The sequence below is a fragment of the Archocentrus centrarchus genome, chromosome 20 (assembly GCF_007364275.1).
Source record: "Archocentrus centrarchus isolate MPI-CPG fArcCen1 chromosome 20, fArcCen1, whole genome shotgun sequence".
NCBI lineage: Eukaryota > Metazoa > Chordata > Actinopteri > Cichliformes > Cichlidae > Archocentrus > Archocentrus centrarchus.
In genome coordinates this window covers 31651519-31763358 of record NC_044365.1, presented here as the reverse complement: position 1 = coordinate 31763358, position 111840 = coordinate 31651519, and the positions used below count along the sequence as shown (strand labels likewise).

At 43.2% G+C, this 111840-nt stretch overlaps 7 protein-coding genes across 13 annotated transcripts in view; 5 read left to right on the top strand and 2 right to left on the bottom strand.

The window, feature by feature from the left end:
- Nucleotides 1-773: 773 nt before the first annotated feature.
- eif1axb (eukaryotic translation initiation factor 1A X-linked b) lies at nucleotides 774-10269 on the top strand. The gene is made up of 7 exons (XM_030756404.1): nucleotides 774-954; nucleotides 1856-1939; nucleotides 5638-5741; nucleotides 5911-5961; nucleotides 6169-6250; nucleotides 6780-6871; nucleotides 9011-10269. The coding sequence occupies exons 1-7, from the start codon at nucleotides 939-941 to the stop codon at nucleotides 9014-9016; spliced, it is 435 nt and encodes a 144-aa protein (XP_030612264.1). The 5' UTR covers nucleotides 774-938; the 3' UTR covers nucleotides 9017-10269.
- A 1223-nt stretch (nucleotides 10270-11492) lies between these two features.
- Nucleotides 11493-37910, top strand: map7d2b (MAP7 domain containing 2b). 3 transcript variants are annotated; one of them, XM_030756351.1, is made up of 18 exons: nucleotides 11493-11557; nucleotides 11870-12010; nucleotides 12988-13074; nucleotides 14134-14187; nucleotides 14381-14541; nucleotides 22889-23027; nucleotides 25011-25100; nucleotides 28736-28825; nucleotides 29603-29697; nucleotides 30778-30851; nucleotides 30928-31121; nucleotides 31555-31693; nucleotides 31842-32022; nucleotides 32233-32337; nucleotides 33721-33784; nucleotides 35304-35445; nucleotides 36533-36829; nucleotides 37800-37910. In XM_030756351.1, the coding sequence occupies exons 2-17, from the start codon at nucleotides 11974-11976 to the stop codon at nucleotides 36822-36824; spliced, it is 1944 nt and encodes a 647-aa protein (XP_030612211.1). In that variant the 5' UTR covers nucleotides 11493-11557; nucleotides 11870-11973; the 3' UTR covers nucleotides 36825-36829; nucleotides 37800-37910. The 3 variants fall into 3 exon arrangements, with proteins under 3 accessions (XP_030612211.1, XP_030612213.1, XP_030612212.1); XM_030756353.1 differs by lacking the exon at nucleotides 25011-25100; XM_030756352.1 differs by lacking the exon at nucleotides 25011-25100 and having other exon boundaries at nucleotides 29579-29697.
- Nucleotides 37911-42292: 4382 nt separating this feature from the next.
- LOC115799274 (BCLAF1 and THRAP3 family member 3-like) lies at nucleotides 42293-54929 on the top strand. Of its 2 annotated transcripts, none has more exons than XM_030756345.1 (11): nucleotides 42293-42510; nucleotides 43933-43976; nucleotides 44918-45562; nucleotides 45898-46707; nucleotides 50015-50184; nucleotides 51082-51202; nucleotides 51546-51618; nucleotides 51717-51853; nucleotides 53180-53246; nucleotides 53344-53443; nucleotides 54463-54929. In XM_030756345.1, the coding sequence occupies exons 2-11, from the start codon at nucleotides 43942-43944 to the stop codon at nucleotides 54474-54476; spliced, it is 2172 nt and encodes a 723-aa protein (XP_030612205.1). In that variant the 5' UTR covers nucleotides 42293-42510; nucleotides 43933-43941; the 3' UTR covers nucleotides 54477-54929. The 2 variants fall into 2 exon arrangements, with proteins under 2 accessions (XP_030612205.1, XP_030612204.1); XM_030756344.1 differs by having other exon boundaries at nucleotides 53326-53443.
- A 536-nt stretch (nucleotides 54930-55465) lies between these two features.
- LOC115799283 (lipase member H-like) lies at nucleotides 55466-69360 on the bottom strand. The gene is made up of 10 exons (XM_030756360.1): nucleotides 69232-69360; nucleotides 60418-60809; nucleotides 59775-59883; nucleotides 59480-59581; nucleotides 58945-59034; nucleotides 58684-58851; nucleotides 58085-58174; nucleotides 57232-57340; nucleotides 56900-57073; nucleotides 55466-56589 (listed from the first exon to the last, which is right to left on the bottom strand). Exons 1-10 carry the CDS (start codon nucleotides 69281-69283, stop codon nucleotides 56505-56507), a joined length of 1371 nt encoding a protein of 456 aa, XP_030612220.1. The 5' UTR covers nucleotides 69284-69360; the 3' UTR covers nucleotides 55466-56504.
- A 5072-nt stretch (nucleotides 69361-74432) lies between these two features.
- On the bottom strand, nucleotides 74433-79207 carry LOC115799300 (erythrocyte band 7 integral membrane protein-like). Of its 4 annotated transcripts, none has more exons than XM_030756391.1 (7): nucleotides 79132-79207; nucleotides 78826-78941; nucleotides 77099-77171; nucleotides 76601-76683; nucleotides 76081-76284; nucleotides 75410-75544; nucleotides 74433-74862 (listed from the first exon to the last, which is right to left on the bottom strand). In XM_030756391.1, the coding sequence occupies exons 2-7, from the start codon at nucleotides 78916-78918 to the stop codon at nucleotides 74668-74670; spliced, it is 783 nt and encodes a 260-aa protein (XP_030612251.1). In that variant the 5' UTR covers nucleotides 78919-78941; nucleotides 79132-79207; the 3' UTR covers nucleotides 74433-74667. The 4 variants fall into 4 exon arrangements, with proteins under 4 accessions (XP_030612251.1, XP_030612250.1, XP_030612253.1 ...); XM_030756390.1 differs by lacking the exon at nucleotides 79132-79207 and adding an exon at nucleotides 79023-79095; XM_030756393.1 differs by lacking the exon at nucleotides 77099-77171.
- Nucleotides 79208-83005: 3798 nt separating this feature from the next.
- Nucleotides 83006-93612, top strand: LOC115799306 (SH2 domain-containing protein 1B-like). The gene is made up of 5 exons (XM_030756402.1): nucleotides 83006-83114; nucleotides 84130-84450; nucleotides 85575-85638; nucleotides 92271-92520; nucleotides 92602-93612. The coding sequence occupies exons 2-5, from the start codon at nucleotides 84308-84310 to the stop codon at nucleotides 92640-92642; spliced, it is 498 nt and encodes a 165-aa protein (XP_030612262.1). The 5' UTR covers nucleotides 83006-83114; nucleotides 84130-84307; the 3' UTR covers nucleotides 92643-93612.
- Nucleotides 93613-97357: 3745 nt separating this feature from the next.
- LOC115799198 (protein CIP2A homolog) overlaps nucleotides 97358-111840 on the top strand; it is a 14826-nt gene continuing 343 nt past the window's right edge. Inside the window, 22 exon segments of the mRNA XM_030756220.1 lie at nucleotides 97358-97427; nucleotides 97653-97755; nucleotides 97999-98146; nucleotides 100771-100883; nucleotides 101491-101585; nucleotides 101666-101762; nucleotides 103289-103411; nucleotides 103947-104092; nucleotides 104170-104245; nucleotides 107435-107656; nucleotides 107800-107851; nucleotides 107854-107889; nucleotides 107892-107929; nucleotides 107931-107961; nucleotides 108047-108115; nucleotides 108118-108193; nucleotides 108726-108825; nucleotides 108943-109061; nucleotides 109154-109334; nucleotides 109994-110068; nucleotides 110300-110410; nucleotides 111607-111817. Coding sequence (XP_030612080.1) covers nucleotides 97654-97755; nucleotides 97999-98146; nucleotides 100771-100883; nucleotides 101491-101585; nucleotides 101666-101762; nucleotides 103289-103411; nucleotides 103947-104092; nucleotides 104170-104245; nucleotides 107435-107656; nucleotides 107800-107851; nucleotides 107854-107889; nucleotides 107892-107929; nucleotides 107931-107961; nucleotides 108047-108115; nucleotides 108118-108193; nucleotides 108726-108825; nucleotides 108943-109061; nucleotides 109154-109334; nucleotides 109994-110068; nucleotides 110300-110410; nucleotides 111607-111817 — 2221 coding nt within the window. The 5' untranslated portion in view covers nucleotides 97358-97427; nucleotide 97653.

Genomic DNA, 111840 nt, shown 5'->3' with positions numbered 1-111840 from the left:
TTAGTAATTACACAAAAATTACAAGTTAAATAAAATACATTACAAATAAACAAAAACTCAATTAAAACTAGAATGTCCAATACAATATCATTTGTGAAACTTAAAATGGTTTAAAACATTTTAAATAAAACACAACATGAGAAAAATAACACACTGAAATAAAATGAAAATAACATCCAATTAAAAAATATATGAATATTTAAATAAAATTCAATAAGATAAGAATGAGCAAAAAACTCAAATAAAATACAATAATAAAAAAAGTAAAAAGCAGACTGCAATTCAGTAAGGGGCTCAAGTTAAATTTAGAAATAAAAAAATGTTAATACAAATAAACATCACAAATAAAAATAAAATACATTAGCAAATAAGCAACAAAAATAATAAAACAGTTTTTTTTGCAATAACATATTGTATGGGAAACCATACCAAACCATTCCAATAAAATTCCAATAAAATACAATAAAAAAATAACTCAGTAAGAGTGAAATACTTAAAAAAAAAAACTGATGACGAATGTAAACAAGTGTAAAAAAAATGAAAGTAAGACAATCAGCATTACTTTTACTACTACTAATAATAGTATATTATTAATGTAATAATATTTTTTTTAGACATGGTATGTAAAAGGTGATCGCCGTAGTATTTTACAGGTAAAATTGCACTGTTACATTTAACACACACTAATATCGTCACTGTTTTACTTCTCTATTGAAAACTTTTGTGTCTGTAACAATCATTTGTGCCAATAAAGTACTGTGGTTTTGAACGTGCTTGTTGGCGCATGCGCAGTTCTGAATAGTGATTCGGCGCTGAGTAGCTAGCTTCTAGTCAGATCTGCGTTTTCTGTGCTCTCACTCACTTCTCGTACACAGTTACCGTTTAACAGCTGGTCGTTTCTACCGAGCGGAACTAACGTGACCGAGGCGTGAAAGAATATGCCCAAAAATAAAGGTAAGGATGGCGGGAAGCTGTGCGCTTGCGGCGTGTTTCGGTTGATTGTGTCGGAGCGCGGCGCGGACACACGCAGTTAAAACGTGACCGGCTGTTGCTAGTTAGCCCCACGGATCCTGGTTAATGCGGCCGTCAGCGGAGTATCCGTGAGGTTTACCCGCTCAGTGTGGATGTTAGCGGGGAAACAGCGAAGTTTGGAGAGTCCCGATGAAGTTCTCCAGCTCTGTTAACGAGCGAACTAAACCTGCTTACCTTTGTAGTCTTGCTGCTAGCTGTTACAGCTAACCACCTAGCTGCTACCGAGTTAAACCCCACCCGGGGTGGCCCGTGACTTCTACCGCCCACTTTCACTAATATTCACCTTTTAAAACCAGAAAGTCTGGTCCCAAAAACCAGCTCGTATTGTAGCGTTTGGATGGTGTTACGACCTTTAACATAAAGGTTAGCGCCTCTTCCTGTCCGGCGGTTCCCTTTTCAGAGAGTTTTAATGCCATCTCTGCTCTGTACCACGATAAGGACCCAATTTAGCTAGCTGACACTGAGCCACATACAAGTTTCTGCTGTTTGGTCAGTTTTTGGCAACAAAAACTTGCTTTAGCTTAGGTTATTTGGTTTAACATGCCTTAAAAAACAATAAATTAACGTAACATTGCGTAAGAAACCAAGATTGCATTAAATAGGTGTAAACACTTATTTCCATTGTGGTCCCAGAAGCTTTAAGCTTGAGTCACTTAAAGCCAGCTTAAGTAAACCTGCTGAAATCTCAGTCCTGGTGTTTTTTGCTTTTGATGGAAGACTGAAACCTCTGTGGTGGGTGATAAAATTATGTATATGTGAGGGGAAAAATCACTGTAAAATTGACATAAATCTCAAATGTATTTCTTCCCGTCTCTGCTTACAGGTAAAGGAGGTAAAAATCGGCGACGTGGAAAGAACGAGAATGAGTCGGAGAAGAGGGAGCTGGTGTTCAAGGAGGATGGACAGGGTGAGTCTGGGTCCAGTTTATTCTGTTAGTGGGTTAGCTTGAGCCTGACTGTACAGTGGTCTAAAGCTCGGGGTTTTAAACTGGATCCTAAAGGCTACAGGGAGCCTGTGAGGGGACCTCAGTGGAGATATAGATCCCAGTTTCCTAAGTGTTCTCACCTGGCAAAAACAGGATTTGGAGAGCTGTTTATCACAGGTAATCAAAGGATAGACTGATCAGAGAGAACCCCAAAATTATGTACCCCAGTAGAGAACAAGGACGCTACATTATTCTTGGGACAGTAACCAGAACCTCTGTCTCATCAGAAAAAATTTTCCCATCCAGTCCCTGACAGCATTAAGGCAGCCTTGATAACTTGCAGAAGTCATGTGGTTTGAAAAAGAAATAAATCTGGTTATCAGACATAAGTGCTAAACAATCAGGAGTATCTCCTAGGGCTATCAGAAATAAAGCTCCCGTGGGACACCACAGAACAAGGCCTCCAATAAAGACAGGAAAAGATACGAGTTGAAGCATTTCAGGGCTGCGCCTGAATCACCCAGCGCTGTGCACAGCCTCTTAATCAGGATTTCATGGTCAGTGGTGTTAAATGCAGAGCTGAGGTCAAGTAATCCCTGCGTCCGCACAGGAGACTTAGACTAAAGTACTGACTCACAAGGGGTTAAAAACTGAAGGGTTTTTCTTATTATGACAAAAGAATTGTACATCAGGTAAAAACTTCCGTATTTTTCGGACTATAAGGCGCACTTAAATTCCTTAAATTTTCTCAAAAATCGGCAGTGCGCCTTACAATCTGGTGCGCCTTATGTATGAATTCTTGTTGCGCTTACTGAACTTGAACCAAATTTATGTGGTACACTGCACTCAAAAATCTGTCAAAATGTTTTAGTGCGACTTTGGTAAGGGACGCTTCACGAATATCGACATTTTCCAGAGCGTACAAAGCTTATGACGGGGGGAGGGGGGGTAACACCCAGCGTACGCTTTTCAAATGGTTAGAAAATGTCGGTCGGTCTGTGTAATTTGAGCGCCGATGGCCGAGGCATCCACACCACTGCACCATTGCGTGGTCTGCAGCGATATTTCCTCCGGTCTGGCAGATCAGTTCAAAGGCCTCATTAAATTCTCTAAAATAGTCCATCATCGATTCACAAAATGACTCTACTGACGATATTGGACAGGAACAAGCTGTGAGTGCAGCGCAGCAGGTGAGGAAAGCAGCCAAAGCCGCTGGAGATAAATTTAACAAGAAGTGGAAGCATTGTTCCAAAAATAGAAACCTTACGCAGTAAACCGCAGAAATCGATGATGGATTTTATTCTACATGTTCCGGCCTATTTCCATCTATGCTGGCCCGGATATTTGTGCGTAATCTGGCGATCGGCGGCCGGCACTGATGCCAACTTTTGTGCAACAAAACTCGCTATCGGCTGTCTCAAAAATCGCTAGAAGTCGCTAAAGGACGAATCGAGGTCCGGGGGTGTGTGTGCTTTCCCCCTGGGTGCCAAAGAAAGGTCCGGGCGATGCCACGGTGTAGTACGAGCGCTGTATGTACACAAAACACGGTGACAGCGGAGTTTTCAGGTTTCCAGTGTTGTGTCAAAAAGGGATTTCCTTTTTTTTTTAATAAATGTTTTTTCTTTGCTTATATCGTAAATATACTGGTGCACAGGATTTATGAAGGGCTTATATATAAAATGAAGACATGACTTGTTCTTATCCTCATTAATGAAGAATATATTGCAGCATCTGTTAAGACGTTGAAGAAGATGGTGAGAGTTTGCCAGCAAAAGTTGCCCTTTTATTAACAATTAAATGGTTGCTGTGTGCCACAACCAAAACAAAACAGTAACAACGAGACTGACTTGGATAATGAGAGAGGGAAAACGTGAGGGTATTTTTCTGTATTTGTTACAACTGAACAATATTCTGAGTTATTGTGAATGAGTTGAATAAAGTTCGACTTACCTGACACTTTTGTTTCACTCTACATATGTTTTATAATGCGCCTTATAACCCGGTGCGCCTTATGTACGAAAATAGGCCCGTTCATTGATAGTGCGCCTTATGGTCCGGTAAAAGTCCAAATAAAATGTGATAAAGGGAAAATTAATTAAACATTTTAAATAATTACAACAAAATAAACTTTTTTAAAAAGCTGAATATTATTAAATAATGTGGCTCCATAGAGTGAAATAGTCTGTAAAACTCAATAAAAAAGAATAAACACAGCAAGTACATAAAGTTCAGTGGGTGGAATTAATTAGTTGTATTTTTAAAATTAGTTCTGATGTTAGAGGTGCTGTTTGTTTCTGGTAGGACTTCAGGACCCCTCTGTAAAGCACAGTGAGAACTCAATCTGACTATATTATTTTGTTTTAGCATCTGAAAAGAAAATATGAGCTCAAAAAGTTAAAATCTCCATAAATGAAGAGAATATAGAACAAAACATGCTGTGGGAAAGCTGAATGCAATCCAAGAAATGTCTTTAAAGGGTTTGGATTCCAAAAGGCAAAAATAAACCAGGGAAAAAAAATTCCCTGATGGTCAAATCGTGGGAGGAGTTTTTAAAAACAGTAATTCAGAGTTTTAGGGCTGCTTAGACCTCCGAGGTTTCCAAACTTTTCACGATTTGCTGGTTTTTCTCAAACTGATAGTAAATCAAATACCTGAAGATAAAAATGTGTCTGTGAGACGTTAAAATGTGAGCTGCAGACAGGATGCAGAGGAACCAGTGAGCCCAGACTCTGGAGCAGGACCTTCAGGTTTCAGATATTATGATCCTACTGGAGCTCCTCAAATCACACAGCTCAAACTCACTGAGGGAACGTGTAATGACCCTCTGAGGAGCAGGTTCAAAAACGCACCAAAGTTTCAAGTCAAACATTGAAATCACAGGATGATCCATCTTGTGCCTGTAACTACTGCCAGCAGCCTCGGGGCGTGCTCCACTGATCCTGGGGGGGTCAGTGACCTCCTGGACAGTCACTGGTGCTATTTGGCAGCATTGTCTGCACAGATACAGAACACTTCAGAGGTCCTGATTCAGGTCTAGGGGCTGATGTCTCAGGCTGCATAACGTTCACCATGACGTCTCCACATGTGCTCGGTGTGAGCGTTTTGGTCAGAAACATGCACGGGGGGGGCGCTCTGTACGCCCTTGGCAGTGCTCCTCCTGAGATCATTCCTGCTGCTGGGTTGATGTTCTCCTGCAGCCTTACAGCAGCTTGCTTCCCGGTGTCTCCTCCACCCTCTCGCTGCTGTGCTGGGAGTCACAGCAAACCTTCTTGTGAAGGCATGTTTGGAGATCCTGGAGGATCTGGACTACCTTTGCAACCTGATTGGGCCGTGGGCACGGTCTGCTGTTACCAGCTGTGATGGTGACACAAGCAAAAAGCAAAATTAGGGGAAAGTCAGTCAGCAGGGATCAGGAGGGAGCAGCGGTCTGTGCCCACTGCCTGCTAATCCATTCCTTTAGTGGGGGGTCAAGATTCATAATGGTTTGCTCTTCCTGACTGGACAGACTGATGTCCCGAAGTTTAACTGACTGTGTCGTACCGTGGTGATTTTTCTGAGCAGTCTCAGTAAGCAGACTTTGTTACTGAAGTCCTAAAAAGGTCTTGAACAGCTCTGATTGTGATGTTTAAATGCTGCTTTGTTACATGAGAGTTCATCACTGTTTGACCTCCTGCTCTCAGAATACGCTCAGGTGATTAAAATGCTGGGGAACGGGCGACTGGAGGCGATGTGCTTCGATGGAACCAAGCGGCTTTGCCACATCAGAGGAAAACTCCGGAAAAAGGTAGGAATGATCCGAGCGCCCTCTGTCACCTTTACACGCACACAGAGGAAACCCCCTGACGTGAGGCCGCGTCAGCGTTTTCTCAGTCAGCCGCCTGTCAGCGTGTGCGTGGTTCACAAAGTGCAGCGTGACCCTGTGCGACTCATCTCGGCTTTGTGTTTTCCTCCAGGTCTGGATTAACACGTCGGACATCATCCTGGTCGGGCTGAGGGATTATCAGGTGTGTTGGTCGCTCACACAGACTTCAGATCAGACTGCTAACTGAGAGGGCGCCATGTTTCTGCTTTCTGTTTATAAATTGGCCAGAAATAATAAATAATTGTCAGTTGTGCATACATGCATAGCCCCCTTACAGAGGCCCATTTTGAACCTGATAAGTTAATCGCGATCAATAAGACATGAGGTCACACTTCATGTTCTGTTTCAGGACAACAAAGCTGACGTCATCCTCAAGTACAACGCAGACGAGGCTCGCAGTTTGAAAGCGTACGGCGAGCTGCCGGAGCACGGTGAGTCACGCCTCAGCTGGCTCCAGAAAACAGATGAAATGTGTCCTGAAGTCTGTTTTACTGCCGTGGAGTGAAGGTGTCCACAAGCGGTTATTGTTTGTCGGATAGATGAAGTCAGACTCGGAGATGATGCAGTACTTTGTTTCCTGTAAGTCCAAGCTGGGAAATAATACGTGCAGTTGCAGACTTTGAACAGCAGATGTCCTCATTGCACATCAGACACAAAGAATTTTAGAGCTCCACAAAGTGGCAGCTCAGTGACACGAGAATGACCCCACCAATTACAGTGTTATCCACTAATAAATCACAGGCAAGATGTGTGTGAGGTGGAGAAAAGGTGCAGTCTGCTGGTTTGCATGTCCAGGCTGCTGTCTGATGACAGTGATGATGACGACGACGATGATGACGACGATGATGGTGGTGGTGCGGTGCAGAGAGCTGTTTATAGCTGCGCATTAGCTTCACTGTGTGGCTGCAGCACGGGTGTGTGTGAGATTGTTCTGATGGATTTTCCGATTTTCCTCCGCAGCCAAAATCAACGAGACAGACACATTCGGGCCCGGAGACGACGACGAGATCCAGTTTGATGACATTGGTGATGACGATGAGGACATTGATGATGTAAGTTGGTTTAATTGTACAGTTTTATTATTTTTCCAATTGTCTGAATGTCATTCTTGGCAGTAGACGAGTGTATGATTAGAAAATCTTATTCCCAAAGGCCGTGCAGCTGAAGTTCTTTATAAATGAAACTCATTTTTACTGCTTTTTAAAACTCCATCAGCAGCCTAAACAAAACGTCTCATTAATGTTTGATTGTTTAGCTCATTTCTAATCCCAGCACAATAAAACGTGGGTCTGAGAGTCGACTGAAACTATGGATGCTGTTAGAACAGCGACCCCATTTATTAACACATAATCAATCAAACAGATAGCAGTAAGGACAGAGGCTGCAGCTCTGCTCCCGCCACAATAAAAGCTGCAGGTTTGGAGCTTGTAATGGTCATATTTTACTATTTTATCTGATGCATAATAACATGTCAAATAAAAAAGGGGAGAGGAGAGAAAGTATCAGAGGTGATAGAACAACAAAAGCTGTGTCATCAGTAAACTTGTGAGCGGCACGTTTTTGTGACATTTTCTAGACCAAAAGCTTTGAAATGAATATGAACGTTGATATATTAGTTGATAAAAGTGATCTTTAGTTGGAGCTTTGATCCCAAAATGATATAAAATATAGATCTTCACATTTCCTGCTTTTCTGTGGGACCTTTAGCTGAGCAGCTCGGGGTAAAACACTGATCTGAAGATTGAGTCACTTTGGACTCTTTAGAGCTTCTAATAGACACATTTTGGCATTTTCAAGTGCATTATCAGGGTTTCTGTGGGGTAGTAAATCAAAGGAGCTCAAATTAAGGCTATTAAAAGGTAACAAACAGAATTTGACTTGGTAGTAAATTTTTCAGCACCCCTTCAACGTATTTTGACTTTTCCATTGATGCAGACTTTTTGTTTTAAGTTCGTTTAACTATAAAATCTGTATAGAAACAACCACTCAGCAGGACCTGAGCTGACGTTGATCAACTCGATTGGTTCCACTGTGCGCATGCGTGGAGTCATTTTGCACCTCGTCATGGGAAAATGTAGTTTTCACAACTCGATGACTCGGCATTCAAAGACTTAAGCCGGTCACGGGGAATAATCGAGAGGTGTTTTGTAAAGTGTGCAGAAAAAATAATAATTTGACCTGGAACGGTGTGACGGCGATCAAATCACACCGAGCATCCACCGTTCACCAGCGCGGGAGCAGATCCATATTTTGGTTTTGGTGCTACACAAAGCACCGCAACTGCAACCTCAAGGTCAGCTATGAGCACAAGTATCGCTGTCACACCTCAGCAGCAAACCAGTATTCCAAGATTCTGATGGAAAATATTCTATTGGAAAATAAATCATCGGCTTGTGAAACTTGAATTTCACTGCATTTTGTTTATATTCTTATAAAAACAAATTTCCTGAGTCTTCTTGAAATGTGTTTGGAATATTAATGTGTATGAAGTCTTAGTCAAGACAAAGTCACAGTTACTCCTTCAAGTCAGTGGGATAAAGTTTTCTTCAGTGAGAGATGGGCGATCATCTTCATGGCTCAGTGCTGTGAATCCACCGTCTCCCCAAAAAAGGCTGCTGCTCGATTTCATGCTGGTAGTAAAAATATTTTAGAGGTAGTAAAAGGTAGTAAATTGAACTCTAGGATTCCTGTATTAACCCTGATTATAGTATTTGGTAGATTTTATAGAAGATAAAAACATCTTTAGTTGCACTTTAACCCCCAACACGACATAAATCAGTTGGATTTTGGTTCAGAAATGGTCGATAACTGAATATCTGTGACTAAAACTACAAAAAAGTGATCTTAAACAGTCACTCGGGGATCTTGGAACTTGCTCACTGATATTTGGTGATTTTTAAAGCTGGTAATGGTTATATTTTATGTTCTATATCTAAACACATTAAAAGCTGTAGAAGTGTTTTCAAATGTGCTTTTATTTCTTTGACCTGAGAACCTGTGATGTCATCGTCTGCTGCTCTGACACTCATGAAGCAGGTGGAGAAAATCAGCCTAAAACTGGGCGTGACCCGCCGACGGCATTACTGATGATCCAGATTTTGTGTGTTTTCAGGGTCCTTGCTTTGGGGGGGGGGTATCCCTGGTTGGTCAGTATGAGCTAATAATTACGTTTCCTCTCGTTTTCTTTCCAGATCTAACGACCTGCCGCCGGAGGGGGGAGGTGGGATTTTACTAGAGATGCTCCGATTGGGATCTTTGAGCCGAACACAGCGCACCGAAAATAATTATTTTTATTAAGATCAGCCTATGCCAATCCTATACAGTTTATTAATATACAGTGTGTTTAATCCAGCTTGTTTAACATCAGTAGACGTCTTTGTTGTTTGGAGAACATTAAGTGCATTTCACACGGGGGGGGCTCACCATCAGTATTTTGGTTTGTTAGATGAGATGCTGCTTTAGAGGGACCTTCTCAGTTATCGGACCGAGCGGCCACGGCGAGCTGCCTGGTGACCACTGATGATGACGGTGACGCCGACAGGTTGCTTTTCCCGCCTTCTCGGAGAATCGGAGCTGATCGACAGCATCGTTAGTTTAGGGTGAACATCTGGAGCGTTGCTAGATTTTTACCTTTTTGTTTCCAGCGGCAGCAGAAAAGGGCGAATCTGCCGTCTCGTTTGTGGAGCTTTCTCCAGTTTTTCCTGAATTTTACACACACACAAAAACACACTTGTTGTCTCATCACTGCAGAATCACTCACACCAAATGCATGTTCTCTTTTAAAATGTATTTATATTCATTTCACTCTGTGGAATTATAAACAAGTACAGAATCTCTGGATTCGCCAATAAAAACATGAAGCAGTTTTTGATGTGGAAGCTGTTTGATGGCAGAAGGAAGGCGGAGCCATCCGCCGTGGCTTTTTTTGTTTTGTTTTGTTTATTCCCGCCGCCGCTGACATAAGCTTTTTTTTTTTTTTTAATATTTAATTTGAACCGTGGCTCAATGACGGCGATCCCACTCCCCTGAAATCAAAACAAGACCCAAGTGTATTTCTCTGTTCCCTTATTTGTCTCTGTTGTCGTTTCCTTGTCCTTTTTTTTTTTTTTTTAACTCTTTGCTGCTTGCGAGCTCGGCCGCTAGACCAGCGGTTCCCAAACGTCCCCCCACTGCAGACACGCCCACCAGTCAAACCAGTAAAACCTCACAGCACAGCCATTTGTCTTACACAGAACCTCTAGAAAACTCACAGATTTCTACCTGCTGCACATTATATCTATTTCCCCTCCTGGTGGTCCCTGAGGAGGCCCTGCACCTCAGTTTGGGAACCACTGCTCTAGATCACTTGGGGCCTGTTGCTGTTGTAACTCTGAATTAATACAGAAATAAAAATAAATTGTACTTTGATGTTTAAAGGCTGGGTTTCCAATAAAGATCTTAACTCCACTGACCTGGCATCGTGGTTCTTGGGCGCCTGACGCACTTCCTGTGCCGGTCTGATGGTGGCCGCGGGAGCTCCCAGATAGACTGACCTTGTGCTCCTGTGAGCTTCGGGTTGAGAACGTGCAGAAAGTGACTGACCTTCAGCCTCTGGCCCACCATGTACCTGCTGTTGGTGCCCCCATATGGGCTTATTTAAAGTGGACCTGTCCTGTTTGTTATCCTGCAGCCATCAGGTCAACAGCAGTATTCATGTAAGCTGTGATGTTTAAGTAATGCTCTGCTGGTGCTGTGGGGCCCAAAGTGTGCCAAAAAATGTCCCCCACACCGTTACACCACCAGTGCCAGCAGCCTGGACTGTTGCCTTCCTATCAGCCTGAAGCAGTGTGGCCACCAACAAGGCATTTTCACCCAGAGAGCTGCTGCTCACTGAACATTTTCTCTTTCAGACCATTCTCTGTAAACCCCAGAGATGGCTGTGCTGGAACATCCCAGCAGATCAGCAGTTTCTGAAATATCCACACCAGCCAACGACCACCAGAGTCACTCATCACCTTTCCTCCTCAGGCTGAGCTTCAGCCGGTCGCCTTGACCTCGTCTACATGCCTAAATACTCTTTGCACAGTTCTTGTTTCATACAATCTTAACTGCACAGCTCAAATGCATTAAATGCCTTTGAGCTATTATCACAACTTTTAGATGTAAATGTGACTTGAATGGCTCATTGAAACCCAAAGAGCTGATCACATTAATCAGCACCTGCACTTCCAGCTCCTACAAACTGGGCCTGATCCCATCAGAACATAGTATCTGCTTTATTATGTATTTGCACTCCGCATTGATTTATTATTGATTTATTTAAAAACCTTATTGTTGTTATTTATGGCGCTGCCATCTGACGTGGCTCAGTACGCGCGTGTGTTTTGAAAGCAGCTGCAAACAGCTGCACTGACCCATATTTTAAGCAGCCGGCCTCGCGGTTCGTCATTACTATGACGTAACTGCGCCGCTGGGGCCGGCACGTGCGCCCTGTCACGGGCCCATTTGAGCAAGCTTTACTGCCACGTGAGGGAGAGGAGAGGTGGTTTGCGTTTATATTGAAAAATGTAAAAATTGCGAACTAAGTGATATAAACATGTAATAAAGCTGATTTAACCGTAATTTCACTTAAAAAAAAGGTTTTACTCTTTTTATAGTTCTGGGCGAGCGGCGGTAGCGCTACCTGGTTGCTAAGCGACGTGTAAGAGCGTGAGCGGGCGCATTAATATGTAAATTAGCCAAATGTGAAGCGGTCACAGGTTAGTGCAGTATTTCTGTTTTAAAGCAAAAAATGGTTAAAAAATGTTCTTTTTTATAATTGTAGTATTACAAGGTAATATATATGAATATATATATTTTATTTAATCATTTTTTAACTTAAGTAGACCCAACCAGTCGACCCGTGTATTTGAAGCTTTAAATATGGCTACGGTGGCGTCATCGGTTCTTGTCCATCTGAGAAAAGTATAGATGAAGAATGGCATGAAGATTATGTTTTATAGCATCAAATAGAAATCCACACCAGCCCCCCTCCCCTCACTGTGCCTCCATAATTGGCTCCGTACTCCTAGCATCCTCCCAGACTCCTGAGTCACTGTGTCGGACCGGCGGTCTCCTGTTGGAGGGTTTAACGTCTTTCTGCGCCCCGTCACATCCCTGTGCTGGAAAATACTCGATGACCCAGGTGGCTCCAGGCAGTGCTGGCATGACAGGTGAGGAAAATATGCGCTCACGTTTATAAATCTCACAACAAATGTATAGAACTGGCTGGGCAATCTTATTACGTGCAGAAACGCCCATAGACAAACACGAACCTGAATAGGTCTGATTTTACTGTGTATTTTCATTTCAATTCATCACAGTTTGAGTAATGTTTTATATGCACATATTTTAATGTTTTAGATGTGTGCATCTGGAAACATTTTTTCCATGTGTAGTGTTTGACATCCTATGTTTATGCATTTTTTGCATGTTGCACTGTACAAATATGTTGTTATATTTCATATACAGTAGCCTACCCGAGGGACACAGAATAAATGATGTCCTGGAAAGGATATTTCATCATACACACTAAAAATATGTTGACATGTGGTACCAGAATATATACACAGTCCTTTTTCCTGATTATTTCTGATACCCTGCATTATATTTATTCCATAAAATTCCTCTCTACGGGCTGGGAGCTCTTGAATCAGCCACATTCCTCCATCATGGTATTAAAGGACAGCTGATTTTTGCATGTGATGTAATTTCAACTGGAGATGGAGCATGGGAGTGGGGTTTTGGCTCAGATTTGTATGCATTTGCATATCCAATGCCTGTGTGTGTTAGGACGACCCTTTCTTAAAGCCATCCGGTGTTTGTGCACAGACCTCGGTCGATAGTTGCCCTCTGGCTGCTTTCAGTCTGTCAGTTTGACAGATTGAAAAGTAAAAAAAAAGGAGCAGGAAGATGGCCGGAGGTCACACTCAGGGGTCTTGCTCTGACATCTGACCCCCAGAGGCAAGGCGGTGACTGACAGGAGATTCATCGCATCTGGACGCCGTGTGACTGCTAGCTTTTCTAATCCCTCCTCTTCCATACTGACAAACACAGGAGTCACGTTCGCCGCGCTGGCTTTACATTTTTAGCTCCATACTTCCTCCTGGCCAAGCATGATTCACGTCTGACTCTTCTCTCCAAAACGCAGCGCTGGTCCCTCCTCCTGTGCCCACGCTGCTCGCCAACAGGCACTCGTCTCCTTCTCGATCACCATCCAATCACAGGAGCCCTCCAGGTAAATGTCTAATCTCATCACACCCTTTTATATATTCCAAGTGTTTTCATAAAGAAGAAGGTGGCAGTTCTATTTACAGAGCAACACGTCAAAACAGCAGTCATCTCCAGGCGCTTTAGTGAGGTGAAGATGCTACAGTATCAGAGAGAGAAACTGCACAATCAGACTATCTGTGAATGTGCAGCAATCAGTGACTGTAGGACAGAAAAACTGCTTTTTAATAGGAAAAGACCTCCAACAAAACCAGGCTTAGGAAGGGACAGACTTTTGCCTTAACTAGTTGGGTGTTGAGAGGAAAGAAAAGACAGAAAAACTAACTAAGCCAGCAGTCTGAGAGCGAAGTGCTCTGTTGGGGTGATATGGTACTATGAGGTCTTTGAGATAAGATGGGGCCTGATTATTGAAGACCTTGTATGTGAGGAGAAGGATTTTAAGTTCTATTCTAGATTTAACAGGGAGCCAATGAAGAGAAGCCAATATGGGAGAAATCTGCTCTCTCCTTCTAGTCCCTGTCAGTACTCTAGCTGCAGCATTTTGGATCAGCTGAAGGCTTTTCAGGAAGCTTTTAGGACAGCCTGATATTAATGAATTACAATAGTCCACCCTAGAAGTAATAAATGCATGAATTAGCTTTTCAGCATCACTCTGAGAAAGGATGTTTCTAATTTTAGAAATATTGCACAAATGCAAAAAAGCGGTCCTACATATTTGTTTAATGTGCATTGAAGGACATATCCTGGTCAAAAATGACTCCAAGATTTCTCACAGTGTTACTGGAGGCCAAAGTAATGCCATCCAGAGTAAGTATCTGGTTTGACAGGATGAAACATGGATTGCTATAAATTTAATGTCAGCACTTTATTATTTAGTCATTCCCGTATTTGTCTGATTGTATTTCACACTGTATTTTTGTGTGGTTAAAGTGCCAAAGTGATTGTATGCTACCTTCATACACTGTGATTACATGTAGATAAAGCAGCATGATAAAACATGAAAGATACAAAGCATATGAAGAACGTGCAGGCAGCAAAACTAATCTCTTAATTTTTCCTTCACAAGGCTCCCAGCTGCATTTGGCAAAAGAGCGACAGAACGACGGAGAGAAGAGTCGAGGTATGAGCGATTGTCCAGCTGGTGGAGCTGAGTGTGGTCTGTCTGCTTCATCTGTCACTGGCAAACACACACACACACTGTTGGAAAATTTCCTGTCATACGCAGAGTGCTGTAAAGTGGATTAAGAAATGCAACATTTCCCGTTAAAATGTTCCAAAGAAAGTGAATACCTGATACCCCGGTGTGTGTGCAGAGCTGTCGGAGGTGCTGCGGGATAAAGAGCGCCGTGTCCAGCAGCAGCTGGAGCGCTGCGCCGAGGAGCGAGGGAGGAAGATGGAGGTGCAGAAGAGGAAGGAGCAGCAGCGCAAGGCGGCGGCCGAGGAGAAGAGACGTCAGCAGCAAGAGGTGGAAAAGGTCAGAGGTCACAGCACATTAATGCTGCGTTCCATTTACCTCAGAAGTTGGATGTCAGACTTGGGAGTGACAGCACTCCCAAGTTGAGTGCGGTTCAGTAGTAAAGTTGGAGCAGCACAGACAAACAGGATTCATTTCGCTTGTTTTTTCCAGTTATGCTAACTTTTACGTGCACTGCCACCATCTGGGATTGTCAGGCTGGGGTTGGTGGGGCTGCTCCGACTTTCTGCGTTGGAGGTTCAACCTGATGGGGCGTTCCAGCTGAAAATCCTGACTGGGAACGGCTTCCAACTTTAAAAGGAACACACAATAATCATGCTTTCAACTAGCATTAGAAGAGCTGAGACCCACTGAGGCTGTGCCAGGAGTTTACAAGCTTTTGTGTCTTCCTTAAGTACAACAAAAAAATCTGATGTGGCCTCAGATTGGTAATGGGAGAGTTAGCGGTTAGCCAACTCGCTGCTGTTTTGGGTTTCAAGTCATTTTTTGCATTAACAACTAAGCTAGAATTGTTAGCCAACAGAACATCGGTTTTATGTAATGAATCTAATAGCATAAGAGGCGAGTCAATTCATGGGGCATTGTTTGGTTTTTGGGGATCAAATCTGACCCTGAGAAGTTTTTTTCTGGGTAAATTTAGCTGATACTGGCTTGTCTGCTAACATACCCAAACTGGAAGCTATTTCACTTACCTAATGACATCTTAAGTTGATTAATTTGGATTCATTAATTAGTCTGGGCTCATGATACCCGCAGAGAATGCCCGGCTCCCGCCATGTCATTTTCAAAACCCCTGCTGGCTCTCGCCACTCAATAGAGATTAAAAAGTGATATAATTCACTTAAGTTATATTTAATGGATGACATTTGGTTAATTCCAGTGTTTTATTTATTCTGGAGCAAAACGGTTTCCTGGGATTGAATCGCCCTTTATCTGAGATCAAATGCTAGTTGGCTGGCTTCACCGTGATACTAACTTCTGCATACCATCAAACAGTATTGATTTCATCCATCAGTAAATCACCTAATGGAACAAAACAAACATGTATTACTTTCTATAGTAATAGCTACATGAGGGTAGTTAGCTGTACCTTAGCTCCACAGCATGAGTCTGATATTGGAAGCATTAAATCAGAAAAAAAAAGCCCTTTTATAAGTTTTTAAAGCTAATTAGTTTAAAATCATTAATTTGGACATCATAATTTCATAAAACAATAATGTGATCAGACCATGAAGATGCAATTGCGCTGAAGGTCAGTACAATAAAAACTGAATTACTGTATCACCCAGCCCAGGTCACACACACTTTATATGATATTATATTTATATAGTACGACCTATGCTCTCCTCAAACTCCCTCATTATGTGCTCCTCTGCCTCCTCCTTCATCTCCCTTCTCCATCCATAAAAACATATAAATGAATATCAATACATATTCACAAACCTGATCACAGGATAGTTATTGGGAAGACAGCCTTGCACTGTTTCTCATCATTGATCTCTCTTTTCCTTTCACTCTCTGAGCTCGCTGCTCTCCACCACTGAATTATTAACTGTGTCTGTCCAGAACAGAGCCAGTGTGTTTCCAGCTGTGTTGTCAGGCTGAACCAGAGTTTAGGAAAGTACTGAGTAATTAATGCAGAAGCTCTAAAGACTTTCTGCCAGCAGACCAATTGTGTGCATTCAGCTGAAGCATGAAAAGTTTGGCTGGCTGTCTGCAGACTTAAAGTTGCAGCACATCATTGTTTTCCTCAGTAGGGCCCCATCTCTAGCTTGGGGATATTAGAATCCTCTCCTCACATTATTGCCAAAGAAAATCTGCAACCAAAGTGCAAAACAGTATGTGAGATATTATGTAAGATATAAAAAACAGTCATAACTGCGCATGTGTGACAAGAATTAAAGATATATATTTATATTAGTGTTGGAAAATCATGCATTCATGTCTGTGGTGTTCTGAGTAGAGAAAAGATGCATTGAAATTCAGGTTTAGTTCAACTTTGACTGAAGTTGCCTGAAGCTTTATGGTTGCAGGCAATTTTTAGTGACCACTGCATGAAGTGAAAGATGGACAAAAATGAAAAAGATTCTTTCTTCTAACGAACTGCGCAGACAGACAAAAATGTGACAAGCAGAGAAAGAAGAGTCAAAAACATAACTACAGACTACAAGGTGTGATCAACCTGATTGTAATTTGGCATTTTATTTTTTCTTTTGTGCCAGCAGCATGTGTTTAATGATGGAACACAACCACAAGGTAATTAACACATAAAGCGTCGCGCGCAACCATAAATGCTGACAGTGATGGCCGTCGTGGTGCTCTACAAAGACTCATCGCAGAAATCAGCCGTAAGACACTGATGTGGCCTGTAGCTGAGATTAGGGATGGGCTGCGGACCTCTGTGCAGCTAAATTCTTTCTAAGTCTACCCCACATTTTCATACAAGCGCATATTGTCTCAACAATGCCTGTTTTTGGTGTCCTCAGAGGGGCTCACAGGTGACTATGGGTGCTTGTGTGTACCACAGGTCATTGTTTGCATGTGGGGAAGAACATACTACTATAATAAAGAAATGAAGCAAAATACCATTTGCTTTTCACAGTCTGACTATTTTTGAGTATAATCCTGGCTTTAAACGACTGCTTAGTTGTGGCAAACTTGTTACCTGCTAGTTTTACCTGAACAAAGAGAACGCCGGACTTTTTCAAGGTGTTCCACTAAAGACCTTTTAATGGCTGCAGTCCACTGTGGTGTTTCATGTTTGTTCTGTTTGTACAGAAGCATCTAAGCTCACCATGCCGCACACTCTTTACTGGCCTGAGACCTGCTGGGTAGTAGCACCAGTGCTGATCCAGGGCAGGAATTCCAGCTCCCGTTAATCCTGTTGTACAGAAATTAGCTGCAGTTCAGGGGGCACCGGTGAGAATAGAGTGAATGGAGCTAAATGAGTGCTTCAAGAATGTGTCCAAACTGAAAGAAGACAGCACTTATGTCCTTTATTTTTTCTTACAATAAAGCTGATGTCTCCTTTAGAACACCAGCAGTCTGCTGCATGCTGATTGGTCAGTTAAGGACTCAGTGCAGTGATCTTCCCTCGGTGGTGTCTGTTTCCAAATGATGGTTAAAGGCGGTCCTATCAGGAGACCGCTGCTCCAAAGTCCAAAGCTGTCGGCTTCATGCCTGAAATCAGGGGATGCCTTAAAGTCCTGAAGCTGTGACACAGCGAACTCTTACAGAAGGTATTTGATTAAAGCCATCGATCTATTTTCTCAGCCCCTTTTATCAAAAACATGTCCAGAAGAAAAATGTACATTTTATCCACAGCGCCGTAGATCCCCATTTATTATCTGTGGAGCAGAAATCCAGAGAGTGGGAATTCTCAATCAGATTAGGAATTCTGTGGCAGAACATTTTTCCACAGTGCTGCTTTATAGATGCTGGCAAACAGCTTGTAGGTGCATTACTGCCCCCTGCTAGCAGTAGTAGCACATTACATCCCACCAGGCACTGGCAGAAACAAGGGAAAAGTATATATATATTCTTAAACAAGAAATAAAAGCATAAACTGTTAAATCATGACCATCTAATGCAGTAATAATGGCTTCTTTGCTGGAGTAGAAAACATGATTAATATGATTTGATCTGCTCAGATTTCACAGAGGCACGTGCAGCAGATATGATGATGATGATGATGATGATGATAATGATGTAGCTGTAATGAACCATCCGGCTGAACTCTCCTGCTTTATTTGTTCTTCTTCAAAAGCAGTGAAACAGCACGTCTCACTCAGTGAGTCATGAGTGGGCATCACTGCTGAAAACCACTGACTCATGTTTTCACAGAGCTGCTGTTTTGTGTCTGCCAGTTTGACCCAGAGTGCAGGATATCTTCCCTCATTACTGCATTACTGGGGATTGTTGGAATGCTAAGCAGCACATAAAGAGTTAACAGGTGGTGCACAGGGAGCAGGTGGTGGGGTGGTTATTGTCTGTATTGATGTGGAGGCTCTTTTGCCTGCTAACAGCCTCCTCCTCCTCCTCCTCATATGCATAACTTAATGATATAAAGATCGGCTGGGCTCACTGGACGATGACATCACCGTCAGCGTATCACGTGCCGTTTCCTGGAACAGACTGTCGATGCTGTGACACGCACATATTTCACCTCTGAACCGGAGAGCAAAGCTGCAGGATAAGAGAGCGTTAGCACAGGATTAAAGTTCAGTCATTTACTGCAAGAATTTAATGAAGAACTTATAATGAAAGAGACTTTGGTCACAGTGTGGCATGCATTTTTTTATTTACGTTTATTTAGAATCCCCATAAATCATTCCTGCATGCCTATAAGCTGCCAATACACACAATGATAGGAAGAAACATAGTTTTAATTAGACACATGCAAACGCCACTAAACCTCACTGGTTCAGAATTAATACTTTGTGTCCATAAATTAATTACCTAAGTAATTATTGGTCAGAATTGAAAGCAGATCAGGTACAGGTACTGTGGTCCAGCGTGCTGCTCTGACCCACCAGGACTGTGTTGGAGGCTGAAGCTAAATTTTACCTGTGAAACAAAGAAAGCTGCTTTCAGCTGTCTCTGTGTTCACAAGGTGTCATTACAGACGGATATGTGTCTCCTCCCGGGATCAAACCGGGGATCGTTTGCTTTTTAGGCGAATGTGTAAATCACGACTAAATTGAAGCGATGATGCCCGTTGGAATCGCCTTGTTTACACAGTTTTTTTCCACTCTGTGATCTGTGTGAGGTCACAGAGAGCTGGCAGCCCTAACATGGTCACCTGCTGTGCAGACCTTCAGTTTATGAGCGGCAGCCAATCAGACAAAGGTTAGTGCGAGTTTCAGACACAGGATAAACTGAGGGGCTGCACCGAGGCTCTAATAAAGACTCTAATAAAGTCCTAGAATAAAATATGCAGAACGGCCCCCTTTAATGGCTTTTAAACCAAAACCCTGAATTGCAGTTTTGCCTGAGATTGTTTTGGCATAAAAAGTGATCATGGGTCATTTTTTTTGTCTGCAATTGTAACCACTATTAAGTAGTGTTATTAATTACCGAGTGTGTCTTGTTGGCAGCACTCGACTCCCAGCTGAATGTGCTTCATGAAATCGGTTCGTGTCTCTAATCGTAATGAATCCTTTCATCTCGTCAGACGGCTCATTTAACATTCAGCACTGCAGGTGTAAATGAGCCCATTATGACTAACTGGCACATTTACCTTGTAAATAATGTCAGTTAGCACGTTGCTCTGCCCCTGATAAATAAAGCAAATTCCACTCTAGTCAAAGTGCACATCAGCAGTCATTCAGAGGGGACCTGCATGAGAGGCTGAGTCTTCCATCATGGTGCAGTCTGCTCATCCATCCCAGCTTTGATCTGCCTGTCCTGCTCTCCTTCCACATCTTCACTCCCTCCCTCACCTTCATCACAGCCTGCTGTCTCCCCCTCCCCCCCAGCCTCTCCCCCCCCCCCCCCTCCTGCAGTTAGTGCGTGACTGTGCATACACCTTCATCACACCCCCATAGTGCTGAGGTGGGGCATTTCCATCCATATATAGACACTTAGCCGGAGCAGCGTATCGGCTCCGTGCTGGACAGTTACTCTGCAGGGGGCATCAATGGTCGATGATTGGAAATCCAGTATGGACAGAAAGCTGAGCCACATGAAAGGCAGACGGCTGACTTTATACCCCTGCAATAACTGAATATTATCTGCATGTAAACAGAGAGACCGCTCAGCGTACAGGCAGCAATAATATGAATAATCAAATAATAAATACAGATAGAAGCAAATGCAGGGATGATCTTTACCTCATGAAATAATGAGAACATCACTAAATATAAGCTGGGCCAGAAAAATGCTTTTCTTCTATTCAGCCAGCCTGACAAATGTGCAAACATTTAATATTTATTGCAGTTTAAATATGTAACAAAAGTAAATGTTAAAATTAAGAGAAAAAAAACATTTACAAATATTACAGCCTGAAAAATTCACTAACCTAAAAAGGCCTTAATCCACTGATTTAATGCATTTTAATACCATTAACAGCTCATTTCCAATTTGTCTGAAATTCTATATATTTAAACTTTAGATTCATCAAAAATAAATGTCAGAAATTGGACTCACCAAAACAAATTATTCAACCTGACAAATTCATAAAAATTAGCCTAAAATTAATTTTGTTTATATAAATTTATTTTTGGCTCCATCAATAACTTCCATGTAATCGACTCCTTATTTAGATTTATATGAGTTTATTATATATACATTTTAACAGTATATTTACTGATGTGCTCATTTTTATATATGAAGTAAATATTGTAATTTAGTCGTGTGCGCTGTAATGTGGGCTGTAGGATTGTTGTGTTGTGCTCTTTGTGGGTTTTGTGTTGTTCTTGCTCATTATTGTTGTGTCTTTATGCTGAGCTTGTTTGTTTCCTGTTCTTCCTCCTCCTCCTCCTCCTCAGTGTTATCGTGTCTCATGTTTGTGAGTCCTCTGTGCTGTTAGCTCTCCTTTATTTCCTGTTTTACTGTCTTTCATGCCTTGCGTTGGTTTAACTAAATCCTTTGTTATAGTCTGCCCCGCCCTGATTGTCTTCACCTGTGTATAATTACCTTCACACTGGTTACCCAGTGCACATGAAGCCCTTTTGACACGCTGATATTTAAAGTCTCAGAAAAATTGTTATAAATATTGTTTTCAAATGGCAGAACCAACCCTCAGAGTTTTGGATGGGATGCTGTTATAGCAAAGACTCAGAAGTGCCGATAAAATAAAAACTGGCTTCAAGCTGATGTCAAGTGAGGGGAAGTGTTTGCACGCAGCTCTGAGTAGTTCGGATTTGCTCCGTGAGTCTCACATCTGGGTGTTGCAGATGCTGACGAGGTGCTTTCATCGGTGGTCTTTATTTAAATCTGAGCTGCTCTGAGCTGCAGGATCTCTGCTGGCGGTGCGTTTTTTTCTAACGCATGAATCCAAATTCTCGGATAGATTTGGATTTTCTCAATAACGAGATTCCCTGCAGAGGAATCATACCTGTGCATTGCATACTGTGTGTCTACTGATGGGTGAAAGCACAGCTGTAATCACCACAAGCCAATCAGACATTTAGTAACCAAATCTAATAAAGCACTGGAACAAAGGATCGAGGTCCTCTATAGTAACAGCAGCACAGGGGCTCATGGGAGGGGTCAGGTAGGTTTCTCCGTCCTCAGGTTAACAGTGTTTATCCTGCACCGGGGCACTGATGCAGAAAAGAATTAGAGTGCATGTGATGTTTTATTTTGGCGGGTCAGGTATCTAATTTTTCTGATCACTGGTGTTATTTTACAGATTTCTGATCAGTTAAAAATATGCCGATAGGCTCTCTCTCTCTCTGCAGTCACGACTCTGTGGTCTGGAGCAAAGTCCTGCCTATGAAAACATAGAAAAAGGACCAACCATGACTCCAGCACGTACATATAAAGATATATGAATCATTAGGAGTGAGGAGCAGCTGTCCTGCCATCACGTTATTAATACATCACACAAATTATCTGGTGAATTCATGAAGGGCCCAACTCCAACAAACACTTTTGTGCAGGATCATTTTCATTGTTTTTCTCAGACTGGCCGTGATGGATAATTTTACCCAGTCGTGGCTCACAGATCCATGTCTGTTTGTCAAATGTGTGTTTTTATTTTCTAGGAATGGATTTTTGTGACACTGCAGTAATCATGCAGTCCAAAGGAGGAGAGAGGCAGAGGGAGGTAGAAAGGAGGAAAGAAATGCAACCAGTATCAGTCTCCATCCCACCCACCTTTTATGTGTGTGTGTGTGTGTGTGTGTGTGTGTGTGGTCCCCTGTGTGAGCATGTGCGTGTGTTCATACGTGTGTGTATGTGTGGGGGGTAGGCTGAATTTTGCCTCCTCCCTTCTGTCTAAAGTGCTTCTGAAACAGACTCAGTCATTAGAGAGAGAGTGGGAGATCGAGGTAGAGAGAGAGAGGGAGGGAGGGGTGAACTGAATTGCGAGGTGGGAGAGAGAGAGAGAGAGAGAGCGGGAGATCGAGGTAGAGAGAGAGCGGGAGGGAGGGAGCGGCAGACGGAGGAGAGGGAGCGAGCAGAGCTGCTGTATCACTGAGTGACGGGCAGGCGAGCGAGGGCTGGTGACCACCGGCAGACGGCGAACAGACGAGCGTGAAGAGGGGCGAGGCTGCTGCTGCTGCTGCTGCATGCAGTAACCATGGCGCAGCCATCTCCGAGCGCATCGCCCGGCATCCGTCGCCGTAGTGATGGCTCAGTAAGAGAGTCTCTCTTCTTCCCTGTTTCTGAACGCAACGAGCAGGAGAGGCTGGAGGCCCTGGTACGCCGGAGAGCCGGGGGCTCTGATAGACGAGGAGGAGGAGGAGGAGGAGAGGCCCGGGAGCACCTGGATAACAGGCCTAAACGGTGGACATGGGGAGGACCGCCTGATGGAGTGGAGGGTGAGTACCATGAGAGATGATGATGATGATGTCATTGGAGGGTGGGTTTGGTTTGTAAAACTGGGGGGGCTGGGAGTGACGGAGAAGTGGGGAGATGTTTCAGGAGGAGGAGGTCTGGAGGTCAGGTGCAGAAGGGGGGATGGTGGTGGAATGAAAGGGTGGAGATGTGAAAGCAGAGGACAAAGAGTAGGTGAAGTGAGGACACATAGGAGGAGAAGGAGAAAACAGAGCAGGGCAGCGGAGGAAAAGGGTGGGGAGGCTGCAATGCAGGAGCGCTTTGTCTCCAAACCCCTGAAGGGTTCAGAGAGGCTCAGAGGGAGAAGCTTCAGCCTGACCACACGGGCTGAAGCTGTGCCTGTAAGCTGCTGTTTGAACGTGCTACAGGTGTGTGCTTATTTTCTGTGTTTTATTTCCGAGCTGGGACGCTGGTTCTCAGAAGACCTTGAACACAACAAGGCCACACACATAAACAAAGTGCGACACAAGGCCGTTCACTGAGCCTACCTCCATCACTCTCATTCATCTCTTTTCTTCACCGTCACTCTTTTCCGAGATGTTTTCCGGCTTCTTGTCGGCCACAGCGTCCCCAGCCAGGCTCTCTGCTGTGGTGCATTCATAACACCATCAATTATTCACGGTACCCACCAGCTGAGCTGGGATCGGGTCCACCCGGCAGCTCGTCTGGCTCCGGCCCGGCTGGCTGCTGAAGAGAGGCTGATCTGGGATCTGTGGGGCCCGGCAGAACCCTCACTGCAGCAGAAACAGCAGCAGCTCATCTTACAGCTCGATCAAAGGACGGACTCACGAACGACGCAAAGTGTGTGTTTTTGTGTGCGTGTTTGTGTGCTGCGTATTTTCCTCTGGTCCTCAGCTCCACGAAGAGCTGCTGGTTTACTCGAACAAGGTGTTCGACCAGCAGCTGCAGGTTTTTCCTCAGCTGGGATCATAACTCATTCATCAGCCTGTGAGTTTTCTTTTTTAAATAATGGAAATAGTTTTTAATGTGTCCATTTTCAAAGGATTTTTCTTGTCCTCTGATTGAAGACTTTTATTTAAACTATTTAAAAATAAGCAAAAATGACATATGCTGCCTGCACAGGGTTGGGATTGTGGTTAGAGGTGGTTTGTCAGATTTTCACACAGTTGCAAAGTGTGTGACATCAGGCAGATTGATGCAGCTCTTCAGCAGGTGAACAGTGGCTGACATGATTGAAATGCAGACTTTCAGCTTTAATTCAGGGGTTTATAAAAAGTCTGATCAGGAATTAGAGCCATTTTTATACACAGACACTCAAAGGTAATTGGAAAAAGTAACATTTTAACTATAAGGGTTGTTTTTATTACTTGGATGAAAATCACCAGATGATGCGTTTCCTCCCTCTCTGCTCTGATAGGTTGAGATCAGGTGACTGACTCGCTCATTTCGTTGTCTTGAGAAACTGTGGGATTGCTTTTGCAGGATGCTTTGGGTCAGTATCCATTCGCACTATGAAGTGCAGGCTGATCAGTTTTGCAGTATTTGGCTGAATCTGAGCAGAGAGTGTATCCCTGCACACTTCAGGAAAAGGCGCGTTCAACACTTGGAATGAACTTCAGATCTTTTGTTCAGAATATTCAGAATCAGCTGTTTTTCAGGGGCACAGCCCACAGACTCAACTCTGCTGCTCAACCCACAAATGTGGCTCCATTTAAGGGAGATAAAGAGGCTTTCCAACAGTATAAGGTTTACTGCAGAGAAGCATTGTTTCAACAAAGAGATCATCGACCAAACACAAATTTCCTGACTTTTGTCAGGAAAGCTTCAGGATGTTTTAATGCTTCAGAAATCCTGAGATTCAGTTTCCTTCACTTTAATCCAGCGTGTGTGGTTGTTTTCTGTTTGTATGCCTGTTATGTGACACTGACACAGGTGTGTGTGTGTGTGTGTGTGTGTGTGCGTGTGTAATGCTTTGCTTTCTCCGCTCTGCTTCACCTGCTGCCCAGGTAACCCTAAGACCCCGCCCTGCCATGCCATTGGCTCCGCTCAGCCCAATGAGCTTCCTGCTGCTTCCAGTGCCAGCCAATCCCGTAACGGTACAGATCACATGACTTTGTGTGCCACACCCACCCACCATCACCTCCACCTGCAGCTAATCCTCTGTCTGCATGTCTGAGGCGTCTTTGTGGCTTAAACATCATCCTGAAGTGTGTGTCAGTCACGTGTGTGCGTGTGTGTGTGTGTTTGGTGTCCTGTAGTGATCCAGTGCAGTGTTGGGGAAACGCTTTTCCATCTTTCTTTATTGAATGTTTCCACTTATTTTATAAGGAGGTGCTCCACTGGTCATGATGATGATGCAGAGCCAAATATTCGTAAACAAAGCTGCAGTAAAATTGTTTGCACGCGTTTCTCCTGCAAAATCTCAGGAACAAACGAACCTGCAGTCGTCTGCAGAGCAGAAAATGGAGATGCAGGATACTCTGTATGAACTGCAGCCTTTTCTTCATCTCTGTAAAGCATGACTCAGTAAATGTGGCAAAGCTGTTGGTCCACATATTAATTCTGCATGTGACTAAGTTGGCAGACCATAGAAAATAGTAGACTGTATAAAAAAGATGGATGACTCCATATTTTAAAGCCTCAGCATTATAATTTTGTCAGCCAGCATGTTGTTTCTCTGGAGCCAGAAGTGATCATGCTAGCATGAGAGGGTGGAGTACTAACTAACCGCTAACAGCACCGAGGTTAGTTATCAGGCTGAGGCATAAACCGTCTGCGTGCATCACACTGACACAGATAATTAATTACTAGACTTTCATTCACCAAAGTAGAAGCACAGACTTGTTGACAGTGTGTTCGTACAATTAACTGCACAGTAATCAATATTATTGGTCCAAACCAGCACAGACACGGGCCAGAGGTCCAGTTCAGTGACTCCAGTTAACTGAGGTGAAGCCTAGCAGACAGCTAGCAGCTGCAGCCGCCTGCCTCACATCCACCTGCCACTCCAAACAAGCACAACCCTAACTTTAAAAAAAATCAGATTAATTCATTTTAAAAAATCAGCTGCTGTTATGAAGAAAATTATCCACAGAGAATATTTTAAACAGGCTGTAAACACGTTTGTTTCCTCTGTGAAGATGGACTGACTCAGAAAAATGACCTTTTAACCCCGTGTGGCGCATAAATGGAGAAACAATGTTAGTGAAGATATGCTGAAAAGCTCAAATAATTATATTAAATGAATCAAATCTGATACCAAAAGAACCCTCTTATTAGAGCTCAACACATGTACAGCACAGCTGTATACATCTATAAGGTTTTAGCACATATTTAACTACAGTGTCATTTATCATGTGGTCATACAGCAGCCTGCACGGCTGACGTGTGCGTTTAGCCATTAATCACATTTTATAGACTCTAATCCTGAAAATGTAACCAGAAACTGACTTCATGTGTGAAAAAATCTGCAGGTCTGTGAATGTATTCGAGCCTTTATGAGAGCTTTCACAAAATGGTGGCAGCACTGGGTGGAGACGGTTCACACCAATCAAAGGTGTGACCTCCACCCTGACTGTTATCTGTGTGTGTGTCTCTGTGTGTGTGTGTGTGTGTGTGTGTGTGTGTGTCTGTGTGTGTTTGTAGGATAAAGAAACACAGCTGCCGCTGAGCTCCGCCCATTTTCATCAACAGTGCAGTCATATTTCCACTTACCTCCACCGCCTCCACCACCACACAGCTGAACATGCAACACGCATGCTCTTTCACCCCCACCCTCATCACAACAAAGGGCTGCTCCACTTCCTGTCTTCCTGGCCCAGGGCCTTGTTTAGTGATGCATACATGTAATTCTCAGCAGGGGATTCTGTCTATGAAACACCCTGCTATCTCACACACACACACACACACACACACACATACACACACACACACACACACACGCACACACACACACACACGCACACACACACACACACACACACACACACACACACACACACACACACACACCATAAACCATAGCAGACCTTCACCCTGCAGCTGTCTGTGAAACTTATCAGACCTCACATGCACTCACACACAGACTCACACAGACAGCATGCAGTCATTACTGTCTGATATTAACCTCCATGCTGCTGCACTTTTGTAAAAACCTGAGGCAAAGAAACATATTTTATTCTAAATAAACAAAAAAACCTGATTATGTTTCTCTGTGATGTTCTTGGTGTTGCAGCTTCCTGCAGAATAAATGCAGGACAAACAGAGAAAACTAATCAGAGGGTAAAACCAGACTTCAGCCTGTTTGTTTGTGCTTATCAATGAGTATATTTACTTTAATTTGTAAATATTTAAGAGTTAAGTAGATAATTGCATCATTTTATAACACTTAATTAAGCAGGTTTAGAACATAAATTAAAGTAAAATTAACAAGAATAAACAGAAAATTGTAAGTTATGAGGGAACAAACGGTACACACTACAAAATTATTTTAAACACATGAATTAAAAACAACTGTGAATGAGGACCAAGTGACAGTAGGGGAACATATCTGAGAAAACTGTCATTATTAAAAATTATTATTTTTTATTATTCTAATTTTTTATATTAAATTAGCTCTATGTAAATATTGTCTTTATTGTATAAAATAAATTTTCCCTTATTAAATATTACAAATAATTTAATATGAAAACATTATTTTTATTTTCTTATTTCCTTCTCTCACAGTAGGACCAATGGTATTTTATTATTATTATTTTCTATTTTTCTTATTTTTGTCATCAGTAACTTACATTTTTGTTCTCTTGTTACTTTTTTATCTCAATGAGAAACATTTTTACTGTAAGTTCAGTATTTTACTATGAAGCCAGAGGTCCTGTGGTTTCATTGCTGCTGATAGTAAAATAAAGATTTACTAAAATTAATTTCAATTTACAATTTGTCAGAAATGGTTATAAAGTGTTGAAATTAATTTTGAAAGTAGAGTACAAATTAAACAAATTAAATACCATATTTCATGTTGAGGACTGAAGAACAAAAACTAAACAGCTGTTTTATAGGAGCTCATTAATTTATTTATCAATGCTAAACATAAACTAATTTTATTAATAAATTAATTTTTTTGTGTACAGATGTTAAGAAGTCCCCCTAAAAAAGAATATGAAGTTACTGGATTGTAAGTGAAATATGCTTAAACTGTAACAAAAATCCTGCAAACTTAGATTATTTAGAAACAGATGATCCCTGCATCTAAATCTAAACGTTGTCCCAACAGTTTTTTAGACCTGGTTTGTTTTTGTCGTCTCTCTTTATGGGTCTGCAGCTCTCTGTCATCAGCCTCCATTGCTCCGTGATGAAGCACTTTCCTGTGTGTGTGTGTGTGTGTGTGTGTGTGTGTGTGTGTGTGTGTTTGTGTGTGTGGTGCGTGCGTGCGTGCGTGCGTGCGTGCGTGCGTGCGTGCGTGCGTGTGTGTGCGCCTTGCTTCACTTCTGTCTTACATCACCAAGGTTAATTCATTCAGCGCCCTGCACGGCTCATCGATCGGTCGGATTTGTTTCTGTGTGAGCCGGCAGATTTGTGTGTTTTTGTTTGTGTTTGTGTCGGAGCGGGACGCTTACTGGATGGACTTTTACGACAGAAGCAGCCCTTTGAGTTGCTGTCACTCGTGTGTGTGTGTGAGTGTGTGAGTGTGTTGGTTTAAGTGATTTACTTTCTTGTTTTTGTTTTAATTCAGCGGTTGACTTCCTGTCTCCCCCTGCGACTGATCAGCCTATCAGCAAACAGCTTTCCAGCTCTTCAGCTGCCCTCCACTCACCAGAGAGAGGTGAGACCTTTACATCTTTATTTAAACTAAGGAACACCTGCAGGATCTGAGTCCCAGGCTGCAGAGCAGGATTCAGGTTTAACTCGGGGTTTTAGTGCATCAGTCCAGTATTAAAGTGTGGTCTTAAAAATAAACAGACAAAAGCAGTTCGTCTCCCTGGTGTGTCCTCAGCATGGTCATGAGGAGGACACGTCGTGTACAACCAGCTCACCTGAATCCTCTTCTTTGTAGATCAAACCTTCCCTCTCTGAGTCGTTACCTCCATTCAGCCCGTCTGAGCTCGTTTAGGGTTTTGGCGCTGAGTCGATCCGTCTGCACGGCTCATTAATAGCCTGGTTGTAGCAGCAGCAGCAGTCACGTTGTGGGACGGCTCCTAAATTTCTGTTGTGCATACCAAAGAGACATTTGGGTTGTTGAAGGAGAAGGTTTCTGACTCTATTCAACCAGCCGACATGCAGCTGATACCATAAATCTGGCTTAATGCTTCAACAAGATCTAGGAGGAGGAGGAGGAGGAGGAGGAGGAGGAAGAAGAGCGCTGTACTTGACAAAAAGTGAAAGCAGTTGTTTTCTGTCTGGAAGGACAGAGAGCCTCTTTGGGTCAGAGTCAGCAGGAAAAGTAGAAACTATGTTTCACGCTTGTTTGTGCAAACTTTCCTCCTAACTGAGCGTCTGCTTCTCCTCGGTCTGCGTCACTGTCTGTGTGTTTGATATTTTATGTTTTGTTTCTGTGTGTCGGTCTTTGACCCGTCAGTGTCTTCTGTGTCCCATCGAACAGCCACACCCAACAACCACAAACCGTCCAGGAGCTCCTCCAACCGCAGGAGCATCGCCGGGTTCCCCGAAGAGACGTCCAGAGCCAAAACACCCACGGTCAGACACACACACACACACACACACACACACACACACACACACACACACACACACACTCTTTATAAGTGAGGTGTTTGGAGCTAAAAGGGCACATTAGCAAGTGTTGTGTTGTGTGGTAATCTTATGAATATGCAGATTTGGGACTCATGAACCTCCACACACGCCTGCAGCTGTCAGAGCTGTAGAAACACCTCTGCAGACAGACGGCTGTCTCTGTGCTTTGGTTCCTCTGGTTTGTTATAAATCTGAAGGGTAACAGTGACTTTGTATTCTTCTCTCCTTGTGTGTCGCACAATATGAAACATGGACTGTTTGGGCTCAGATTATAAAGCCTTAGCATTTTGACCATGTTTAGAGGATGAGTGCTTATTTATCATCTAATGTAAGCTTTGTTAGGAAACCATCTATCCAACAGACATGGGTATCTATAATAATATCTATAATAATATATAAATACTAGATTTAAAGTTATGGCTGGGGTTGACACTGATGATGTCCTTGGTCTCACAGGAGAAAACTGCACAAACACTCATTAGCTGAGATGAAGATTAGCATACAGCTAGCAGCTACAGCCTGTAAGTCAGCATGGCCACACCCCAAACTTTAACCCTTAACATGAGGTACAGAAAAACTCACCCCTGTACAGTCGTCCCGGGCTCAGTGTTTCTGTCTGCTGTAAATCTGTGGGGACTCCCACAGACTGCCACGGGGTTAAAAATTCAGATGGGCTGCTACTAAGCTGAGCCACAGCCAGTAATTCATTCATTTGGTCGTTAACCAGCATCTGCGGCAGCGTCCAGTTACAAAGCAGTCAGAACTGTTTTGTAACTGTTTGAGATTCATAAGATTTTATTTCAGCTAACGAGCATTTAAAAGGATCATCTGTCGAGCGGCACCGATGCCCCGGAGAGGAAGGAACGATTATTCATGTTCACTACAGTCATTACTGATGGGAGAAAGCTGCATCCAGCAGGATAAAGCATGACTCACCCTCACTGATGAGTCTCCAGCTGTAATGAGTCCTTTATTGATTTATTTACATAGTATATAGTAATATCTGTAAAATCTGACTTTCAGGGGGAGTCAGCAAACACGCCAGCCCGCAGTTCCTCCTTCAGGGCCAACAGCAAGGGCCCCGCCACACCGAAACGGTACGCACAGGCACGCACACGCACACACACAAGCACCTGAATTAAATCTTGATGCGGTTGTGTTGGCGTTTTTCAGGGTGAGGTCCAACAGGAGTCGCGCCCAGTCTCCCTGCTCCCCTGGTCAGTACCCGCCCTCCCCTCTCCGGCAGAGAGCCACCACTCCTGGTACAGACGAGGTCAAAGGTCACAGCACCCTGGAGAGGAAATCCACCAAATCTGAGACGTCAGAGAAGAAGATCCCCAAATCCACCAGCAGAGAACTCAATGCAGGTAAAGACGTGTAGCAGCGTACATGCTGCTGTAACTGACCAATCAGAGGCTGTATCACTAACCACCAGCCAGCTGCTGGCAGCCAGTGTCAGCTCCCACTATCACTGAATTCAGGGGACACTGATGATGGCAGGGATGGAGAGGTCCGTTTTGGTCATGTACGCACATTTTCACAAAGACCAGAACATCGCTGAATGCTAAATGTTCAAGAACAAAGAAACAATAAGGTTTAACTCGAGATGTCAGACACAACCTGGTCACAGAATCTGTGCACATCCAGAAAAGAGCCCGGCTTGGCTTTCTTGCAGCACTCTGGTGCGATGGTCCTCTTGGCTGAGCCACGTATGAAGCTGTAATGTTGTTTAAAAGCTTTTTAAAACCTTTGTTAGTGTTTTTATGCAGCGTCTTTGTGCCTCTCCATCCTCCCCAACAGAGTCTCCAGGCACGCCCACAGGCAGGAGCGGAGGTGGGACCACAGACGCCGAGGAGGCGTCCCGCCTGCTGGCAGAGAGACGCCGTCTGGCCCGAATCCAGAAGGAGCAGGAGGAGAGACAACGGCAGGAGGAGGAGAGGTGAGCGCTCCTCGAACGCAGCTGTTCCACTGAATCCAGATGTTTCCATCATGACAATCAATACTGTGGAAAACACAGGCTTTGCTCCCACATTGATAAGCTTACATCATAACCCTCCGTGAAGTTCAGAGCTTGTGCTTTTCTTCAGGCTGAGGGCTGAGGAGGAGCAGAAGAGGCAGCAGGAGGCCAGAGAGCGGCAGGAGAGGGCGGCGCAGCAGGCCGAGGAGGAGAGGGCGAGGCGGGAGGAGGAGAGGAGGTGCCGGGAGGAGGAGGAGAGACGGCAGAAGGAGCAGAGATGGAAGGACATGCAGGATCAGCTGGACAGAGAGGTCCGTCTGAATGAAGTGTCCTGATGTGTTACTGACAAAGTTTCAGCTCCAGTTAATAATCTGGTGTTTTTAGGTATAATGAAGTTTTCTGGCCTTACTACACAGACGCAAAGACAAGAAGAAGATAAAACATTATTTTCAGTATCGCTGTCGTCCATTTACTGGCATGTGAATTTCTTTATAAAATGTGAGTGTCTGGGTGTTTTTCAGAGGGAGGAAGCCTTCCTGCGAGCTCAGAGAGAGGCCGAGAGGAAGAGGCAGGAGAGAGAGCTGCTGCACATCCAGGAGGAGCAGGAGAGGCAGCAGAGGAAGAAGGTACCAAACATCTCTGCAGATCCCTGTTCAGCTGCTTTCTCACAGGAGCTCCACACAGTTTCAGCAGAATCTGATCTGATATCCTCACATGAGGCTCTCACCCGTGAATCCACCTGAGTGTCACCTGCACTTCTCTCACTTTGGGCTCTCAGTCGTTTAACGGCTGATCAGACTGAATTTACCTTCTCGCATCCAAACAGGTGACCCAGGGCGCAGATACGATTAAGGTTGCTTCGCATTTGTGGAAAGAAGAAGGACCTCGAGGAGAGTTTGAGTTGTGTCAGATTAGCGGCTGGTTTTATGGTGGTTAGTTAGTTTCAGGTTCTTGAGACATTGTTGAGATCTGGTTGGTGTTTCCACTGTTTAAGTTTTCGGATCCTCGGAGGATTCTGTCGTTGTTCTCGTCTTCGTCCCATCTCCTGCCCTCCGACCCCATTTCCCCCATAGCTTCCTGTGGCCTGTGCTACCAATGAGATAACCTGAGGTGTAACTCTGGGTTTTCAGTATGAAAGTGGTTCACTTCTTTCGGGGTTACATCACCACCGTAACGTGCAAAACTAACCTGCTCGGGAACAGGTACGAAACCCCCACCGACTGACCGACCGACTGGTTGGTTCTCAGTAAAATCGCATCATCATTTTTAAGATTTCAAGACCGTCTAAAGTCGTCGTCTTTATCTGATGAGCAACGTTGTTCCTTTTGTTCCTGTTTGTCTGCAGTTTTCAAACAGCTTCCTTCGTCTGTAAGCATTAATGTATGATCTTAAACCAGAGCAACATTTTGTCCTTGTGGAGCTTAAATCAAATTCACAGAGTCAGGATATTAAACATTAATTTACTGAATGATGGAGCTGTGATACTGACCAGTCTGTGTTTCTGCCGGCTTTCCTTCCTGACTTCATTTAAGCTAACCTTTATTAACACAGGAGGTATTTTCCAGTCTTACTAGTACGTTTCCTCTCACACTGCAGCTGTGTCACCTTCAGTCTGTTTAGCATCTTCATATTTTTCGTTTATCTCCTCGTCTCTGCAGGTAGCCCCGTCCGTGTTTCTGATTGGTCAGATGCTGCCAGCTCCGCCTCTTTCATGTGATTGATAAACCCTGGGTTTGATAACCACCTTCGTGTGACCGCTTAGCCTGGTTACAGATGTTAGGTTGAAGACAGCTTTTTGTTATGTTTGTCGTCCTGGTGTCGTGCGTTTGGGTTCCCACCGCGGCTGATGGAGCGTCATGATTGTGGTGTCCTAAACCTGAACAAGCTCAAGTTTAGATGATTTAATGTGATGAGCTTTTATTTCTCTAACAGCAGCCGTGTGTGTGTGTGTGTGTGTGTGTGTGTGTGTGTGTGTGTGTGTGTGTGTGTGTGTGTGTGCGCTTTAACAGAGAATTGAGGAGATTATGAAGAGAACAAGAAAGAGTGAAGTGGAGCCTCCATCTGCTGCTGCAGGTAAATGCTAATAACTTCTCATCTTTTATCACCCACACACACACACACACACACACACAGAACTGATGACTTAATTTTCCACATGAGTGCCACTTAAAGTCTTTTTTTCTTTCCTCTTTGGGGAGCATTTCTATAAAGGGCTTTTCTCCCCCACCATCAGTCGTCTCTCTGAAATTGGATGTGATGACTGGCAGCTGCAGTGTGACTCAGCAGTGTTAGACAGGTGGGGGAACAGCACCTCCTGATGGGTGGAGGTGGAACAAACACCAACACCGAGGGGAAAACTGCAGCTTTCATTGAACTCTCTGACCCGAGCGGCTGAGGTGACATGAATCATACTGTAACCGCTGCAGCTTCACGCTGAAGCAGAAAGATTATGACACGAATGATTCATAAGGAATATTTCCATCTGATTTTATGAACCTCAGTTAAATACCTTAAACATGGCCTGTGGTTCTGAACTGAGGAGGAAACCTGTACCATTAAATGTGTCAGTAAATTATTGAAGTAACGCTGACTCATTCAGGGGGCCTACGTGTCCTTACAAACTCTTAAGTGCCATTTACTTTTAAATGGCATTAAAAAGTATTACAGTGTCTTAATTTTGTGAGAACGAGCAGCTGCATCATTCCTGCTGTGAAAGGGTTTTATATGTCTGACCCATCATCACATAGCTCATGAGCGCTGTCTTCATATTTCATATGTAGCCCTTTAACGCCGGGCGATCGCTGCTGAAGCGCCCGTTACTTGCCCTCAATAGCGGCGAACAGCTGATTGAGATGTGGCGTGGAGTCAGCTGATCTAAGGAACGTTGATCAGCTGGCTTTTTACCGTAACTCCACAACCGTTCGTCCTATCGAAAAAATGCAAACGGTTCCTGAAAGCCCAGAAATTGCACGTCACAGCCATATAGGAGTATTATGGTATTTGTTGCTGGAAGTCCACGAACGGCGGCACTTTTGAAGTATGTTGTACCACGGCCGATGCATTCGGAGTAAAAGGGTTTTAAGGTGGTTTGAAGTATTCCAGTATCAGCTGCCAAACGCTTTTATTAAGCAACTGTTTATTTGTCTGTTAGCAGGATTACTGGAGACGTCTGGCTTTGTTTTAACAGAGGGCGCTCGGCCCAAATAAGAAGTCATTTAACTTCTAGAAATCTGGATTTGGACCGAGGCAAAATTTGGCGTTTCGCGTCATATCTTCACAAACACACATCACACTGAAATGATAAAAAGTGGGAGACATCATCTTGATATTCAGGATCACATCCCGCACTGATCCTGGCTCCGGGGACTCAGTTCATTCATGGTCCGGAGGGAATTTTCAGCCTTGGTGGAGGCCTGGACTTTCATCAGGATGGGACATTGGAAAAAGGGTGTGAGACTTTACTGCAACTATAAACTATTTGCCAGGATTCATTTTCAGGAAATGACACTTAGCTGTGATGTCTGAGGCCGGGATCAAACCTTTAGCACTTTTTTTTTGAGCCTGAGCAAAGACGTCCTGTGTGTGTTGGCAGCAGCTGAGGTGCGAGCTGACGCTGCCGTCGCTGCGGAGGAGGACGCCCCCACTCCTGCTGAAGCCCCTATCATCTTGCTGGGACCTCTGGAGAAGAGCAGTGTGGATGAGCTGTCAGATGGAGTCCAGTCCATGGATGTCAGGTAGGCCCCCCCCCAGTGCATGACCAGTTCCTTCCTCCCCATCTCACTGAGTCAATTTTCTGGTTGTCAAAGACTCAAGCTAACAATGATCAAAAACCAAGAACACAGCTTATTATTGTTAAGGATGCTTAATAATAAAGACAAATTAAAGCAACTCAAAACCTTTGCAGAAAACCCCGAGGACCAAAGGAAAGAAAGGACTCAAGTGCAGGACCAGAAAACATCGAGATTTTTTATTTCAGTGTGGGCTTAGGAATTCTTAAATTTGGGAATAATTTCTGATGCCTTATGTCAAGTTACATTAACTAAAATATTTTTTCTTCACCTGACACATTCCCCTAGTGTCAGGACTCTCATTATTACTATAAGTTTTAGAAAGAATTATTTCTGGTTTTTAGCTTTAATGTGTCAAAATGAAAAATTTCAATCAGGTTTTAGAACTTTACACAGGAAATACTTTGCTCAGGAAACTGCCCTCCTCAAAGTATTGACCCTCTTTCAGCAGTCTGCAGGTGAGACAGAGCCACTGTAGTTGTAGTCATCCCTAGATGTAGATCCCTAGGTTACAGCTCACGTTACCTGTGGTGTACCACAAGGTTCAATTTTAGGTCCCCTTTTATTTTCTTTTTATATTCTTCCCCGACGCCTCTACGTTAATCCAAAATCGTAACATTTCTTCCCACTGCTACCAACAACACACTCAGATGTGCTGGCATCGATCAGTCTAAATCACATCAGCAATTTTGATCATTACTGCGGCTCTCTTCCCAAATTTTGTGGTTATATGTATATATCTATATCTATGGTTCAGTAAGACATAAATAATACTACAAAAATCCAGAAATGTTCCTAAAAGCCAAACTGACGTCTTCAGTTTAATTCTTTTCTCTGATCAACCATCAAATTATTAATTTTTGGTCTCTAAAGAGGGCGTTTGGTACCACTGATCACCTTTTCATTTATTCGGTAATGCAATAATCATCTACTCATTTCTAAAAAGATCAAATTGTTCATGAAATACTGAAACTGCCTGCTGAGATGCTCTAATAATTAAATGTTGTGTCTCTGTCGTTGTTGTTCCTTTAAGCTCTCCATCTGTCTCCATCAGTCCAGTGTCCAGGGATGAGCAGGCGAGCGCTCACGAGTTCTCGCCGGTCACCGAGGGAACAGACGGCTGCCCGCTGGGGCACCTGATGGACGACGACGCTCCGGGGCGGGGGCAGCGGCAGGCTGCAGAGGTGCAGCCTTACCCCAAAATGCAGGCCGGAAGCGGGGTCGGAGACCTCAACAAGAACCTGCTGATTCAAGCGTACAGCGCCACCTCTGAGTCGTCCCAGCTCATCCACAGTGTCGGGCCGAGCAAGCTGGACATCCAGTAGCCCAGGTAACAGACCCCCCGCTTTTACTAAAAGATATAGAAAATATCGGTTTATTCATGATTAGTTCAGACTGCTGAACCTCTAGAAGGACTCTGAAGGCTTTTGGGACTTCCTCAGCGGTGGAAGAAATAAATTTTCCCTTAAAGAAGATCTGTTCTGATTCTTCTTATTTTCTACTTAAAGTGTCTGATGGTCATTATAAACACAGGTTTTATATCATAAAGCCAGTGTGTGTACCAGTCATTATTAGGAGCCAAAAGCCTCGACTTCAGACTGCTCTGTTTTAGACAGTATGATGTCATGGAGAGAGGATAGTTCTAATATGGTCATCCCAGGTACACAAGTCACACTCACCTGCATAGGTGGAGCAGCCAGTCAGAAAACAGCTGAACAGAGAGAGGTGTGGTTACACAGGCGGGCTGTACGCTGAAGGCTGCTGTCTGCTCTGTACTGTTCTGTAAGCAATGCCTAAATACCATCCATGAGGGCTGGGCGATATGGACCAGAAGTAATATCTTGATATTTTTTAGCTGAATGGGGACAGTATATATATCTTGATATTTTTTCTTCCCAAAGGTATAAACAAAAAGGCACTTCAGAGTCAAACCTACGTGTCCCAGATGTCACACAGACACGTTTATTAACATTCAGCTGTAGATGTACATGAGAAATTACTCAAAAATCAAGTATTAAAATGTAAACAGAAAAGAATCAGAAAAAAAAAAGCAAAAAGGCTGACTTATTTGTTTTGGAATAAAAGATGCCAGCAGGGTCTGAAAAGCTGCTAAATCTAGCAACAAAGTCACTAAGTTGGGAACACTGCCATGCGGTCGCTTCCTGTGTGATTTACAGGTGAAGCGGAGAGAGGCGGGGCAGCGTGAAGCTGTGCAGAGACAAACTGGGAGAAGAGAAAGGTGAACTGGTGGATCCTCTCTGTCATCTCAAAGTTCTTTAATGTCTTCCATCTCTCTTTAGGACCTTTCTCAGGAGGCCGGCAGCAAAAACCAGGAGCCAGGAGAAACAGGCCAACAGTCATCTTCTCCACAGAGAACGACTGCTGACCACCTGATTTTTCATCTGTATTACCAAAACCACACACACACACACACACACACACACACACACACACACACACACACACACACACACACACACACACACTCACTCATCACTGTCGATCTTCTGGACACGTTTTCAGGCAGTGCAGGTGGGCAATAACAGCTCTTAGAAACACAAACAGGTAGTGTGATAAATGTATGATTATGTTACAGAGTGAAGTTTAGGTTGCAGTTTATTTCCCTGCCACCCCAAATAAATCAAAACTTTATGCTGTTAAACTTGGACCCCCCCCCTAGTATTTCCCAGCTGCACTGCCGCTAAACCCAACTCGCCCGCTTTAACCTCTCATCTCTGCTCTTGAAACCGTTGTAAATAGATGTTTGAGGCGGTCACGGTGGGGACGTGAAGCGGCTCTGTAGCAGATGATCCGGAGGAGAGCCGCGAGACTGATGCTATTGTGTGAATCCTTGTGTAGCATCTTCAGCTTGTCAAACTGTTTTATGGCCGTGGTTGTGGGTTCCCGTGCGTTTATCCCGCCGCTGACCTTCTCTGCTGTAGATTTCCTTTCATTCTGATGCCGGAGAAACCATCAGAATCTGATAGGATAAGCCCGCTGTCGACCCGTAGCCCATAGCTGTGGTTTCTCTGCTGCTCATCACTGGATTGATGGACTGATTGGAGGACTCGCAACAATCAACGCAAGAAAAGAAAATGACCTTTCTGGGGGGAAAATGCTACATGTCTTGTAATTTAATCTGCAGGTGGGGGGAAATATTGAGACAACATGTTGTGAATTTGTCTGGCACTGACTGTAACCACGCAAGCTGCAGTTTATAGTGTACACTTAGAGTAGTTGTGTGTTTGTTACACTGCTCTGAAGACGCTTAAATCTCCAGCCCACGCCCTCGAATCAGATATACCTCACCGACAGCTTTCACCACCTCGCAGCTCATCACCTCTGAGGCCTTAAACCTCTGTGCAGTCAGCATCCGCCCCGCCGCCCTCCCGCATGTGCACTTTCAGCTGATGGAAGGCCCGTTTCCACTGAGAGGAGGAGAGCCTCAGACGCTCGCTGAGGAGCCTTCTTCGCTCTTTAGCTGCACCTGATCGCACAGGTCAGGAGATCACGTGAAAGCAAAGGTTAACCGACGCCCAGAAATGTTGAAGGAATAAGTAAAAATCCTCACCAACCAAACTCTGTACATATTTACTGTTGATTTTATTTATTTATTCATGAATTTATAATTCTGCTAAGAGATTTCATTTCCACTGAAAGCCTAGTTTTAACTAACCAGTTTCTTTAGTTTATATAACCAGACATCAGGCTAGTCAACAATATAATTCTTCTTTGTATTATTATTAGTTTTATTTTATTTATTTATTGCAGAATCTTTCTTCTAATAGAGTTTATTTATACAAAGAAAGCTAAAATGATTTAGTTTACTTGACCAAACAAACTCATGTCAAGTTTCTGCAGGTCTGCTCACAGGCTTCATTCAGGGGGGGAAATTTAAAGGTCTTTAGTTTATGTGACAGTTTGGCACAGTGGTGCAGCGTTTAGCACTGTCGCCTCACAGCAAGAAGGTCCCAGGCTCAAATCCACTGGCTGGCTGGGGCCTTTTCCCTGTGCCCCAGGTACCTCATCTTCCTCCTGCAGTCCAGAGACATGCATGTCGGGTTAATTGGCTGTAGGTGTGAATGACCTGTCCAGGTCGTACCCCGCCTCCCATCCTGTGATAGGCTCCAGCCTTTGGTCATTTAAACTGTCCATCCATCCATTTTCTTCTGCTTATCCAGTTCAGGGTTGTGTCAGAATTCACATTTTATTTATTCACCTGTTGAATTATTCTGATAAAGAAAACTAAAAGTCTTCAGTTTATTAAAAAATAGACCTGCTTTATGCCAAAATAAACCTGCATTTCCAGAAATGTTGCTGAAGACACGTCCTCAGTGTCCGCAACGTTCTTTTGTTTCTTGGCTGAATAAGTAACATAATTTATTCTCTCGGCATGTATAATTATGTAAACCTGTACAGACACAATACAAAGGTGTTGGTTTGGTTTCCTGAAGTGACCTGCTCCGCCCCTCCGACACACCAAACAGCTTTTCCCCTTCAGCGCGTTGGTTTTGATGCTCCCGTCGCCTTCCTCCCTCCACGTTTGCCCGTTACTCCTCCACATCGTGCTGAAACTCGTTCTCAGAGGGTCTCCTGGGTCCCCTTGTGTATGAAGTAGAATTAAAGGACAAAATGTTTAATCTAATCTTACTTAAACTCTGTGACACTGCAGCTTGGTGGAATATATCATTGTAAATGTGGTGCATGGAAAACTGCTGAAAACGAACAATAAACTTCATCAAGCCATTTGTGTCAGTGAGCCGGATAAATAAAGTAATGAATTAAGAATCGAGGGAGATGTTGACGTCTGTTTGAGGTGTTTAGTCTTTGACTTTCACATTAAAATGATCTAGTGTAGGGCTTCATGCAGCCGCTTTTCTTTATCATTATATCTCACTGTGTCTTGACTTTATGCTGCAGTGAAATTAAAAATCACCTACAAACATTGAACTGGATAATCTTTTTTTATTTATTGCCTCGGCCTCAGCAGCTGTTTGTGCACGATTTAAAACAGAATCAAACTTCCTGTTGAGGCTTTCAGCCTTTAGCGTGAATGACTGCAGGATTACAGCAGCATCAGAACCCCAAATACCTGCAAACTGGAACATTTTCACAATAATGTTCCTCTTCTGAAGATTTTGAATATCTCATTAAATACAGTACATTATGTATGATATCAAAAGATTCAGAGAATCTGGAGGAATCTCTGTGCACAAAGGAGAAGCTGAAGATCAGTATTGGAAGCTTCAGGAATAAATCTGTCATGGAAATCACTGCATGGGCTCAGAATCACTTCCAGAAACCACTGTCTGTGAATACAGTTTATTGTGCAATCCATAAATACAGGTTACAATTCTGTTATGCAAAGATGAAGCCATATATGTGAATGATGCAGAATCACTGCTGTCGTCTGTGGGCCAAAGCTCCTTTAAAATGAACTGAAGAAATTCTTTTGGGAAAAGGTGGATGCTGCATCCTTCTAACTAAAGGGGAGAGGGACCGTCTGTGGGGGTGGATTAGTGTCTATGGCTATGGAAGCATCAGTGCTGACTGGTATATATGGGTTTTAGAACAGCGTCTTTATCAGGGACGGTGTTGCATATTTCAGTTAGGCTCTGCAAACCTGCAGACTGCAGCTCTTACAGCAGCATGGCTTCATAGTAGAAGAGTCTGCCTGCCTGCAGTCCAGACTTTTCAAAAAACCTAATCTCAGACTTTATCGCAATAAGATAAAAGCTAATCTGAAAACAAAACAAATACAATAAAGTAAAATAAGGATTGTCACGGTGTGCTTTTATATCTGTGAAGGAAGAGACCGGCCTTCCCAGCTCCCCTCCCCAGAAGAGCAAAGCCTCTAAGCTAGACATAACAGTTTTATACTACATGCCCTATGTACAAGCACTATCAATTCAAAAACCAGATGGACAGAGCCGTGGTTTAGACTTGGCCTTCTCAGACTGGTTCGTCCAGTGGTTGGTTCCAGCATCATGGCACAAGCTTCTCCAATCAGCAGTAAAAGCCCCCCCCCCCCCCCCCCCCCCCCCCCACATATTCCTAATCATTACAGGGCAGTTTTATCCAGCTGAGTAACAGGACGTGGTGACATTTACTCTCCTGTAGATCTTAATTGTACATACTGTGCCAAGGATAAGATAAAAATATTTTCCTCTGAGACTGGGAAAGCCATAAATAAGATAAACATATCTCCCAAAGGCTGTGAAGTTAGTCTGGCACTATCTATGTGTCTGCTCTCTGTCTAATGTATTTATTTAATCGTCTTTTATTTGGTTCAGCCACTGCTTATTAATTAATTTCCTGGAGTTTACTTTTAAACATTTGTCATTTTATTCATTGAGTAAAAAGTAAACCCCAACAGTATAAACTGAAATAAAAAATGGATATAATTGTATAATACAGTTAATAAAATATTAATTTTGACAAAACGATTTCATATTATTTAATATTTAAATGTATCTATTATTTGACTTTAACAGATTTATTTACATTTGAGGTTAACTTTTAACATTTTACAATATTTGTTTTGTTTTTATTTTATTTTGCTGAGCTACAAAAACATCTATTTAAGCAATGTATTTAATGCTTGTTCCGTTTCACTAAATTTTTAATTGCTATAATAAAAAATTCTAACTAAAATAAATAGATAAAGTATATTTAGCTTATATAAAAAAGTATATATAGTAAATATCAGTTAATAATGAAGTAGCAGAATACATCAGTGGCTATTTGACACATAAACCGTTTTATTTTGAAAAGCCCGTGGCGGAAGTTACGATCCCCTGTTTTTGGCGGATCTTTGGGAGCAAACAGTCTCTTTATTTATAGTGTTTAACGGAAAGCGCAGCACGCAGCTGGCCTTCGGTTAAACTTAGCGGCAGATAAGGTTATAGTCTCAGCTTCTAATCTGTTCTTTGGGCATATTTTGGTGCGTTTATCCTGGTTTTAGTTAGCGTTGTTAGCTGCGGGGTGGCCCGACGCGCGTTGCGGTCAAAGGTAAGCAACTGCGTAGCATTAGCTGCTAACCAGCGTTAGCCACACAGCCTGGTTTAGTGTAGGGAAGGTGTGAAGAACTGTAATGTAAACATTATTTTGGGATGCTCTTCGAGGCCCAAATCTCATTAAGAAACCATAGTTTTGGTCTGTTTCCCGTTACAGAGGAAGCGGCATTGTGTTTCATGATATTTGCTGGATTAATCGGTTCATTAAAGCACCTCTTATCCTGATGTCCTGGGTGCTCAGTGAGTTCATTAAATGTCTAATTTTGTATCAAGTATAAAGATTCGTGTACCGTGACATCTACAGGCATTTATACAGTCTGAGATCCTACCTTAAAGCTTCTTGAATGAGTAATCAATTATTGTAATGGGTGCCAGTTAACTTTCTGTTTTGATAAATATGTGGTGAATTATTCATTGCAGCTCTGCTGATATTTAAGATAGAAATGATACCAAAGTTAACTTAAGCTTGTGCAGCTACATAATGATGCAGAGTAATGTGAGATAGAGCTGTGGTAGCAGGACTGACTTTATTATTTCTGCTCAGCTGAACTGGTGTTTTTCTGAATTACAGGATTTATGATGATTTGTTTCTACTATACAAATATGTAAACCAAAACAATTTCATGGTCACAGCCTCTGTTTTGATCAGATTAAAGTTGGCTCTCTTCTCAGTTTACACTCAGCTGTTTCACCGAGGATAAAATATTCGAAGACAATTTACTGAAGGTTGAATTAGCAAATGTCTTGGATTTCTTGTAAAATCATAACTCTGCTTTTTATCTGAATTTAAATTTGGGGCTGAGATACATAATCATGACTGCTTTGCAAATAGTAAAGGCAAAGAGTTTGTGTATTTTCCTCTTATTCTAACCACTTGAAAACCAAAAATGTATTTTAAACTCAAGTAAATTAAATCTTACTTATAAAAAAAACAGGCCTGGTGACTTTCCTTTAGTAGAAGACATTTTATTTAAAAACCCTGGTGGTGGTGATTGTAGTGATTTTTGTCTGCATCCTAACTATAGATTTCCACAGTGTTATAATGGCCTCTTTTTTTTTCTTCACCTTACCTGAAACAGCAGAAGGAAAGTGAGAGGTTCCAGTGTTGGTCCACCTGTGGCCGGTTGTTCCTCCAGTGCGACTTTAGGCTGAACCTTATTAGGTTGTTGTAACCATGTGTGGGAATTTCTTTCATTGTAACAACCAGATTTGCTTGAACTGGTTTAAATTACATTTGCACTGAAATTCAAGCCCTGTTCAAACTTTCTTACTGAAACAAATGTAGTTGTTTCCAGAAATAAGTTCTTAAAAGCTGAGATTTGCCCTCTTAAACACCTGCTGTAGTGTTGACTGTGAAATTTTGTGTTTTGCCGACACTCTTAATCTCATAATAAAACCAGTCTTCTTTCCTTTAAAGCTTGACAAAATGTCAATACCACGGTCTCGATCACCACATTACAGGTAAATATGCTGTCCTCCTTTAATTTCTCTAACCATGCTTGTATCATGCATCCATTCTAGAGTATGACTGTAGTGTTTAATGACTTGGCTTTATCTCGTGGCCTTCCTCAGGGGTCAGTTTTAGGGCCACTGCTGTTTAACCTGGCAAGAAGCACATTTATGCAGTTATATATTCCCCTGTTTCCTTTCTTGTGTACACACACTGCCAGGTTGCATAATAGACACTCATAGCTTTCCACTGTTAAACTCTGGTAAGAAAGATCCACTGGAGCTGAAGCTGACAGTCTGGAAATTTCTTTTAAATTTTTGGTGAGAACATAGACCTGAATGATCTGCTAATCTGACGTTCCAGAGTCACAGCAACAGCATAATAATTTTTTTTAATCATCTAAGAAATATTGTAAAGTTTAGGAGCTTTTTACCTGAGTGGACGATGGAAAACTGGCCTGTTCTTTATTTCCACTCAGCTGTAAAGCTCTACTCACAGGAACATTGGAAATGCACCTTTACTAACTTTACCTGGCAGAGTTTTAGTTAAATAAAAAGAAATCTGACCATATAACAGCTACACTGAGGTCATCATTTTGACTTTCAACTAGACTTAAAGTTGATTTTGGTGTGAGACCTTAGACAATCTCATTGTACATCCTGTATAATGACAATAAAGGCATTCTATTCTATTCTATTCTATTAGTATATCTGACTGCTTTAGATTTTATGCTTGAAGTTGCTGTAACAACCTGTCACCTCTTTTTTGAATGTCCGTGTTTGCTTCTATTGGCTTGTCTTGCTGGTGTTGTAGCTTGTGTTTTCAAGTAAAGTTTTGTTTTGAAAAAATCTGTTTTTTTTGTGTGTTTTTTTTAGATGCTGATTTATTGATTCTCATACTATCTGTTGCTAATGTGATTTTCTTTTCCTTTTTTCTATATTCACTTTTACAGGAGGTTGCCATGGGAAGAGCCTGGCTTCGATCCCCACAGAGTAATCGCAGATATGGACAGGAGGGACCGCCTTCGGGAAGGTTCTGGTGAAATCAGGGAGAACTTCAGAGAAGACATGTACCCAGAAGAGCAGAGAAGATCCCCTCTGTTCACAGGTGACCGTCGATTTGGGCGTCAGCCTTACCCAGACCGGGAGGAGTTTCACCACAGGAGGTTATCGCCCTCTCATGATTTGCGCTATGAAGACAGGAGCCTTTCCCCACTGCGTGATGGAGGATTTGATGGAGATAGACGAAGAGGAGGGTTTAGAGAAGACTCCCAGAGGTTTGAAAACAAGGGTCCGTTGCCCCAGTCGTCTCTGAGTTTCACAAGGGAAAGATTGCCACCAACACAGAGGTCTCATTCAGACCAGAAGGAGTCAGGGATGGGCTGGAGGAGAGAGGAGCAGGGCAGGGATCGAGCGAGGTTCAGAGATCTCAGTCCCAGTTTGAAGTCAGATGACCCAAGAGCTGGAGGAGACAGGGAAAGAGGAAGGAGGAGCACTCAAGGTCCTAACAGAGGCAGACAGAGGGAGAACCCACATCATGAGAGGGGCCTCCCTTTTAAAAGGCAAAGAAGAGAAATGGATGTCGCCAGTCATCTTGGGTAAATTTTAAGCTGAATGCTTTGCAGCACTATCGGGAAATGAAGAACGTAGAAGATTCTCATCTAATTTTCCGTAGCACAAATTTCCTCTGTCTTCATGCTGTAATTTCACTAATGCAGTACTCTAGTGTTCAAATATTGCATGGCTTCTAGTTTCTTACCTTCTTTCTGAAAAATTCTGCTTGTCTTATTTTGACCTCTATTAGTTGTTCATGTTAACAGTGGTAATACGTAAATCAGTCAATATGTAATCATTAGAAGATAAATCCAGCAGTAATTTCAAGTCTAAATTTACAAGTGAAGATGTTGAACCACCTCCTCTTATGCCATCACAGGTACAGGAATGAGGAGGACTTTGGGAAACAGGGTTACTCAATGGAAGCACCCACAGATGGGTTTGGTGGAGGCACTCGGGGGGACCAACCCCTGGGAGACAGTTGGCACTCGGGGCCGCTCGTCATTGAACATGATCACGGTAGAGAGCTGCCACAGTGGGAAAGGTTTGCTGAATGTCGGGAACTTGATCCTGAATTTGATCGACAGAGGAGTCCTCGTCCAGGGGGCTCCTCTCAGGAGCTTTTCAGGAAGTCAGGCAGCAGGTTGGATGATAGAGAAGAGCCACAAGAACACCTTTATCAAGATAATTTGGGAGAATCCAACTATTATGAAACTAGGAGAAGTCCTGTGCCACAGGACAAACCAAGTGTTGCAAGATATGGTAATCAAAGTGGCCCAGTGAACCACAGGGGGAGAGGTGGCACTCACCCAGCGAAGAGGAGGTACAACCCAAGCCAACGTGGACGACCTGGGAAGCCAAGGAATCACCCACGCTTACAGCAGGCCTCCCAGGGATACCAAGATCTTCCTCAAGAAGAGCAAAGACAAGGGTACCGACGCTTCAGGGAAGATTATGAAGATGTCATTGAAGATGACCCCAGTTTGGCAGAAAAAGGCAAACTTCAGCAGTGGGAACAGGCCCAGCCAAGAAGTCTGGAACGGCCCCTTGGGAGGGATGACTTGGACCCAAAAATGCCCCGTCAGAGGCAGCGTGGATGGAGTGATCAGAAAACCAATAATATGACAGTTTTAACGGAGGAAACGCTAACCATCAAGGTGGACATGAGTCGACCCGTAAACCAGAGCAGGTAGAGTATTTTTAATGAAGTTATCAAAGGTGAGGGTGAAAGTTCACACTTTCTTTTCCTTAACTTGTGGAGAAAATATAAAAAACCTAAGAAGCTGCTGCATGCCGTGAAGACTGGCATTGGAGAAAAAAAAGGACAGACTTTTGTCATCTGATACTAAAATTGATTTTGGCTGAAATTGAATACTGGCAGACTCAGAACCCGTACTGGAAATGTGTTCCCCTATGGGGAATTAAAGGTATCTGCCAAATCATATGTGCTGTTACTTCACACGACTGGGATGTTTCAAAGAAGCTTCTCCAAGGAATCTGTGTTCATCTAAAATCAAAGGCACTCCCATGAATACTTGTGAACTGCAGAACACCCCAAGGAAAACGAAGTTCCTACTTCATGACGATATTGTTCCCTAACAGAATTTGACCTTCATTTTAGGAACCATGTTGTCAAAGATGATCCTTCATTTGTCCTTTCAGAAAACAGAATTCAACTGGAAGAAACTTGTTGCCTCATTGAATTCAAGTTCCAGTTGCACAAATAAAGGAGTTGAGTCAATTTTACAGATGAAACTCGAGGCCTGTTATTTGGTCACGGAGATAACTGAATCCTCATTTACCACTGTTGAGGATGGAAAGGTGCAATTCCTACCCCTAACTCTGGAGGATGTTATACTTCAGAGTGGTTTTAGAGACGTCTTTATAGAAAAGCTACGACATTTGGTTTCACTGATTGAGGGACTTGGAAAGCTGAATGTGGGATACAAGAGGCAAGAGGATATTGTTGTCAGGATTCAGTTAGCAGGTCTGTCTCCTGTGGACAGCAAGTTTTTTACGAGGATCTCAGAAGGCGTCAAACTATAAAGTGTGACCCAAAGAAAAGGTGTTTGCTACAGAAACCTCCATTTACAGAGCCATTGTTAGGAGAAACCAGAAATATCTCGGATAATATTAAACTCATGTGGACCGGGATTTCTAAAATAAAAAACAGGGATGGCCACACTCCAGACACCACCGCACTACCTCTCATCACTCAGTAATGTGCTGTCTTTGGTGTGCTGATGACATAGAGGAGAGTTTTTGCTTCTGTTCTTTCGGAGCTGCTTGGAAATGCAAAACTGTCCTCATTCGACTGAGGCTTTTGTACGCAGTTGAACAACATAATTTGACAAAGTTCCCTCTGTGCTATATGGAACAAGTACTGCAGTTTTTTTTTTTACTTTATTTTATTTTTAGTTGTTGAACCACATCCTATTTGATGCTATGACTGTCAGATACATTTGAGGAGACAGTCATACAGCTAAGAGAGGAAGTATCTGTTCCCTTTGCTCGTTTTAAAAGGGAAGTCAGACAAAGCTGGCAGTAACCGAAGGTGCTCTTAAAAAACTCACATGTGGAAGCCTCTTAACCAACTTGTGTTGTGATAAACCAGTGAGACCTACTTTTTCTGAATGCCAGAGAAGAAGGAAGTTCAATAAAGGAAGTAAAAGGAGAAAGGGATCTAAAGGCCCTGCGATGAAGGAGAAAATGTTTGGAATATATTAAAACGAGCCCTTTAACAGGAAGATGAGAGGGCTTGGCAGACGCTGCTGGGCCACATGCCAAGATGTTTTCTAGAAATCTATGACAAACCTGTGCATGCCAATCGGTTACAGGAAGAAGTGGAGACAGTAAAACCAGTGCTGTGAATGTTGTTTGTGGAAAATCAGTGTTTAAATAAGCACAGTTTTATTGGAAGAGGATGCCCAGCATGCCAGGGATGCAAATGGAGGGAATTTTCCAAGTAAAGACACGAGGAAGTCCTTGGGTTGTACACCCAGTCGCAGGAATCCAGTGGATGGAGGAAGAAACAGAAGGTGTCATCGTAGTAAAGACAGTCATTGCAATTACAAGCAATCACAAAGATTTCAGCTTCACAGCCAAAACATATGTTCATAAAAACACTTAGCATGAAATCAGTTTGTTTAAAGAAGCAACATAAACATCAAACATCTAAAATAATGGATTCAACATACTCGTCAGTGAAGATCAATGGGAAAAGGGCATCAATACTTTAAAAAGGAGAAGATGAAGCTATAAACATGGATCAGTGAGCTGCAGCATTTTTAAAGCAATGAAGAGAAGAAAATGGAAGTGTTGCTGTCCTCAGTTTGAGAAAAGGAGAAATCCATGAACATGAGCTTTAATGTTGGCAGCAGACCGTTGGAGGCCTCAGTGCTTTCAGAAGAACAAATCAATAATCACTACTGATGAAAGGAGAAATCGACTCCATCAGTAGAAATGTTGCTAATATGGATAAATGGAAACCTTCGAGCATAATCAGATCTGTGACCGAGAGCCATTAATCATGAACTTTGTCCTTCAACAGTAGTTTGAAGAGGAGTTTCTAAATGAAGCAAACATCAGGAGGAGGATGAATTCAAAATAAATGTATAAATGGACATTTCCTCTCGAGGCGTCACAGGACTGGAGACAGTTGTCCAAAGGACAACAAGTGGCTCAGATATCTGAACTAAGCCGAAGATTTCATGAGAAAAGAAGTGTGAACTTTCCCCAAACTTTAACTCACCTGCAGCTTAAAAAAAAAAGGTTTATATTGGGCTTCTCTGGCTTTCCCTTTAAGCCTTTTTAAACGTTCGTTAAAGTGATTAAAATTAGTGTGATTCTCTGTGTGTTTAAGTGTGAAACCACCTTTTCATTCAAGAACAACAAAAAAGGTTTTAGTAACTAGTTGTGATTTGTGGGACTCATTGAAGGTAAGTTTGTTGGGTAAGGTAAGGACTTTCTTTTATACTTCAGGGCGATGGGACATAAGTGCACATTTAACCCTTTAATACTGAACCTGTCGCCGGCAACAGAATGTACTTCAAAAGTGTCACCATTCACGGACTTACCGTAATAACCCTATGTTGGATGTGAAGCAGTTTCTCAGCTTTCAGAAACTGTTTTCCATTGGGCAAACGGTCGCGTAATTACGGTAATTCAAAGTACGTTTGATCTGACGTCTCAGCGGTGATACGCTCCATGTTGATCAGCTGTTCACGGTTAGTAAGGGCAGGTAATAGGTGCTTCAGGGTGATCGCGCGGTGTTAGAGGGTTAAAGCCCATCTTTTAAGACTCAAGTGAATGGGGGGGGGCACTTTAGTGGCAGTGGTTAAGCACAGTTTCTGTGCGTTATGCAGTGCTAAACAATCTCCTGATTCCCTCTCATAAAGGCTTAAATCCTTTATCACCTGTGCTCTTTATTCATTAAAAGGCTAATCTTTAATTATTGTGTTGGCATTAATCTTCCTCCTTGTCTTCCTCCTCTGCAGCCAACTGTGTTATTCCTCAGACAGGCAGCTCTCTTTAGACCTGGTCAATGTTGGTCGCCAGCGCCTGGACTTCCTGCCCATGCTGGAGCACTCCGGCACATACCGGGAGACTGCCATGCACACCGGGACGTTTGCCCAGGAGATCATCACACTCGTGCACCTCGTCAAAGGTTAGCACTCCGCTGTGCACAGCATCGGCTGGTATCTTCTGGAAGAACAGCAAGAAATGTAAAAAACAATTGATAAAATCAGTCTATGAATACCTGTGGGCCGGCTGCTTTAAGAAGGCATCGGGCAACACGATGTGGCACGCCAAAAATATGCAGTTTATCAATCAGATGAACATGCTGGTGAGTTTTTGGGTGGTTTTCGTGCTTCATTGGTGTCATAGCCACATAGAAGATAATCGGTCTAAGGAACAAAAACAGCCGAACATGAACTGTAAGTAAAAATGGAGAAAAGTGAAGGGACAAACCGTACTTCCTGAATCACCCTGAGTCTCTGCGTGTTCGCTAATCAGGAAAAATTCACTAGTCAGACGCTGGATCACAATCAAGGAGATGTTTAATACACACACACAGGTCACACACAGGTTACAGAGTACTCTGGTTCAGAATTGTCGAAGGTGCCTAATACAGTCAGTCGGTGCAGCTTGACGCAAGTCTGACACCGCTCTCTATCTCAGTCCACTTTTTATACACAGGGTTCGACAACCCTGTTACACAGTTATTGAAATATGTAAGATGTTGCTTTGTAAGGCGGGAGACGTGTAGCACGCTTATCAGTTCCTTCTTCTGCCCTTCGCTGTCGCCAATTAACGTCATCATCTGGGTCCTGTAGGCACAAAACATCAGACCAACACACACGTTCTTTTCCAGTAACTCATCAGCTGTGATTTTGTTGTTTCTCACCTTGTTGTGAAGATTAATGCTGTGATATGCTACTTGATACTATATTCTATTTAAATTGTTATATTTATGGTATGTCTACTGTGCAGCTTATTTACACTCCTTCCTTCAAAAGCCGTCTAATGATGTGTTTTAAGTGTGTTTTGTCTGCATTTACAGAGCAGTATTTCAGAGGTGATGGAGTCACCCTGAATGAACGCTTCTCAGCTCCACAAAAAGGCGGATACTCTGAAGACGAGATGGAGGAGCTGACGCTGGACGACGGATTTGACACAGACCGGTAGGTCACGTAGATTTTTTTTTTTTTTTTTTTGCGTTTTTGGCCACAGCGGCTTTTGTTAGCAGTGGAGAGAGACAGGAAATGGGGGAAAGATACAGGGGAAGACGCGCGCAAATTGGCGACAGGCTGGGACGCAAACCCGCACCGCGGCATATGTATGTGGTCGCCGGCTTCACCACTAAGCCACCCAGGCGCCCCAGGTCACGTAGATTTAAGATGGTGGTGAAAATAGTGCATAAGTTACAGCTCAGCCTGTTTCAGAAATATCTTCATTTTATTTCACAGGTTGCTTAAAAACACTAAAAAGCTCTTCTCAGTTTTCTCCTCCTTTTCTCACCTGCAGAGGTTTCAGTTTGGATATGGACTCACTGCTAAATGACGACAAACCTCTGTTCTCTAGACTGGGACCAACACAGGTACCCCCCCCCCAATAAAAACAAATACACTCATTATTGGAGGTGGTTGAGGTCTGGTTATGATTGTTTCATGGATCCTTCTGATATTGTGACGTCAGGGCTTGAGGCAGCAGCCGGTACGAGGCCCAGGAGACCTGAGGCATGACCTGGAGAGGAGGCGACAGGAGAAACTGGAAGGGGTCAAAGTTACAATACCTGGGAATACCATGACACAGCACCACCTGGGGCCAGTCAGGTGGGTCTTAACAACTTAAGTTTTCTCATCAGGTACTTTGCAGCGTTTCTTCCCGATTTCGATGTTTTTGGCGGTGTGCATTATGTACAGTGACCAAAGGGGGCGCACACATGCTTTCTTAGATTAATTATTATGTAATGTCCTGTTTAAGGTGCAGATGTTTGAATCATAGAGGCTTGTGTGATGATTGGGGTTACTTTCTAATATTGTAGGTCAGTATAAAGTGCCTTGCAGCAACTTTTGTGAATTGGCATGATATCAAAAAACTGAATTGAATAGACAACAGAGCAATAAAAATGAGCTGCCTCGTCTCCTGCCAACACAAGTTCTCGTTCTCGGTGAGCTCAGTGTTACGGGTTCTAGCTCCCAGCAGATCCCCAGGAGGGTGGAGCAGTAAGTTATCACTCCAAGCTCCACCCAGAAACTATATAGGTGCAGCAGATATCTGCTAATTAGTGCCAAACATGCTGATTAAAATAAACTCAGCTGAAGCACAAACTTCTTGGACCGTCTGTGCCACACAGAAAGAGGCAGGGAGCTCCCGCTGAAGCAGACTGTGATTATGAAGCTTCTTTGTGCTGTTCAGAAGAGTTTTACCTGCTTCAGGTGAGTAACAGAGGATGGCCCCTCCTCTCCTTGTCATGTAGGATTCTTTTTTGTGGTTTTCCTGAATCATCCCGACTCCACTGGGGTAATGTTGGGTAGCTCCACCCTGTATCTGAAAGAAAACACAATACATGTTTTTAAAACTTCGGTCTACCTTTTGTGTTACTTGTTTGCTTCCAGACGTCCTGCTTGAATAAAATGTTTTTCACTTACATTCTAAAAGGGCAGCACGGTGGCGTAGTGGTTAGCACTGCTGCCTCACAGTTAGAATACCATCTGGAGGGCCTGGGTTCGATTCTCTCTGTGTGGAGTTTGCATGTTCTCCCCGTGCTTGCGTGGGTTTCCTCCGGGTACTCCGGTTTCCTCCCACATGCCAAAGACATGCACTTACTGGGGTTAGGTTAATTGGCTAATCTAAATTGCCCATAGGTGTGAATGAGAGCGTGAATGTGAGTGTGAAAGGTCGTCTGTCCCTCTGTGTTGGCCCTGCAACAGGCTGGTGACCTGTTCAGGGTGTACCCTGCCTCTCGCCCTATGACAGCCGCGACCCTTAACAGGATGTGCGGAAGCGAATGGATGGATGGATGCTGTGCTAAAATAATTACATCAATGTGGTGCTAAAGACTTTAATAAGTGAAGTAAAATGTAAGTTATTTAATTTGTGTGTGTGTGTGTGTGTGTGTGTGTGTGTGTGTGTGTGTGTGTGTGTGTGTGTGTCAGTGATCCAGATGTGGTGTACACTGGCAAGATGTCTCAGATGGACCAGAGGAGGCGAGAAGGAAACATGGTGAGCATCCAGAGTCGGGTTACGGCGAGTCTCACCTGCTTTAGTCGTGTGATGAAGACTTCCTGAAGTGACTTGTCAGTCTTTTTCTGTTGTCCAGGGACCGAGGAGGGGGGCTTTGAGCAGGGTGAACACAGGCGCCCAGCGCAGGAACAACCGCTTCGATAATCGGAAACAGAACTTCCGCAACGGCTCCGCAGGTAAATTTTTAAAAAGACGGCCAAGAGAACAAAATGTTGTGCAGCGTTTGAGGACCTCTGTTTCACTGCATCCACTCAGAGTGTGTGTGTGTGTGTGTGTGTGTGTGGGGCTGTTGGCATCTTCACTGCAGCTTTTTCATAAAAATGTGGGGTAAAATATGAATGTGAGGAGTGCCGTGACTCCTCCTGACTTTGCTGAAATATTCTCAGGGTTTAAAGATATCTGACGATCATTTCTGTGTTTTTAACTACACCCACTCATCAATTGGTGGACAGGACCAGTAAATAATAATATTATTATAAAAATGTTTTCTTTATGTTCAAGAATCGGATCCTCTAAACAGTCACCTCATCACCAAGATTTTAAAAAGATCATCTTTTTACTTCGTACCAGAACCCCAGTTTAATGTGTGTGTGTGTGTGTGTGTGTGTGTGTGTGTGTGTGTGCGTGCGCTGTTCTCACTGACACCTGTACATTATCCAGCCGGTTTCCATCTAACTGTTGAAGTAGATTACTTTTTGTGTTTTTTAAACACACAGAATTACAGGTTACAGAGTTTGAAGTTATTGCCTCTTTAGCGCCACCTGTCAGTCATTATTGGAACTGTGAATTGCCTCCAGCTGAACCTGGTTTGTTTGTGAAGCTGCTCAGAGGCAGACGTCACCGGCTGAGGCTCGCCGTGCTTCCACCTTTAGAGCTGCAGCTGCCGTCTGAGGCTGGCTGACACATTTAGTGTCTATTCTGTGTTTGTCCTCGTTGTGTAACGGTCCTGCTGCTGCTGCTCTCTGGACTGTTCCCTCTGAACTTTGCCCCGCTGACACATTTTAATCTAAGGTGGTTTCCCCGCCCTCCCACACAGATCAGCCTCCTGGATTTCGTCCAATCCAATCTTCTCTCCTCTTCTCTCCACATTTCCACCAGTTAAATCCTATTTCATCATTGATTCTTCACGCACCTGTTAGCCTGGATTCTTTTTTCTGACCTCATCTCTTTCTGTCTCCATCTGCACCTTCCATAGGTCCAAACTGGTGATCGGGCTCCCTGAAGGGTTTCCATTCAGATTCATCAAACCGGCCGTTCTCGGGCCGACCTACGTCCATGTTGACGTGTCGATTGTGAAGAAGTCTCTGCTCTGGCGGTGCTTTTGCAGGCGGAGGAGCAGACTGAAAGATGCGAAACACTGATTTGTGCAGTACCTGTTGGTCCTCTGCTTCTTCTCACCTCATGTTCTCCTTTGAAACCCTTTCAAAATGTTTTCATCGTGTTGTGAAAGACTGAGATCGTGCTCATGAAGAGATCGCTGAAGGTCCTCCACCCACGATGAGCTCCCTGAAAGATTGATTGATTGTAACGAACACAGATGTTTATGTTGCAGGGGTTTTTTTCACCCTGTTTCTGTACACAGAAAATTTAGTGCTGCGACACGAGTGACCGTTCACGCTGCTCGCTGAGTGTTGCTCAACAAATAAAATGTTTCTTTTTAAATCGTGTCTCACTTGATTTAAAAGAACCAGTTACATCCTGACAGAAAGGCAGAAGCAGCCGGAGAACCATTCCTGAAGACTAATTATAGAAATCAGAGGATAGCTGCTTCACGGAGTTCAGACTGAGTTAAAGAATAAAGGTCACACCAAATATTGACCTTAAAGCTCATCAGATTCCTGCACAAACTGTATTTCCATCTGTGTTTGCAGTTGACTCAATAAGTCGCATTTATTTCCCATTTCTGTAGCAAAATTTGAAGAAATGAGAGATGGCTCGAGACTTTTGCACAGCACAGGCTCGTGTCATTGTTCTGTTGCTGCTCTGTTGTATTTTTTATATAAATATTGTGAACGTTTACTAAAGCTGGGAGCTGGAAGTGAGCGGGATAGATCTGTGTTTGAGAGCCGTTTAAATTCACAGCTAGTTAAAGTGTTTATCACAGATTTATGAAATATTTTAGGGGACAAAAACACAGCAACATGAAGATGTTGCATTTAGTTTGATTTATTAGGAAAAAACATGAATTGCTCATAAACAAAAAAAAAAGGGCTTTAATGCAAAGTTACACTGTTCAAGTTACTGTAACCGTGCCAGAAAGTCACATGACTCAGCGGCGCTGCACCACAACAAACTGCCCGGCTTAGTCTGAACAAACGTCAGAGTGGACTCAGCCCTCCTGCTGGGTGAAGATAATCTGCCTTCAAACTGATCTTTTTAGCTCATTCATTCGCTGCGTGTTTGCAGAGTTGAACGGCCGGGATATTTATGCATGCAGCGGGGGGGGGGGTTTGCACACAGAGAAGCTGCAGGTAAAAAGGCACCGAGAGAAGAAGCTGTGTGTGTGAAACTGGCCATTAGGACGCTGCATTTAATGCACAGTAAAACCAAACATCACCTGTTCACATGGCCCAGGTTTCCCTGTTTCTGTAGTGGCAGATTAATAAAAAAATTCATGTTTTTCCAAGTGAGGGTTTAAATTCTGCCCAGAGAAGAAGCTGTAAGTCCAGAATATTAGAGGCTGAGAACAGTGAGGAATATGTTGTTTTATGTACCTCAGAAAAGCTTCTCATGAATCCAGATTTTATGGCATTAAAACTTTTTTTTAACTGTTTAAAAGCTTCTTTGTAAATTCTCTCTGCCATTCAAAGTAAATGACAACATTTAGGTCTGTAGATAAAACTGTAATATTTATAGAACATTTTCTTTCTGCAAATGCATCAGCTTTAAACACACAAATTAATTCTGCACTTCATCGTTCACAGTGTCACAGCAGACTGAACGTCCGGTGAGCTGATCTCAGGACGACGTCAGTTTCAGCTTCGTCCAGCATCTCTTCACAAATCTCAGTTTTCTTGCAGCTTAACTTTTATTAGCTTTCCACTTCCTGGTAGTTATAACCAGGAGTAATCCACAGTCAGGAGCGAGGAGGCCGGCAGCTCCCCTGTGGGGCCCCTGCAGGTTTGCCGGGTGGGACGGGAGACCCCGCAGCACCCAGAGGACGTCTGCGTGTCCTCTGGAAGGATTGTAGGTGAGCGGGATTCATTTCCAAGGAGGAGAATTAGGCCTGCGCGAGACTCAGAGGCGGGAGCCGCAGGGCAGAGGTCGAAACGCCACCTCTATGTTCTCCTCCATGATGATGTCAAAGCGGCACATCAGAGGCCTGAAGGAGAGGAGAAAGCATCTGTTAATACAGCTGCTGTGCTCGTCTCACAGCTCCAAAGCAGAGGGACCAAATTATTTCTGTCATTCACAGAATTGAAGCGTTTGTGTTGCCAGGTTGTAGTAAATCCCCCTATGGTCTGATACTAGTCTATACCACTAATTCACTGAGAAAGGGGTGGAAACATTTCCTTCTAACTTTTTGAAGGAGACTTCAGGAGGTTTCAGGTCAGATTAAAATGATCGTGTGCTTTAGGGACGCCTTCAAGTCGATTTTTAGAGCATTTATACTCAAACATAAATCTCAGGACCTCTCAGGACGTTCCAGCGGGGTGAAGCGGATTCGCAACAGCCTGATTTTGTAGCGAGGGCCGATCACGTTGCCGGTGTTGATTCGCAGGGAGATCTTCTGGACGTGCTGCAGATCCTCATCGAACTGGGCCAGCAGCCGCGTGGAGGTGTACTGCTCGAACCGCAGCAGCTTACTGGGAGCAAAGAGGAGAACGTCGTTAGAACGTCCGTCTTTATGTATTTGTTAGAAAACCAGAAACCACACAGCAGTCTGCACCTTCTATCAGACATTTCAACTAAATATTTTTCAGCTTTTCCTAAATCCAGGTGTGCGTGGAGCAGAAACACTCACTGGTCTATCCGGGCCTCTGTGAAATTCCTGCCACTGTGCAGCCGGATGTAGACGACCCCCCAGCGGAGGTACTGGTTCCACGTCACCATGTCCACTCTGTACACGAGCTCTGCCACACACAGGACACAGACAGTGTTACAGTTACACTGAATCATCACTCAGTTTTGTTACAAAGCCCAAAAACACACAAATGCTGGTAGTGGGATCAGGATCTTTGGGAATATTATAGTCCTAAATCCTAACCTCTAATCTCTAACCCTCTGCTCTCAGAAGAAGGGATCTGCATCATAAAGTATGATTAAAGCAAAGTAATATAACACAGATATCGCTTTATTATCCTTTAAAGCATATTGAAGTGATTTCTTAGATTTGTTTTTGACAGATTAAAAAAACTGGCCAAACCCCCAAACCACCTAACTTTAACCCCCTGACCCTAACCCTGACCCCTGACCCTAACCCTGACCCTAATGTACAAATGAATGTATTTGATGAGGTTGTATTCAGTGGACTGAACAGTCCTACAGTACTGTGTTAGTACATCAGCTCCAAAGGGGTCATTTTCACCTGTCGATTGGCGGTTGCTAGGCAACACAGTGACATTCAGGGGCCAAGTTTGGGTGGTCCTGCCCGTGTGGGAGGAGCTCGTCTGTTACAGTAAAAAGCTTCAAAGACTTTCAGCATTTTAAAGGAAGTTCGTTTGATTTGATCTTAAAAAGAATCTACAGACTCGCTCTGTGATGAAGCACGGTGAACACGTCCTAAAGCACCGTAAACGCCGTCCATTTCCACTTCCTTCCTTTAAAAGGCTGCTGCACCTGACATGAATTTTGTGAGGTTGGTGTGCTGTACTCACTCCTGTAGGGCAGCGCGGCGGTGGTGCTGAAGAAGACTTTGGTCTGTCCGAGCTGCAGCAGAGTCTCCCTCCACGGGCTGAGGTCATAACCTGCAGGTGGGACCGTGCAGGTGTTAAGATCAGGTGGCCGATACCTGTCCATGGTGTTGGTGTCTTTTAGAGCATTTATCTGACAAATATTAGCACTTTCTGTTTGTACAGGTTTGGTGAATTATTTAGTGCTAATAAGCAGGTCCTCACTGAGGACTTTCTCATGAGTTGAACTGCAGTCAGTTTCCGTACAGTAGGATTAACCCTTTAACACATTGGTCACTCCATCTTTTATATACAGTCTATTAGTCTGCAGCCAAGATTAAGTCATGTTTGTGCTCAAACTCTTTTACATGTGTGCAGAATCATCGGTGCAACACATTTAAACTCAAATGAACTTTCCTGACTGAGACGATGGAAAACTTGCTCACTTAAGCTAAATTCTGGATTAACGGGATTAATTGCAGAGTATTTATCTGCAAGGGAAGAACAGCTTGTGTCCACATTATGTAGCAGGAGACTGATTATTTTCTTAATTGTTTCCAATGTCATTCGGTTTCAACACCTACCGAGTACGGGGCAGGAGGCGGGTTTAAAGGCCTCACACTGCAGACAGCGGCCGTCCAGGAAGTCGCTGTAGGACGCGCAGGGGTAACCGGTGAGGCTGCAGGTTCGATTCAGAGCGCACAGGTACAGGAAGACGGAGCGCTGGTGGTCACACACAAAGTAAGATTTACCTGGAGGACAGAGATGAGATGCAGTGAGCAAGTGTGTGTGTGTGTGTGTGTGTGTGTGTGTGTGTGTTTGTGTGTGTGTGTGTGTGGGCTCACCTGAAAAGATGGTTTTGGGACACCCCGGTTGGTCGGCTCCACCGTTGGCGTAGAAGTCGATGTGGCCGTGAGCTCCTCTCAGTCCGAAGGCTGCACACAGGAAACAGACTGTAACACCGGCGGCTCGTACAGGAAGTGATGAAGATTTATTTAATGAATCAACTGATACCAAAATTTAAAGCTAAAAAACTGTAAACATCCTTGGCTGAAAGTGTGAAGTTCCTGATATCACAGTATTATTTCTTAATACGTATAACTATATTTACATAATATAACTATATTATATAACTAATAATAATTTCAGTAAAAAAATAATATAAACAGAATAATTTATGACCTAAGTCTTTTTTATTTTATATTTTTGTGTAACTAAAATTTTTGTACATGAACACAAATGTCTGTTTTGTGCCCCATATTCTGCTGACTGAAGTTCAGACATCACACAGTTGTTTTTTTATTATTTGTATGTAAATGTTCACATTAACAATTGTTAATATTAAATTATATGAAGGTATAATCAGAGTTAGCTGCTCACAGTTCATGTCGGTGTGAAGTACATCCACAAACATGGCGTCTGAAGGGTCCAGCCTCTCCTCCGGTGTGGCGCTGGTGAACATCGGCCCAGCGGGGTCCAGACCTGAAGGAGGAGGAGGAGGAGGATGGAAGGAAACACGACATCTGGGAGCATCTGTAGTTTTCCACAGGTTCATCCACAGTGCTGCTTTTACTGAACTGAAAGGTTAGCCCATCTGACACATCTGATCATCTTTCAGTTACGAAGTACATTTACTCAGTACTGCACAGCACCACTTGGAGTCACTTTATTTTACCTGTAATGCGGCCAATCTTCCCCTTCAGGTTTGCTCCCACAAATCCAGCCAGGTGAGCTCCCAGACTGACACCGATCAGGTGAACTGAGCTCAGAGGGACTCCTTCAGCCTGTAGACAAAAACTACAGTTTATCAGCGGGACCTTCTAAATATGAAGGATAATAAAGGGTCCAAAAGTACCTACAAAGGGGCCCATAAATACCAAAAGCACCAAATTTAGACTCATTCTTATGTACTCTGAGAGTACATATGTACACTCAGAGTACATATGTACTCTGATGATCTGTAACTCAGGAAATATCTAAAATATAAACATTTCAGCCACTTCTAAACATCTGCACACTAGCAGAATCAGTAGCACTTGAGCTGGACTTCTTGGGTAGGTCAGTAGCTTTGGTGCCATTTAGTGAATGTAATGTTTCTGATGAATAATATGGCCTGCTGTGTATTAACTGTATTAACAATCTTTCCAAAAGTCTGTGAAATGTTATTATTCTGTTAGTTAACTAACTAGCAGGTGTCTGTACAGTTTATGACAACACTTTGCCAACCAAACCAACTACTGCGGGTAACTTGGAAAACTACGGCCACTACTGGCTCCAAGAGTCCTTGATGGTGAGGGACACAAAACGGTCATTCTCACCTCCATCGTCATGATGAAGCCCGTCAGGTTGAGAGCGGCCTCTCTGGTGTAAGTCACAGCAGTGAAGTAGTTGAGGTTGGCCGCCCCTTTGTTCCAGTCCACCACGATGATGTTCATGTCTTCTTGCTCGGCCAGCAGGTGGACTATGTGGTTGATCCAGATGGGGGGCGCTCCGGTGGGCCGGTAGCCATGGATAACAAAGGCGGTGGGATGGGAGAGGTTGAAGAGTGGCTGGGAGGACAGGTGGTGGTGGTTTAACTCATGGCCGCAGTCGAGATTGGAGTGGGTGTAGAGCAGCAGCCGCACGTACAGGGTGGTTCCCACGAAGCAGTGGGTCAGGTCAAGGTCGGTGAAGTTATCGCAGGACTCGCCTGCTCCACTCTCCTCCTGGCCTGGAGACACAACATGGAAGATGGGGGTTATATTAAAGACTCCAACTGTTACCAGTGAATTTAGCCTTTATGTGGACTTCAACGCCGCTGTACCCCAGATCCTACATTTCCACAGACTACAAAGGCAATATTTGTTTCACCCAGTTCAGTTTTCATTTCACTTATAAAGGTTCTAAATTAAAAGGTATATTAAGACTCTATGATATCAGTGAGAACCCCAACAATCAATGAGTGCCTTAGGTCTGTGTAGATTCTCAGTTATCCAGGTCATAGTAGTCTCTGGAGCTTGAAAAAGGCGACTGGACTTCTTTTTGTTTCTTGAAGACGTTTCACCTCTCATCCGAAAGGCTTCTTCAGTTCTCAACCAAATGGTGGAGAGACCCAGGTATTTAAACCCCTGTGGGCGTAGTCCCCTGGAGGTGGTTATGACCCTCTATTGATCATGTGCTTGAACACATGTGCCCAGGTGGGAAGGGGGCGTGGGTCATATTTAATCAGTGGTTTCAGTTGAAACCAATTTAGGACTCCGCTCCATTGTTTCCTGTGGCCTATTGAGGTCACTGGAACAAAGGTGTGAATGGGGGTTGAGACGTCTGGGAAGGGAGCTCAGGACAGCACTGTAAGCGGGGGAAAGTTGGTGACGTAATCCACCTCCTCTGTTCAATGATGGTTGTTCACAGTGGACATAGATGGCTTCTTTCACTCCTCTTTCAAACCATCTGTTTTCCCTGTCCAAAATGTGGACATTGGCATCCTCAAAAGAGTGCCCTTTTTCCTTCAGATGCAGATGTACTGCTGAATCTTGTCCTGTCGAGGTGGCTCTTCTATGTTGTGCCATTCGTTTGTGAAGAGGCTGTTTGGTTTCACCAATGTAGAGGTCCGAGCATTCTTCACTGCACTGAACAGCATACACTACATCGCTGATCTTGTGTTTGGCAGGTTTGTCCTTGGGATGAACCAGTTTTTGTCTTAGGGTGTGACTTGGTTTGAAGTATACTGAGATGTCATGCTTGGAGAAAATTCTTCTGAGTTTCTCTGACAAGCCTGACACATATGGGATGACAATGTTGTTCCTCTTGTCCTTCCCATTCTCTGTAGTTTGTGTTTGGCCTTCATTCCTGTGCATCTTAGCTGATTTGATGAAGGCCCAGTTGGGGTAACCGCATGTTTTGAGGGCTTTCTTAATGTGTGTGTGTTCCTTATGCTTCCCTTCTGCCTTAGAGGGAACACTTTCCGCACGGTGTTGTAGGGTCCTGATCACCCCAAGTTTGTGTTCCAGAGGGTGGTGGGAGTCAAAGAGGAGATACTGGTCTGTGTGTGTGGGCTTCCGGTAAACTTCAATGTTGAGGCTTCCATCTTCCTCGATAAGCACCGCACAGTCCAGGAATGGTAACTTGTTATCTCTGGTGTCCTCCCTGGTAAAACGTATGTATTTATCCACTGAGTTAATGTGACGAGTGAAGGCTTCTACTTCTTGGGTTTTGATTTTGACCCAGGTGTCATCTACATATCTGTACCAGTGGCTAGGTGCCATCCCTTTGAAAGAACCAAGAGCTTTACTTTCCACTTCCTCCATGTAAAGGTTGGCTACAATGGGAGACACTGGGGAGCCCATGGCACATCCATGCTTCTGTCTGTAGAATCCCTCATTGTATTTAAAATATGTTGTGGTGAGGCAGAGATCTAAAAGTGCACAAATCTGATCTGGGGTGAAGCTGGTTCTGTTCAGTAAGGAATCGTCTTCCTGTAGTCATCTTCTGACAGTCTCCACTGCCTCAGTTGTAGGTATGCAAGTGAAAAGTGAAACCACATCAAAGGACACCATGGTTTCATCTGGATCCAGTACAAGATTCTGGACCTTGTTAGTAAAATCTGTAGAGTTTTCAATGTGGTGGGGTGTGATGCCAACAAGCGGTGATAAGATGGTGGCGAGGTGTTTGGAAATGTTGTAGGTGACCGAGTTTATACTGCTGATAATGGGTCGAAGTGGGACTCCTTCTTTGTGGATCTTTGGGAGTCCATAAATGCATGGAGGGGCTTCTCCAGGGTACAGGCGGTAGTAAGTGGGGCGGTCAATGGCTTTTTCCTTTTCAAGTTGTTGCAGGCAGCAAACAACTTTTTTCTTGTAGTTGCTTGTGGGATCACGTCTCAAGACCTCATAAGTATTGTTGTCACTGAGGAGTGTAGTAATTTTGTTGTGGTAATCCGATGAATTCAGCACAACCGTGCACCTCCCCTTGTCGGCTGGCAGTATGGTGATGTTTTGATCCTTGCTTAGGGCTGTGATGGCCTTCTTCTCCTGAATGGTGAGGTTGGATGGAGGAAGTCTTGCACTGGAGAGAGTGGCTGAAACTTTCATCCTGATCTGTTCTGCTACAGGATGAGAAAGTTTGTTATTTCTTATAGCGGTTTCTGTTGCTGTGATGAGGTCTACTATAGGAAGCTGTTGTGGGGCTATGGCAAAGTTGAGTCCTTTGGCTAGCACATTTTCTTCTGGTTTGGTGAGGACCCTGTCTGATAGGTTCTTCACCCACTTTCCTTGGTTTCCATTGCTTATCGTGTCATCCTGTTTGTTAACAGATGAATGGTATGCCTTGGTTTGCAGAGTTTGAAATTTACGTAGTTGTCTTTCCTTGCCTTTGATGTGTTGTGCGAGCTGGGCTTTGTCCACAAATGTAGAAACTTCTTCTGCGATGGTGTGAGGTAAGAGTGATGAGAGTTTCTGCTGAGTCTGGTGGATTTTGTTCTGGAGTGCATCTATGGTGAAATGGACCTGTCTTATCCTTTCACTCAAAAGGTGGTTCTGTGCTCTCCATAGAATTTGGTCAGCTCTATGTCCTTTTACTGTGGACCCAAGGTGCAAACTCTTGGGAACCAGTCTGGACTGTCTGCATCTCAAGTTGAAACGAAGGTGGTTCCTGTAGTCCGCTAGCTTTCTTGAGTCCCTTTCATACTCCCGCACCAATTGAAGGGTGTTCCTCCCAAAGTGCAAGGCAATATGTCTGTGTAGATTCTCAGTCATCCAGGTCATAGTAGTCTCTGGAGCTTGAAAAAGGCGACTGGACTTCTTTTTGTTTCTTGAAGACGTTTCACCTCTCATCCGAAAGGCTTCTTCAGTTCTCAACCAAATGGTGGAGAGACCCAGGTATTTAAACCCCTGTGGGCGTAGTCCCCTGGAGGTGGTTATGACCCTCTATTGATCATGTGCTTGAACACATGTGCCCAGGTGTGAAGGGGGCGTGGGTCATATTTAATCAGTGGTTTCAGTTGAAACCAACTTAGGACTCCGCTCCATTGTTTCCTGTGGCCTATTGAGGTCACTGGAACAAAGGTGTGAATGGGGGTTGAGACGTCTGGGAAGGGAGCTCAGGACAGCACTGTAAGCGGGGGAAAGTTGGTGACGTAATCCACCTCCTCTGTTCAATGATGGTTGTTCACAGTGGACATAGATGGCTTCTTTCACTCCTCTTTCAAACCATCTGTTTTCCCTGTCCAAAATGTGGACATTGGCATCCTCAAAAGAGTGCCCTTTTTCCTTCAGATGCAGATGTACTGCTGAATCTTGTCCTGTCGAGGTGGCTCTTCTATGTTGTGCCATTCGTTTGTGAAGAGGCTGTTTGGTTTCACCAATGTAGAGGTCCGAGCACTCTTCACTGCACTGAATGAGTGCCTTAGTAACACAGCAGCTCTGCAGAAATACCTCCAGTTATCACTTCTTTATTTATGATGACAGCATTAAATACTAATATTTGTAGTAGGAGCTGATGGCTCCCACAGAGTCCCGATCCATCGAGGAAGACCTAAATCCACAGAAGAACGGTGGCAGGTTCTCCAGGAACCTGACAAACTGAAAAACAAAGCATGCTTGGACTAATTATTTATTTCATTTAGTTTGTTTTAGCCTGCTCACACTACTTTGGATGGAGTTACCTGAAAAATAAAGACTATTAATGACTCACTTTATGTGAAACTTTTACCTAATAGGCTGCTGTGCTTTGAATTCAGATGAAAGCGCATTTATGGAGTTTGGAAATTAGCTTAGACTACAAAACTGTCATTAGCAGTGCTGGCTTATTTCACACACTCGTCCCTCTGCAAATAAACCATAAAATAAATAAAACATACCATTGTTTAAAAAAATAACTGCTCAAGCTTCATGATAAAACCAGTAATTAAAGCAGTGCTTCTCAATTATTTTCTGTTACGCCCCCCCTAGCAAGAAGAAAACTATTCGCGCCCCCCACTCCCCACTGTGACTATCCATCTCTGCATAACATTTTATCCTTATTAACATTAAAGAAAAAAAGAAAGACATATGGTCAAACTTACAAAGAATAACTTTATTAAATCGTGTTTTAAGTCTGCAACAGAAAAGATTTTAAGTGCATCATTGCCTGAAATTAAAAATAAATAAATCCTTGTTTAAACTGTAAACATGTTTGACCAACTAGACACAGCAAACACACCGGTCTTTCCTCTTCTCCAACTGTAGTGACAGTGAAGCCAAGCGCTAAATACGCTTCGTCGTATTTCCTCGTCTTAGCTTTCGGGTGACTTTCTTTTGTCTCATTATCTTTGTCTCTCTCCGCTTTTCTTTTCATCCCTGTTAAAAACTTTTTCATGTTGGGGGTTGTTATGTTGAATAACGGAGGCTATAGGCAGAACGCAGTCGGAGCTTTCTGTTGACTCAACACTGCTAACCAAGGCAAACCTGTTGTCTTGTAAGTCGTAAAATGTTGCACTGTCGCAAACGTGACAGAAGTAACAATGACAGCGCCACTGCCGCCTACTGTAGTGGATGCGCAATTACACTTTATACTAGTTCGGCCCCCCAAAAAAAAGCCTGTTCCCCAGGGTCACACGCGCCCCCCCAGGTATCGCACCGCGCCCCCCAAAGGGGGCGCGCCCCCACTATTTGAGAACCACTGAATTAAAGTCTAAGGCTGCTGTTGCTGTTCTGTTGCTGCCGAAGGCTTTAGCATGTAGTTAATCAACATTAGCTATATGCTAAAGCTAACTAGTTAACTTTGCAAACTTACGATAAAGCAGTTGTTTTATGCAACATATTGACCTAATCTTTATATGCAAGATTTATTAGCCTAAATGGTGTCTTTTATATCACACAGTCTACCATTTTTGTTAGACTATTGTGCGTAGATTACCTTTTTCAGATTTTTCATTGAATATTGCTTTCACTAAATTAAAATATATGCTGTTGAAGTGCTAAATTTGGTCTGAATAACCATTTTATTCTTCATAAATGACTTCCTAAAGGTTCATATTGAACATGGGCAAAGTTTTAAGTTTTAAGCATATGCACCAATAATCCCAGCTCCAAACACACTGTTTCAGAAAGCTTTTTCTACTTTTGGATCTGTATGATGTCACAGATCCTTAATATGATCGTCTCAGGCACCTGATGTTTGAGTCTTCTGATTACAAGGGGCATCCAATCAGAAGAGGGGTGCCTTAAAGGGGGAGGAGCTAAGGAGGTTAGTCCGGCAAACATAGGATGAGATAAATAATGATTATTTTGAACTTTGGCTCATACAAAGCTGCTTTAGCAGAGCTGAAAATGAGCACAGAAAATCCACTTTAACCCTACACCTGACAGCAGGTGTTTTCAGCTTGTTCATTGCTGAATCTCTTCACGTATTTTCAATCATGTGAAAACTCAGCAGGATGTGTATCATCTCCAGAGAGAAGAAGCATTTATTGGCCCACGCAGGCAGATTAATGTGAGACACAAACAAAACAAGGGTCCAAAAAACAGCAGCAGAAACAGTAACTCCCATACAAATAGTAAATTTGTGCTACATTTTAAGCATTTAGATTGCTGTTAGCCACATGCTTACAAAAGCACCCAGCTTTGAGAATGTTTCCCTCACCAGGTCAAAGGTCTTCCCGTAAATGCTCGGATCAGGTCTGGTTTTCCAATAAGTGACGTTGGGTGCTGGTTTAGCCTCGTTAACTCCGTGACGAGCAGATTACTGTGACAGTCGGGATAGCAGGGAGCCTCTTTAGCCTGTTTTAAGTGTCTGTAGTCTGTGTGCTGTAATACATCCAGACTGTTTGGTTTATAACCTTACTGGTTATTATTGAAAGGTGAGCTGTTTGTGGGAGCCCTTTCCTCCAAAGATGCTCACTGGTGATTATCACGTCCTAATATAGAGAATTAACAACATAAGAAACTCAGGAGAGCGCGCTTAATTAAATTAGGAGAAATAAGTCAATACTGTTGAGTCAGTCTGGTTAGAAGTAACAGGGTGGCTGCTTAGGTTACCATGTGATTCAGTCACATGGTGCTTGGAACACAGACAGCTGCACCTTTACAGGTATTTTTGTGACGTCAGAGGTCTTCACAGTGTTTCGACGCCTCTCTCACACCTCTCCCACTGAGCTGCTTCAACCCCTCCACCACCCCAGGCACATACTGGGATGGTGGAGGGGTGGCCCGTAGGCTCTGGGGGGATGTTTACTCATCATTTTACAATTTTATGTGTCCAATCTGCTAATCAAAGCAGCCACACCCCGAACTTTACCCAAACAGTTTTTGTAGCAGACTGGAAACATGTTTCTTTCTGCTTTAAAGTTGGACTTTTTTATGGGACTGACTCATTTTTGGAGACAGCCTCTGGTGGACATTAGAGGCACTGCAGTTTTTAGCATCATTTTTTTTTTAGCCAATGCCCAAATTTACAACAGCAATAAACATGTTCACAGCCTTATAGAAAAAAAGTTTTTAGTCCCCCCTTCATAAGAACTGCACAGGGGGTGCATCGTATTATAATACTCCCATCTGGATACTGGAATTAGGGGCATGGGACACCTTGATTGACAGGTGTCTTGACGCAGGAAGCTTTAGCTGTTAACTGGCTGCTAAGCCTCACCTTTGCAGACTGGAGTCACTAGACTGGACTTCTCGATGGTGTTTGTGCTGCTGGTGCCTTCTGGAACATGTTTAATGCAATTATCTGACTAATAAGATGGACTATAGTACGGTTAATTGTACCATCCAAAGGTTTCTGCTTCGGTCTTTTGCAGGTGAAGTTCTAGGACTTTAATAGTTTGCTCCTCAGCTCTCATTTAAAAGTGTGTCAGTGCTGCACTGTTATAGTTTATGTACAGTCATGGTAACAAAGAGGGCACACCCTTTTCTAAATTCTAAGGTTTTATGTACCAGGACATAATAAAAATAATCTGGTCCTTCCAGGTTCTGCATGTGGCGCAGGACTAAGCACACCCATACTGCTTCCATAGGAATTAAGAGTAGCAGCCAGGTAGATGGATCACCCACCACCTTCCTGGGAGTTCTCCTTTGACGAGACCAGACACAGCATATCATCACAAACACCTTGTGTGTGTGTGTGTGTGTGTGTGTGTGTGTGTGTGGTAGTTTGGGCTTGTTCTGCAGCCACAGGTCTCGGCACCTTGCAGTCACTGATTCGACCATGAACTCCTGCAGCTGCAGCTTAGTCCAAACCGGATCATGCAACAGGACATTGATCCCAAGCACTCCAGTGGTCGAGTCAAAGTCCGGACCTTGACCTGACTGAAATCTGTGGGATGAAACTAAAAAGGCTGCAAACTGAACTGAAGCAACACTGAGAAGAAGAGTGGCACAAAGGTCCTTCACAGCCGTGTGAGAGACTGATGGAGTCACACAGAAATGATTACTTCAGGTTGTTGCAGCTAAAGGTGGTTCTGCAAGCTACTGAATCCTGGGGGGGGCGGTCTCAGTTTTCACACACTGCTTAAAGAAACTTGTAGCTGTTCGTGTGAGGTTGGATGTTTTTGATATATAAAACTGACAGAGGGTGTGCTTTCGTTTTACTGATTGGTACCCAGACCACACGCCTGTATGAAAATGCATTTAGGCTTCAAAAGAAACCAGTGGCTGACATCATGGTGTCTGCTGGAGGCTCGACTCCCTCTAAAAGGAGGAAGTGGAACCATCTGTGAGCAGCGCTCCATTTAGCTTCCTCACAGCCGAGTGCAACACTGCCCTCAATGGGATCAGACTGCTATAAAAAAAGCACTCATCCTATCACCACCCACCCCACCTCGAACACAACAGGTGATTACAGCTGTCAGTCAAACATGGAGGCCAGGGTTATGTTATAGATGGAGGGACACGGACACACACACACACACACACACACACACACACACACACACACACACACACACAGTAGTAAACTTCGATGAATGAGTGGCTAACAGGCTGCAGTCGCAGGCTTTTCTAGTTTAGATCAGGTGATGACTTTAAATAATCTCTTCTTCTCTCCTCAATAAGCTTTTTTCCCTCCACAAACAAACACTCCACATGTCTGTTTCTGTGTATTTAGAGTATAAAACATCGCGGTTTCCTGCAGATTGCAGCTTTAAGCTTCCCTCTAATGAAAAACTGTATTTTTCTTACCTTTGCAGAGCACAAGGAGCCCCAGCAGACCCAGGAGCCCGCGGCGCAGCATTCTTACCACGATCGTGGGGACGGAGAGCCAGCGATCGGACTGAGGAGACGCACCGAGCAGGAGAAGGAGGTCTGAATGTAGTGTGAGGACGACTGAAAGAGGGACTGCTGGGAGAGAGAATAAAGCAGAGAGGGAGGGAGCAGGGAGGAGAGGAGGAGGTGTCTTTACTTGGATTTCTAGAAGCATGGAGAGGGAAAAAGACTGATGGCAGTAAGAACATTAAACAAATGGGATAAAGGAAAGGAGCAGATAGAAGGTGGAAAGAAGAAACTGGAGGGAGGATTTGATTGCTGGTGAATAGAAAATAAAATCATTTGAAGGTGGAGAGATTCAGCTGAGAGCTTCAGTGCAGCAGATTCCCGAGTGATCTCAGTGTCAAATGATTCGTGCTCGATCGACATCAGGAGTCTGAAATTAGAGAGGCAGCGTTTGTGTTTTAGCCAAATCCTCTGAATGAACTTCCTGGCACTCATCACTGGTTATCCAACTTTCACCTTTGGCTCCAGGAAGCCTGTCTGTAAGACGTGGAAATAACTTTAAAGTGCTTCTGTTTCCATTCAACCTCCTGAGAAAGGTGCAGAAAAGCCAAATCTAATCTCCTGTAAGGTTGAAGATCTCAGAGGTTTCAGAGAAGCTCTGAAGAAGTTTTTAAGTTCATACAGTAAATTTGACTTCTTAAAAGTCAAAAAGACAGAATTTAATCCTCTGAATTGATCCAGTGTTAAAAAAAAAAAAAAAAGCTGTTTGCAAAGCTGGAAAAAAAGATCATCCCAGGAAATGTTCAGCTCCAGATGTTTGTGTCCACCTCTGAAACATTTTTCTGCTGCATTAAACACATGAAGAAATTTTGGGGTTGAGAAAATATTGTGGAGGCTGCAGACGTGTCTTTAAATGTTAACAAAGTACGTCGTAGTTTTTAAAATGAACACAGAATTCAGACTTCATCCTCTGCAGCTCTGCGGGGCTCCTGCTCATTCTGCACCATCTCAGTGACTCATATTTATTAAATCATTCAAGTCTGTCTTTAACTGGAGTCCATGTGGGAGGTTTGCTTGCTGTAACAATTCCTCCTCTTCATCTCAGACATCTTTTTTTCCTCCCACTATACAAAAACAAATTCTCTTGATAATAAGTCCACAGGAGGCCTTCAAACAGGCCTGAGGATCTAGAGGACCTCTTCTTCTGGGTCTCTTTATATGAGATAGAAATAAAGAGCTGGTCTCAGCACGTCGATCAAAAGTCTAAAGGTGTAAAACAAGAAGGCCTCCACAATTAGGATGCAGCATGAAGACTGTAGATGGTATAAATGATGGATGGAGCTTCTGGGTCTGAAAAGCAGCCGTGGGTGACAGCTGTGCCTGCAGAAAGACTTACAGGTGTATCCAAGTTTGAGGTAAAGCAGCCCTCAGATCTCTTTCTCTGTTAGCTCAGTAAGAGGAAGCACACCGGAGCCGAACAGTGTTCAGTATGATTTAGATTCTGTGGACACGAGAAGTCTGCAGAGGATCAGAAAGCAGCCGGCTGCATGAAGGGAGACACAGGTTGGACTTTTGAAAACAAAGTTTGCAGCTTGCTGTGATACAAATTTCACTGCCGGGGAGGTGACCTGCTGGTTAGTGAGGAATGATTATGGGTAAAGTCAGAGCCACACCAGTGATGGGTAATAATAGCTCCACAGACTCTGACCACAGAGCACCCACCCCGTCCTGCCCTGCGCTCACTGTATTCAACATAAACACATATAATTTAGCATCTACAGAGAGCCGAGGCCCAGCAGCAGGGAGCTGCAGTAATGTGAGCATGAACGCTGAAATCAGGCAGTTAGTGGTGCAAACAGGAGCCTGGTTTAACTGTTCAGATGCACACAGCACACATGTGAAGTTAGAGGTTATTTAAAGGTGCATTAAACCATTTCTAATGCTGAAGAACTCCTAACACTGCCTGAGCCAGGACAGGAGTGTAATGGGACATAATAGTGCACTCGTGACCTTTAACCAGTAGGCTGAATTCAAAGAGTTTCTAAGCTTTCTTTGCCTCTTCCAGTTATTAAGGTTGTTCCAATAAAACATTTCAGCTTCCTGTGGAATGCTATGGATAGCCAAAATAAAGGGGACGGGGGCACGGGGGCACAATACAGGATTTCTCATGAAAGTCAGTTATACTATACATGCTCTGACAGTACACAACAGAGTCTCAGGTATCTTTCACTCTGCACACAGTTCGCATCTGTGGTGCCAGTTCTGCCATCTCGATGAGCGATAGCGCCACCTGCTGCAGGCTGCGGTTTGATTGGCTCTCCAGTTTGGAGCACATCTCCTGAATAGAACAAAAACTCCCATCACCAGCTGCAATCATCAATCCGAGTCTGTCCTGAAGACCCTGATGTTGGACACTTGCCACAGCAACTAACTGGTTAGACACAACTGCATTTTCAAAATAAGAGTGGCAGGATTGTCCAACAATAAGTTGATGAAAAATTGGATGAAAAAATAAAATTACATCCTAAAATATTCTTGCAAAGTAAATTTTATGTGCACATGCAACAGGCAGTGGATATAAAGGGTCAATGGACGGGGTCATGTACAGTCAGCCAGAACACTGAGGGTGGGTCATGGATGGGTCTCCCAGTATGAGTGACCCAGAGCATACCACCAAGGCAACAAAACAGTGGCTGACTGAAGCACATTGAGGTCACGGAGCGGCCTAGCCAGCCTCTAGACCTCGGTCCTGCAGAAACTCTGTGGAGGGAGCCGAAGCTTCGAGCAGCAACCAAGAAACCTGAAGGATTTTCTGTAAAGAGGAGTGGACCAACATCCCTCCTGAGATGTGTGCAAACCTGGAGACCGACTACCAGAAATGTGTCACCGCTGTGCTCGTGTGCTCAGTCATGTTTTGCTTGTGGATCAAATATGAAAATCAATTTAGAACTTTTGTGTTTTGTCTGGATTTTTTGTTGATATTCTGTCTCTCCATAAAAATTAGAGACTGTTCAAGTCTTTATGAGAAAACTGACCAATTCAGCAGAGGATCAGTTATTTCCCCCACTGTATACAAAATGTGTTGATAAATATTAAATATGCGGGCCACAATTTAAGTTTGATTCTTTGTGTTTCTTTTTAGTTGTTTAGTTGCTTATTGAACCAGTCAGACCCGCTGAGGAAACGTGACCCACGTCTGATCTAAACCCTGATGGTGTCTTTATCCTGCAGCCTGTGAACACAGAGAAAATACAAAACACTGATGAATGTGTGCTCCTTTCACTCCAAGCAGTCATCGATCTTTAATCAGCCACATGTTGGAGATGGATGTGTTTCAGTTTTGAGAGTCTCTTCTGTGTCAGCATCCAGTCATTCTTCCATTTATCCAGTTCAGGGTTGGAGTTTATCCCAGCTGTGATAGGCTGAGAGGCCTATTACACCCTGGACAGGTCGTCAGGCTGTTGCAGGGCTAACACAGTCAGAGACAACCAATTTAGAATAACCACTTACCCTAACATGCATGCCTTTGGACTGTGGGGGAGAGTGTGCAAACTCCACACAGAAAGGTCCTGGAATCAAACCCAGGACCTTCTTGCTGCGAGGCGATGATGCTACCGTGTGCTGCTGCATCCGAAAATAACCGTGGGGCTATTTTGGGGGTCACGATGTTCTGATGAGTTAAAGAGCTTATCTCATCGGTCACCTGACTTGATAAGACGGAGAGGGCAGATCGGGGGATCTACTCAGAGATTATAAAATCAGCAATGGGTGAGCGGGCGTCAGGATTTCTTCATCATTAAACATCTTACTGCAACCTCAGCAGTCAGTAAAGACACAGGGAAGCCTCAGAGTCACCACATCTGTACTTCAGTCTAATTTTAATGGCTTATATCCTAAAGTGTATATTAACACGCTGCATGTATGCACTGTCCACTAATGTTATCTGACATTTTTTATGCTACATTTTTCATTATTGAATTTCAGTTATTTTACTTCATGAAGCTGCTTTCTTGGAATTTATTATTTTGCTTTATTGTTTATTTTTATTTTAGCTCCTTTCTTTTGCATATTTTAGGCAGCTCTAAATCTTTGCAACCTCCAGCGACCTCTCACCAACTGCTCGAGGAATGGCCATTGGTTGCTGGCTGGTGTTTAAGCCTGTATGACTGGAGTTCAGAAACATGCATTTAACTTTGTCCAAATAAAGAGAAAAAAGAGAGAGAACTGCAATATCAATAAAATGACTAATAACAATGAACTGTATTCAGCTCCAAAAATAAAAGTAGGCTCCTACAGAAGGCTGATGAGTTACATTAGATTATATTTATAGTGTAAATCTTAAAAATAGAAAACTTCCCAATCTTTGTGTATTTTATAAGCTCATCATATGTCATATGTAAATAAAGTAGTAACTAAATCTGCACTGCAATAAAATGTTTAATATGAACCTGAATAACTGATAATATAAAAGTTTCCTAGTTTTACACTTAAATAGGATGTTCAAAATAATAATGATGACTTTATAATCTGAAGGTGCTGAATAAGAAGGGGGTCAGGAAGCCATAAAGCTGGATGTTCTATTACTGGAGTCTTCAGCTAATCTGAGTCTTCTGCTCAGATCATCACATCTTAGCCGTTGAACCGAAGCATATTCATGTGTCAAAGTATTAGGTAATGATAATGGGATGTTCCCACGTGGCTCCGTTCTCTGGCACTCTGAGCTGCAGGGCGGGAGATTTCCTCACCAAATCTGCCAAATCTGAGTGGGAAGATTTGTGCTTCAGTCAGGCAGCGTGAGAACATCTGAGGCTTGAAGACTTGCAGGAATGAAAAGAAGCAGAACTGAAGGGCTTCCAATAACACGACCTTTTAGATTTAAGTTTAAAAGCCAAAGATCAGTGACATTAAAACCAACCACATGGAACAATATTATGTCGGTGGTTAGATTGGGACCAGGAGGTTCTGCTGGCCTTGGTTTCCTTGTTGTGTTTCTTGAGCTGTTCCTGAGCAGGTTGTGCAGTGTGGAGGGAACATTGTCTTGCTGTGGGAGGCCAGAGCCTCTACAGGCTACTATTGCTATACATATCCTGGACAAGCCCCCAACTATGCTATGAACTCACCTCAGGCTGTTTGATTATTAACACTGGAATCTTGATTATTTAACACACTTATTTATTAACCAAAAAAAAATAACAAATCACATTATCATCCCTGTCCTGGGCAACCCCCCCTCTTATGTTACAACCCCAGCTGAGGCAAAGGGTTTAACAGTCAGACCACAAATGTCTTATCAAAGTAATGCTCACACAACTTTGTTCCTTTGGTTTCTTTATCACATTCTGGTTTAAATCTTTTTCTACTTTTTGTCCCAGCAAAGAGCTCCAGAGTTTGGATGTCTGTGAGGTGCTAGGGCACCTGGGAAATCATAATGTCAAGGAGTTCTATGGGAATGGGGAGGACCACGATGGACTGCACGCTGCTCTGCACAGAAAACAGCGAATGCAAGAATTTCAGGTGTAACGCCACAGAGCTTCCTTCAAATGTCGACGCAGCCTCCATCAATGCGTGAGACGCCGTAACTTCCCCTGTGGCTGCGATCATCTGAAACACAGAAAAAAGAAGAGGCAGGTACAGATCACATAAGAGTCAAAGGTTATTATTTTTTTTCAGACACAAAGTTCTGGGGAGAAGCAAGGATTATGATTTGTATATTACTTTAATATGTATATTACTTTAATGTGTATATGGAAGTGAATGGATGGATGGATATTACTTTAATTTTATTAACATATTAACATAACATATTTTAAATAGTATTTTCCAAAACAAAATGAAATCAGTAAGAAAATCATCAAACCTTATAGGTGTGCTTAAAAAAATAAATCTGACAAGCTAATCAGAAGCTAACATATGTAAAAACGTATAACATAAATAAAAATTATAAATAATAATATGATTAAATAAAATAAAACTACATAAAATACACATGTAAAAAGGCAACAGGTGTATACAATAAAAAATATAGTACACACATAAAACTGGAATATTTTAACAAAATAAAATCACTAAACTAGCAAATAAAGTGAAAAAAACTATAAATAACACAAATTTATTAAATAAAAGTGCGTGTGTGTGTGTGTGTGTGTACCTTTGCCCTGGCCCTCCTGAGGGCCTCGGCCTCTGAAGCCATGCAGCGCTGCAGGTCAACGGGAAGCATCATGGCTTTGAGCTCCACCCGCTCCACCTGAGCGCCCCATGGTTTGGATGCATCATGCAGCACCATCTGCAGGACAAAACAGGCACAGCAGGTTGTATGTATAAGCTTCCACTGATACGCTCCTCACACCTCTAACAGATTTAACCAGCAGAAAATAAAGCTGCCGCTGAATTCTGTCTGAAACCTCGCTGCATATCTTTGTGATATTATGAGGTGAAAGTGCAGCATCAAACTTGGCAGCTGATGGTAAATTTGCAGCGTATTTGACGCCTGTTTTGCTTTTGATCTAAACTTGTCCTTCCTTCCTCCTCTCACTGAGCAAATATGCTGTCTACTTAAAAATAACTGTCATTCAAGATTGGCTCTTCTTCACAGAAACCAAAGAGGCACCTTGAGGTCAATCAGACCTGTGGACACTCGTGTAGCATTCACTGTACATGCAAAAGTTTCCTGAGGAAATGCAAACTCGGCATCAGGAGGTCAGAAGATGAATGTGAAGGCTGCCTCAGGAAGAGCGCCAGGTGTAAAATCTGTGCCGAATCAAATATCCATCTGCGTCTACCTTTAAACTACAGAGCCCGAGTCTTCGCCGTCTCACTCACTTCCATCCTCTTTCTGATGGCCAGCTTCTGCGTTAACAGGTCTGCCAGAGTGTGAGCCCCTATCGCGGTCTTCAGGATCGTCTGGGCCAGCAAGCATATGGCCTGGGGGCCATTTTTCACATGCATCACCCACATAAAGGGGTTCACCACCCGGAAAAACACAACAGCATCCACCTTTAACGGCACCGCATCCGCAGTCAAGACCTGAAGACAGCAGGAGGCAGAGAAAGGGAAAACAGAGGAAAGTTTCTCTAACAGCAAACCAAACCATTGTTTTTAAATCCTGAAAACTTCACTTTGTTCTTGAAGCTACGAGGACTCAAAAATGCCAGCAAAAAGTAGATTAAAAAGCCCCAAATAAAGATTCACAGTGCAAAGGGAAATTTCTGCAGAGCCTCATTAAATATGTTAAATTTATTGTGCAAAAACAAAAAGCAGCTGATTCTTTGCAGGCTGCATGGAAACTTTTTTTATATGTGATGAACTACAGCACTGCAGTCACTGTGTGATCACTGCTGACCTCTTGTGGCTGTATGTGAATGGACACGCTGCGCAGGTCCACTTTCTGGATGGAGTCCAACCAGGGGATGACCCAGAGCAGACCTGCAGGGATACAAGGAGGTGAGAAGATCCAAGATTTCCTGTTTTTGCTTGTTTGCAGGGAGTGATACTCAAAGGAGAAAACCCTGAAAGTATTATTTTAGATTATGTCAAAATAAAACATTAAGTTCATCTAATTTAGTGCAAGAAACCAAACAGATAATGGATTAAACTGATGTGTAAATAAAGCTGGTTTAAGTTTTAATCATTATATCCCTGTCAGCTGTGGATGAGCAGGATAAAAAAGTATTAACACAGTTTTACGTGCAGTCCTGTGTTTATTCTAATAATTCTGAACTTCAGCCTTTTACTTCCACTCTGTCACAGCTAATGCTGCACATTTACACCCATAACTGTGAAAGAGGAGCTTCAGCCTTGCTGCTGGAGGTCAGAGGACAGAGAGAAGAGTTTCTGATACCGGGTCCTCTGGCTGGTCCTTCAGTAACTCGGCCTAGTCTGAAGACGACCGCCCTCTCGTACTCCTGAATGACCTGCAGCACAGAAACCACAATCTGCTCACCAGCACGGTGCACGTGAAAAACCCCTGAGAGTTTAAACTCTGGAGACAAATCCTGCTCAGAGAAAATGAACAACTTTACAATGAACCAAAGAAAATAATGATTCATCTCAAGACAAACAAACGTGTCCGAGTGTGTGGAGGGCCGGAAAACCACAGCGTATTTCTACAAGTAAACATGGCAGGTTTGGGTTTCCTTTTTGCTCCACCAATAGAAAACTCAATGACAGACAGGCTTTGAGTCTCTCTCACATCTCATCAGTAACTTACTCGGCCCAGTGAAAGCAAAGAATGGAGAGTTTTTGTTTGTGTTGCATTAGTGGAAAAAGGTCTGATTAGGTGGGCCTACAGCCTGCCTCCAGGGTCTCACACTGCCCACCGTGATGACGTGCAGCTCTGAAAAAACGTGCAAAGGGTGGAGAAAACACGCTGACGTGTCACAGTCAAGCAGAGTTCACCCCGTAAAGCTGAGCGAGTGTGTTGTTGATAGTGTTTCTTTGCAGCTCTGGTTAACCAGCGCAGCAGCTGTTAGAGTCCTGATGCTCACTCTGTCTCTCCTTTGGTTAACACAGAATGTAACTCAGATCATTGCTGCCATGTTCAGAGGGGCTGCAGAGCTCTGAGGGCTGCTGCTGCTGCTACTAATACTACTGCTGCTGCTGCTACTACTACTACATTTTAAATTATTTTCATCTTTTATTTTATTTTAGCTTCAGAGTGCTGTGTGAAAGTCTTGAGTCACCCCCATCTCTTTATATTTGGCTTCCAAGCAGCCGGATGTTGTTGATATTTTTAAATCGTGGTCCTGGGTGACAGTTCTCCAGCTTTCTGAAGCACTTTCACAGTTTTTAAGCCACTTAACACCAAACTCAAGGGATGAACCAGTGCTGGTCTACACATAACAGACAGGTTAGCAAAGAGCCAATTTTAAACTGTGCCTTCAGACACTGTTAATAGCAGCCTGTTGCTAAGACACATAATTAGCTCCACCTGACAGACACAAAAACCTGCAGAGTTTTTTTCTCTCAGGTTTCGGAGCGACTGCCTCTGTGCTGCCCTTACAGAGAATAAATGCACAGATGTGGACAGATGTGTGTTTTTTAAGACCTCCCCTTCACTCAGAGTTTGTGTAGCAGCATCTACGCAAACTGAAACATATGGTTAGTTTGCTGTTCTCACACCTCATATTTTTATATCCCCACAGAAACATAACAGACTAAACTAAGATGATTTCATACCCATTTTTAGTTTTAGTAAGAACCTCACTTCTAGTGTTAACTTTAAATTTATCTATCGCCATCTAGCCTTTTATTTGTCAGACTAGAAATAGTTTTCATTAATTTAACCCACTATTTTTCCTTGGACTAAAAAGATCCAAAAGCTGCAATAAAAAGCTCCTCTGGCTCATTACGTTCTGGAAACTTAATTTTAGTTATTTATTGTACAATGACATAAAAACGCAGAGAATCGTCACATTTTCTCTCATATGCTTGTTTCATTAATAAATAAATTTTCCATCAGCTGATGAATCAGTTTGTCTCTGCGCTCAGTGACAAAAGTAGAAGCATGTCCAAGAGTCTTTTACTTCTCAGTAAAGTTACAGTCTGACTGTTTCTCCCTTCTTTCACCTTCGCACACATCCAGACTGAGATCGGGAAGGTGAGGAAGATGAGGACGACCGAAAACAGGGTCAGCACCTTCCCGAGGACCTCCACCACCATCCCGCGGCTCCTCCGACCTCCACCTGCAGACGACAGAGAAGCAGGAGGGCGGATGCAACGACAAACATCAGCTGAGCCGCATCAGCGCTCACAGGTGTGCTTACCTGCCCCGGTGTTGCATTCCTCCGCGGTGACAGGCACCACTGTGTTCAAGCCCGAAATTACCCTTCGCAGCATGGCTTCAGTGACAGTCTGTAAAGAGTGTTTACTCACGTTAAAACCATTAACCGCGATCTCAGCGCGGTGTTGTCCGGTTGCCCTCCGTGACGCGTCGCCTAGCAACAAGAACTCGCCCCTTCTCCTTTAGAAAAAAGTAGATATAAAATAGAACTCCTGAATCTAATTAAAGTGGACCTGTCGTGTTTATTTCCAGCTTGATGTTAAAACTAATTTAAACTAATTTCTAAAATGAATAAACAGCAGAAGAAGATGACACTACAAAAAAGCAGCTTAACACGTTGGACAGGTGATCACTGTGATAGTGCAAGATCAAGGTCCCGGTCGCACAGCTAGAGACCGGTCTGCAACCGTCTGGCAACTACCGGTGGTGAGGGAAAACCTGTATCCACCAAGTGGTTAGTGATTGGGATTGCTTTGGTTGTTAGCGCATTGCTGGGGTCGCAGTTTGAATAGAAGAGATGGACTTGTCTGCCAACAGTGCCCAGCTGCTCTCTGAGCTGCAGTGACGCTTTCACAAGTGCAGCACAAACTGGAAATAGAGAAGGTTGGCCGTCAAAGTGAAAGTTGCACCTTTTCAAACATGTTGGCTGCAGCGCGGAGGCACAATTTTACTTCGAAGGCAAACCTACATTTCCAGTTTTCATCTCACTCTTTCAAGCTGTGCTACCACTCAGCTAGTAGTTAGCAGGTATTTGCAGAACAGACATAAAAAATTACAGTAAACTGTGGAAACCTGCTAGCAACCTCAATGCCTAAACCTCAATAATGGGCCGCGGCTCGATGTCACAGCATCTGCACCAAGTTGTTTAGAATAGAATAGAATAGAATAGAATGCCTTTATTGTCATTATACAGGATGTACAATGAGATTGGAGGGCCACTCCTGTTCAGTGCCATGTAACAGAAAATCAAAATCTCTAAAATAAAAATATTATAAAAATATTATAATCTAGTATGATCAATATAATCAAGAGATATACAGAAATAAACAATGTGTAAAATATACAAAAAATAGAATGTATAAAAATATATACATACAAAGCACCTTACTCGTTAAGCCAACTTTGATTTGATTGGCTGCCCCTCTTAAATTGTCAAATTAAACAGAAGGTGGGAGGGGCTTCTGTGCCTGAGATTCCTGTATTATGGACCCCACTGTATAACATCAGCTGGAGCCAAGATTAGAAAAAACTGTCTAAATTCATATGTTTAGTTCTGACAGAAAATAATATAAAAGATGGTCAAACCCATTTAATTTATTTTTTAACTTAAGCTTTGAACCATTCTTTCTGTACAGTTTATACCTTCATATTAAAGCTACAAAGGCTGGGCAAACATCATATTAAACCCTATGGGGTGTCACTCAAGCTTATATGCATGTGTAAGCGGATGAGCGAATACTTCTGGCATTATATTATTTGGCTGCCTATACTATATTTCAGCCCGATGAACAGCCAAACTAAGCATCAGCCTGCCGAGGTGTTATACTCCTGCAGCCGGTTTCCCAGTCATGGATTAAGCATGGTCCTAGACGAGAAGGAAAAAGTCAATGAAGACTACAATAGGAAAAAGTATTTAGTCCAGGATTAGACATAATCCCTGTATGAGAAACTGGACCCTGATGTCTCAGCTGGAACATCTACTGACCTACATATCTTTGCTGATGCCTCAGAGAGAGCCTATGACACCGTCGCTTACTTGAGAGTCAAGGCTGACAGTGATGGAGTTCAAGTGGCATTTTTGATGGCCCAATCTCGTGTGGCACCGAAACGGCAGCTTTCCACACCCCACCTTGAGCAATGTGCTGCCTTAGCGGGAGTGCAATTAGCTAAGGTCCTGCAGACAAAGCTGACCCCGCCACTACAGAAAACAATCCTATGGACTGATTCCACTACTGTCCTCCAGTGGATCAAGTCAGAATCCCAGCAATATAAGGTGTTTGTGGGGACACGAATAGCAGAGATCCAAGAGCTTGTTGGATCTGACAGCTGGAGATATGTTCCCTCAGAAGAGAATCCTGCAGATGATATCACCTGGGGGAAATCTCTGAAAGAATTATCTAAGCCAAACCGCTGGACATGTGGCCCGGCATTCCTCCCCAGGCCCCAGCTAACTGGTCTGTTCGCTTGCCACAAAACTCCATTCCAGCAGAGGAGACCCGGGACACAATCACTGCCCTACCCATGACTGCTTCCAGTCGATTTGAAACAGAGCTTGCTCTCCTGAAGAGATCCCAAAGGCAGAGTTTTCCTGCAGAGGTGACTGCACTGGAGGCAGGTAAACCCGTCCACCTTAACTCTTCTTGATGTTCCTCTCACTGCTGTTTGACAGTACTGTACCCTCTCATTATTCTGTCACAAAGCTGATTGTGCAGGATTACGAAACCTGTCTGCTACATGCAGGTCCTGACTGTATATTTGCCAAAATAAGAAGGACATACTGGATACTCCGGGGTCGGCAAATCATCAAAAATCATCAACGGGGCTGTGTGGAGTGTTGCAGGTGGTGCAGCAAACCTGTCGTTCCCCTAATGGCAGACCTACCCGCTGCATGGTTACGTATCAACCAACCACCATATTGGTCTACTGGAGTTGACTGCTTTGGCCCATTCACCATAAAGATAGGCTGTAGGCACAAGAAGAGGTGGGGGATCATATTCAAATGTCTAACCACAAGGTGTGTGCACCTAGATCTTTGTAGCATGGGCACAGATTCAGTTTTGCTTGCTCTGTGACGCTTTGTTGCAAGGAGAGGAAAACTCTTTGAAATTCTCTGCGACCGAGGCACCAACTTCAGGGGAGCTACAACAGGCCTTTGCTGCAATGGAGCCAGTTTTGCAGAAGCAACTCGCTGCCCATAGCATTGATTTCAAATTCAATCCACCACTGGCTCCGCACTTTGGTGGTACATGGGAGAGGGAAATTAAATGTGTTAAGGCTTCCTTGTAAGTGGTCCTTAAAGATCAAATCATCTCAGAACAAGTCCTGATGACTATGCTTGTGAAAATGGATGGTATCCTCAACCCCTCGGCTATGCAACGTCTGACATTGCTGACCCTGATCCTGTAACTTCAAACCTCTTACTTATGGGGCGGCGGGATGCATCATTACCACAAGTAGCGTATGGTAAGGTTGACCTGCTGGGATGGCGCCGTTGGAGACACAGTCAAGTGCTGGCTGACCATTTCTGGGTTCAATACACCCGCAACTGTCTATCTGTCTTCAGCTTCACTGGAAATGGCACATCAGTGCTCCAGATCTCACCACTGACCAAGTGGTCGTGATTGTTGACCTGCAGCTTCCGAGGCCAGTTGGCCGGGTAGAGGAATCCTTGGTGATGACAGCAGGATACACACCGCTGAGGTGGATATTAACGGGTCTAAGTATATACGCCCTGTGACTAAGCTTATCACTCTTCATTCATTAGACAGTTTCCGGTGTTTGGATTGTGCGTCAATAAATCTGTAAGTGTTATTTCTTTGTCAGGTTACACAGCATGATACTGTTACAAAGACTTGTAAATGTTAGTCATATGTCTCAGTAGAGAACAGGATGTTAGCTACAGCCTGTTAAAGTGTAAGTTTACTAACTGCAGCCAGACTCCCTGATGATGACTACATCCGGCTATATTAAGAATACAGAGACGGTCTGTTTGGTATTAGAGCTGTGGCTAATTTTGCCATCGTTGTGCCTTGTTGTTAGCAACTTTGTAAGTCACGTTCTGTGGGTTCCAATTTGTGGTCTACAGAGACCTCTTGTGGACATTGTAGGGTAGTGCCTGTGCTTCACCTAGCAGAAGGTGATGTGATTGTCCGGTTAATCATAACTGTGCTAATAATAGAATTGTTTTTTTCTGTCTTCCAGGAAGCCACACCCACACACACCCCAAGTCATAGTTGCAGCCGGGAAATTAGATTGAGACTGGGAAGTGATTCAATGTATCCAATGTTCAATGTGCCTGTGGGACCTTATTAAAGACAATCAAACTCCTGGATCGCTGCAGTCTTTCTGACTGAAGGTTTGGCCAGCCTTGTATGCACCAGCACTGCAACTTTTTTCTTTTTTCTCCCTTAATATTAAATATTAAAATTTGTTGTTTGATTTGAAACATTTAAGTGTAACAAATATGCAATAAAATAATAAATTAGCAAAACGGTAAAATTTTACATTTTTGAACACTTTTGTATCACTTCACAGTAAATTGTTCTGTGCCCTGAAGCCTGACGCAGACTTCTATTTATCAAAAGTACTTTTTAAAATAGGTTTTTAGGTAAAAAGAAGCACTCCAAGAACACAAACCTCCACCAAAGCAGCTCCTTCTCTCTTTAAATATACTTAAAGAAGTTTGTAGTGCAGTAAAAATCAGATAACAGCAGTGTGACAGATGCTTACTGTGATTACACAAACATGATGCAGGTGATGATAGCAGGTACTGATACGATTAATGATCACACGACAGGGAAATTTGTGCATTACAGCAGCTCAGGGCAGAAAAGGATGAATAAAAAATGAAATAAAATAGAAAAGAAACACACTATATACATAAAATATATATCAATACACATATCAATATATACATATACACACATATACATTTGAACACTGTATACATATGTAGACTGTAAAGTATACACAGTATGTATTATATGGCTGAGGGTGTTATAAATAGAAATGTATATATACTGTATGCATAAAGTGATGGCAGCGGAGGCAGAGTGTCCAAGTCATTCATGACATCATGATGCGTTGTACAGTCTAACTGCTGTTGATACGTAAATAGCTGGATAAAAATAACTTGAGCTTATTATATAATATTGTACTGTAGTATATTTCCAGCTAACCAGGCAGCTAAAATTCCTCCATTCGTGCTGATAACAAACGTCTTTCCCCTTCTTCACTCGTGCTCTCTCACACATATTCACACACTTCCTGTGAAACTGTCAGCTTTACTGCTGGCGGCTTCCTTCTTCTTCTCAGTCTGCTGAGCTCCTCCAAGCGCTGCGCACTGACCTCTCTCCGCTCACCTCTTTCAGTCCTACCTTTGTCCACCGGAGACCTGGACTGTGCTCCTGTGTGGCACCTGTGTGCAGTCTCAAAGGGACCCCAGAGTGAGAAAAACTGTTCTTGGAAATGAGCCCGTTTTGAGAAAGCAGAAACTTCTGAGAAAGTGCTGGTGGATGTCCGTGTGTTGCCTGCTGGCCTCTCTTCACCATGGCAGCAGCCGTGCCTGCGTGCTACCATGGTTCCATCACCAGGAAGGAGTGTGAGGATCTGCTGGGAAGGAAGAACAAGGATGGGGCTTACCTGATCCGAGACAGCGAGACCATCCAGGGAGCGATGTGTCTCTGTGTCTAGTGAGTACTCTGCTCCTGGGAGTCAGGCTGCCCTTTGTTAAAGCTGTTTCTAGAATCGTTTTGTAGGTAATGACACTCTATGGTATCATTAGAATATTAAGGATTTTATAATTCGGAGCAGGTTTCCAGGTCCTCTGACTTTGTGACAGCAGCCTCCTCCCAGAGGACACTTCTGCATATTTACGATGAAGAATTTTTAAGTTAAATTGCTTTAATTTTGAGAGGAGTTTTTGCACAATGAGGAAAAGAAGGCGTCTAATCTGATTTAGCCGAGGAGGAGAAAACAAAGTTAAAGCAAACCCAGACCTGGTTCTGCAAATCTCACATGGACGTTAAAGCTTTGATTCGTGTTATTGTGTACTATCATATATGAGTGACAATAGCATCTCTGATATCCTGTTCCCTGTCACGTAACTTCATTTAGTGCTAATTAATATTTGTTTTATTTTTTTGTATTTAATTAAAGCAGGAAATTTAGTTTCAGAGGTTTGGTAAGAAGATTTTTTACAAATATAAAAATAATGGAGCAAAAAAAAAAAAAGGTATAAAAAAAGATAAAATTCTTAGCGGAAGTAGAAGCAAATATTGATACATTATCTGACCAAACCTTTGAATGCTGATACAGCAGTATAATACAGAATGACTCTTTGCAGATTGATTAATCATCATTTAAATGGAAACACGAATCTAATACCAGTAGATACAAACGCTGTTCTACTGATCTGAGCAGTTTGAATTCTATTAAAATCACGATAAGATCAGTTATTTGTGTTATTACTCTAGGAAACCTACACCTGCACAAATACCACAGAATCTGCTGCGATCAGTTAGGGTTCCACTCCAGGTTATTTTTTTCCATGACAGGCATGCAGTGTTTACACGTGAGAAAAAAATGGCTTCAGTATTTATGTACCTACAGAACATTATCCTTTATCCACCACCTTTTTTTTAGTACATTTCTTCTTAAAGGAGGCTCTGACGACACAGATGAGAGGGTTCAAACTATGAGAAAAACAAACCATGTGACCCGCTCACATTTCTTCTTCCTCTATTTCCTGAGAACAACCAAAAGTTTAATCACGTTCACCGTCATGTAACAGCAGCACACGTCTCCTTTCTTTCAGCAAACAGAAGGTGGTGTACACCTACAGACTGCTGCAGTCGCACAATGGATACTACACTCTCCTGGTAAAGCAAGCTCACATACACACACACAGATTATTTTCAGCAGGTTTAATGGATGCAGAATCTCTCTGCGTTGCAGTAAACTGAGGGTTTACTGTAAACAGAGCATTATTGTTATTATTGCTATATTTTTATGCATTTCATTTAGTTTTGATGTGAAAGCACAGAGAGCAGAGAGGAAGGCAGGGAGGGAGTGCGTATTTGTGGATAACATGCAGGAAATCATCAAACCCAGGCCCCTGGAGTAGCTTACTGTGTGTGGGCCACTATCTCAGTTTGTTCTTAAAGCTTTATCTTTGAGAACGCGGCCTTAACAAAATGCACTATATGAAAAAAGTACTGGTCCACCTGCACGTTGCACCTGCAGGATCAGCTTGACCCACACCATGAAGCTCCCGGTGCTGACGTTAATACCAGAGAGGCTTCGGAGCGTTGGCGACCCTCACGCATGACACACCCAAACGCTCAGCGACCCCGGCCTGTAAATTTGTGGCTGCAGCTTCTAAACACTTCCACTCTGCAATGACGCCACTTCTAGCTAATTGTAGAGTATGTTTTACAGCACTGCAGTCAGACTCAGTAATGCTTGTAAAGGCAGACAGGTGTTAGATTTTTTACACCTGTGGCAATGAGGCACCCAATACTTTAGTCCATATGGTGTATATATATACAGTGTATCACAAAAGTGAGTGCACCCCTCACATGTCTGCAGATATTTAAGTATATCTTTTCATGGGACAACACTGACAAAATGACACTTTGACACAATGAAAAGTAGTCTGTGTGCAGCTGATATAACAGTGTAAATGTATTCTTCCCTCAAAATAACTCAATATACAGCCATTAATGTCTAAACCAGCAGCAACAAAATTGAGCACACCCCTAAGAGACTACACCCGTAAATGTCCAAATTGAGCACTGCTCGTCATTTCCCCTCCAAAATGTCATGTGACTCGTTAGTGTTACCAGGTCTCAGGTGTGCATAGGGAGCAGGTGTGTTCAATTTTGTAGTGCAGCTCTCACACTCTCTCATACTGGTCACTGAAAGTTCCAACATGGCAAAGAACTCTGTGAGGATCTTAAAGATGAACTGTTGCTCTGCATGAAGACTGTTATATAAGCTGCACACAGGCTACTGCTCATTGTGTCAAAGTGTTAAAGTGAAGGGTGTACGCACTTTTGTGATGCACTGTGTATATATATATATATATATATATATATATATATATATATATAAAATATACCAAAATCCACTTTAAAATTTGGTTAATAGCAGATGAAGCTGTAGTTGGAAAGGCTCATATATCAGACATGCAGCTAACCTTTTGAAGTTGTAGCATCCAAACTTCCTCAGTCTCAGTTCCTTTAATGCTCCACCCATTATTTTGGGCCAAAGTTTACATTATTTGTGTATGTCAGAAAGAAAAGTTGGTTGTGTGTACATGGTTTAATATCTGTGATGTGTGGCTTTAACGTCCTGGGAACCACTTTAATAGGAAGCTCCTTTTCACTGAATCTGAGCTGTTAAAGGAAACCTGCTGAGAGCTATCGGTTCTTTTTTCTGTGAGCAAAGATTTCCTGATTTTCTTGTTGAGGTAAACTTGTTTCTGTTTTATCAAAGTGAATACTTAATACTTTATCAGAAAATCTTTGGCTGGCCTGAACAAAGTCAAATTTAAGCATTTAAAATCTAAATTTGTTGGAATCAGTTTGTGTATATGCATGTACAAAATCTGCTGTCGAGTTTCAGTTTGAATCAAAACTGAACTTTTGTTGTTAGTCAAAAATGATCTCAAGATTTCTTGCTTGTTGTATCGAGACGAGTCCTGCTCACCCTGATAGTCCTGAACTTTGGTTTTCATTTACAGATAAAAACAGTGATAAAATATTCCGCATCGATCAGCTCATTACGGGGCAATGCTCTGCTGGTAAACTGCCCCACCCTCTCCTGTGTAGCACCACCTCCCCGCTGTGGTAACACCACCAGCAGCCTACGGCAGCAGCACGAAGTCCCTGTCACACCACAGACGCTGAAAGAAACTTTAATTTTAAGAAACTTTAATATTTCCAGTTCAATCAAACACACGTGCAGCAGGACAGACCCAAAGCCTCAGCTACCTCCCAGCGCCAGCAAAGGTTATTTTTATGACCAACAGGTCTGCTGATTATTTGTTTAATCTTTTTTTTTCTATGTCAAAAAATAAGAAAATCAAGTTCCCCTTCTCACTTTCACACGTCAAGATATTCAAATGTTTGTTTGATTTGGTCAATGGACAGAAAGTCAGAGACAAAAAAATAAATGGCAGAGAAAAACAAATGCAGCCACAATGAAACCAGACAAGAAGGAAGTAAAAGACAGTCAGCAGGGTACAAATGTGGAAACAGGTTGTAAAACAGAACATTAGAAAAAAGAAAGAAAGCAAAACTACAAAAACATCATTTGAAAGCACGTAAGCAAGTATTAATCCTTTTTAATTACACACGGCAGTTATTGTTTCTCACACTGTCATAAAACTGTGGAGTCTCCTTCTGTCTGGAAGAGTCTCCACAAATATTTCTTTAAAAAGAGAACAGATATTTATTTCCTCCAATTACCTCCAGTCTCTTCCTGTACATCCTGTATAATGACAATAAAGGCGTTATATTCTATTCTATATTTATTACATTTAAGAATAATTGAACTACATGTGGAATTATCTTCTAGTTTTACTCCACAGACTGAAAAACACGATTAACAAAATCCATTCATTCATTTCTTAACAGCTCATCAAATTCAGAGTCGCAGAGGCTGAACTCTGTTCCAGCTGTCACTGACGGGGGGAAACTGTAGCCCTAACCAAAGCGCCAGCTAAATTTATTGTGCTTAAATCTGCAAACGTAGGTTGAAAACTAAATAGCTGAGTAGTTAAAATAGTAGATAATGTTTTTCTTATCTTTCTTTTCTTATCTTAAAAATGCCATGAAAAATAAAGCAAACAAGAAAGAAAAAAAAAAGTTATTTAAGAAATCAGAGGACCAATTACCAGTCCCTGAGGAACCCCACAGGTGGCTGCGGTAGTGCGGACGACCTACCAATCAGAGGGCTGGTGGATCGATCCCCGGCTCCTCCACTCCATGTGTCGAAGTATCCTGAGACAAGATACTGAACCCTGATTTAGCTCCAATGTATCTGCTGGAATGTGAGTGTAAAAAGTGCTGTATGAGTATGTGTGTGTGTATGAGTGTGTGTGTATGAGTGAGTGTGTATGAGTGAGTGTTCACCATGAGAGGAAAGGCACTATATAAGTGAGTCTATTTGTCACTCACTCCACAGTTTATTTACAGGATTTTTAATAATGACACAAAGTTTGTGATACCAAAGATACTCGTACCACTGCAGCAGTTGTTGCTTTGCAGCAAGAGTCCAAGGAGCAAAATGCTTTGAAACTTGTAACCTTATTTATTAAAGAAGGATGTGCAGATGTTTGGTCTGTGTGCATTTCTAAAATGTAAGAATAGTTAAACTACATGTGAAAAACATCTCGTCTCTGCAGATGTCAGAAAAGGAATCGAGCACGGTTTCAGTTAAATGTTTCCATTTGTTTGTAGCTCTGCTCTCTAACTCGTTCTCATGCATTAAACATGGCAGAGAAATGACAGCGATTTGGTTAGAGCAGTTTGTACATCTATAAACTAACATTTCACCTCCAAAATGGAAACTTTTTTGTCATCATCTCTCCCACAGGAAACAACTCTGACGTTGGTTACACACAAAAAAAACAGCAGAATGAAGAGCAGAGTTTTTATCACGGTCAATTTTTTCCACCACACTCAAAAAAACAAAATGAAGTGTTTAAAAATACAGAAGCTACAGATTTATTAACCTGCTGCCCACGTGCACGAGCTGTTCAACTATGACATTAAAAATAAAGCCGTGGGCTCAGCTTCAGGATGTGGCTGCTGGAGGTTTCACTTTTTCACCAAATCTGCATTTTTTCCTATTATCTCATTCTGGGCTGATTAGGAATATTTAAAGCTTTTTGTTTAGTGTTTGGTTTAGTCTACCATATTTCCTTTGCTGATAAACACTGTTGATGTAGCCTCAATATATACTTTTTTATACAGCTTTGTTCACTTGGTATCGTTATAAACTTGCAGTCCAACAATTCTTATCTGCACGTGTTCAGTCAAATGCTTCAGGGCCATTGCAGCAAACAGTTTTTGACCCAGTGGAAACCACCTGTTAGTGGGTCCAACTCCTCTATATCCACCCACAGCTCCACGGACACAGCTCCTTCCAGGTTCCCTTGACATCAGTTTGCAGTGCCCGCTGCCAGTCTCAAGGTCAGACCGTTCAACGCTCAGAGAAACTGCAGCAACCTCTGAGCCCACCTCAGAGTCCACAGGCCTCAGCGAGCGAGTTAAAGTTCACGAGAGCACAATTAGAAAAAGACGAAGTGTGGCTTATTTTGAAGGGTTGCCAGGAAAAAGGTGCTTCCCTCTGCAGAGATCATGGCTGCACAGCTTAGGTTGGCAAAGATGCATCTGAACAAATCATAAGACTTGTGGGACGATGTCCTGTGGACAGAGAAGACCAGCCACGGCATATCAGCACAAACATAGCAACTGTCAGCACGGTGGTGGAGGGGTGATGATGTGGGCTTGTTTCGCTGTCACTGAGTCAACCATGAAGTCCTCTGTGTGCCAAAGTACTCTAGAGTCAAAGGTGGGGCTGTCTGTCTGGGTCAAGAAGCAGGACAATGATTCTGAGAATAGCAGCAAATCTACAAAGAACAACGTGCTGCAGCGTCCAAAGCTCAGACCACAGCCCGACTGTGAAAGGCTGTGGTGGGATCTTGTGAGAGCTGTGCATGAGCAAACCTCACAGAACTGAAGCAGCAGTGTAAAGAAGAGCAGTCTAACATCCCTCTGCAGCCATGTGAGAGTCATACAGAAAACCATAACTTCAACTTACTGCAGTGGAAGGCACTTTTACTGCTGAATCACAGGGTGCATCACACAGCTTCTGCATTTTGGTTTATTTTCATTAAATAAATAACACCATGGTGTAACATGTCATGATGTTGGAGTTCTTCTGAGACTCTGTTTACTTAATATTGAGACCTAATAAGGACCTGATCATTTTTGTAACGTCCTGATACGTAAAACCTAAACGATCCTTTGTTTTTACTGCATTTTCAAGCTGTTCGATTTGATGTTTTAATTCCAATTTTAATCCTTCAGACCAGACAACGCTCTGAGACGTCACCTCGAGCTCTGGGAAAGTCCAACTTCAGATTCAGTTGGTTCCAAATGAAGTTGTAAAATATTTAAAAGTGCAGCGGAAAAACCCTTTAAGAGCCACATAAAACTCAGATGACAGTCATATTAAAAGTGAGGGGGTCCCAGATCAGCACTGTTTTCTCAGCCCTGTTGTTACATTTTGTTGGTTGAGGTTTTTTGAATCATGTTCACACACATTAGTCACACTCTTGAAACCACAAAGTTGTGTGGGTCTCCTTTGTGTTCCCCAAACCAGCCCTGACCCATTATGCACGAAAGCCTGAAGGTAGTTCCTGGTGCAGCAGAACCCATTTACACATCACCACGTCTGTCATCCAGTGATCCACCGGAGAGTTTCAGTATGTCTCAGCTGTGACCACAATAACAAACTGCTCACAGGCAGGCAGCCTGAAAGCACTTAGAAATGGAAAGCTGTCAAACTGACGCAGCGCCGTGAACGTAACGTAAACACAGACGTGTGCTGGACGCCTTCCTGCGGAACGGCCCTTTAAAAGCCAGAAAGGCCTTTGAGCTTAATGACTTCCATCAATTTCTTTGCCAGAGTTTTTCCCAGATCAGATTTCTCAGGTTCTCTGTGTGTTTTCACTAATGTGACAACATTCCTGACATGGTCTTGTAATTCTTTAATTAATTAAGGCTGTGGCTTTACGGCTGCGTTCAAATCCAGCGCCCAGGCTGCACGTTCTCCCCGTGTTTGTGCGGGTTCTCTCCGGTTCCGGCTTCCTCCCACAGTCCAAGCATGCATGTTTGGTTAATTGGTTATTATAAATTGGCCCTGAGTGTGAGCGGGTGTCTGTCTCTCTGTTAGCACTGCGACAGGCTGGCGACCTGTCCGGGGAGCACCCCACCCGTCTCCCTGTCACAGATGGGATCGGCTCCTCCTGGAATCTGAATTCATGAAACTGAACAAACTGAAAGATGTGTTAAATGAAAACAAGAGAAATGAGCACTTTTTTTAACTAAATTGTAAATATGAGGAATTACTGACTGGGAAATAATCAGCAAACTGACTTACAAAGAGAATAAGTGATGCTCTGGATGTTTCATATATTTCACCGGTCAGTAGTTACTCCAGTTTAACGTAGAACAGAAGCAAACACTGAATGTTTGATTTGGTTTCTGATCATTTGCTGGAGGAAACTCCAAAAAGTGTAATTTGGATGCATTTTCAGGGCTCGTCGATGGTTCCTACTTTATACAAACCTCTCACACAGAACAGGCCACATGTGGGTGGCTGCTCAAATAAGTTACAGCAGGTCTCTTTTTAACCGCCATTTTTATACCAGCTTTGACTGATTCATATGTTTGTGCTGCTTTATTATATTTACCTTATGCTCTTGGTCTTTGTTCAGACAGCGGGGGGTTTGGAGGAGACATTTTTTAAGACTATCGACGACCTGATCCGTCACTACAAGAGGAAGAACCAGGGTCTGGCCATGCATCTGCGCCACTCAGTCAAAAGGAAGACGGCCTTGCTGATCCAGCCCCAAAGAGTTCTGGAAACGCAGCCTTCGAAATCACCCGAGCAAAGGTCGCGAAGGGATGAGCACGAGTCACGGAGGCAGCCGCCTCCCGTACCTGATGAAGAGCATGATTACGAGAGTACGTCTCACATGTTCTCCTTTCTTTTCTCAACATCTTCCTTTGGTTTGCATGTTTGACCGTTTCTCTGTTTCCACCCAGATGCTCCTGATGCCGAGTACGTGGAAGTGCTTCCCGATTAACGCCGACCATCAAACACCACATGAGACATCTGGAGGAAATCAGTGATGTCAGGTCCACAGACTGGATCTTATTTGGGATGTTGACTGTACCTACATATTTTTAAGAACATCATCTGCTCTTGGATCACAGTGCCCTGAAGAACTCCTGAAGAACTCTGACCACCTTCCAGAGGATCTCCATTAAATGCATCCCAGCCCTCGATGCTCCCGTCAGGATGAACTGTATGAACTTTGGTGTTTTTCCTCCAGCACCTGCAGAAGTGTCAGGAAGTCCGTCCTAGTGGTAAATTTTAGGTGTTAATGCTTTTATTACCAAAAGAATAGATTTATATACATGTATATATTTTTTATCATAACATATCTTAAATACTGTAACCTGTGTTGTACTGTGAGAGTTACTCCAGGCAGCGAGGGCAAATAAAAATCTCACATGGTCACAAAGCTGGGCAGCACGGTGGCGCGGTGGTTAGCCCTGCTGCCTCACACTCAGAATACTGGAAGGCTTGGGTTCAATTCCACCTTAGCTGCAACGGCTGGTTACATCCAGTCTGACATCAATGCAGCATCTTCACCCAGAGAGCTGCCGCTCACTGAATATTTTCTCTTTTTCGGACCTGTTTTGGTGGGAAAATCCCAGCAGATCAGCAGGTCCTGAAATACTCAGACCATCCCGTCTGACAGCGATGAACACGCCACATCATCTCGGTCACGTCTACCTGTCTGAACGCACCGAACTGCTGTCATGTGGTCGGCAGGTCAGAGGTTGTAACTCTAAAACATTCCCGTCAGCCGAATCTGTGGAAACTCGTTTTCATTATTTGTGTTCTTTTGTTCCACTAACGTGTGCGTTTAGGAGTGTGTCTGCAGGAATGGATGAAAGACTGTGAGTTTGTGTGTGTAAATATGTACACTTATTTTTAATGTGTTTTTATCTGAAGTGTGAAGCACTCTGTAGCTGTGTGTTTTTTTAAAGTGCTGTACAAATAAAGTTATTATTATTATATATTTGCATGAACAAGCAGCTGAATCAAGTAGCTGGTGAGTGTAAATTTAGGAGATTAGAAAAAGGCTTTAAGTGTGTAAATGTAGGAGACGAGGAGGCTTAAATTCTTCATTTTTGTTTGTTTGTTTGTTTGTCTGCAAACAAGGTTTGGGACCCAGTTTTAAAAAGCTTCTGAAAAAAAAGGAAAACTGGCTGCATAATCGGTGAGAGGAGAGAAAGTAAGGAAAGCTCGGTCTGCTGCATTAATACCATTAATGAATCCAGTTTTATCAAATATAACTCCCTGTTTTTTCCTGCTGTGGGAGAGCGCATTATCATTTCTGGAAAACATGTTTGGCTCAGAAAAATGTGAACATCTTGTTTTTTGAGTCATGAACAAAAGTTTGACCCCCTGCTGTAAACTGTGACTGTGTGGAGCGGGTGGAGATGAGTGTCAGCGGTGGTTTCTGAGTGAAGGAGAGCAGCGAGAATGAAAGGGAAGGTTTACAGACAGACCTGCTGTGGTGTTTGGAGACGGTGGCTCTGACACAAAGACAGGAGGCCGGAGTCTCCACAGAGAAAGGCTCCAGCCGGCCGGTGGATTCTAACCCAGGTCCTTCCCGCTGTGAGGCACGGGTGCTAACGTGGTGGGTGATCGATAAATCAGCAGGGACCCCCGGGCTCTCAAAAAGAAGGGTGGAATGTTTCATATTTTCCACTCAGGTGTTCTGCACCTGCCAAAATGGACTTTAACTGAACCCCGAACGGTTAAAGAGCCTGATGCGTTTGTAAAAATGCAGACGATGTAACAGATTTTGTCATTGTAAAAACGAATGTGCAGCATTAATGTAGCTGAGCGCGGCGTCTCTGTTTCACTTCAGTCATAAATGAGTTTTTACCCACAATACGATCAGATGAGAGCTGTGACTCTGCAGAGACCACACTCAGCTATATTTTTTCTTCTGCTCTCACCCTCCAATACGACTTTCCATCTGAACTTAACCCTTGGGTCAAACTGGCAACCCACTGTGCTTCACATGTGCTTTGTCTGCTGTTTTAACTTTTTTCAACCAAAACCACAGGTATAATCTGTGAGCCCCAAGATAGGCAAGAAGACACAGTGTTTGTGTGTCAAGTGCAAAGAATACACATGAAAGACACATACGTGCAAACATGCGTGCAAACATGCCCCCACAGACTGGCACAAAGGCCATGGGATCAGTTCAGAGAAGTGAACAGGAATCCGAAACTTCGCTGACATTTGATCAAGATTTCCACCTGAGCTGTCAGATGTTGTTTATTTTTTATTACATTTTATCATAAAGAAAATCACACTTCTGTCCACTGATGAGCTCTAACAGACCATATAACCAGATAATGTGGAACTGGGATAAAGAAAAGATTTATATTAATCATCAGGGACTGAATGATGCAGTGGGTCCAGCAGACACTGAGTAACAGTAACCTTTGTTCCAAAGTGTTAATCTCGCACCGTAAACCACTCGCTTTATTTTCTGAAACCTCGTGAGCAGAAGCATCAAAGCAGAAAACAAAATATGATGATTCACATCTTTGCAACTATGTAGCAAAAACGAACTTTACATTTACACGTGGGCTTGTTTCCACAGCGATCAGATGTTATCTCCATCAGATCTCTGTCTCTTTATAATCTGTGGGAGTCGTTTTTCAGCTATGGAATCTTTTTAAAAGTCAAATGATTATAAAAGGCTATTCTTTACTTACTGTAAATATTCTGTACACGTTTGATCAGTTTTGATTCGTTACTGTTGCGCGCCGTTAAATTTGAGCCTTAAAGATCCCTGAAAGTCTGAGATTGTGTAACATGTCTTCAAAAAGCCTTTCTGTCTTCAGGTCCGTGCGTGCTAAACTCTTCACTTTGAAAAAAGCATGCGGTGTTAAACCCTTATTTTCTGTACAGTCACACATCCTGTGTTTGTTTTCACACACCTTCAGTACAGGCCGCCGCCGCTGCTGCTGCTGCTGCTGCTGCTCGCTGACCTAAACATTACACTCATTATATCTGAGCTGGGATTAAATCTTTGAGCATTTATCCTTTTTTTTTGCATTTGAGACACATGGTCATCTGTTTCAAATATGTGCATCTTAAAAGAAAACCAGCTGACAGGAAAACAACAAAGACACATGAGAGGAGCAGAAAGCAGCTGATGTCCTCTAAGACCATCAGCACGGTCTAACCACAGTTTCCACACTCTGAATCAAATGGACGTGCACACCACACGCATGCACCCCCTGTCTGCAGTCAGAAGCCTGCACAAACTTTAAATATCTTTACTGAGTGCAGAAGCCTCTGAAGCCTCCTGTACTCTTTCATTTGTTACACTTTGTTGTCTTTGCACAGGCTGATGAGATCATTTCATTCCTATCATGGATGCAGCGGCTTAGAAGCTTATTTTTTCTTCCTTTCTGCACATCTGACGTGCCCTCCAGACGATATGAAACCTGAATGGGGTGACAAGAAACCACAGTGCATCATCGTTCATGTCTTTCAACCAGTTATGGCAGATCTAACGATATCATTTCTATTTAATATTTAGTATTTGTTGTTAAATGTAATGTAATTTTGATCAGAGCAGTAAACGTGCTGCAACACTGACCAACAAGTGGCTCAAGTACTCAGGTTACTTTTCCACAGGCACTTTAAAGTATGTATACCAGAAATGACTTCTGAAAAAGGATGCATTTGTCTGATCCAGTCCAGCACAAATATGTACAGTACTGTGTAAAAGTCTTGAGCCACCCCTCATTTCTTTATATTACTCTCTTGTCATTTTTAAAGAGGTCTTGAGGAACAGTTCTCCAGCTTTCTGAAGGTCCGTTTTCATCGGGCATCCTCATACCTGACCATTTTCAGAGGAATGTTCATTTTTTTTGTTAAGCTGCTTAATGCATTTATGAATCACTCAGGCATAAAAAATGCACCCATCACAGGATGAATCAGTGTGTCCACACAGACAGCTTAGCAAAGAACCAGTTTTAAATTTTATCTTTTGGCCTTTTTTTTTTTTTTTACAAGCAGAAACATGGTTACTGCATAAAAACCATAGTTAACCGTAGTGGATTTTCGTAAGGGAATTACTTTCAGACTTGTTAGAATTGTACAAACTCTGCTTTAATATTTTATTCTGCATTTCCATGTTATCTGGAAATGTGGGATGGCTCGAGAGTTTTGGTTAATAACAAGCTTATAATATATGTATTATTTCGTGAAATGAAAAATGTGGAGGAAACAGTTGGGTGTTATTTTTTGCGGTAAACCACAAATGTAAGGGCTGAATGCAAAAATTATTGTTATTTTTCAAATCAATTTCAGAAATAAAAAGAAATATCTAATTCTAATAGATTTTTAATTTAGACCATTCTTACCGAGTTATTATTGAACTGAATCGAATTTTTACTATTAAAAAATTACAGCGGCAGGTTCTTGCTCCGCCCCCTATTGTTACGTGTCTCCTTGCATGGCCTCGCCCTTAGGACCTGTAATGAGGGGGTTTGTGATTTTCAGCAGCTTTATCTGTTTTTAAGCCGTTACCGATAAATTATTAAAAATTATTTCAGTATGACTTTCAAACCTTATCATAATAGGACGCAATTGTGTATATCACAAAGTAATAAATAATAGTCTTGTTAATGTTGATTTTATTTACTTTCACCCCCGTTTTCGTACATGGTACGATCCTTTCCCTTTCGAAGTTGAAGCGGGAGGAAGTCGCCGTTGTGTTGCCGGTTGTTGATGTTTGTGTAAGAAACAAAAGGCACCCCAGGTATAAAGTTCATTGTAAGGCGGTTGTTTTGAATGCATGACCCACAGTTCACAGTTTCAGACTTTTATAATTAGCTTTTTGTCTGTTGTCATTACACTGTAAGATAAGCTGGTCAGCTAATGTTAGCCTGCAGGCTTAAAATGGACGTTGGTTGAAGGCACGCGAACTAAAGTTTTCTGTCTGTCTTTGATAAAAGCCTCTTAAAGTGTAGTTTTTGTTGTGTAGGATGGACGTGACGACGTGTCTGAAGTCTCTGCTGCTGGCTATCCAGCAGTACAGAGACAGCAGGACGGCGCAGCACGCAGCGCAGCTACAGAAACAGGTGGAGGTGAGCTAAGTGCTGTTAACACACCTGCAGTACCGGAGAGTCACACCTGAGTGGTGTCATGAGGCTCCACGTGGGTTTGGTTTTGGAGTAGAATATGTGAAGAAGGCAGGATATCATGCAGCTATAAATAATACTGTAGCGGTTTGTTGTCTAATAATCTGGTCTGTGATTACACCCCAGCGTGCTGGTGGGATGCGTGGATGCTGTCCCTGTGCGGTTCACATGCATGTTGTGTGTTTGTAGAAACTTTCGGGGCTGAAGTGCGAGCAGCTGCTGTCCACAGCGCAGGTTCTGCCCAGCGAGTGCGTGAGTGGGCTGGTGGAGCTGGCTGGAAGTCCAAGCACCAGCCCCACCCTGACGAGCTCCATCATCTCCCTGCTGTCACAGCTAGGTATGAAACACCTGCTCACACTTCAGGGCCAGTAAGCACTGAGACCTGGGTGCTCTGGCAGTTTGAATCCAAGTTTATTATAATCAACCAGAACTAAACACAGAACTGAAACTGTGGAGAAACATTTTAGTTAATAGAAATAACAATAAAAGTTAGACTTTTTACAATTTGAAATGTGAAAATGAGGAAATGTCCTTGATTTTAGTATTAATGTGGCCACTTCTGTCAACCCAAAGAGAGGTGTAGTCCTGGCTGGAAAAGCACAGGAGAAACACTCCTCCACACTTTATTCCAAGAGAGGAAATAAAATATTCACTATTAGTAGACTGGGTTGAAATTTATTTGTTACTATAAGAATATTTCATGCAATAAAACTAAAAAAAGACAAAACTTTGTCAAAAAGCTGCTGTTGGCAGAGGCGCAGTGCCAGTTTTCTGACTGAAAGCTGCAGGACAAACTATTATGCTCCTGTGGGAGTGGACATTTCTTTGGGTGATCTCCTAGCAGTGGTAGATCACCCAAAGCTTGTTCTGTTCATCTCAGGAATCACCTGCCAAGAGCAGTGCAGATTACCTGCTCAAAAACCAGCACAGCTGATGAGGGAGTGCGAGGAGCAGCTGATGTCTGTAATAATGTCTGTTCTTATTTTTCTTCTCACATCTGTACTATACAACACCGGCATGTCTTTCAAAATGCTTCAATTAATGTGACTCAGAAAGATCGAAGTGTTTTTGATTGTCTCACTCTTACAGTATATAATACTGACTTTAATAAGGAATACAGATGAAAATGTCAGCGTGTGGATTTATGCATGTGACACAGTTACTGTCTAACTTCGACACGTGGGCGGGTCACGATCTGACGGGAAATAATGTTTTGTGTTCGTCTGCACACTGTGACAGGTCAGCTGTAGCCAGGATTTCAGGTCATATTTGGTGGAACGGTTTTTAATTAGCAACGCTCCTCTGGATGAATCCTGCCTCCACCTGAGCTGTCAGATATGCAGTATCTGTAACTCTGTGAAAACTGTTCAACATAAGTCAGAGAATAAGTGAGGCACAGAGATGGCATCAAAGTTAGAGGGAGAGTGGGATAACCTTCCCACAGGGAGGACATCCAAGGAGGAGAGATGATGAAGCTGATGGTCAGGCAGAAGATTTTATGCTCTGTTAAAGCCAAGTAATTTAAATTTCCCATTGCGGTGGAATAGCCTTAGAGAGCGATGCGCTCCGCTGCTTAAACCATTAGCACTTCACATCTGATTGTAAAGCCAATCAAAACAAAAGTGAAACGAGCAAATCTGGAACTGAGAATAAACAAATTCACAGTAGACTAAAATTAAAAACTCATGAATGTAAACCTGTAATCTCACATGGGAGCAGCAGAAAGTTGCATCGTTAGGTCTTTGGTGGCTGTCTGGACATATAAAGGAAGTGTTTCACTGCCACAAAGACCTGTTACAGGTCAAAGGTCACACATCAAATCCCCCTGTTTTGTGAAAAGTATTGTGGATCCATGCTTTCCAGTTTTTATGGGATGCCTGCAATGTTATTTTAAGAAGTAGAAGATATTGGAGGGAATAAATACATTTTTTAGGCCAAGAAGGTTTAAACAGCATGTCTGTCCTCCTGAGACCCAGCAGTTCATATTTGTCCTCTGTGGGGGTCTGAGCCCATCAAGCACCATCTGTGCAGTCTTTACTGTCAGTGGGACATCCTGAGCTTCTGTTGATGCCATATTTGTGGGAGTTACAGCTTCCACATTTTATGCTGATATTATGATTCTGTTGCTACAAATCTAATTGTTTTTCACTTTGAGAGTCTTAACTCTGATTTAGTAGGATTTCAGAAATGTACAGTAATTTTGCCCTTCCAAAATAACATTTTTAGTCATTGTCCTGCAGCAGGACTTACTCCCTCATGCTTTTAACCCATGTCCATACCTCAGGAAGCAGAGGGAAGAGTGAGGCAGGAAGAAGCTGTCTGGAGATGAGGTGGAGGAGGGCTGGAGATGAGAGCAGGAAGCTCAGAGGAGGAGAGCAGCTCCTGAGGAGCCTGAGCAGAGGCACTGTGACAGCACCCGTCATCCATAATGGATAAAAAGCAGTGTGCAAGCTTTTTAGGCTCTGCAGCATGATGGTGCTCAGTTGTCATCATTTTGCCCCTCCTCAGGCCTTAAAAGCTTCTTGTTCTAATATCTCCTCCTCATCCTGTCAGCCTCTCTCAGCCCTCTGTGATACCATCCATTATCACTGTAAGTGCCAGTGGGTGGAAGACCTAACAGCCCAGCTTCATCATCTCTCCTCCTTGGTGAGCTCCAGGTGAGCTGCACAGACCTTTGGGCAGTTCTGTAGGTCATTATATGGAGAGATCACCTAAATGTTGATACCACATTACAGATTAGGTCAATTTTAAAATTGATGTGCACTGTTTTTCAAGATTCTCACAACAAGACTCAACAAATTATTTATTTTGTGTAACAAAATTCAGGGAATGGCTTTTTTTTTTTTTTTTTTTAATTACAATAGAACTCATAAAATGGAGACACTTTCATCAGCACAGACATAAAACAGTTTAAAAAAGCGAACCATGTGATTTCTGATTTCTAATTTCATCTGATTGCAGCCTGTGATGCTCAGAGCCGGGAGATTCTGCACAGCAGCTACAACCTCACCGGCACCCTGGCTGCTGTCGTACACTGTCACAGCAACACACCCGGAGAGCCTCTGGTGCTGCAGGTAAGCCCGTCATTGCAGCCTGCCTGCTGTTAGGCTCCAGCCAAGTGTGCAATCATGAATTATGTCCTATGTTTTACCCTTTTAAAGGACTTTTCTGTATATTTTCATAAAGCTTCGGCTGCATTACAGCCAGTTTCAGTCCGGCCTTGGTACTGGAGGAGTTCGCTCATGTATCACTCAGGGCTTGATTTATTTACCCTTTATTTTTAATAAGACTGTGGTGATGGTGAAAATTGACTTTTGTTTTTGGATGTTAATGTGGAGCCTGATGTTCTCTGCAATAATAAACAAAAGCAGGTTTAATTTGGCCAAGACTCTTAAAAAAAAGGTTAAATACCAAAAATACATTAGTTTGGCACTGTTGTAATACCGCAGACTAACTCCCACTGTAGGCCTGTTGGGAGGGGTTCTCTCTCTAACCTCAGTAGGGCTGTAAGGACAGTGCCCACCTCACTGGATGCTGATCGGGATATTGGAGAGCATGCAGAGAAGTCAGGATTATGATACCTAAGATGCACATCAAAATGCCCTCGTCAGTTACTGCATATTCAGACTGCATCATTTGCACATTAATGTAACACTTCAGTTGTGTTGTTCTGTGTTTCAGTGCCTCCAGGTGCTCCAGAAGCTGACCTACAACACTCGTATCTTCCAGTCCACCAGCTACATCCACGAGCTCATTACGTTTCTCATGACCAACATGTAATAAACGTCTCTGCCTGTACCTTACACGAATCGTTCGGCTTTCATTTAACCCTTTTACCCTTTTACTGTCGTCACAGCCAGTCTCACAACGATGATGTCGTCATGCCGTGTCTGGGCCTCATGGCCAATCTCTGTCGTGAAAACCATTCGGTGCAGAACTACATCAAGTCTCTGGTGAGTTTCTGCTGCATCGGATAAAAGAGGAAGACGGTTGGTTATCAGCATCAGTTCAAACACTGAAGACATAAAGAACAAATAAATGCATTAAACTTTGTTCAGGGAAGGATTTTGAATCCACTGTTGGGAGTAGCACAAAGATTAAATGCTGCTAAAGTTAAAGGACAGAAATGTAATTGTTTCTTCTGGCTGCAGTGTTATCCCTCTAGATGTTGCTCAGGTTTGGAGATCTCAGCTGTCTGCTTCCTTTAACTATAATAGAACCATCCATCCATCCATCCATTTTCTTCCGCTTATCCGGGGCCGGGTCGCGGGGGCAGAAGCCTAAGCAGAGAAGCCCAAGCTTCCCTCTCCCCAGCCACCTCCTCCAGCTCATCCGGAGGGACCCCAAGGCGTTCCCAGGCCAGCCGAGATACATAATCTCTCCAGCGTGTCCTGGGTCTACCACGGGGCCTCTTCCCTCAGCCGGAAAAGGGTGGAGTGCCATCTCCGGCTCAGGAACGAGTTCTTGCCTCAAGTGGAGGAGTTAAGTATCTCGGGGTCTTGTTCACGAGTGATGGGCGAAGGGAACGGGAGATCGACAGGCGGATCGGGGCTGCTTCTGCAGTGATGCGGACGCTGCACCGGTCCGTCGTGGTGAAGAGGGAGCTTAGCGTAAAAGCGAGGCTCTCGATTTACTGGTCGATCTACATTCCTACCCTCACCTATGGTCACGAGCTTTGGGTAGTGACCGAAAGAATAAGATCGTGAATACAAGCGGCAGAAATGAGTTCCTTCGAAGGGTGGCTGGCCTCTCCCTTAGAGATAAGGTGAGGAGTGCGGCCATCCGGGAGGGGCTCAGAGTAGAGCCGCTGCTCCTCCACATCGAAAGGAGCCAGTTGAGGTGGCTCGGGCATCTGATTAGGATGCCTCCTGGCCGCCTCCTGGGTGAGGTGTTCCGGGCATGTCCCACCGGGAAGAGGCCCCGTGGTAGACCCCGGACACGCTGGAGCGATAATAGAACCCTATTAGATAAACTAGTTGGCCAGTTTTTGGATATAACAGCTGTAGAGATGTGTCCATCCAACAACCAGAGGAAGCGTGCAGATGGCTAACATTACAGACTCAGCTCACCATGTCATTAGCGTCCCCTCAGGGGTCGTCTGTTGCTTCATACTTGTAATGAATATAGTTTACTTTTTGGAATTAAATAAGAAACAACTTTGTGATATTCTCGTTTTTTTGAGATGCACATTTTTCACAGCTGCAGTAACAAACCCTCGAAGACTAAACTGTTATATTTGTGCCCTGATGGATGGATGGATGTTTATATATCTTTATTTTGTGTGCTGTGATGTGTGAATTACATATTTTTATTCTTATTTATATATTTTTACTGCTCATCGGCTGCAGGTACAAAATACATTTCACTGAGCATTGTACTGTGTATTAGTGCATGTGACAAATAAACCTTACCTCTTCAGTCCACGTGCAGCTGCTGTTGTCACCGCTGTGAGGGTGAAACTGCTTCTGTTATTTTGCAGGACAACGTGAAGCCGTTTTATCGCACGTTGATCAACTTCCTGGCTCACAACAGCCTGGCTGTGGTGGTCTTCACGTTGTCCATACTGGCTGGCCTCACTCTGAACGAGAAGGTCGGAGAGAAGGTGGGTGAACTCTGCTGCGACCTGCTGTCACCTTTTTTTTTTTTTTTTTTTTATTGCACATTAAATTATGCATTTTTGCAGCTGCTGTTAAAAGGTGCATAAAGATAACATTTAAAATGAGTTAACTGCATTTTTTATGCTTGAATGACTCGTAGGTCAGGGTTTAGCGGTTTATGAAACTCTGAAAAGGGTCAGAAGAAGAAGAAGAAGAAACAGCCTTTATTATCAGGTACACAGATGAGAAAAGGAGTGAAAAAGCAGCCAAAGAAACACTTTGAAAGACCTTCAGAAAGTCCGGAGAACTGCTGTTCAGAGTGATTAAAAAGAAGTACAGTGTGGTCTGGTTTCTTGGAAACCAAGACCTTTGCAAGTGTCTTAACAAATACTTTTTTTTTTTTTTTTTTTCTCAGCACTGGAAACAGCAGTTCCTTTTTTTGTTCCTGTTTTCTGTTCTGTTTTTCTTTACATCCTGGACAGTAAATAGCGTTCATACTGATTCATATCGTACCGTTTAATATCTCTGATTTCCTGACAGCTCTTTGATGCAAAGAACATCCATCAGACGTTCCAGCTCGTGTTCAACATCATCGTGAATGGTGACGGCACTCTGACCAGAAAATACTCAGTTGATCTTTTGGTTGATTTGCTAAAGAACCCCAAAATAGCAGATTGCCTAACGAGGTATGCGGACGTTTCAGAGCAGTTTTTCTCAGTGGCTGCTTTAAAACTCTTGTTGAAACCCATGTGTTCATTTCTAGGTATCCGCACTTCTCAGCATGTGTGTCTCAGGTTTTAGGACTGCTGCATTCAAAAGACCCAGACCCTGCAGCCAAGGTGAGCGGAGACAAATAGGATAAAACACACAAGCTGCACGTTAGTCTGCATGTTCCCACCAAAAGCATCATCTGACTGTGTGTGTCACACTGCCTCATACATGATTTATTTATTTATTTTTTTACAGTTATAGCAGTGATCAGAAGCGTGGCGTGCATTTACCTGCAAGATGTTACATATAGCCTAAAGAGGCTTTGGGGACATGACCAGCACAGTCAAAATATGTCATTTAGTAATACATAAATCTAAAAACACTGCTCAAAAAAGGTAACAGTTAAACTTCAGGGGTATCAATATGTTCAGTTTGAAAGGATAAACCACTGAATCCTTTTTACCTGCAATGGTGCAAAGCAAGTGACAGCAGGTGCACCGGAAGGGGCGACCAAGACAACCCTGGTGGTGGCCGCAGAGCGTTACGCTCTCCTTATCCCTGTCTAATCTTTCTGTAGTTTTGCATTTTCATAGTGTTGTTGTCCACTGCTGGTAGTTCGAGACATGAGTCGGGCATGTAGCCCAGCTTCTCCAGGACGGCACATCCATAGTGTGAAGGTTTGGCCCCTCAGTTACTAATATGTGCATGGAAAAGTTTTATTCCTGCTCAAAAAAACACTCAGATTTATGACACGTGTGCACTGGCCAATTTTTTTTCTTACTGCCCATATAATATTTGCTAACTATTATGTTATTAAATCAGACTCATTCAAAATCAGTGGCCTTGTGGTCGCTACCTGGAATCTGCATAATATCTGCGTATAGCCACAACCCTCATTTCTTTTAAATAAGGACATCATTTTATTTTGGAGTTGAAGTGGAGCAGTGACGATGTTAGAGAGAAGCCTTCACCGCTAAGGCAAGAAACGAAGGCGAAAGTCTGACTGAAGAAACTTAAATAATAGTGTCTGAGGTCTAAGGAGGCAGCCCAAAAAGTCCAAAACTGTCATACGCTGATGATCGAGTGTTTCCTTAATGATTTTTTTATCAGTGTAAAACACAAAAAACTTCAGAATAGAATACATAATATCTAAAGACAATAAAGCACAATTAAAAAGCTGAAAATAATAGTCTCTAAATTAAAACTGCTTTATGAATTTAATAAAAGGAAGCAAAACATGTTTTAAAATAACTAACACAGTAAATAAAGTATTAAATAACTGGAGATTTTGAAACTGAAAAACTAAACTGAAATCAAGAAATCCTTTTTTTTTAATAACTGAAGTGAAACTGAACTCAAAATAAAAAATTCAAAACAATAAAATGCTAAAAAATATTAGTGTCACGATTGGCTTTGAGGATTCACATAAAATCTGACGGTTTCCTCACATTTGTTCAGGAGTTCAAATGCAGGAAACAGATGATTTTAATCTTTTACTGGGTGTTTCCGTTAAATTAAAACATGGTTTAAAATAACCACAGTTACAGGAGGAAGCGAGGCAGAGACGTCACCATTTTGGTTACACTTTCCTTTTAGCTTTTGCCAAATGAAAAATAAAGGAAATGTTATATACGATAGTTTGGGGGTTCCACAGGGCTGTCAAAAATCAAAGATAGTATTGATGTTCACCTGACAAAGGTAAGAACGAAGCTCTAAGAATCGTTGTACAGGGTAAGCTGTAACCCTGCTCTGTATCTGTCCCATTTTTACCAGAAAACGTCGCCCCGTTTCTTTCTGTAGCCTCAGACGCTCCTCTTTCTGCTCTGATTGTTATTAACGATCATCTATCCACTGACTGGTGGTAGGTGGGGCCCCTACTAAGCCACCGCTTTGTGGCCTTTTTAATAGCTGCCATAAAGATTTTTAAGCGACATCTATCTCTAATTTGCCAATCGGGGACCTGAGTAGGAAATGACTGAAACAGGTCGAGCAATCTGAGCTCTACGTCATAATCACCTTTATCTGTTGCCTAAGTGCAGAGACAGAGGGCTCATCTCTCTCTACATCTTCTTTGTTTTATAGTTTTCAGTATGAAGTTCAGATGCATCACTTTGTTAGTTTTACCCTAAATATTAGCGTGCCAGTTAAACTTCAGGTGCTGGGTTTAAAGTTTAAAGGATAAAACTTGTTTGTTTTTTCTATGTTAAGGTTTAGCGTGACAGGCTGCCATACAAGTCATGGCCATTAGCCTCTGAGGCTAACCAAGAACATTGTCCACATGAAGGGATATCTGGTATTGTTTTTTCCCCTGCTACACCTGGATCTTGTCTGTGATACCTTGTGAGGTGGCTCAGTAAATAGCTGGAAGAGCCTCAGGTGGGCTGGACAGCCTTGTGGCGTCACGTGGTAGATGTGCGGTCCCAGAGAAACTCCCATTCACTATAATTCTGGCTGTAGGGCCCATGTAAAAAGGTTTGATGCTCTGAATAAAACTGAAATGTTTTTTGTCCATTTGACGGAGGCTGTTGCTGATGTATGGAAGCCCTCAGAGCTGCTTCAGTCCCATCCCCCAGAATCATTGTTCTCTAAGTTTGTGTTCAACTCTTCATCTTTTCCTCAAACACAGGATTTAACCTTAAATCTTCTTAGTGTTGTTTTGTGATGTAAGTGGACATGTGGAGTGGTCTCTCTCTGTGTCTCAGAATTTAACTGGGTCACAGTTGGTTTGCAAACATTGATTGAAAAGCTGCTGAGAACTTTTTACTTGGTTATTATTTGGTTTCTATCACAAGACTGAATCGGTTCAGGAACTAAAAATGCTCTGAGGTTTAGGAACAGATCATCATCATCATCATCAGGGTTAAAATATCAGCAGTCATGAGTGAAACCCGTCACACTGTTAAATGTGACAAATGCGTCACAACGCCAAACAGCTTTTTTACAGCCTCTGTTACAAAATGATAACAGGAAAAAAACCCCACAAAGACCATGAACATGCCAACGTGGCCAATGTCACGGACAACTCATTTATACATACATACACAACATAAAGGTGAGTTCAAGCTGCTGTGTTTCAGATTGAGGACCCCAAATGGACACAGAGATGCTTCTCTGCTGCTCTACTCTCAGTCAGCATCCACCTGTGTAACAGAAAATAAGGGAAACACCTTAAGTTTTACTACATAATTGTACGCACTCTTCCCTCCTGCAGCCTCTTTTTGCTCCTGTTCTCTAACCAGAGGTTTAAACCCTTCAGCAGGTCAAGCTCTAGGTGACTAAAACTTTTATCCGGATTTGTGTGTCTGTGTCGTGTGCAGGGGTTGGAGCTTCTCCTGGCCATGTGCAGTGTCTCGGGTCTGCGCTCGCTCCTGTGTGAGGTGGTTTTCAAACCGGCGGGACCCAAACTCAGAGCTGCAGGACGGGACGGTGGGCGTAAGGTGCAGTGTGGGCTGGCTCTGGTGCAGTGGCTGAGCTCACCTGTGGAGGGCGGAGAATCTTGCTCTCTGCAGGTTTTGCAGCTGTTGAACGAGCTGCTGGAGGTTACGGCAGTCACACTGGGACACAGCGGCCCTAACATAAGATATAAAGAGCTTTTGATGCAGCATCTGCTCTGATGTGACTGCTAGTCTGCTAGAACCAGGAAAATGCTACAGCCGTTCCCCTTCCTGTCCTCTCCCTCCAGGAGGCGTTGGGAGCAGAGAGCATGTCTGATTGTACGCTGAGCTTTGTGGAAATGTGCTTCCGGTCCTGTTGGGGCTGCTGAAGGGTCTCGATCCGCGCAGGGAGACGCTCACCTGAGAAAGCACTGCCTTCCGCATCACCCGCGTCACCAGACTGCTGCTCAATATCCTTCACGTGTGACTCTGCTGCTCTGCAGGCTCTCTGCATCTGCACGTGTCTGTTTGCCTTTGAACCCTTAACTCTTCCACTCCTTTGCGCCGAGGATGCCACCAGATCTTTGGTGTCCTGTCAGGTGAGCGCTCAGCTCTGCCTCTCGCAGTTGAAGCGCTCCTCTCACGTTACCATAGCAACAGCCCCCTCAGCTGCTTGCCTCCTGTCTCCGACGATGATCTCAGGTGAGTAAAAGCTCTGACTGCAGTCATAAAATACATCATGCTCTGATTTTTCTGGGTTCACATGACTTTAGAGCAGTGAGGGAAGCTGTGGGATTTTGGTGACAGTTTAATATTGCAATGAACAGCTGCACCGATGTTATGATTTAGTTCTTTTATTGTATCAGTGATTTGTACTCGCATATACCTTAAAAAAAAACCAAACTGCTATTCAGCCGCTCTCCACCAGCACACAACCAGCTACCAGGTGTGAAACTGGCTGCTGGACCAGGGACGTCAGCAGCCCTGCTGAATGCTGCCATGATGGCCAGCGAGTCTTTGTAGAGGCTTTTTTGACTCACTTACATAAAGTACTCAAAGGGCCACAAGTGAGTGGAAACATGACGGACACAGTACTGACTTCTGTAACAGATATGAGCAAAGTAACACAGTATGGGGTGTAAAACAATCCACTAAACATTAATTTTGCTGATGAAACTTTTCAAGTTGTTTTAGAGGTATTTTGTGATTTCAGGTGTGCGTGCTTTTGTCTCAGTCAGGTGTGCGCTGAAGCTGTGCTGAAGACTCTGGAGTTAATGAGCAGACTGAGACAACACGTGAAAGACATGGAGACCAGCTTCTACAGGATACTGCAGGTACGCCCTGATATTATTTCCCTGCAGTCTCACTGACTGCAGTATTTTTTAATTTTATGTCATGAATGATGCGTTCAGTTAAAACGGGACGTTACGCTCTCTGTTTTTATCCCTCAGGACCAGAGGATAGTGACCCCCCTCTCCCTGGCCCTCACCTCCCACCGCAGAGACCGTGTGCAGACCGGACTCTGTCTGCTGTTTGAAGCCACTCCCCTCCCAGACTTCCCCTCGCTGGTGTGAGTCTCATGCTCGAAACGTGATTTTTATCTAGAAAATGTAACAATTTTGTGAAAATATTTTTGGACAAAACTTTCTAATTTTTCTCAAGCCTGGGAGAAAGTATCGCCGCCAACAACGCTTATCGGCAGCGGGAGGCGGAGCTGTCTGTGAAGCGCGTGGCAGTGCAGGAAGTCCCGCCTCCAAGGATGAACGCCAGCACGCTGGAATCCTCCAGCGTTTCCAGCAAAAGTGTCCACAGTCTGGTAGAGAAGATTCAGAATGGGCTGGAGGTGAGGACATATTTCCAGAAATGAGACATTTGCTGCAGTTCAGCCAAAGCCTGGAATGCAGCTCTGATCACAACATTAAACTAAGATGCAGAGTTTCCTTCTCATTTTAAATTTGCTCATTGAGGTTAATTTTCATTAAATGCTGATGCTCTGAGATCTAAATTCTGCATCCAGAACTCTTCAGATATTTCCTCGTGTGGAAATTCACTCAAACTCTTTTGATTGGGAACAAAAACAAATGACATGTCTTAAATTACATAAACAAATATGATCTTTATAATGTAGCTCCAGCCTGTGCAGCATATAAGCTGAAGGTGCTGCAAAATAATCTGGGGAAATCGTAAGATGCTGTTTTATTTTTTCTGCTTTATTTATTTGCTGGATTGTTTGATCTCTTCGGGGCCTTAAGAACTCAGGGTCACAAACACATATATAGCTTTTTTTAAAAGGTTAAAGGTCATAAAGTTTGGGAAGATCAGTGTAACCACTGAAAACAGCTGTAAAATTAAGGCCAAATAGTTTCTGTCTCTGCATTTTCACCATTTCCAAAAAAAAAACTGTCTGAATCTTCACTGGTGAAGTGCTGATCTCTGACTGAACTGTACAGGGTTTTGCTTATGTGCCTTTTAGCTGTTAATGGAAGTTTCTGCTGTTTGCAGCTGCAGGAGCAGGTCAAGGACTCGCACGTGTCTGAGATCATCGATGTTTATGAGCAGAAGCTCGTTACGTATGCGGTGAGTACATCAGACCAAAGGAAAACCCTGAACGCAGCTATAGTTGGGCTCAGCAGTCACGTAACCACAAACCTGTCATGTTCTTCTTCTTGCAGTTTTTTTACAGTCTGACCTTTTACTTCGTGCTAGTTATTTGTTCATGTAACACTGAAACCCATGCAGAAGCATTCAGACCTCAGTTGATTTCAGCACTTCTGTATCTGATGAAGTTTCTTTGTGTCTCCTCGTCAGTCTAAGGAGAGCCGTCTGCAGGACCTGCTGGAGGCGAAGGCTCTGGCTCTTTCTCAGGCCGACCGTCTCCTCGCTCAGTATCGCTTTCAGAGAGCTCAGGCTGAGGCTGAGGTAACACATTATTGATCTTTTCATACTATTCTTTCCTCATGAAAAAGAAAGTGATGGCCAGATGAAGCCTCAGGAGGCCTTTACATCTAATTGGGTTTTTTAGAAAAAAGGTTCATTTCATGTGCACACAGCCCCCCCTGCTGGTCAAAACCATTATTGTTCTTTCAACTGTTTGTGATGGGTTTTTGGCCATCTTCCTACAGAAATAAGTTTATTTTATATGGCAGGCTAGACCCTACCATTTTGATTGACACCTCATTCGGCCAGTCATGTAACTGGCCGAACCAAATCACCTGACAAAGCTACGTGACGCCCTCTGGTTATAATTGGCTCTGAGAAACCCATTACTTGACATGATTGGCCAAATAGGTGTCAATCAAAATGGGAGGGTCTAGCCTGCCATATAAAATGCACTTCATACATTGGTGGCCGGTTAATAGGCTACAAAATGGGTTTTCCAGAGCAAATAATAATCAGAGGGTGTTATGTAGTTTTTTCAGGTGATTTTGGTGCTGCCAGTTAACAGGTTAAAGATGGGGCAGTGATTGTGTTATGAATACTGGGTGAACTTTCATTTTTATTAAGAGAGATTTTTTTTTTTCTGCTGTGCTTGGTCTCAGCCGGTCTCCAGCTTTCACATGGCACTGAGGAGGCTGGCTGCACAGGTACAAGCCTGCATCCCACTGCACAGGCTTGGATGATACCCGTAGATCAGCTGCTTGGCACACTGGTGAAACTCAAGCAGACATTTTGAAGGGATCATTGCGTTTCTTATATGTTCATAAATCACGCCAACACTCGGACCACTTCCTGAAGCAGCGAGGCTTCAGATGTCATCAGTGACGTCACTCTCCCTGAAAAAAGCGAGCCTCAATACGTGCTACACAAAAGACTTCCTGGATGTCTCAACACCCACCCTGAGGCCTCGGTATAGTACGTCCCGTCACTAAAGACAGGAGTACTCAGCAGTCTGACTACACTGTGCTGACCTGCTGCACCCGGTTTACTGTCTGAAGCTGAGACAGTTGATTTGTCTAATAGCTGAACACAGTGAATTCACTGAAAGCTAAAAACCTCATATTGAACTCTGGAAACATTGTATATTTTACTGTTTCCTCACATTTTAGTCCTAAAAGATTTTTTTGATCAAATTCACAGCTGCAGTTTTTATCTCTTGCCCCTCGCTCCGCCCGCAGGCCCGTAAGCTGGCCGGGCTGCTGAAGGATGCAGAGCGGCGGCGGGAGGAGCTGCAGGTGGAGCTGAGCGGCCAGGTGCTGGAGGTGGAGCGTTCCAAAGCTGACATGGAGGAGCTGCTGCAGCACAACTCCAGACTACAGCAGGACTCTGAGGAACACCAGGCCCTGAAAGGAGCCTACAATGCCCTGCTCAACAGGTCAGAGGCACCCAGTGGGACTTTGGTGGATTTATGT

What these genes read in the sequence shown, in the direction of transcription:
- LOC115799306 (XM_030756402.1), top strand. Translation starts at nt 84,308, where the DNA reads ATGGCAGCAGCCGTGCCTGCGTGCTACCATGGTTCCATCACCAGGAAG. An exon ending in GCGATGTGTCTCTGTGTCTA is followed by an intron (nt 84,451 to 85,574) that starts GTGAGTACTCTG and finishes CCTTTCTTTCAG; the next exon opens with CAAACAGAAGGTGGTGTACA. An exon ending in ATGGATACTACACTCTCCTG is followed by an intron (nt 85,639 to 92,270) that starts GTAAAGCAAGCT and finishes GTCTTTGTTCAG; the next exon opens with ACAGCGGGGGGTTTGGAGGA.
- LOC115799283 (XM_030756360.1), bottom strand. Translation starts at nt 69,283, where the DNA reads ATGCTGCGCCGCGGGCTCCTGGGTCTGCTGGGGCTCCTTGTGCTCTGC. An exon ending in GAAGATTGGCCGCATTACAG is followed by an intron (nt 59,582 to 59,774) that starts GTAAAATAAAGT and finishes CTCCTCCTTCAG; the next exon opens with GTCTGGACCCCGCTGGGCCG. An exon ending in CGCCGCGCTGCCCTACAGGA is followed by an intron (nt 57,341 to 58,084) that starts GTGAGTACAGCA and finishes TGTGTGTGGCAG; the next exon opens with AGCTCGTGTACAGAGTGGAC.
- map7d2b (XM_030756351.1), top strand. Translation starts at nt 11,974, where the DNA reads ATGACCCAGGTGGCTCCAGGCAGTGCTGGCATGACAG. An exon ending in CCAGAGCCAAAACACCCACG is followed by an intron (nt 29,698 to 30,777) that starts GTCAGACACACA and finishes TCTGACTTTCAG; the next exon opens with GGGGAGTCAGCAAACACGCC. An exon ending in CAACGGCAGGAGGAGGAGAG is followed by an intron (nt 31,694 to 31,841) that starts GTGAGCGCTCCT and finishes GCTTTTCTTCAG; the next exon opens with GCTGAGGGCTGAGGAGGAGC.
- LOC115799274 (XM_030756344.1), top strand. Translation starts at nt 43,942, where the DNA reads ATGTCAATACCACGGTCTCGATCACCACATTACAG. An exon ending in TCTCGATCACCACATTACAG is followed by an intron (nt 43,977 to 44,917) that starts GTAAATATGCTG and finishes TCACTTTTACAG; the next exon opens with GAGGTTGCCATGGGAAGAGC. An exon ending in CACCACCTGGGGCCAGTCAG is followed by an intron (nt 51,854 to 53,179) that starts GTGGGTCTTAAC and finishes TGTGTGTGTCAG; the next exon opens with TGATCCAGATGTGGTGTACA.
- eif1axb (XM_030756404.1), top strand. An exon ending in GAGGAAAACTCCGGAAAAAG is followed by an intron (nt 5,742 to 5,910) that starts GTAGGAATGATC and finishes GTTTTCCTCCAG; the next exon opens with GTCTGGATTAACACGTCGGA. An exon ending in TCGGGCTGAGGGATTATCAG is followed by an intron (nt 5,962 to 6,168) that starts GTGTGTTGGTCG and finishes GTTCTGTTTCAG; the next exon opens with GACAACAAAGCTGACGTCAT.
- LOC115799300 (XM_030756390.1), bottom strand. Translation starts at nt 79,095, where the DNA reads ATGCTGCGAAGGGTAATTTCGGGCTTGAACACAGTGGTGCCTGTCACC. An exon ending in AGGACCAGCCAGAGGACCCG is followed by an intron (nt 76,684 to 77,098) that starts GTATCAGAAACT and finishes GTATCCCTGCAG; the next exon opens with GTCTGCTCTGGGTCATCCCC. An exon ending in TTCACATACAGCCACAAGAG is followed by an intron (nt 76,285 to 76,600) that starts GTCAGCAGTGAT and finishes TGCTGTCTTCAG; the next exon opens with GTCTTGACTGCGGATGCGGT.